At 47.5% G+C, this 142,798-nt stretch overlaps 2 protein-coding genes and 2 long non-coding RNA genes across 5 annotated transcripts in view; all 4 read left to right on the top strand.

Annotated features, from left to right (window-relative positions):
- LOC112237462 overlaps window positions 1-1,697 on the top strand; it is a 3,060-nt gene extending 1,363 nt beyond the window's left edge. The window contains exons 3-5 of one of the 2 annotated variants that reach the window (XR_002951419.2): window positions 89-196; window positions 593-684; window positions 796-1,697. This is a non-coding gene — a long non-coding RNA (uncharacterized LOC112237462). Of the gene's footprint in view, window positions 1-88; window positions 685-795 lie in introns of both variants that reach the window. The other variant, XR_002951418.2, reaches the window with a different exon arrangement.
- A 26,977-nt stretch (window positions 1,698-28,674) lies between these two features.
- LOC112237463 lies at window positions 28,675-37,641 on the top strand. Its single transcript, XM_024406055.1, has 7 exons — window positions 28,675-28,802; window positions 28,893-29,228; window positions 29,455-29,595; window positions 29,711-29,786; window positions 36,183-36,226; window positions 36,322-36,645; window positions 36,771-37,641. The coding sequence occupies exons 1-7, from the start codon at window positions 28,775-28,777 to the stop codon at window positions 36,899-36,901; spliced, it is 1,080 nt and encodes a 359-aa protein (XP_024261823.1). The 5' UTR covers window positions 28,675-28,774; the 3' UTR covers window positions 36,902-37,641.
- A 13,115-nt stretch (window positions 37,642-50,756) lies between these two features.
- On the top strand, window positions 50,757-52,211 carry LOC112237467. Its single transcript, XR_002951420.2, has 5 exons — window positions 50,757-50,846; window positions 50,918-51,253; window positions 51,471-51,569; window positions 51,708-51,783; window positions 51,946-52,211. It is a non-coding gene; the product is annotated as an uncharacterized LOC112237467 (long non-coding RNA).
- A 7,534-nt stretch (window positions 52,212-59,745) lies between these two features.
- LOC121839213 (BCL-6 corepressor-like) lies at window positions 59,746-131,606 on the top strand. Its single transcript, XM_042296659.1, is given in 14 exon segments — window positions 59,746-60,472; window positions 86,530-86,612; window positions 87,859-88,578; window positions 88,581-90,321; window positions 90,324-90,366; window positions 90,368-91,517; window positions 94,599-94,655; window positions 95,344-95,536; window positions 105,494-105,907; window positions 106,765-107,067; window positions 110,177-110,676; window positions 114,003-114,281; window positions 131,169-131,334; window positions 131,492-131,606. Coding segments are annotated over 13 exon segments (5,682 nt in total). The 5' UTR covers window positions 59,746-60,472; window positions 86,530-86,609; the 3' UTR covers window positions 131,605-131,606.
- Window positions 131,607-142,798: the final 11,192 nt, after the last annotated feature.

The following is a 142,798-nucleotide window of genomic DNA, read 5'->3' as shown; positions in this document are numbered from 1 at the left end:
ATTGTAAACATATTGTGCTTATTTAGGCTATCACATTTGGTTGAAATAAAATGCAGAAATTCTAAGTAAGTACATTTGCCAATTTCAGTTGATCCTGAAGCAACAGAGCAACCCAGAGACTTCAACACAACATGGCTAAAGGGTCTTCTCATTGGATCCGGGGTCTTGAATGCAGTGCTCATTTTATTGGTGTCAGGTGTTTTTTCTACATTCTTAAAATGGGGTTTGTTAGTAACCAAGTAACATTGTGGTGGTATGTTGTGGCTCAGTTGGTAGAACATGGCACTTGTGTTGCCAGGGTTGTGGGTTTGATTCCCCGTGCCACCCATATGTAAAGTGTATGCAGGCATGACTATAAGTCGCTTAGGATAAAAGCGTCTGATAAATGGCATATTATTATATTTTTTATCGTACTAAAACTTTTCTTTAGACTGGATACCAGGCTACCCTTTCCTGCCTTTACAAGCAATGTTAGGACTATCTGTTACTGTACTTTTGACTGCATGGAGACCCAATACACACTGTAAGATGTTACTCAGTGAAGTGTGATCACAATAGTCTATACTAATTCCATCTGTATGGGTCATCTTAGCCATTTCAGTGCTGTGGAAGAGAGCTGCTTGCCAGAAGAACCATGACTCTCCTCCAACCCCTGAACCACCTGAAAGGACAGACAGTCTAGAGGTCAGTATCTGTAGTGAGATATATATATATATATATATATACAGTATATTACAATATATTATATTTATCTTTATGAGGGATGTTTTCACTCATATCCACATTGTTTTTCAGTATGAAGTGATACAGCTGGTACCCCAAGCGAGAGGACTGAGGCCCGACCGCATAGCCTCAACTATTTACTCAAGAGTCCAGTTTCCAAATCATGAACTCACAACTACTACTTAATAAGGTGCCAAATCTTGACTTTGATGGATAATGTGAACTAGAAAATGACTTTGGTAGATAAAGTGAATCTACTCTGAATATTCATATTTTTGTGTAATGTATTTAGTGGTGCTCTTCGTCACTATCGTCTATATACCAGTCAGCAATATCTTTGAAGGAAATTATTACTTTTGTGTCTTGATTCATATTTTTCATTGCTGGAAATAAGTTCATATTTGCCTGTCTTGAAAGTAAACTGTTACTTTTTTTGTGAAGCAGTTAGGAAGAGGTTTGTGCATTTCTGTAGAAAAAGCCCCCAAGCCTTTTGTAGTGTATTGATGCTGCATCAATCACACATATCCTGTTTGAGAGCTTAGCTACACGTCCCAATTACTGTACAATAAACCATTTTTGATGACTTGTACAAGCTTTCAATTAGTTCATTAGAAAGCCTACTTCATGTGCCCCATAACACCTTTCTGAGTAGAAGGTAGTGTCACAACTTCTGCTGAGGTCAGTCCACCTTTAATTTTCCATTTCTTTTGTTTTGTTTTCTTTTCTCTTGTTTACCTGGTTCACATTCCCTCATCAGATTAAATGTATATTACCATCTGTTTCCCCCATGTCTGTGTGTGGAATTGTTCTTTGTGTAGGGTGTTACGCTACAGGCTGGCTTGCGCTAGGTTTGTTTCAAACCTAGGTTTGTTTGTTTTGTTTAACCCAGTTCATGTTCCCGTGGTTGTGCTTTGTGCTGCCTCGCCTGTGCCTTTGGGCCAGGGTGTATATTAAAGTTCTCCTGTTATCACCCATCTCTGCTCTCCTGTGCCTGACTTCCCGGCAACGAGTCACTCACCCCTTTACAGGTAGTGGTTTCTATATTTTAGTTGTTTAAGTTCAGACCACTATAAGAAAGGTAATGTCAGTGTATTGCACTTTTTTCAAACATTATCTCATTGTTCACTTCATGGAAAAATAAAGCTAGAATCATTAATTGAAACAATAACAAAGTGGCCTCAATTTTGGTAAAAAGCTGAGGGATGTGGGCCTGGAAATATGTAACCACTCACATTCGTAGACAGAACTATGGTCAGCTCATCCATGATATCAACATTCGAGTTTTAACCATACTTTGAGGCTACACAGTGTTTGTTTATATTTTGTGTTCTGATGGGGTAGGACATTTGACCAAGATCATGAGGCATATATAAGTTATATACCTCAAGAATCAATGTGTATATCGTTAATTTATAATAAGAGTCCCTAAATGGAAGAAACAACTAAGGATTCTAGCTTCAATACCAGGTAGAGGGGCTGTTTTCAATAGCTTTTCTTGCTCTGCATAATGAGAATGTGGCTATTATGCCAGAGAATAATTGACACTCACCACTTCCTCTTTGCACAGACTTGCGCTTCATGTGGAAACTTTAAGCAAGTTAACAATGACCCACATCATTGTATTATTTTTTTCATCACTTTTTTAAGTTTGAACTTTACTTAAGTTAGTTGTTCCACTAGTAATGAAAGCTAACTGACCATAAAGACACACCTATATGAAAGGGGGAGGGTCAATAAAGTAAATTGCTATTCAATTCGGGACTTGAATTGAAATTCAGTTATTGGATTTAATAACTGTCAAAGGAAATAATGTGTCCCTGCAATGAGTAAGTCTATAGGTGGGCATGTGGGCATGGCTATGATACGCCTGACCTCTAGAATGTAACAGTAGGTGATTGTGGAGGTTTTTACTGTGCACAGAAAGAAGACCAGGGTCTACTATTCAGCAATGGCACCAGACTCATAACCACCAGTGCAGATTCAATTAAATTACAGATATATTTCAGATATATTTCATCTGCAAATAAATTCATTAAAAATCCTACAATGTGATTTTCTGGATTTTTTTTTCTCATTTTGTCTGTCATAGTTGAAGTGTACCTATGATGAAAACTACAGGCCTCTCTCATCTTTTTAAGTGGGAGAACTTGCACAATTGGTGGCTGACTAAATACTTTTTTGCCCCACTGTAGGTGTTATGTCATTTAAATCAGTGACACAGATCACAGCACCACCAAGAGGATTACATCCTGAACTTGAATCAATAGTTGCTATTGCAGTATAATGCATAGTTCCACAAGTACACGCTAACAACTCCAGCTAGTCCCAGTGTGTTATTGTATACATGAATGGTCAATCCATTAGTGTAACTATCTTCTACTAAAATGTCATGATTACAGTAATCAGCTGCTTAACTTCCTTTTTGTTCTAAAGCTGTGACTTCTGTGGAAATGGCCAATGAAATTGCAGTGAAGATCACATGAAGAAAAGAAAGGTATGACTCACGACTCACTCAGCAGAAGTTGTGAGAAAGATGTTACACAGTGGAAAGTAGCACATTTCACCACCACACAAATAGCTAATGTAAATGGTCTCAGGCTGTGGTTTTACAATGTTTTGTTCCCCAGTGTGTAAGAATGTGTCTGTTGCAATACACTTTTGTAATGAATGCCTTCACAGGGGTTGTTACTCTACCGTAACAAAGTTGTCTTAAACAATAACAAACAAACAAAAATGCTTTGAGATAAGGTATAGCCTACACATGTCCAGTAAATCATGTATAATTATTTAGCCATAGCTTCTAGAACAATGATGCAATAATCACAAAACTCTTCAGATGGTCTGTCCTTGATGACAATTCATTTTCCCGGTTGTGGCAGGGCAAGGTGTGTGTGTGTGTTATGACAGGGTACGGATGTTAGTTAACTTCTTGAATATAGGGGGCGCTCTTTTAATTTATGGATAAAAAAACGTGCCCGTTTTAAGCGCAATATTTTGTCACGAAAAGATGCTCGACTATGCATATAATTGGCAGCTTTGGAAAGAAAACACTCTAAAGTTCCCAAAACTGCAAAGATATTATCTGTGTGTGCCACAGAACTCATGCTACAGGCGAAACCAAGATGAAACTTCAACCAGGAAATGGGCAGAATTTTTGAGGCTCTGTTTTCCATTGTCTCCTTATATGGCTGTGAATGCGCCGGGAATGAGCCTGCCCTTTCTATCTTTCTCCAAGGTGTCTGCAGCATTGTGACGTATTTGTAGGCATATCATTGGAAGATTGGCCATAAGAGACTACATTTGCCAGGGGTCCGCCCGGTGTCCTTTGTCTAAATTGGTGCGTAATCTACAAGCTGCACGCAGTCATCCAGTGATTGAGAGGAGAGAGGAGGCTTTCACGAACGATATATCATGAAGAGATATGTGAAAAACACGTTGAGGATTGATTCTAAACAACGTTTACCGCGTTTCAGTCGATATTATGGAGTTAATTTGGAAAAAAGTTTGACGTTTTGATGACTGAATTTTCTGTTTTTTTTGGTAGCCAAACGTGACGCACCAAACGGAGCGATTTCTCCTAAACAAATAATCTTTCAGGAAAAACTGAACATTTGCTATCTAACTGAGAGTCTCCTCATTGAAAACATCCGAAGTTCTTCAAAGGTAAATGATTTATTTGAATGTTTTTCTGGTTTTTGTGAAAATGTTGCCTGCTGATGCTAACGCTAAATGCTACGCTAGCTGCGCTAGCTATCAATACTGTTACACAAATGCTTGTTTTGCTATGGTTGAGAAGCATATTTTGAAAATCTGAGATGACAGTGTTGTTAACAAAAGGTTAAGCTTGAGAGCTAGCATATTAATTTCATTTCATTTGCGATTTTCATGAATAGTTAACGTTGTGTTATGCTAATGAGCTGCGGGGATAATTACACTCCTGGATACAGGTTTTTTTCATAGCTAAACGTGATGAACAAAACAGAGCGATTTGTCCTAAACAAATCATCTTTTTGGAAAAACTGAACATTTGCTATCTAACTGAGAGTCTCCTCATTGAAAACATCTGAAGTTCTTCAAAGGTAAATGATTTTATTTGAATGCTTTTCTGGTTTTTGTGAAAATGTTGCATGCTGAATGCTACGCTAAATGCTACGCTAGCTATCAATAATCTTACACAAATGCTTGTTTTGCTATGGTTGAAAAGCCTATTTTGAAAATCTGAGATGACAGTGTTGTTAACAAAAGGCTAAGCTTGAGAGCTAGCATATTTATTTCATTTCATTTGCGATTTTCATGAATAGTTAACGTTGCGTTATGGTAATGAGCTTGAGGCTGTATTCACGATCCCGGATCCGGGATGGCTAGAATCAAGAGGCAGGTTCCAGGGCCTGGTGCGATGGGGTCTACATATCAGGGAAATTACTCCATCTACAGGGACTCTACTGGGCTTCTAAATACCCCCTGTGACATCATCCTCTCAGGCTGGTTAGGTGTGCTGTAAACAAACAAACTGTAGTCAGGGATTTGAGGTGAGGCAGTGTACACAAACATCTCAGCAAAGTCTCTATAACATCTCAAGGATCACATCAATATAATATAACCTGCACTTTTTAGTTCTTATGTGTCATCATGATTTTCAGTGATACACACAGTACCACACATTTTTGCAGACTACATTTGAACAGGTTGAAAATAGAAAGCACTGCATGTGTTCGCACAATGCATCCTGGTAACCCAACAAATAACCAACAGAAACCAGCCACGAGGCAAAAGCCCTAGCATAGAAAAGAGGTGGACACATTATACTCACAAGGGAGTCAAGAGGTAAATCATCTAGGAGAGATAATTGACATACTTAATCCAGCAGCACATTGTCTTTGAACACTGTCCAAATAAGCTCTGGTCCAGTACGTTGCGTCACGTCACTTGCTGATCCTGTTTATGGCAGGCTGACCACACCACTCGTTGCAAAATAAATGTCCATACACATGTTATTCAATTCCTTGCATCCAAACTGCTCGCGCGCGTCAACGAGCGTCTGCGTAGCCAGGTGCTAACATAGAACTCGGTTCTATTTGTGAAGATTGATACACTGCAAATCTCCTCATTGGTTTTAGGAGCATATACTCACGGCAGTGATTGAAAGACAAACTGTGGTCCACACTCCAGGCCAGTTGGTGGTGGTACTGCACCTTAAAGTTGGTTGCCTACCGCCATATAAAGTCCAAAGAAGAAGAAGACCGAAGGAGGAGAGATTACTGGAAACAAACTATTAATCTGTGGATTAATTGTCAGAGTAGATGCACCTTGTGCACCTTGTGCATTTCCATTTAAATAACAACCCAATGTTCATATCCCAGGACAAATTAGCTAGCAACAGGAAGCTATCTAGCTAAATTGCCATGAATGTTTGATGCTTTTCGACCTGTCCCCAAATTAATATAATTGGTTCCGAGTTCTTTTTGATATTTCAACCTGCACGTCCTGTTTGCATTTGGTGTGGATGGACAAAATCAACATTCTCTAGTGTTCCATTCGGGACGCACCTTTGGAGAGTGTGTGACCGACAATGTCCAACTCAAAAGGTTTCATTAGCATGATGATGGGACATGTATAGTATTTGAGTTATAGTATATACTTGCCAGCTACGCCTATGGGTAAACCATTTGAATTCAATCTTTTTTTGACAGAACCACTTTAGATTTGAATTGTTAGGTTCAGAGTAAAAAACTCTACGTACACTATGAAAGTTTAACTGAGTTTATTCTTCCCAGAGGGCCAATACAGCTGCATTCAGACAAAGACATGTTCACACAAGCACTGATATTTAACCCTTTCTCCTAGGCTGAGTCTCCTCCTACATATCTGTACAAGCACTGATATTTAACCCTTCCTCCTAGGCTGAGTCTCCTCCTACATATCTGTACAAGCACTGATATTTAACCCTTCCTCCTAGGCTGAGTCTCCTCCTACATATCTGTACAAGCACTGATATTTAACCCTTCCTCCTAGGCTGAGTCTCCTCCTACACATCTGTACAAGCACTGATATTTAACCCTTTCTCCTAGGCTGAGTCTCCTCCTACACATCTGTACAAGCACTGATATTTAACCCTTCCTCCTAGGCTGAGTCTCCTCCTACACATCTGTACAAGCACTGATATTTAACCCTTCCTCCTAGGCTGAGTCTCCTCCTACACATCTGTGCAAACACTGATATTTAACCCTTCCTCCTAGGCTGAGTCTCCTCCTACACATCTGTACAAGCACTGATATTTAACCCTTTCTCCTAGGCTGAGTCTCCTCCTACACATCTGTACAAGCACTGATATTTAACCCTTCCTCCTAGGCTGAGTCTCCTCCTACACATCTGTGCAAACACTGTATCTTTACTGCTCGGCAGGAAACTAAGTAATACGGACATAAACTTTTCTTTCTCCCTTAAGGTGACCTGACCTGACCTCGCTTCCCTGCACTCAGCACATTCCAAGATTAATTGCACACACAATATACCTTCCTCCTACAGATAACCATTAGCTTCTGGTGTAGACCCTCTAAACCTAAGCCCTCCCTAAGTGACATGAATAAGTATATTTCATACTCTCAGAACCCAACAGAATGAAACCTTGTCTTCATCACTGGAAAAGATAAACGGTTGAGATTGAAATCATTTAAAAGCTTAGAAACAGGTTTGTCAAACTCTTCTATCATTTCTGGGGGGAAAAAATATTTTTAATAAAAATTTGATCTTTTAACCTTTAATGTTAACTAACTCAGATTTGTTTCATATTTGCAGTCGCATGTGTTGTAGCTTAGACCCCATTTGACATCATCTAAGGTTTTGGTGTTGTGCCCACCATCGGTTGAGACACAACATGCTCTTGAACACAGGGTGGGTGTCATGTTTTGGGTGATAAATGACTCAAATATAAATCAAATGGAACCTCAAAGATGGTTGGAGGTCCACACATCAAAGAACGGTGACTTGAATGGGAATATCTGTTGTTTTAAATTATACTTTCCATCCTCCATAGGAACTCTATTTAAATCATAGAAATAAAAAAAACAGAATAGAGATGACCATTTAAGTTGACCTTCAATAGTGGATGGACCGGCGGTCATCTTTGTGGTAGTAATTAGAAGTTTCAATTAAATGTACATTTCAATGGTGACTTTTATTTCTATGATTGAAAAACAAATCAATGATGTTTTATTGTCAGTACACTGGATATGTGCAGTGAAATGTGCTGATTTACAGGTTCAGCCATAGTAGAACAGGGCTCCTTTGAACAAGTTAGGGTTAAGTACCTTGCTCAAGAACACATCTACAGATTTTTCAACTTGTTGGCTCAGGTATCCAAACCAGCGCCCTTTCCGTTGCAGGCCCAATGCTTTATGCACTAGGCTACCTAACAACCAAATGAAATAGCACCCGCCCTGTATTCAAGAGCATGTTGTGTCTGAACCGATGGCAGGCACAACACAAACTCAGATGATGTGGAATAGGTTCTAAGGTACAACATCTGCAAATATGCATATATTTTTGAACGTGTTTCTAGATAATTGACGTTAAAGTTTAAATCTTAACTGGTTGAGAGTGAGGGTGAAGTACCTGCGGCGAGGAACGCAGAGTTTGGGCCTCCTTCCAAGGATGATGAGGATGATTTTGGCCCAGTGGGAGTGAGATTTGTAGAGAGAATAGATCCTTGATTTTTGGCTGATCCATATGTGGTGTCAGGTTGGGTGGAGGAGAGGTTGGGGACTGTTGAGTTAGTGAATGTAACTCAGAGTGGACTGGTGATGATTTGTTGTGTTTCCTGCGCCCAGATTGAGCGGGCGCTCCAGATTACGAGATTAGGGACAATAATTGTGACGTGCTTTGCTCTCTGGAAAGGAGTGATAACGGGGGTGGCATTAAGTGTTGAGGAGGAGCAGTTGAAATGGAAGATTCCCGGTGTCTGTGATGCATGCCATTTGGTGAGCAGTAGATCCGGTGGGGAAACGGAGAAGACATTATCTGTCATGCTGAGTTTTGATGCAGAGTCGTTACCAGATAAGGTCAAGGACGTGTCAGTTATTCCGTGAGAGTTTATGTTCTGAAAATATTACGGTGTTTTAGGTGTCAAGGTTATGGGCATATTGCAACAGTGTGTAGGAGGGAGATGCCTAGATGTGAGAAGTGTGCAGGAGGGCATGAGATGAAGGAATGTGTAGTATCAGTGGAGAAAGTTGTTTGTGTTAGTTGTGGGGGTGATCATGAGGCTGGAGATCGGAGGTGTCCTGTGAGAGAAAGGCAGATTGAGGTTGCAAAGGTCAGAGTAGTACAGAAAGTGTTGTATGCCGTAGCAGTGAAGAGAGTGGTAGAGGAAGATGGTACTGGGTGAGGGATCCTCCAAAAAGTTCTGGGACACTGTGAAGTCCATGGAGAACAAGAGCACCTCCTCCCAGCTGCCCACTGCACTGAGGCTAGGTGACACGGTCACCACCGATAAATCCATGATTATCGAAAACTTCAATAAGCATTTCTCAACGGCTGGCCATGCCTTCCGCCTGGCTACTCCAACCTCGGCCAACAGCTCCTCCCCCCCGGCAGCTCCTCGCCCAAGCCTCTCCGAGTTCTCCTTTACCCAAATCCAGATAGCAGATGTTCTGAAAGAGCTGCAAAACCTGGACCCGTACAAATCAGCTGGGCTTGACAATCTGGACCCCCTATTTCTGAAACTATCCGCCGCCATTGTCGCAACCCCTATTACCAGCCTGTTCAACCTCTCTTTCATATCGTCTGAGATCCCCAAGGATTGGAAAGCTGCCGCAGTCATCCCCCTCTTCAAAGGGGGAGACACCCTGGACCCAAACTGTTACAGACCTATATCCATCCTGCCCTGCCTATCTAAGGTCTTCGAAAGCCAAGTCAACAAACAGGTCACTGACCATCTCGAATCCCACCGTACCTTCTCCGCTATGCAATCTGGCTTCCGAGCCGGTCACGGATGCACCTCAGCCACACTTAAGGTACTAAACGATATCATAACCGCCATCGATAAAAGACAGTACTGTGCAGCCGTCTTCATCGACCTTGCCAAGGCTTTCGACTCTGTCAATCACCATATTCTCATCGGCAGACTCAGTAGCCTCGGTTTTTCGGATGACTGCCTTGCCTGGTTCACCAATTACTTTGCAGACAGAGTTCAGTGTGTGTTGAGTTCAATGTTGCTCTTGCTGCGGGCGATTCCCTGATCCACCTCTACGCAGACGACACCATTCTGTATACTTCTGGCCCTTCCTTGGACACTGTGCTATCTAACCTCCAAACGAGCTTCAATGCCATACAACACTCTTTCCGTGGCCTCCAACTGCTCTTAAACGCTAGTAAAACCAAATGCATGCTTTTCAACCGTTCGCTGCCTGCACCCGCACGCCCGACTAGCATCACCACCCTGGATGGTTCCGACCTAGAATATGTGGACATCTATAAGTACCTAGGTGTCTGGCTAGACTGTAAACTCTCCTTCCAGACTCATATCAAACATCTCCAATCTAAAATCAAAGAGTCGGCTTTCTATTCCGCAACAAAGCCTCCTTCACTCACGCCGCCAAACTTACCCTAGTAAAACTGACTATCCTACCGATCCTCGACTTCGGCGATGTCATCTACAAAATAGCTTCCAACACTCTACTCAGCAAACTGGATGAAGTTTATCACAGTGCCATCCGTTTTGTTACTAAAGCACCTTATACCACCCACCAATGCGACCTGTATGCTCTAGTTGGCTGGTCCTCACTACATATTCGTAGCCAGACCCACTGGCTCCAGGTCATCTACAAGTCCATGCTAGGTAAAGCTCCGCCTTATCTCAGTTCGCTGGTCACGATGGCAACACCCACCCGTAGCACGTGCTCCAGCAGGTGTATCTCACTGATCATCCCTAAAGCCAACACCTCATTTGGCCGCCTTTCCTTCCAGTTCTCTGCTGCCTGTGACTGGAACGAATTGCAAAAATCCCTGAAGTTGGAGACTTTTATCTCCCTCACAAACTTTAAACATCTGCTATCTGAGCAGCTAACCGATCGCTGTAGCTGTACATAGTCCATCGGTAAATAGCCCACCAAATTTACCTACCTCATCCCCATACTGTTTTTATTTATGTACTTTTCTGCTCTTTTGTACACCAGTATCTCTACCTGCACATGACCATCTGATCATTTATCACTCCAGTGTTAATCTGCTAAATTGTAATTATTCGCCTACCTCCTCATGCCTTTTGCACACAATGTATATGGACTCTTTTCTTTTCTTTTTTTTCTACTGTGTTATTGACTTGTTTATTGTTTACTCCATGTGTAACTCTGTGTTGTTGTCTGTTCACACTGCTATGCTTTATCTTGGCCAGGTCGCAGTTGTAAATGAGAACTTGTTCTCAACTAGCCTACCTGGTTAAATAAAGGTGAAATAAAAAAAATAAACATTTAAATGTAGGTAGGCCGTGAATGGCCTCACACACCAGTACAGTAGGTGGCGCTGTTTGTACCTAAAACTTGGATGCGATCTGCCAACCAAATCCCAGGAAGAAGAAAACAAAAGAAGAAATTGATGAAAGTGTATTCACTCTCACCCTGTTTCCCTGTCAGCCCCAGCCTCGAACTCAGGTCCTGTATGTACCTAACTGACCCGCTCTGCCCATTTATCGCCATTTACCTGTTGTTGTCTTAGCTCTCCTGATCAACACCTGTGGTTGCTTTATGCCTCTCTCAAATGTAAATATGCCTTGTCTACTGCTGTCTTGGCTAGCTCTTATTGTTTTATTTCACTGTAGAGCCCGCAGTCCCTCTCGAAATGCCTTAGATAGCTCTTTTGTCCCACCCCACACACATGCGGAGACCTCACCTGGCGTAACTGGTGCCTCCAGAGACTAAAACTCTCTCATCGCCACTCAACGCCTAGGTTTACCTCCACTGTACTCACATCCTACCATACCCTTGTCTGTACATTATGCCTTGAATCTATTCTACCACTCCCAGAAATCTGCTCCTTTTATTCTCTGTCGCCAACGCACTAGACTACCAGTTCTTATAACCTTAAGCCGTACCCTTATCCTACTCCTCCTCCGTTCCTCTGGTAATGTAGAGGTTAACCCAGACCGTGTAGCCCCCAGTTCCACTCCTATTCCCCAGGCGCTATCATTTGTTGACTTCTGTAACCATAAAAGCCTTGGATTCATGCATGTTAACACCAGAAGCCTCCCCTAAGTTTGTTTTATTTATACTGAAATGCAACTTTTCAGGGAAGTTAGGAACCAATATCCACAGGCAGTTAGAAAAGCAAAGGCTAGCTTTTTAAAACAGAAATTTGCACCCGTAAGCACAAATTCCAAAAAGTTCTGGGACACTGTAAAGTCCATGGAGAATAAGAGAACCTCCTCCCAGCTGCCCACTGCACTGAGGCTTGGAAACACTGTCACCACCGATAAATCTACGATAATGGATCATTTCAATAAGCATTTTTCTACGACTGGCCATGCATTCCACCTGGCTACCCCTACCCCGGTCAACAGCTCTGCACCCCCCACAGCAACTTGCCCAAGCCTCCCCCATTTCTCCTTCACCCAAATCCAGATAGCTGATGTTCTGAAAGAGCTGCAAAATCTGGACCCTTACAAATCAGCTGGGCTCAACAATCTGGACCTTCTCTTTCTAAAAGTATCCGCCACAATTGTTGCAACCCCTATTACTAGCCTGTTCAACCTCTCTTTTGTATCAGCTGAGATTCCTAAAGATTGGAAAGCTGCCACGGTCATCCCCCTCTTCAAAGGGGAGACTCTCTAGACCCAAACTGTTACAGACCTATACCTGTCCTTCCCTGCCTTTCTAAAGTCTTCGAAAGCCAAGGTAACAAACAGATTACGACCATTTCGAATCCCACCGTACTTCTCCGCTATGCGATCTAGTTTCCAAGCTGGTCATGAGTGCAACTCAGCCACGCTCAAGGTCCTAAACGATATCATAACCGCCATAGATAAAAGGCAATACTGTGCAGCAGTCTTCATCGACCTTGCCAAGGCCTTTGACTCTGTGAATCACCACATTGTTATTGGCAGACTCAACAGCCTTGGTTTCTCAAATGACTGCCACACCTGGTTTACCAACTACTTCTCAGATAGAGTTCAGTGTGTCAAATTGGAGGGCCTGTTGTCCAGACCTCTGGCAGTCTCTATGGGGGTGCCGCAGGGTTCAATTCTTGGACCGACTCTTTTCTCTGTATACATCATTGATGTCGCTCTTGCTGCTGGTGATTCTCTGATCCACCTCTACGCAGACAACACCATTCTGTATACTTCTGGTCCTTCTTTGGACACTGTTAACAAATCTCCAGACGAGCTTCAATGCCATACAACACTCTTTCCGTGACCTCCAACTGCTCTTAAATGCAAGTAAAACTAAATGCATGCTCTTCAACCGATCAATGCCCGCACCCGCCCTTCCGTCTAGCATCACTACTCTGGAAGGTTCTGACTTAGAATATGTGGTCAACCACAAATACCTTGGTATCTGGTTAGACTGTAAACTCTCCTTCCAGACTCACATTAAGCATCTCCAATCCAAAATTAAATCTTCCTATTTCGCAACAAAGCATCCTTCACTCATGCCGCCAAACACACCCTCGTAAAACTGACTATCCTACCGATCCTTGACATTGGCTATGTCATTTACAAAATAGCCTCCAACGCTACTCAGCAAATTGGACAAACAAATTGGACATAACATTCCACTTTGAGCCACGAGAGATTGACATGCATATCATTGTTATCTCTCCATGTACTTTTAAGGGCCAGCCGTGCTGCCCTGCTCTGAGCCAAATGCAATTTGGAGAAGGGCTGTCTACGTATGATCCCTAATCAGAGACAATGATAGACAGCTGCCTCTGATTGGGAACCATCCTCGGCCAACAAAGAAATATAAACATAGATTTCCCAGGATAGTCACACCCTGACCTACAAAATAGAGAATTTAAAGGATCTCTAAGTTCAGGGCGTGACACATCTTCAATTAAAAATATCACATTTTGATATGATGTCACAACATATGTTGAATGTGGGATGCAGACCAATATTAACATCCTGTTTATTACGGTCTTCCTTGTTCTGTTACAAATGTGTGATGTCTTGTAAAACTGGTTTAGAATAACTCAGAATGCATGTTACTCGGAGTGGAACAGGGGAACCCAAGAGCAGACTCAGACGAGGAGACTGGGATGAAGTAACCAAGGTATTTATTTAAACACAGGGGTAAGATGGAGTGCAGGCCAGGGGAAGTTCGGGTGGGTTGCAGGAAACCAGGTGCGGAGGCTGAGGCTGGAGCGAGAGGGGTTGGGACAGGGTAAGCAGGTCCGGAGTGGAATCCAAGGGAGTAGTAGAGTGGGGAATCCAGGAAAAAGTAGCAGGATGACGAGATGTGGAACTGGAGACAGGGACCAGAGTCAGAGCAGGGGTAACTAGCGGAGAGGAGAACAGCGTCAGTCAAGGAAAACAGGCATAACAGGATCTAACAGTAACAAACAGCTAGACGCGTAGGCTGACTGAGCAGAGATTACGATCTGGCAGCGTGGAAGTGGCAGGGCTGAGTATTTGAAGAGTTTATGATTATGGAACAGATTGCAGCTGGTGGGGATCTGCTCTGACTCCAGCACACCTGTCTCCGCCCACACAATCACACACACACAGAGAGAGAGAGGGAGAGGGAGAGTGTACTGGGGGAGTGGTGGCATGTCAAGGAGACACAGGATGAGCAGTAGAGGGCGTGGCAGGAGCAGATGTAACACATTGGCTGTGCAGTAAATCTGTTTTGTTTATGCTGACTATCTAAACCAGCCCTCCAACTGCAGGTCATCATGGGAGAACTGTCTTCTGTCCATTTACAGTGTTCTGAATGTTATTCTGAGTGTTGTAATCCTGGTTGAGTGAATAAAAATACTAGATAATTAAATAATGTGAACGTTTTAAATAATTTAACATTTTAATGTTGTTTGCTGAGAATGTAGATGTTACTTGTGTAATATTGATATAGACTTTTCCTATGATGTTGGTTTGTATTTCAGTACATATCGTGGCCTTGGCATATCAGAACAGAAACTGTCTTTCAAAACTAAGACCACCTCAAGATGCAGACCAGAGGTAAGAGACTTGTTGTACACCACCTGAACAGTTGCAGCATTCTCCCTCACAAATTGATTAAACTTAACAGTATCAAATACTGAAAACCATACTACATATCATGACGTAACTTTGACTGTAGGTATGGTCTTTTTAAAAGATTAATTGCATTGTTGTTGTTTTTATTAAATCAGTGACACAGATCACAGCACCACCAAGAGGATTACATCCTGAACTTGAATCAATAGTTACTATTGCAGTATAATGCATGCTTTCACAAGTGCAAGCTAACAACTCCAGCTAGTCCCAGTGTGTTATTATATATATATATATACATGAATGGTCAATCCATTAGTGTAACTATCTTCTACTAAAATGTCATGATTACAGTAATCAGCTGCTTAACTTCCTTTTTGTTCTAAAGCTGTGACTTCTGTGGAAATGGCCAATGAAATTGCAGTAAGGATCACAGGAACAAAATACTTGTATGACTCATGACCCAATCAGTTGAAGTAGAGCCTTTTAGTTACGAGAAAGCTCTTGCACAGTGGAAAATACCACACACCACAACACGCAAAAAATAGCACCATGTAAATGGTGATTGTTTCCAGTATTCTAACAGTAGTTGTTTATGTGATGCTTGTGCAATAATTTGTCTGGCAGAAGGTGGTCTGTTGCAATACACATCATAATGAATGGTTTCACGGGAACTATTACCCTGTCCTAACAAAGTTGTCTTAAACCAGAACAACATAGCTCTACCTTTTAGATATGTGAACACGATAAGTGTTACGGTTTTCTTACGTCGAAGGAGAGTTGGACCAAAATGCAGCGTGGTAATTTACATACATGTTTAATAAACGAATAAACACGATTATACCAAAACAAGAAACGGAACGTGAAAACCTATACAGCCTATCTGGTGACAACTAACACAGAGACAGGAACAATCACCCACACCACTCAAAGAATATGGCTGCCTAAATATGGTTCCCAATCAGAGACAACGAGAATCACCTGCCTCTGATTGAGAACCGCCTCAGGCAACCATAGACTATGCTAGAAAACCCCACTAAGCCACAATCCCAAAACCTACGGAAAACCCCCATACATAAACACAACACAAAATAAACCCATGTCACACCCTGGCCTGACCAAATAAATAAAGAAAACACAAAATACTAAGACCAGGGCGTGACAGAACCCCCCCCCCCAAGGTGCGGACTCCCGGCCGCACACCTAAACCCATAGGGGAGGGTCCGGGTGGGCGTCTGTCCACGGTGGCGGCTCCGGCTCGGGACGTGGACCCCACTCCAACCAAGTCTTAGTCCCCCTGTAACGCGTCCCTTGATTGGCGACCCTCGCCGCCGACCTTGGCCTAATAACCCTCACCAAGGACCCCACTGGTCTGAGGGGCAGCTCGGGACTGAGGTAGAAGCTCTGGACTGAGGGGAAGCTCGGGACTGAGGGGAAGCTCGGGACTGAGGGGAAGCTCGGGACTGAGGGGAAGCTCGGGACTGAGGGGAAGCTCAGCCCTGAGGGGAAGCTCAGCCCTGAGGGGAAGCCCAGTACTGAGAGGAAGCCCAGTACTGAGAGGAAGCTCAGGCAGGTAGTTGGCTCTGGCAGATCCTGGCTAGCTGGTGGTTCTGGCAGATCCTGCCTGACTGGCGGATCCTGGCTGACTGGCGGATCTGGAAAATCCTGGCTGACTGGCAGATCCTGGCTGACTGGCGGATCTGGAAGATCCTGGCTGACTGGCGGCTCTAGCTGCTCTATGCAGACTGACAGCTCTGACTCATCCATGCAGACTGGCAGCTCTGGCTGCTCCATGCAGACTGGCAGCTCTGGCTGCTCCATGCAGACTGGCAGCTCTGGCTGCTCCATGCAGACTGGCAGCTCCGGCTGCTCCATGCAGACTGGCAGCTCCGGCTGCTCCATGCAGACTGGCAGCTCCGGCTGCTCCATGCAGACTGGCAGCTCCGGCTGCTCCATGCAGACTGGCAGCTCTGGCTGCTCCATGCAGACTGGCAGCTCTGGCTTCTCCATGCAGACTGGCAGCTCTGGCTGCGCTGAACAGGCAGGAGACTCCGGCAGCGCTGGAGAGGAGGAAGGCTCTGGCAACGCTAAACAGGCAGGAGACTCCGGCAGTGCTGGAGAGGAGGAAGGCTCTGATAGCGCTAGACAGGCGGGAGACTCCGGCAGCGCTGTAGAGGAGGAAGGCTCTGGCAGCGCTAAACAGGCGGGAGACTCTGGCAGCGCTGGAGAGGAGGAAGGCTCTGATAGCGCTAGACAGGCGGGAGACTCCGGCAGCGCTGGAGAGGAGGAAGGCTTTGACAGCGCTAAACAGGCGGGAGACTCCGACAGCGCTGGAGAGGAGAAAGGCTCTGGCAGCGCTGAACAGGCGAGGCGCACTGAAGGCCTGGTGCGTGGTGCTGGCACTGGTGGTACTGGGCCGAGGACACGCACAAGAAGCCTGGTGCGGGGAGCTGCCACCGGAGGACTGGTGTGTGAAGGTGGCACAGGATGGACTGGACCGTGAAGGTGTACTGGAGAGCCTGAGAGCAGGGCTGGCACAGGACGTGCAAGGCTAGGTAGGTACACAGGAGGCCTAGTGCATGAGGCTGGCACAGTCTTCACCAGCCGACTAACACGCACCTCAGGACGAGTATGGAGCGCTGACCCAGGTGCCATCAAATCCCCGACACGCTCCGTCGGGCGAATATCGTACCTAAAGTACCAACCTAGCAACTCCCTCATAACCCTCTCCTCCACTTTCCCCATTAACTCCTTCACAGTCTCTGCTTCACTCACCTCCAACACCGGTTCTGGTTCTGGTCTCCTCCTTGGCTCCTCACGATAAACAGGGGGAGTTGGCTCAGGTCTGAACCCTGACTCTGCCACACTCTCCCTGAGCCCCCCAATACATTTTTGGGGCTGACTCTCGGGCTTCCATCCGTGTCGCCGTGCTGCCTCTTCATACCAGCGCCTCTCCGCTTTCGCCGCCTCCAGTTCTTCTTTGGGGCGTCGATATTCTCCAGGCTGTGTCCAGGGTCCTTTTCCGTCCAATATCTCCTCCCACGTCCAGAAGTCCTGTGATCGCTGCTCCTCACGATAAACAGGAGGAGTTGGCTCAGGTCTGAACCCTGACTCTGCCACACTCTCCCTGAGCCCCCCCCCAAGAGATTTTTGGGGCTGACTCTCGGGCTTCCTTCTGCACGCCGCCGTGCTTGTCTCTTCGACTCCATTCTTCTATAACCCTCTTCGCACTGCTCCAGCGAATCCCAGAGCGTGGTAATTTACATACATGCTACAAAAACGGCGTGAAAACTCAGCCCTGGGACAACTAACACAGAGACAGGCAATCAAAGAAAGATGTGTTTCCTGTGTAGAGTAAGTCATGCACAATGATTTAGCCATAGTTTTTGGACAATTAATGCAAAAAAACAACAACAAAAAAACATGGCGCCGACAGAGATGGTCACCTCGCTTCAGGTCCTTAGGAAACTATGCAGTAATTTTTTTTAAATGTATTATTTCTTACATTGTTACCTCTGAAAATCTCAAGTGTTATTACATACATCTGGGAAGAACTATTGAATTTTAAAGCGACGTCAACTTACCAATATTACAACCAGGAATACAACTTTCCCGAAGTGGATCCATTGTTCGGACCTCCACCCTGGACATGGGATCTTATCCCAGAGGACGATCCAAAACAATGCGGTCGCCGCAGGAGAGGCAGACGGAGCGGCCTTCTGGTCAGACTTAGAAGGCGAGCACACCATCCACCGATTACTCGCCAATGTCCAATCTCTAGATAACAAGGTGGACGAAGTTAGGGCACGAGTTGCCTTCCAGAGAGACATCAGAGATTGTAACATTCTCTGTTTCACGGAAACATGGCTCACTCGGGATATGTTGTCAGAGTCGGTACAGCCACCGGGTTTCTTCATGCATCAAGCCGACATAAAAAAAACAACTATCTGGTAAGAAGAAGGGCAGGGGTGTATGCCTTATGATTAACCACTCATGGTGTGATCATAACAACATACAGGAACTCAAGTCCTTTTGTTCACCTGACCTAGAATTCCTTACAATCAAATGCCGACCGTAATATCTACCAAGAGAATTCTCTTCGATTATAGTCACAGCCGTGTATATCCCCCCAAGCAAATACCTCGACGGCCCTGAACGAACTTCACTGGACTCTATGTAAACTGGAAACCATATATCCTGAGGCTGAGTTTATTGTAGCTGGGGATTTTAACAAAGCTAATCAGAGAACAAGGCTTCGTAAATTCTATCAGCATATCGAATGCGCGACACGGGTTGGTAGCATTCTGGACTATTGCTACTCTAACAATGCATGCAAAGCCCTCCCCCGCCCTCCCTTTGGAAATCTGACCATGACTTAATTTTGTTGCTCCCAGCATATAGACAGAAAATAAAACAGAAAACGCAGATGCTCAGGTCTATCCAACGCTCGTCTGACCAATTGGATTCCACTCTTCAAGATTGCTTCGATCATGTGAACTGGGATATGTTCCGGGTAGGCTCAGGCAATAACATTGAGGTATACGCTGACTCTGTGAGCGAGTTTATTAGCAACTGCATCAGTGATGTTGTACCCACTGTGACTATTAAAACCTTCCCTAACCAGAAACCGTGAATTGATGGCAGCAGTCGCGCAAAACTGAAAGCGCGAACCACCGCTTTTAATCATGGAAAGGCAACTGGAAACATGACCGAATACAAACAGTGTAGCTATTCCCTACTTAAGGCGTAGGGAATAGCATAATAAGACCCATTCCAATTTTCTTACCGCCCCAATAGGTCCACAGACGACGCAATCCCCATCACACTGCACACTAGCCTATCCCATCTGGACAAGAGGAATACCTATGTAAGAATGCTGTTCATTGACTACAGCTCAGCATTTAACACCATAGTACCCTCCAAACTCGTCATCAAGCTCGAGATCCCTGGGTCTCGACCCGGCCCTGTGAAAATGGGTCCTGGACTTTCTGATGGGCCTGCCCCCAGGTGGTGAGGGTAGGAAACAACATCTCCACTCCGCTGATCCTCAACACTGGGGCCCCACAAGGTTGCGTTCTCAGCCCTATCCTGTACTCCCTGTTCATCCATGACTGCGTGGCCATGCACGCCTCCAACTCAATTATCAAGTTTGCAGATGACACTAGAGTCGTAGGCTTGATTACCAACAAGGACAACAACCACCCGAGCCACTGCCTGTTCACCCCGCTATCATCCAGAAGTTGAGGTCAGTACAGGTGCATCAAACCTGGGACAGAAAGACTGAAAAACACCTATCTCAAGGCCATCACTAACATAGAGGCAAAACAGCCATCACTAACATAGAGGCTGCTGCCAACATACAGACTCAAATCTCTTGCAACTAATAAATGGACTTAAAAGTTTTCACTAGTTAATTTAAATAACGCCACTTTAATAATGTATACATATCCTACAATACTCATCTCATATATACAGTTGAAGTCGGAAGTTTACGTACACCTTAGCCAAATACATTTAAACTCAGTTTTTCACAATTCCTGAAATGTAATCCTAGTAAAAATTCCCTGTCTTACGCCAGTTAGGATGACCACTTTATTTGAAAAATTTGAAATGTCAGAATAATAGCAGAGAGAATGATTTATTTCAGCTTTTATTTCTTTCATCACATTCCCAATGGGTCAGAAGTTTACATACGCTCAATTAGTATTTAGTAGCATTGCCTTTAAATGGTTTAACTTGGGTCAAACATTTCGGGTAGCCTTCCACAAGTTTCCCACAATAAGTTGGGTGAATTTTGGCCCATTCCTCCTGACAGAGCTGGTGTAACTGAGTCCGGTTTGTAGGCCTCCTTGCTCACACACACTTTTTCATTTCTGCCCACAAATCTTCTATGGGAATACCTTGACTTTGTTCTCCTTCAGCCATTTTGCCACAACTTTGGAAGTATGCTTGGGGTCATTGTCCATTTGGAAGACCTATTTGAGACCAAGCTTTAACTTCCTGACTGATGTCTTGAGATGTTGCTTCAATATATCCACATAAATTTCCTGCCTCATGGTGCCATCTATTTTGTGAAGTGCGCCAGTCCCTCCCGCAGCAAAGCACCCCCACAACATGATGCTGCCACCCCATGCTTCACGGTTGGGATGGTGTTCTTCGGCTTGCAAGCCTCCCCCTTTTTCCTCCAAACATAACGATGGTCATTATGGCCAAACAGTTCTATTTTTGTTTCATCAGACCAGAGGACATTTCTCCAAAAAGTATGATCTTTGTCCCAATGTGCTGTTGCAAACTGTAGTCTGGCTTTTTTTATGGCGGTTATGGAGCAGTGGCTTCTTCCTTGCTGAGCGGCCTTTCAGGTTACGCTGACATAGGACTCGTTTTACTATGGATATAGATACTTTTTGTACCGGTTTCCTCCAGCATCTTCACAAGGTTCTTTGCTGTTGTTCTGGGATATATTAGCATTTTTCTCACCAAAGTATGTTCATCTCTAGGAGACAGAACGCATCTCCTTCCTGAGCGGTATGATGGCTGCGTGGTCCCATGGTGTTTATACTACCATACTATTGTTTGTACAGATGAACGTGGTACCTTCAGGCATTTGGAAATTGCTCCCAAGGATGAACCAACCTTGTGGAGGTCTACACTTTTTTTCCTGAGGTCTTGGCTGATTTCTTTTGATTTTCCCATGGTGTCAAGCATCTAGGCACTGATTTTGAAGGTAGGCCTTGAAATTTATCCACAGGTAAACCTCCAATTGAATCAAATTATGTCAATTAGCCTATCAGAAGCTTCTAAAGCCATGACATTATTTTCTGGAATTTTCCAAGCTGTTTAAAGTCACAGTCAACTTAGTGTATGTAAACTTCTGACCCACTGGAATTGTGATACGGTGAATTATAAGTGAAATAATCTGTCTGTAAATAATTGTTGGAAAAATTGTGTCATGCACAAAGTAGATGTCCTAACCGACTTGCCAAAACGATAGTTTGTTAACAAGAAATGTGTGGAGTGGTTGAAAAATTTGTTTTAATGACTCTAATGACTTTAATGACCTAAAGTGTATGTAAACCTCTGACTTCAACTGTATATACTGTATTCTATACCATCTACTGCATCTTGCCTATGCCGCACAGCCATCGCTCATCAATATATTTACATGTACATATTCTTATTCATCCCTTTACATTTGTGTGTATAAGGTAGTTGTTGTAAATTTGTTAAATTACTTGTTAAATATTACTGCACTGTCAGAACTAGAAGCACAATTATTTCATTACACTCGCATTAACATCTGCTAACCATCTGTATGTGACCAATAAAATTTTATTTGATTTGATATTAACTAAACTCCTCAAATGGTCTGTCCTTGATGACACTTCAGTTACCCAGTGTTATGTCAGGGTAAGGTGTGACACTGCCTGGTGTTATGGGGTCTACATAGTCTTGAAAACTGACCCTATGCAACACAGTGACCAAGGTCTGGTTTCAACGATGGACTCTTTTGGCATAGAGGAACTACCTCACTGCCATAACTATCTTCACTGTAAGGTTGTTGTATTTGGTGCATGTGACAATTAAAATTTAATTTGATTTGACTAGGGTCTACATATCAGGGAAATGGCTCCATCTACAGGGACTCTACTGTGCTTCTAAATACCCCATGTGACATCATCCTCTCAGACCCTTATACACAGTCTTGGAGTAGGAGTGCTGACCTAGGATCAGGTTCCCCCTGTACATGCAATCTTGTCCATTATGATCTAAAGCTTACAACTGATCCTAGATCAGCACCCATACTGAGATGCTTTATGAATATGGGCCCAGCTAGGGCCCTTGTACCAGTCCAGAGACTGACTCTGTTACTCCACAACAAAAACATTAATAGGCTTACATTACTATGTAACAAAATGTTATTTATAGAGAACATTTCTTACAAAAATGCAATTCAAAGTGCTTAAAAACAATGCTTTCAAAATGGAGTGCTTTGCTGTTTAGTGAATATAATCATGCAATGTAAACTCAGAAAGAAAGAAAACGTCCTTTTTCAGGACCCTGTCTTTCAAAGATAATTCGTAAAAATCTAAATAACTTCACAGATCTTCACTGTAAAGGGTTTAAACACTGTTTCCCATGCCTGTTCAAGGACCTGTTGGATCGGAGGGTGAGGGCTAGGGCCATTCCCCGCAGAAATGTCCGGGAACTTGCAGGTGCCTTGGTGGAAGAGTGGGGTAACATCTCACAGCAAGAACTGGCAAATCTGGTGCAGTCCATGAGGAGGAGATGCACTGCAGTACTTAATGCAGCTGGTGGCCACACCAGATACTGACTGTTACGTTTGATTTTGACCCCCCCTTTGTTCAGGGACACATTATTCAATTTCTGTTAGTCTTGTTCAGTTTATTTCTCAGTTGTTGAATCTTGTTATGTTCATACAAATATTTACACATGTTAAGTTTGCTGAAAATAAACGCAGTTGACAGTGAGAGGACATTTATTTTTTTGCTAAGTTTATATCATACATATACAGGTAATTGTAGTTAAACAATATGCAATATTCCTTTAATATAAGTGATAAGGGTACAATATGACACAATATACTATTCAAAATAATATTTTGGTTATCCAGCAAGAGAGTTCTCTCTTGGTTTATTAACATTCTTGAAAGGCTGTCACCCCTACGGAACCCAGACATTCCATTTATTCTAGAACGTCTTCTAGAACCACCTCGTTCTGTTCTAGGTCCTCAAACTGAGTCAGGAGTTCCTTGTGGATGATGGGGATGGTTTTGTAGCTGAACAACGGTGGAGGATCGACATTCACTGGTTGTAGTTTGATCTTCAGGATGTCTTTAACAGGGGAGTTCTTCTTCTGATGCTTGGTATTGTTATTGAATTTGGTCATCAGGTCCTGTTGTGACCGGTAACTGTCGTGGTCGATAAGGAAAGCAAAGGTCCTGTTGCATGATTCTTGGCAGGACCTCAGTTTGATGTCGATGTCCACCTAAGGTACAGAGGCACACAGAATAAACAGAGGCACCCTATTCCCTACATAGTACACTAGTTTTGGCGAGGGCCACCTATGCACATAATTTTGGACGCAGCCAGGCGTTAATATCTGTAACAGAGATGCAGACAATGCATCCAAAATGCCACCCTATTCACTAAATAGTGCACTACTTTGACCAGGGACCTAAAAACCAGTAGGTTGCTAAACTGAGCAACAGCACTGTAAAAAACAGTGACTAACCCAGGGGATGTGTCTGAAATGCTGATCTGGCCATAGCCTACTGTATTTGTAATTGTTTCTGTAATTGACAGATAGACGGATCACATGATAGCGCACTCGTAATTGGAAAAATGTATGTTTTAAAATGCTTAAATAGAGGTTGGCAATACCTAGGTTAATAATCTCCCTGCACGTTAATATAAACCATGGAAGCAGCAGATCAGGAGCAGTGTGTGTGTTTTCAATATGCAGAGGGACAAATTATTTTTTCCTACCCTCTCTCCGATTGTTAAGTATTATGCACATTGATAGCCTGCTATCAAACATCCGTGCCAGCTGATTTATAATACTGTAGTAGCAGCAGACAGTACAGATGTAGGATCTTAATTTGATCATGCTTTTGTTGCTAAAGTTTGTAATTTCTACTTGAAAATGTCAGACTTGATTTGCCCTGACAAAAAATGTATCAACTCCTACAAAAATGTCCATTAGCTATAATCCACATAATAATTCACATTTCCTGTTGCTTCAAGATTATTTTCCTGCTGTATCAAACCGACTCAAATTAAGATCCTACATCTATCTAAATCAGGGATGTTCAATGTCGTTCTTGGAGGGAAGAATCACCACTAATTCAGACCTGGGACACCAGGTGAGTGCAATTAACAGCTCTGCTCTAAATGGGTGACTATTGGAGCAAAACATGGGCGGAGAAGAGACCGGTGAGCATCAAGCAAACAGTGTGTAATAGCTACCCAAGTGGGCGTCGTCCAAAACCCGGGACATGTTTTCACTGAGCCGTAAGCAAGCATGACTAGGTCTTCAGGTGGTATTACATGTTTCATACCCCTTACCCATTTCAGATATAAAGAAAAGAAGGAATAAAGAAGATGGTGGGGTAAAGAACACAGGGTTTATTTTAATTTTAGAAGAATGACAGAAAGAGTAGAAAGTGGGGTGTGTCTGAAATGTCTCCCTATTCCCTGTTTTGTGCACTTTTGTTGTAGTGCACCCCTATTGGCTCTGGTCAGAAGTAGTGCACCATCTAGGGAATATGGTGCAATTTTGAACTGGGACAGACATCAATGTCCACCTGAATTACAGAGAGAGAGGAGAGTAAACAGATACTATTTGACCAAAGCTTACACTTTAACTCTGAAGTAAACACTAAAAGGCCTTGACTAGTGGGATGAGGTTGGAGAAGATCATGTTAAGTCAAAGTTTGGTGTTGCAAAGTTTTACCCCACAGTTTGTTTTTAAATAAATGTTTTGTTAAATTTTTATTTAACTAGGCAAGTCAGTTAAGAACAAATGATTTTTTACAATGACTGCCCACCAAAAGGCGTACTGCGGGGACGGGGGCTGGGATTAAAAATAAAATAAAAATATAGGACAAAACACACATCACAACAAGAGAGAAAACACAACACGACATAAAGAGAGACCTAAGACGACAACATAGCATGGCAGCAACACATGAAAACACAGCATGGTAGCAACACAACATGACAATAACATGGTAGCAACACAACATGGCAGCAACACAACATGACAACAGCACAAAACATGGTACAAACATTATTGGGCACAGACAACATCACAAAGGGCCCGAAGGTAGAGACAACAGTACATCACGCGAAGCAGCCACAGCTGTCAGTAAGTGTCCATGATTGAGTCTTTGAATGAAGAGATGGAGATAAAACGATCCAGTTTGAGTGTTTTTTGCAGCTCGTTCCAGTCGCTAGCTGCAGCGAGTTGAAAAGAGAAGTGACCCAGGGATGTGTGTGATTTGGGGACCTTGACCAGAATGTAACTGGCAGAACGGGTGTTGTATGTGTTGGATGAGGGCTGCAATAGGTATCATAGATAGGGTGGAGTGAGGGTGGAGTGAGGCCTAAGAGGGTTTTATAAATAAGCATCAACCAGTGGGTCTTGCGACGGGTATACAGAATGACCAGTTTACAGAGGAGTATAGAGTGCAGTGATGTGTCCTATAAGGAGCATTGGTGGCAAATCTGATGGCCGAATGGTAAAGAACGTCTAGCCGCTCGAGAGCACCCTTACCTGCCGATCTATAAATGATGTCTCTGTAATCTAGCATGGGTAGGATGGTCACCTGAATCAGGGTTTGTTTGGATCAAGCCTTGAGGTACTCCCTTGGTGACAGGCAGTGGCTGAGACAGCAGATGTTCTGATTTCATACACTGCAGTCTTTGAGAGAGGTAGTTAGCAAACCAGGCCAAAGACCCCTCAGAGACACCAATACTCCTTAGCCGGCCCACAAGAATGGAATGGTCTACCGTATCAAAAGCTTTGGCCAAGTCAATAAAAATAGCAGCACAACATTTCTTAGAATCAAGTGCAGTGGTGACATAATTTAATTTAAGGTTGCAGTGACACATCCATAACCTGAGCGGATACCAGATTGCATTCCCGAGAGAATACTATAGACATCAAGAAAGCCAGTCAGTTGATTATTGACAAGTTTTCAACACTTTTGATAAACAGGGCAAAATAGAAAAAAATATTGGCCTATAACAGTTAGGATCAGCTTGATCTCCCTTTTAAATAAAGGATGCACCATGGCTGCCTTCCATGCTATGGGAACCTCCCCAGAGAGGAGAGACAGGTTAAAAAGGTCAGAGCAATGGGAACCTCCCCAGAGAGGAGACACAGGTTAAAAAGGTCAGAGCAATGGGAACCTCCCCAGAGAGGAGACACAGGTTAAAAAGGTCAGAGCAATGGGAACCTCCCCAGAGAGGAGACACAGGTTAAAAAGGTCAGAGCAATGGGAACCTCCCCAGAGAGGAGACACAGGTTAAAAAGGTCAGAGCAATGGGAACCTCCCCAGAGAGGAGACACAGGTTAAAAAGGTCAGAGCAATGGGAACCTCCCCAGAGAGGAGACACAGGTTAAAAAAGGTCAGAGCAATGGGAACCTCCCCAGAGAGGAGACACAGGTTAAAAAGTTCAGAGCAATGGGAACCTCCCCAGAGAGGAGACACAGGTTAAAAAGGTCAGAGCAATGGGAACCTCCCCAGAGAGGAGACACAGGTTAAAAAGGTCAGAGCAATGGGAACCTCCCCAGAGAGGAGACACAGGTTTAAAAAGTCAGAGATAGGCTTGGCGATGATAGGGGCAGCAACCTTAAAGAAGAAAGGGTCTAAACCATCTGACCCAGCTGTTTTTTGGGGGTCAGATTTAATTAAGGACCTCCTTTAGCACCTCGGACTAAGTGACCGCTTTGCAGGGAGAAAGTTTGTAGCGGGGCAGGGGAAAAGAGGGAGGAGCATCGGGGATAGTCGCATTAGAAGGGGTGGGAGATGAGGAAATGTTGGACAGGGAAGGAGTCATGGCAGAGTCAAATAGGAATCCTGACTTAATGAAGAGGTGATTAAAGAGCTCAGCCATGTGCTCCTTGTCAGTAACAACCACATCATCAACATTAAGAGACATGGGCAAATGTGAGGAGGAGGGTTTATCCTCCAGGTCTTTAACCATTTTCCAGAACTTCTTGGGGTTAGAGTGACAGAGAGAGAACTGCTACTTAAACTAAATCACTTTGGCCATCTGGATAGCCTGACTACCCCAGGCCTCTGCATTTGGGTGGGTGGGGTGAAACTCTCCTGCCATTTTTAGGCTCAAGAGTTGTCACACCTCTCACTTCACACTTCAGTGCTAATTTCCATCAGTTTCTTTCCTAGCAGCTTGGCAGCTCAGTAGCCCCATTTATTTAGCTTTATATAACAAAATTTACCTAGATTATTGTCCTTACATTTTTGGTTTCACAAATAGGTCCAGACTGAACACTGCTCACTCAGTTTTGTGCTGGATGGTATTTCCATGTTCCGCCATGTTTCCTCTGCAGGTCTTGGTCTGTTAGAAGTTCCCTTATTGATAATCCTTGGTAGCAGTAGTCCATTCAGGTAATTTTGTCCAAAATCAAGGTTCTAGGTTTGGAATTGTGACTTGGAATGTAGTTTTTGATGTTGAGGTTAGTATCCTGCACAAGTCCCTGTGAAAAAAGTTTATCTACGTTTATCCACCTGTAAATCCATCTATTTGCAGAAGAACTCAGGAGCCCATGCTCTCTGTGTCTGCTCACACGCTCTTATTCTGAAACTCAGAAAGTATCTATTACAATAAATACAAGGGCTGTGTGCCAATAGGCTTGGATATCCACTATCCTCCTCACCTCACTCCTTTCCAAGTATCCTTTGCTTCTCTCCTTTCCTCAGCTCAGCTCATTTCCTCATCTCTTCATGAGCACTGAAAGGAGTTGATGATTGAATGTGATATGATGAAAACCAATGCCTTTATCTGAACTTTCCCAGTCACAGATTGAGCCTTGTCCTGGACACAAAAGCATGCTCAATGGAGAATCTCCATTGAAAGTGTTTAGTCCAGGATTAAGCTTAATCTGTGTCCAAGAAACAAACTGGCCCGCAACCAAATGTCATTTAGGTCCCCAAAAAACATAGGGCTGGCCCCGATTATTGATCTGACTTAGACCTTTAGCACCCATAAAAAGACAAACAAACAAGAAAGTGGTTTGTCTGTACAGCAGCAAAGAGTGCTCTAACAGACCACTGCTACACAAGCAGGAAACCAACCTAATCAACAACACACATTTGAGACGATGCTGAGAGTTGTGGGACATCTGTTGTGTAAGACAATTATTTTGTTACTACATGTATTTAATAACTTAAGAAACAAATCAAATGTGTAATGTAATGAATGACCTGATCTGTTTCTAGGTCTCTTTATATGCCGTCGGGGAGCTGATGGCTTGACAGAGACACTGGTGGAACTTGGACAGAATACAACCATAAACTGTTCTCTTAACATAGAAAGTGCATACTGGTACATTCAGCACCAACCACAGCCTCCACAGGCCATACTCCACTCTTTCACTAGTAGGAGTCCTGCTGCTTTTTATTACAATACTACTTTTAGACAGAAATATTCATTACTAACAGGACATAGATTGTTAATACAGAATGTAACAGTAGATGATTGTGGCGTGTTCTACTGTGCAAAAAAAGAAGAGGGTAGATTGATATTCAGCAATGGTACCAGACTCATGACCGCTGGTAAGTGCACATTTAATTCAATGATGAATTCCTTTCAATATAACATAAATCTTTATTGAAATACATCCAATTTTGAGTATGTAGACTCAAGCGTATGCTGTCCTAACACTGCATGTGTGATGCACTGTAGGCCAACTTAATGTACTTTAATTGTAAAGTGGCATTGTGTGGATATCACTACATGCACATTTAATATAGTGATTTTTCAATGTGCATTATTGCACAGATGTTTATGCTGACTATCCCAATCAGACAAACCAGACATCCAGCTATCCAAACCAGCCCTCCAACTACAGGTCATCATGGGAGAACTGTCTTCTGTTCATTTACAGTGTTCTGAATGTTATTCTGATGGTTATGATCCTGGGTGAGTAAATGGAAATACGAGATTTGAAATATTTTAACCTTTTTTGTTGTTTACAGAGAATTTACATATTGATTTTGTTTATCAACTTTTCCCATTTTGTTGGTTTATATTTCAGTGCTAATCTTGACCTTGCCATGTCAGAACAGTAACTCTCCTTCAAAACTAACATCAAGACGCCAAATAGACCAGAGGTAAATTACTTTTTGTAAAGATCCTAAACAGTTGCATCAGTCTCAGCTAATTTGGACCAATAATTTAGCTTAAAGCTGCAATATATACTTTTAGGGCTATCCAACAAAATTCACATAGAAATGTCAGTTATAGATCTGTCATTCTCATTAAAAGCAAGTCTAAGAAGCGGTAGATCTGTTCTGTGTGTACTATTTCTATGCATCCCATTCTTAAGTTTTGTTTTTGTGTCTTTTACTTTCAGTTTTGTACAGCAGCTTCAAACAGCTGAAAATACAATCTTTTTGGTTATGGAAAATATATTTCACAGTGGTTTAGATGGTACAATGTTTATCAACACTATGCTTCTTTGTTTTGTCACAGAAACTGAAATTAGGTGAACTATTAGAATTTTAGCAACCATAGTGCAACTTCAACAGTATAACGTGCTGAAAAGCATACCGATATATCATAACACTGATTGCATGCAAGTTTAAAATAACAAAATAAATAGTCACTGCATTGTTTATTACATTTACCCCTGAAGTCAGTGACACAGCACCAAGACGATTAAATCCTGAACTTGTATCAATAATTAGTTTAGCAGTATAATACATGATCCATAAGGGCAAGCTAAGAACATGCTTAGAAATGCTTAGTGTAAAATCATGGTAGTCGTGTGACATTGTTACAGTGATGACTAAAAGAGTCTACTGAATATGCGTCACCTTTTCACTGCTAGTCAGTAATTATATTGTTTGTTAACGTTCCCCTACTTTGCCATGAGTTGTACTTTACTAAAATGCGATGATATTAGATCCATATTAGATGGTTTATGCGTTAAGGATAAAAAGTGCACTCATTATATTAGGAAGATGAGTACCGAGCCGCCTTTTCCTCCTGCAAAAGTATACTGGAATTATAGAATTGGAGTGCGGTATGCAATTTAAGGAGAACATATTGTGTCAATAACGAAGTCCGCGAAGTGTCTTTAAAAAATATTAATTCAATATATCCAGTAAACTAGGTACTGACAATTTAAAATTGATATCGATGAAGTGTGTTTTGTCAAATTGAGAATGAAACTACAAGTGGTGTTCTTTGAATGTATTTGCAGTAAGATCTTTTGGATGGATGTACATGTATTTATTAGATCAACTGGTGCTAGGGTTCGTCTTGATGGTAAAGGTGTTTTACTTTTGTTTCATGATTTATATCAGATTAAAGAATATACAATGAATCTGCATGTGTCACGTATTGACGCTGGAGAGACGAAGCAGGTAGGGAAGAGTGGGAGCAGACGTGACAGCATGGTAAATATGATTTACAGTACATACATGCAAGTGGGCAAAAAATCCAACATTCTTTTTTTTAAATGATTGAACTCAAATTTTATTTTTAAGTGGCGCATAATCTGAAAAACTGTAAAGCAAAACGAACCCTAATTGCCTGTGAAACCTTGTACATTTTTGTTTACTTATGTATACCCCATAATCCATAGTTTCGATGTTAATTGGTAGATTTTTTGTAAGATGTTTGTATATTGTGTTATAATTGTTGTTAATAATAAAAAATGTATATATATATTTTTTTAAATACCTCGCCCACATTAGCCATTTGCCATTTGATCACTGGTTCATTGAGTGAGAGAATTATTTTATAAAGACAATGTTTTTGCTTGTAATTATGTTGCATGTAAACGATCCTCCTGGTGATTCCAGGAGAGCTACTGGATGTGCAGGCTTTTGCTCCAGCCCTGCTCGAACACACCACATTGTAAAACATCAGCTGCTCAACAGGACCTTGATAAGCTGGTGTGTTCCAGCAGGGTTGGATCAAAAGCCTACACACCCAGAAGCTCTCCAGATGGAGGTTGACAGACCACATGTGTTTTTACACAGTAGCCCATCAGTGTAGTATTTTACTTTGTGGGGGTTAAGTGCCTTGCTCAAGGCCACAACAGCAGGAGATACTGTATAATAGATGGGATCAGAGACCAGCAGCCTTCCATTGTCAATACCAGTGAAAATAATGAATGCTATTTTGTGAAGTGGTTCCATGCATCATACAACACAGTTTTCAGTCACCTATTTTGCCCATGGCTTTACAGACCTTTTTGACCCATGGCTTTAGACCTTTTTGGCCCATGACTTTACAGACCTTTTTGGCCCATGGCTTTACAGACCTTTTTGGCCCATGGCTTTACATACCTTTTTGGCCCATGGCTTTACATACCTTTTTGGCCCATGGCTTTACATACCTTTTTGGCCCATGGCTTTAGACCTTTTTGGCCCATGGCTTTAGACCTTTTTTGGCCCAAGGCCTTACAGACCTTTTTGGCCCATGGCTTTACAGACCTTTTTGGCCCATGGCTGTTACAGACCTTTTTGGCCCATGGCTGTTAGACCTTTTTGGCCCATGGCTGTTACAGACCTTTTTGGCCCATGGCTTACAGACCTTTTTGGCCCATGGCTTTAGACCTTTTTGGCCCATGGCTTTACATACCTTTTTGGCCCATGGCTTTAGACCTTTTTGGCCCATGGCTTTACAGACCTTTTTGGCCCATGGCTTTACATACCTTTTTGGCCCATGGCTTTACAGACCTTTTTGGCCCATGGCTTTACAGACCTTTTTGGCCCATGGCTTTACATACCTTTTTGGCCCATGGCTTTACATACCTTTTTGGCCCATGGCTTTACATACCTTTTTGGCCCATGGCTTTACAGACCTTTTTGGCCCATGGCTTTACATACCTTTTGGCCCATGGCTTTAGATACCTTTTTGGCCCATGGCTTTACAGACCTTTTTTGGCCCATGGCTTTACATACCTTTTTGGCCCATGGCTTTAGACCTTTTTGGCCCATGGCTTTACAGACCTTTTTGGCCCATGACTTTACAGACCTTTTTGGCCCATGGCTTTACAGACCTTTTTGGCCCATGGCTTTACAGACCTTTTTGGCCCATGGCTTTACAGACCTTTTTGGCCCATGGCTTTAGATACCTTTTTGGCCCATGGCTTTACAGACCTTTTTGGCCCATGGCTTTACAGACCTTTTTGGCCCATGGCTTTACAGACCTTTTTGGCCCATGGCTTTACAGACCTTTTTGGCCCATGGCTTTACAGACCTTTTTGGGGGGGACAAGTGACTTACTCCTCCATATATTTACATATTCTTAAGTCCATTCCTTTACTTAGATTTGTGTGTATTGTGTGTATGTTGTGAAATTGTTAGATATTACTGCACTGTCGGGGGCTAGAAACACACGCATTTGCTACATCCGCAATAACATCTGCTAAACACGTGTATGTGACCAATACAATTTAATTTGATATGATTTGAGCCTTCAAACAAGTACAAAATGGTTACTATCAAGCCCTGATAACACATAAAGGGTGATGTCTACCTTCGGTCACTTCGGTGATTCTAAAATTATTAGATGAAAGCTTTGAAAAACATGGAGGGGAAATATATTTGTGTTGTAATTAATCATTGGACAGTAACGAAAATGTGTGTTTATTAATGATTAAATCCATAATTTCATTAAAAAACATGCTGTGTTGCCCCTCCCATTTCTGTCTACCGAACAAATGTAACTGTTCTTATGTATGTAAGAAGTGTTTTGTAAAGACGGTCCGTTCCTGTTATCTCAATGTTGATAGGCCTGTATTAGTGGTGCGCAGGTCAGTTGTTTGTTCACACGCAATTTAATAACCCATTGGCAACCGCCCGACTATATGTGATAAAGTGAGGTCCTCACCCAACCCAAACCCGCTAATATAGAAAATGCGTGTACGCTACAGTCAGAGACCGCAGAACGATTTTTTGACAGGTGTTGCAGGATTTGGTTTATTGATGCCTGATATGTTTCTGCTTATCATTTCCGACATTTTGGTAGGCTATTTGTAAGTCAACTTGTCAGTAATTAGATACTTGCAGCTTCTCTTCTGTCATTCTCCACTCCTGTTCTCCAGTCAAAATGTGAGCTATGTGTGTAGGCCTAGAATTTTACTGCAAGAAATGCTTCATTCTGCAGTAGGAGTTTATAATACGACTATGTGTGAGGTTATAGACCTACGGTAAATGTCCAGATATCAGTTTCCATTGAACCCATCTGAACAGTAGGCTACAGTTCCCTTGATGTGCCATAGGCTTATTTGAAATCCCTGTGTTGTGACTGTGGAATTTGTATAGCACCTCACAATCATCACACATAACATAGCCAGCACTGATAGCATCCTCTTTAGCCACTTCATCAAATCTTCCATCTCTACTATTTTTATTCTCAACTGTCCATTTCGCAGCTTTTCTGTTACTGAATTAAACATTGCCCTTTTTGCCTTCTAGGATCAACAACTGTTTGTGTCCTTTGCAAAAACATTAGGCATGTATGTTATTTGGCATGCTTGGCACACATATAGTTATTTTAGCCTTGGACTTCGCACTAATGCCAGGTAGCCTTAAAACCTCATCGAGTATATTCAAAGTAACATAATAAAAACATCCCTATCAGAATCCCTAAATTTAAGCTACAGATAAAATAAATACATGCGTGGGCTGTGTCGCAATCGACCACTCCGCGTATGTCGCCCTTCCGCAGCTGTGGTGGAAAGTGGCAGAGCTATAAGCTGTTTGTCAGATCATGAGACATCCCAAAAATCGGTCATCTCACCAAAGCTTCTGTAGCATCCGAACGGTTTGGCCTACAAACTAATATGATCACTGTATAGAAAGGGGAGACTCTCATGAACACTATGGAGTTCTTGGTTTTGTCATGGGACTGGTCTAAAGGTAACCCATACACATGAATGGAAGTATGGAGGTAGTTTTGTTCCAACAGAAATAAGGGGTTAAATATGTGTAAAAATATATAGCGAGATATATTTCCTGAGCTTTCTTATATCTCTTAGATATAGGACAGTGTCACACCCTGACCATAGAGAGCTGTTTATTCTCTGTTGGTTGGGGTGGCAGGGTAGCCTAGTGGTTAGAGTGTTGGACTAGTAACTGGAAGTTTGCAAGTTCAAACCCCCGAGCTGACAAATCTGTTGTTCTGCCCCTGAACAGGCAGTTAACCCACAGTTCCTAGGCCATCATTGAAAATAAGAATTTGTTTTTAACTGACTTGCCTAGTTAAATTAAGGTAAAATAAAATAAATAAAATAGTGACTAGGGTGGGTCATCTAGGTGATTAGTAATTTATGTTGGCCTGGTATGGTTCCCAATCAGAGACAGCTGTTTATTGTTGTCTCTGATTGGGGATCATATTTAGGCAGTCATTTCCACATTGTGCTTTGTGGGATCTTGACTATGGATAGTTGCCTGTTAGCACTATTATTTAGCGTCACGTTTGGTTTGGTATTTGTTGTTTTTGTTCGGTGTACATTTAATAAAGGAAAATGTACGCCTACCAAGCTGCACCTTGGTCCACTCATTCAAACAATCGTGACAGACAAACACTTCAAAAACGTATTCCTTATGCTTTATTTTTTGACTGTCTTTTTTTGTAGTCCTTTATCAATGCGTTTCTATGGGCTATATAGCAGTAAAGGCCAGATGGAATATATTTGTTATACCTAAAGGGGTCCTACAATTCAAAATCAAATAGCTAAATGATTCATGGTATGACCTTAAAACAATTCCATATGTCAGACTTTTAAAAATTAAATAATGAAAAAAAAACTGAAATGTAGCCTATAGATAGAACAATATTTGTGAATTTTTTTAAAGGTATTTTTTCTTTTTTTTACTAAACCCTCCCATCACCCACCCATGTTTCATCCAGACAATATTTAATGACCTTAAACCCACCTGTAATGGCTGTTTGAAGAAGAGGAGTGTCGAATGCAGACACACAAAACAGAAAATAACTACCCACAAAACACAGGTGGGAAAAGGCTACCTAAGTATGGTTCTCAATCAGCGATAACGATAGACAGCTGCCTCTGATTGAGAATCACACCCAGCCAAACACACAGAAATAGAAAACATAGAATGCCCACCCCAACTCACGCCCTGACCAAAATAGAGACATAAAAAGGATCTCTAAGGTCAGGGCGTGACACCACCCTTCCTAAGGATATAAATGCAGCGACTGCAGGTTATGAGTCTACCTACGCATCGCTAAACTGGACTGCAAGCGGACTGCTATACGTCTGTTACCTGCATTACCTTCAGTTACCACAGTTACAAGTAATACCATGCAGACTGCATCTTTTGGCTAGTTTATATCTTAGAAACAAAGAGTAGGTCTGTATTGTTTTTGTTGCTTTACAAAGTAATTTTAATGCACAGTAAATGAACAGTTTCTTAGGTTAGGATTGGTTGCTCAGCCTCCTTTTCATGTTCAGCCAGGCCACTGTGTTTATAACCCTGCTAGTCTCGTTCCCAACCATAACATGCTCTATCACTACTCCACAGGTGCTGGTTGCCGGTTTGTGTGATCCTGTTGATTGGACCCCAAGGTATTCATTTCAAATAGTCATTTAGTATTGTAGTGTCAGATGGATTAATTGGAGGCACATTTTTATGTCTCTGTTTTTATGTCTCTGTTCCAAAGTCTCTTCGCAGGTCAAAGTTGAAGGCTTCAAGGGAGATAATGTTATCTTGCCTTGCACATACATTGAGAAGAAGGAGCATAAAAATGTCACCATTTTTTGGCAAACCGCAGATGATGACACTGTCTACAGTATTATTGATGGAAAAGCAGATTTGGCCAAGCAATACTCTCAGTTCATCAACAGAACCAGTATGTTCTCTGATGAGTGGACAAATGGCAACTTCTCTCTCCTACTGATTGATCTCAATAGCACAGATAGTGGGAGTTATTCATGTTTCATACCAACAGAGGACATTCTTCGTCAAGTGGAACTTTCTGTTCAAGGTTTGTTTACAACCAAGTGTAACAGCCTCTTTTATCTATAAAGTATTGGAATTTCCCTTAACAGTTTTAAGAAGTTGATGATACAGTATGATAACACTATAAAAATGTCCCTCTGTATTATACAGAGAAACCAACTCCTGAGCCTAAACCAACTCCTGAGCCTAAACCAACAAATAGCAGCAGCGTGAGCCTCAGAGGACAGAACCTCAGCCCCTTCCTGTTTCTCCTCCTCAGTCAAATGGTCTACCTTCTTTGACTCACAGCATAGAAATTGGTCATTGTGCCATTTTATGTGGCTTTGTTTTGCAACTTCTCTGTGTTCAATTGTCTGAAATATCTTTTCTCGCTATATGTATGAAATATGAAACGCAAAATATAGGCTACCACTTGCTAGAACTCTTTATTGATGTGATGAGTAAATGCATAACACTTTTTTAAACATGGGTAATCTGTGAAATCAAAATAGGAAATACATTTGAAATAGGGTTTGAAATAGGGTTGAAATAAGATTGTGTAGTGTGTCACTCCTAACAACAAAGCTTCAATTACAAGGCTATTAAAGTTATATACAGCCAATTGACTGTCATTTTGGTGAGAACTTGAGATTGAACATATTTGTGTGTTTTTTGTTGTTTCAATTAGCTTTTTCTTTTTCTAAGACATTTTCTTTAACTTAAAGTAAACGTTCACTTCCTCAATACTTTTGAATAACGTCTGTTGCTATTCCTTTTTGCAAACTATGGTTTGATCATGTGGTTGCACACTCTGTTCAGTCTCAAGGTCTCATCACTCACTGCTCACCGGTGGTGCCTGTCCATTCTGTAAGACCATTATTATGAATTCGCTTATTCATTTTACATTCATTTTACAATGAATGAAGTAAGTGTGACTTCTGTTCTAAAATGTATTTAGAAGGACTGAGAAGCTCAGCTCTGGTGACTTTTCAAAAGGACATTCTACTTCCAAATGAATGAAAATAAAATTATACGGACACCATCTGAAATATAATTTCCACCTCCAGAAATGAGCCCAACAAACGTATTGGTAAAATTTTTGTTGAAATGATTTTAACATATTGGACCATGCATATAGCCTATGCATGGTCCATATTATCAGGTATCATATTCGCAATAAGTAATATCATCTGTAGCCCAACTGATGCAGCAGAGTGGTGATAAATAAATAGGTAAAGCATTGGGTTGCCTGTCTGCATTTAACCTATTGGGCTAATCATTAGCTCGATCCCAAATGTGAACTTTTAACCATTTAGAATCCTATTGATGTATTTTATGTCCACAAAACGTTCATAAGCACAGTGAATTTAATGTGTATATAAGATTCTCTGGTCTCATGAAACCAAGATTGAGCCTGAATGCCAAGTGTCACGTCTGGAGGAAACTTGGCATCATCCCTACGGTGAAGCATGCCAGAAGAACTATACATTTCCTCCAACCTCTGAACCACCTGAATGGGTAGATGGGCCAGAAGTCAGTGTCCGTTGTGGGAATATGAATATACACTGAGTGTACAAAACATTATGAACACCTGCTCTTTCTATGACAGACTGACCAGGTGAATCCACGTGAAAGCTATGATCTCTTATCAATGTAAGTTGTTAAACCCACTTCAGTCAGTGTAGATGAAGGGGAGTTGACAGGTTAAAGACGGATTTTTAAGCCTTGAGAAAATTGAGACATGAATTGTGTACGTGTTCTTTCAGAGGGTGAATGGGCAAGACAAAAGATTTAAGTGCCTTTGAATGGGGTATGGTAGTAGGTGACAGGCGCACCGGTTTGTGTCAAGAACTGCGACATTAAATCAAATCGATTGATTTATAAAGCCCTTCTTACATCAGCTGATATCAAAAAGTGCTGTACAGAAACCCAGCCTAAAACCCCAAACAGCAATGTAGATGTAGAAGCACAGTGGGAAATACTCCCTAGAAAGGCGAGAACCTAGGAAGAAACCTAGAGAGGAACCAGGCAATGAGGGGTGGCGAGTCCTCTTCTGGCTGTGCCGGGTGGAGATTATAAGAGAACATGGCCAAGATGTTCAAATGTTCATAAATGACCAGCAGGGTCAAATTACAATAATCACAGTGGTTGTCGAGGGTACAACAGGTCAGCACCTCAGGAGTAAATGTCAGTTGGCTTTTCATAGCCGATCATTCAGAGTATCTTTATCGCTCCTGCTGTCTCTAGAGAGTCGAAAACAGCAGGTCTGGGACAGGTAGCACATCCGGTGAACAGGTCAGGGTTCCATAGCCGCAGGCAGAATAGTTTAAACTGGAGCAGCAGCACGACCAGGTGGACTGGGGACAGCAAGGAGTCATCAGGCCAGGTAATCCTGAGGCATGGTCCTAGGGCTCAGGTCCTCCGAGAGAGAGAAAGAAAGAAAGAAAGAAAGAAAGAAAGAGAGAAAAAGAGAGAGAGAATTATAGAGAGCATACTTAAGAACCTCTTTGGACGGAGATCCCGCTAACGGGATCAATATGACAACAGCCAGTGAAAGTGCAGGGCGCCAAATTCAAAACAACAGAAATCCCATAATTAAAATTCCTCAAACATACAAGTATTTTACACCATTTCAAAGATACACTTCTTGTTAATCCCACCAGGGTCCGATTTCAAAAAGGCTTTACAGCGAAAGCAAACCAAACAATTATGTTAGGTCAGAGCCAAGTCACAGAAAAACACAGCCATTTTTCCAGCCAAAGAGAGGAGTCACAAAAAGCAGAAATAGAGATAAATTAATCACTAACCTTTGATGATCTTCATCAGATAACACTCATAGTACTTCATGTTACACAATACATATTTTGTTGTATATTTTGTTCGATAAAGTTTATATTTATATCAAAACATCTCAGTTTACAATGGTGCGTTGCGTTCAGTAGTTCCAAAACATCCGGTGATTTTGCAGAGAGCCACATCAATTTACAGAAATACTCATAATAAACATTGATAAAAGATACAACTATTATGCACGGAATTATAGATACACTTCTCCTCCTTAATGCGTCCGCTTTGTCAGATTTCAAAAGAACTTTACGGAAAAAGCACACCATGTTATAATCTGAGTACGGCGCTCAGAGACCAAAACAACCCAAACAGATATCCGCCATGTTGTGTAGTCAACAGAAGTCAGAAATAGCATTATAAATATTCACTTACCTTTGATGATCTTCATCAGAATGCACTCCCAGGAATCCCAGTTCCACAATAATTGTTTGTTTTGTTCGATAATATCCAACATTTATGTCCAAATTCCTCCTTTTTATTAGCACGTTTAGCCCAGTAATCCAAATTCACGACGCGCGATAACTAGGAGCAGACGAAAAGTCAAAAAGTTCCGTTACAGTCCGTAGAAACATGTCAAACGATGTATAGAATCAATCTTTAGGATGTTTTTAACATAAATCTTCAATAATGTTCCAACCGGAGAATTCCTTTGTCTGTAGAAATGCAATGGAACTCAAGCTAACTCTCACATGAACGCGCGTGTCCAGCACGTGGTTCTCTGGCAGACCTCTGACTCATTCCCCTCTCATTCGCCCCCACTTCACAGTAGAAGCATCAAACAAGGTTCTAAAGACTGTTGACATCTAGTGGAAGCCATAGGAAGTGCAATTTGACCCCATAGACACTGTGTGTTCGGCCAAGAGTTGAAAAACTACAAACCTCAGATGTCACACTTTCTGGTTGGATTTTTTCTCCGGTGTTTGCCTGCCATATGAGTTCTGTTATACTCACAGACATCATTCAAACAGTTTTAGAAACCTCAGAGTGTTTTCTATAACATCTACTAATAATATGCATATATTAGCAACTGGACCTGAGTAGCAGACAGTTTACTCTGGGCACCTTATTCATCCAAGCTACTCAATTCTGCCCCCAGCCCAAAGAAGTTAAATTCACACAGGACACCGGATAAGACAGGAGAAATACTCCAGATATAACAGCCCCCCAACACACTAACTATTGCAGCATAAATACTGGAGGCTGAGACAGGAGGGGCCAGGAGACACTGAGGCCCCGTCCGACGATACCCCCGGACAAGGCCAAACAAGCAGGATATAACCCCACCCACTTTGCCAAAGAATAGCCCTCACACCACTAGGGGATATCTTCAACCACCAACTTACCATCCTGAGACAAGGCCAAGTATAGCCCACAAAGATCTCCCCCACGACACAACCCATGGGTGGGCACCAACCCGGACAGGAAGATCACGTCAATGACTCAACCCACTCAATTGACGCATCCCTCCTAGGGACGGCATGGAAGAGCACCAGTTAGCCAGTGACTCAGCCCCTGTAATAGGGTTAGAGGCAGAGAATCCCAGTGGAGCGAGTTTCTCATGTGGTTCAAGAATGGTTCACCACCCAAAGGACATCCCAACAACTTGACACAACTGTGAGAAGCATTGGAGTCAATATGATTAGAACGTGCATTGAAGATGTTGTTTCCATAGCAATGATTAAAACATTCCCAAACCAGAAACCGTGGATTGATGGCAGCATTCGCGTGAAACTGAAAGCGCGAACCACTGCTTTTAACCAGGGCAAGGTGACCCGGAAACATGACCGAATACAAACAGTGTAGCTATTCCCTCCGCAAGGCAATCAAACAAGCTAAGCGTCAGTATAGAGACAAAGTTGAGTCGCAATTCAACGGCTCAGACACATGAGGTATGTGGCAGGGTCTACAGTCAATCACGGATTACAAAAAGAAAACCAGCCCCGTCACGGACCAGAATGTCTTGCTCCCAGGCAGACTAAATCACTTTTTTGCCCGCTTTGAGGACAATACAGTGCCACTGACACGGCCCGCAACCAAAACCTGCGGACTCTCCTTCACTGCAGCTGACGTGAGTAAAACATTTAAACGTGTTAACCCTCGCAAGGCTGCAGGCCCAGACGGCATCCCCAGCCGCGTCCTCAGAGCATGCGCAGACCAGCTGGCTGGTGTGTTTACGGACATATTCAATCAATCCTTATCCTAGTCTGCTGTTCCCACATGCTTCAAGAGGGCCACCATTGTTCCTGTTCCCAAGAAAGCTAAGGTAACTGAGCTAAACGACTACCGCCCCGTAGCACTCACTTGGGTCATCATGAAGTTCTTTGAGAGACTAGTTAATGACCATATCACCTAAACCCTAACTGACACCCTAGACCCACTCCAATTTGCTTACCGCCCAAATAGGTCCACAGACGATGCAATCTCAACCACACTGCACACTGCCCTAACCCATCTGGACAAGAGGAATACCTACGTGAGAATGCTGTTCATCGACTACAGCTCAGCATTTAACACCATAGTACCCTCCAAACTTGTCATCAAGCTCGAGATCCCGCCCTGTGCCCGCCCTCTCGACCCCGCCCTGTGCAACTGGGTACTGGACTTCATGACGGGCCGCCCCCAGGTGGTGAGGGTAGGTAACAACATCTCCACCCCGCTGATCCTCAACACTGGGGCCCCACAAGTGTGCGTTCTGAGCCTTCTCCTGTACTCCCTGTTCACCCACGACTGCGTGGCCATGCACGCCTCCAACTCAATCATCAAGTTTGCGGACGACACTACAGTGGTAGGCTTGATTACCAACAACGACGAGACGGCCTACAGGGAGGAGGTGAGGGCCCTCGGAGTGTGGTGTCAGGAAAATAACCTCACACTCAACGTCAACAAAACAAAGGAGATGATTGTGGACTTCAGGAAACAGCAGAGGGAGCACCCCCCTATCCACATCGATGGGACAGTAGTGGAGAGGGTAGTAAGTTTTAAGTTCCTCGGCGTACACATCACAGACAAACTGAATTGGTCCACCCACACAGACAGCATCGTGAAGAAGGCGCAGCAGCGCCTCTTCAACCTCAGGAGGCTGAAGAAATTTGACATTTTTAAATTTGGTCACCAAAAGCACTCACAAACTTCTACAGATGCACAATCGAGAGCATCACCGCCTGGTACGGCAACTGCTCCGCACACAACCGTAAGGCTCTCCAGAGGGTAGTGAGGTCTGCACAACGCATCACCGGGGGCAAACTACCTGCCCTCCAGGACACCTAAACCACCCGATGTCACAGGAAGGCCATAAAGATCATCAAGGACAACAACCACCCGAGCCACTGCCTGTTCACCCCGCTATCATCCAGAAGGCGAGGTCAGTACAGGTGCATCAAAGCAGGGACCTAGAGACTGAAAAACAGCTTCTATCTCAAGGCCATCAGACTGTTAAACAGCCACCACTAACATTGAGTGGCTGCTGCCAACACACTGACTCAACTCCAACCACTTGAATAATGGGAATTGATGGGAATTGGTGTAAAATATATCACTAGTCACTTTAAACAATGCTACTTAATATAATGTTTACATACCCTACATTATTCATCTCATATGTGTATGTATATACTGTACTCTATATCATCTACTGCATCTTTATGTAATACATGTATCACTAGCCACTTTAAACTATGCCACTTTGTTTACATACCCTACATTACTCATCTCATATGTATATACTGTACTCGATACCATCTACTGCATCTTGCCTATGCCGTTCTGTACCATCACTCATTCATATCTTTATGTACATATTCTTTATCCCTTTACACTTGTGTGTATATGGTAGTAGTTTTGGAATTTTAGGTTAGATTACTCGTTGGTTATTACTGCATTGTCGGAACTAGAAGCACAAGCATTTCGCTACACTCGCATTAACATCTGCTAACCATGTGTATGTGACAAATACATTTGATTTGATTTGATGAGCCAGCATCCCTGTGGAATGCTTAAGACACATTGTCGAGTCCATGCCCCAACGAATTGAGGCTGTTCTGGGGGCAAAAGGGGGTGGAACTCAATATTAGGTCTTTATGATAGAGGTTTTCACTCATATCCACATAGTTTTTCCTGACGTGATACAGTTGGTACCACCACCAATTACGTTGACATCAAGGTTATTATTGTTTTGTGACTTAAAATATTTGTTATTATTTATGTTATCTTTATTTGGATTAAATTCAGATTAGTTTGTTAGTTTTCAGACTCGATTCACTAGTTTTGTATTTAGTTTGATGAAAACATTTATATTTCGTTTTTATACTATTTAGTTTCAGTGTGAGTGTTGAGGACAGAAAGTAGGCTATTTGTGAGAGGCTTGGAGACCTTTATACGTTGTAGGCTTATAGTTTTTTTGCGGGGGTGTCACTTCTTGCCACTGGGGGGCAGTACTACATAAGGTGATGGACCAGGACCATAGACTTGGATAGACATAACATCTCTGTATCTATGTAATGATGGCGTCTGTGAGAGCATGGGTAGTGCCATTGAGGACATCGCCACCTTGAAATTGTACATTTTCTCCTTCACAAGTAAAATCTATTGGCTGATCCCTCCTGATGACCTGGCTGTCACGACTCCAACCGAGTCATCAGGTCATGCCAACTGTGCCACCAGAAGGGATCAGCCAATGAAGTTGGAAGTCGACTCAATCAAAATGGTTAGTCCTCAATGGCGCTGCCCATGCTAACAAAAGCTTTTGGCCACTAGAGGAACCCATACAACTCCTTCGACAGAACAGAGGTTTGGTTAGGTTCAAATTATAAATCAATATTAAAGGTGCACTATGCAGAAATCGCTCTGCCATTTCCTGGTTGCTAAAATTCGAGTAGTTCCCCTAATTTCAGTTTATGTGACGAAACAAGCATAGAGAATGTAGAGAATCATTGTACCATCTAAACCGCTGTGAAATATATTTTCAATAACCCAAAATATTGTATTTTCAGCTGTTTGAAGCTGCTGTACAAAACAGAAAGTAAAAGACAAAAAAACTAAATGAATTACTCAGGATTGGTGGGTCCCCAGCGGGACAGTTCAGCTAACGTAGGCTAATGGGATTAGCATGAGGTTGTAAGTAACAAGAACATTTCCCAGGACAGACATATATGATATTGGCAGAAAGCTTAAATTCTTGTTAATCTAAATGCACTGTCCAATTTACAGTAGCTATTACAGTGAAAGAACACCATGCTATTGAGTAGAATGCATGGTTTTGAACATGAAAAGTTATAAACAAATTAGGCCCATTTGGGCAGTCTTGATTTTTTTTAAATGGAACTGAAATGCAATGGTTCATTGGATCAGTCTGAGAATCTAAATTGCACATGGGTTGAAGTAATAAATGATGTCCTTTCTCTTGCATTTCAAAGTTGATGGTACAAAAACAAAATACAAAAAAAGGTAGTTTTTTTCTTTGTATTATATTTTACCAGATCTAATGTGTTATATTCTCCTACATTAATTTCATATTTCCACAAATTTCAAAGTGTTTCCTTTCAAATGGTACCAAGAATATGCATATCCTTGCTTTAGGGCCTGAGCTACAGGCAGTTAGATATGGGTATGTCATTTTAGGCTACTTTTTTTTTTTTTTTAAGGGGCCAATCCTTAAGAGGATCATTGTACGAGATCTTCAGTTTTTTGGCAATTTCTCGCATGGAATACCCTTAATTTCTCAGAACAAGAATAGACTGACGAGTTTCAGAAGAAAGTGCTTTGTTTGATAGTTTTTTTTATTTCTCTCATCAATTTACACACAATTCCCCTTAATGACAAAGAAAAAAAAGCTTTTTAGAAATTGTAGCAAATCTATTTAGAAAAAATTATAACTGAAATTCCACTTACAGAAGTAATCAGACCTTTTATTCAGTACTTTGTTGAAGCACCTTTGACAGCGATTACAGCCTCGAGTTTTCTTGGGTATGAAGCTACAAGCTTGGCACACCTGTATTGGGGAGTTTCTCCCATTCTTCTCTGCAGATCATCTCAAGCTCTGTCAGGTTGGATGGGGAGTGTCTCTGCACAGCTATTTTCAGGTCTCTCCAGAGGTGTTCGATCGGGTTCAAGTCTGGGCTCTTGCTGGGCCAATCAAAGACATTCAGATACTTAAAAAAAAGCATTTATTTAACCTTTATTTAACTAGGCAAGTCAGTTAAGAACAAATTCTTATTTCACAATGACGGCCTACCCTGTCCAAACCCTCCCCTAACCCGGACGACGCTGTGCCAATTGTGTGCCGCACTAGAGGGCTCCCAATCACGGCCGGTTGTGATACAGTCTGGGATCGAACCAGGGTCTGTAGTGACATTCTAGCACCTGAGATGCAGTGCCTTAGACCACTGCGGCACTCAGGAGGCCAACTTGTCCCGAAACCACTTCTGCGTTGTCTTGGCTGTGTGCTTAGGGTCGTTGTCCTGTTGGAAGGTAAACCTTTGCCCCAGTCTGAGGTCCTGAGCGCTCTAGAGCAGGTTTTCATCAAGGATCTCTCTGTACTTTGCTCTATTCATCTTTCATTCGATCCTGACTAGTCTCCCAGTCCCTGCCGCTGTAAAACATCCCCACAGCATGATGCTGCCACCACCATGCTTCACCATAGAGATGGTACCACGCTTCCTCCAGACGTGACGCTTGTCATTCAAGCCAAAGAGTTCAATCTTGGTTTCATCAGACCAGAGAGTCTTGTTTCTCATGGTCTGAGTCCTTTAGGTGCCTTTTGACTAACTCCAAGCGGGCTGTCATGTGCCTTTTACTGAGGAGTGGCTTCCATCTGGCCACTCTACCATAAAGGGCTGATTGGTGGAGTGCTACAGAGATGATTGTCCCTCTGGAAGGTTCATCCATCTCCACAGAGGAACTCTGGGGCTCTATCAGAGTGACCATCGGGTTCTTGGTCACCTCCCTGAACAAGGCCCTTCTCCCCCGATTGCTCAGTTTGGTTGGGCGGCCAGCTCTAGGAAGAGTCTTGGTGGTTTCAAACTTCTTCCATTTAAGAATGACAGAGGCAACTGTGTTCTTGGGGACCTTCAATGCTGCAGAAGTGTTTTGGTACCCTTCCCCAGACTTGTGCCTCGACACAATCCTGGTTCGGAGCTCTCCGGACAATTCCTTCAATCTCATGACTTGGTTTTTACTCTGACATGCACTGTCAACTGCGGGATCTTATATAGACAGGTGTGTGCCTTTCCAAATCATGTCCAATTGAATTTACCACAGGAGGACTCCAATCAAGTTGTAGAAACATCTGAAGGACGATCAATGGAAACAGGAGGCACCTGTCTAATTTTTTGGCAGCAGCTAATTAAACAAATACAATTCTGTTTTTTATTTGTAATACATTTGCAAAAATGTCTAAAAACATGTTCTTGCTTTGTCATTATGGGGTATTGTGTGTAGGTTGATGAGGAACAAATATATTTAAAAAATCAATTAAATCAATTTGAGAATAAGACTGTAACGTAACAAAATGTGGAAAAAGCCAAGGGGTCTGAATACTTTCAGAATGGACTGTACAAGGCATGATCAGAGAGGGAGTGAAAGAGAGGTCATAGCCTGAAAGGTCATGGACCAAGAGTCCCTGGGGTGGAGAGAGACAAAAGGAGAGTCTCTCACCACAGCTGGTCAGGAACAAACAGAAAGAGACAATGAATCTAAGACCATTTCATAACCATTTAACCATGTTTAGATTCCAAATCTGAGTTGTTGACCAATAGCGTTACTATTGAGTTAACTAACAATCAGATTGGCACTCCCTTTCTGAGAGCGCATTTGGAAACTATTAGCTCTTCATTTCTCCATCCGTATAAATATTATTCAAATGCATCAGACTCTCTCATGTCTTCACGTTGAAAGTAAATTACTATCCAGTCTTCTGATTTTCTTCAGGAATGTAATATATATATATATATATATATATATATATATACACACAAGTATTTTTCAGGACAGTTAGTACATAGTAGCAACATGCATAACCTCCATACCGGACAGGCAAATTCATGACATCTAAGACAACCCAAGCCAAGGACAAATCGCCTTAAATCTACAGTTTTATATAGAGCCATAGCTGAATGGAACTCTTTACCAATCCACATTTCTCAGGCAAAATGTAAATCCACCTTCAAGGGAAAATATAAAAGAACTCTAACGCCATAGACCTTATGACTGGACAGGAAATAGAAAGCATCAACTGAATGTTTAATGTTTAATATTTTTGTCTCAGCCTCCAGTATTTATGCTGCAGTAGTTTATGTGTCGGGGGGCTGGGGTCAGTTTGTTATATCTGGAGTACTTCTCCTGTCCTATTCGGTGTCCTGTGTGAATCTAAGTGTGCGTTCTCTAATTCTCTCCTTCTCTCTTTCTTTCTCTCTCTCTCGGAGGACCTGAGCCCTAGGACCTGAGCTCCAGGACTACCTGACATGATGACTCCTTGCTGTCCCCAGTCCACCTGGCCATGCTGCTGTTCCAGTTTCAACTGACCTGAGCCCTAGGACCATGCCCCAGGACTACCTGACATGATGACTCCTTGCTGTCCCCAGTCCACCTGGCCATGATGCTGCTCTAGTTTCAACTTCCACCTGACTGTGCTGCTGCTCCAGTTTCAACTGTTCTGCCTTATTATTATTCGACCATGCTGGTCATTTATGAACATTTGAACATCTTGGCCATGTTCTGTTATAATCTCCACCCGGCACAGCCAGAAGAGGACTGGCCACCCCACATAGCCTGGTTCCTCTCTAGGTTTCTTCCTAGGTTTTGGCCTTTCTAGGGAGTTTTTCCTAGCCACCGTGCTTCTACACATGCATTGCTTGCTGTTTGGGGTTTTAGGCTGGGTTTCTGTACAGCACTTTGAGATATCAGCTGATGTACGAAGGGCTATATATATACATTTGATTTGATTTGATTTGAATGTGTTTCCTGTCAGGAATTTTAATTGTCTCTATTGTCTACTTCTTAAATGTTTGTAAAGTCTTAATTTGTAATTGTTTGTAATGTCTTATTAATTGGTGTTGGACCCCAGGAAGATGAACTAACGTTACGGCGTTAGCTAATGGGCATCCTAATAAAAATTCACAAAATTCCCATCAGACCTACAGGATGTAAAAACAGAACTTCTTTTAGCCAGAGGTGTGAAAGAATGGGGGATGGTGAGATCAACAAAGAGAAGGCTGAATTCCAGAGAAGACCATGAACCCTCTTGCATACAGTTGATAAGAGGAACTTGGGGGGCAGCCTTACACCCGCCAGATTCAGAACCTCAAAAATCCCATTTGTTTTTTCATTTTTGTTCAGGTTACTACAATAACCTTGTTTTTTTTTGTCACGTGCCGAATACAATAAGTGTAAAGTCGTAGCCAATAGTTTTTTAGAATGACACAAATATTAATTTCCACAAAGTATGCTGCTTCAGTGTCTTTAGATATTTTTGTCAGATGTTACTATGGAATACTGAAGTATAATTACAAGCATTTCATAAGTGTCAAAGGCTTTTATTGACAATTACATGAAGTTGATGCAAAGAGTCAATATTTGCAGTGTTGATCCTTCTTTTTCAAGACCTCTGCAATCCGCCCTGGCATGCTGTCAATTAACTTCTGGGCCACATCCTGAATGATGGCAGCCCATTCTTGTATAATCAATGCTTGGAGTTTGTCAGAATTTGTGGGATTTTGTTTGTCCACCCACCTCTTGAGGATTGACCACAAGTTCTCAATGCTATTAAGGTCTGGGGAGTTTCCTGGCCATGGACCCAAAATATCGATGTTTTGTTCCCCGAGCCACTTAGTTATCACTTTTGCCTTATGGCAAGGTGCTCCATCGTGCTGGAAAAGGCATTGTTTGTCACCAAACTGTTCCTGGATGGTTGCGAGAAGTTGCTCTCGGAGGATGTGTTGGTACCATTCTTAATTCATGGCTGTTCTTAGGCAAAATTGTGAGTGAGCCCACTCCCTTGGCTGAGAAGCAACCCCAATGTAAATAGTCCAGGTGGCCATTTGATGAATTGTTCAGCAGTCTCATGGCTTGGGGGTAGAAGCTGTTCAGGAGCCTTTAGCACATAGACTTGGGCTCCGATACCGCTTGCCGTGCGGTAGCAGAGAGAACAGTCTTTGACTTTTTTGGGCCTTCCTCTGACACAGCCTAGTATATAGGTCCTGGATAGCAGGAAGCTTGGGCACAGTGATGTATTGGGCCTTCTTCTGACACCTCCTAGTATATAGATCCTGGATGGTAGGAAGCTTAGCCCCAGTGATGCATTGGGCCTTCTTCTGACACCTCCTAGTATATAGATCCTGGATGGTAGGAAGCTTGGCCCCAGTGATGCATTGGGCCTTCTTCTGACACCTCCTAGTATATAGATCCTGGATGGTAGGAAGCTTAGCCCCAGTGATGCATTGGGCCTTCTTCTGACACCTCCTAGTATATAGATCCTGGATGGTAGGAAGCTTAGCCCCAGTGATGTATTGGGCCTTCCTCTGACACAGCCTAGTATATAGGTCCTGGATGGCAGGAAGCTTGGCCCCAGTGATGTATTGAGACTTCCTCTGACATTAGTGCTGTATTGACAAGAGAAAAACGAACACCTTATTTTTGACTTTCTGCAGAATGAGAATGTGGTCATTTTACAAGTTGACACCAATCACCACATCCTCTTTTGTCAGATGTTGTGTTGATTACGGCTGCACTGAAATCGGTTGAGGGATGAGCAGAAGAGGAGTGCAGAAGAAATAATAAAAACTCCACTTTGTCCCTTACAGCCAACAGAGCCTCATTATAACACACCCCTTCTTACATGTGTCTCTTGAGGTCAATCTACTCCAGATATATTAAATACACATTCTCACTTGACACAGTCAATGTAAATCAAAAAAGTTAAATATTCAAAATGACACATACACTGACTCGACCTGACTCTGACGTGAGATGTCATGACAGACCAGACAGATTGAAGTGTACTATGACTACTTGTAGTGTCTTGTACGGTGATCCACTAGTAATGTAAGTTGAAGTTGAAAGTTAACTGACAATCTAGACATGGCTACTGTGAAGGTGGTGGTTGTGGTGGTAGTGGGGTCAATGACATATATTGCTATTCAATTCAGGACTTGAATTAAAATTATTTGATTGAATTTCAAACTTGTGATAGTAAATATTGCATGCCTACAAGGAGTATGCCTATATAAGGCAAAATCAAGTGGACTTGCCTATGATTGGTCTGTCCTCTAGCACCCTATAAAACAACTTGTGGTTTGTCTGTACAGCAGCAAAGAACGCTCAAACAGGCAACTGCTACACAAGCAGGACAACAACCCAATCACCACCACAAATTTGAGACAATGCTGAGAGTTGTGGGACATTTGTTGTGTAAGACAATTATTTTGTTACTACAATTAATAACTTAGGAGTCAAATGTGTAATTACCTGTTTGTTTCTAGGTCTCTTTATATGCCGTCGGGGAGCTGATGGCTTGACAGAGACACTGGTGGAACTTGGACAGAATACAACCATAAACTGTTCTCTTAACATAGAAAGTGCATACTGGTACATTCAGCACCAACCACAGCCTCCACAGGCCATACTCCACTCTTTCACTAGTAGGAGTCCTGCTGCTTTTTATTACAATACTACTTTTAGACAGAAATATTCATTAGAAACAGGACATAGATTGTTAATACATAATGTAACAGTAGATGATTGTGGAGTATACTACTGTGCAAAGAAAGAAGACCAGAGTCTCCTATTTAGCAATGGTACCAGACTCATGACCGCTGGTAAGTGCACATTTCATTCAATGATGAATATGTATGGTGTACAGATATGTATGGTGTACAGATATGTATGGTGTACAGATATGTATGGTGTACATATGAGCTACCTTTTGGGTATGTTCCCAATAATGGAAAATAGTGTTTTTCAGTTTTAGATGTGGTTTAGAATAACTCAGGACATTTTACATTGTCTGTGGGTTATTTATCTTTTTTTCCACAGACTATCCAAACCAGACCTCCAGCTACAGGTCATCATGGGAGAACTGTCTTCTGTTCATTTACAGTGTTCTGAATGTTATTCTGATGGTTATGATCCTGGGTGTGTAAATGTAAATACTAGATAATATCAAAATGTAAAAGTTTGAAATAGTTTAACATTTAAATGTTTGCTGAGTAGCCAATGTTGCTTGTGAAATGTTGATATTGACATATCCTATGATGTTGGTGAATATTTCAGTACATATCGTGGCCTTGGCATGTCAGAACAGAAACTGTCTTTCAAAACTAAGACCACCTCAAGATGCAGACCAGAGGTAAGAGACTTGTTGTACACCACCTGAACAGTTGCAGCATTCCCCCTCACAAATCGATTAAACTTAACAGTATCAAATACTGAAAACCATACTACATATCATGATGTAACTGACTGTAGGTATGGTCTTTTTAAAAGATTAATTGCATTGTTATTTTGACAGAAATCAGTGACACAGCTCACATCACCACCAAGAAGATTCCATCCTGAACTTGTATCAATAATTACAATTGCAGTATAGTTCATGCTTCCACAAGCGCAAACTAAAAACTTCTGCAATGGGTATATTCTTAGAATCACTTCCTGTAGAATGATACAAGTCATGTGACAATGTTAGTGAACAATGACTAAAATACTGTTGTGAATATGCCTGTATCCTATCACCCCTTTCTACCGCTAGTCAGTAATGAATAAATACGTGTTTCTTTCTTTCCCCCTACTTTGACATTTAATTGCACTAAAACACATGCATGATGTAGGTCTACTGCAGTGTTTCCCAAACTTGGTCCTCTGGACCGCAAAGGGTGCACGTTTCAGTTTTTGACCTAGCACTACACAGCTGATTCAAATACTCAAATAATTATCAATATTTGATCATTTGAATCAGCTGTGCAGTGTTAGGGCAAAAACTGAAACTTGCACCCCTTGGGGTCCCGAGTTTGGGAAACGCTGGACTAGTGTATTATTGTATTCATGAATGGTCAATCCATTAGTGTAACTATCTTCTAGTAAAATCTCATGATTACAGTAATCATGTAACGGTTTTCATATAGTGAAGGAGAGTCGGACCAAACTGCAGCGTGTCGATTGCGATCCATGTTTATTTAAACAAACGTAAACACGACTAAACACGAACACTATAAACAATAAACAAAACGAAAACCGAAAACAGCCTATACTTGTGTCAACTAACATCAAACAAGGACATCAAGACACTCAGGACAATCACCCACGACAAACTCAAAGAATATGGCTGCCTAAATATGGTTCCCAATCAGAGACAACGATAAACACCTGCCTCTGATTGAGAACCACTCCAGACAGCCATAGACTTTGCTAGATAACCCCACTAGCTACAATCCCAATACATATACACCAAAACCCCAAGACAAAACACACCACAATACAAAAACCCCATGCCACACCCTGGCCTGACCCAATACATGAAGATAAACACAAAATACTTAGACCAGGGCGTGACAGAACCCCCCTAAGGTGCGGACTCCCGAACGCACCTCAAAACAAATAGGGAGGGTCCGGGTGGGCGTCTGTCCATGGTGGCGGCTCCGGCGCGGGACGTGGACCCCACTCAATTAATGTCTTAGTCCCCTATCCTCGCGTCCCTGGATAGTCCACCCTCGCCGCCGACCATGGCCTAGTAGTCCTCACCCAGAAACCCACTGGACTGAGGAGCAGATCGGGACTGAAGGACAGCTCGGGACTGAGGGGAAGCTCGGGAGTGAGAGAAAGCTCGGGAGTGAGAGAAAGCTCAAGCTCGGGAGTGAGAGAAAGCTCGGGAGTGAGAGAAAGCTCGGGAGTGAGAGAAAGCTCAGGCAGGTAGGTAGATCTACCAGATCCTGGCTGGCTGGTGGTTTCAGCAGATCCTGGCTGACTGGCAGATCCTGGCCGACTGGCAGATCCTGGCCGACTGGCAGATCCTGGCCGACTGGCAGATCCTGGCCGACTGGCAGATCCTGCCGACTGGCAGATCCTGGCCGACTGGCAGTTCTGGCTGACTGGCAGATCTGGAAGAGTCTGGCCGACTGGCAGATCCTGGCCGACTGGCAGATCCTGGCCGACTGGCGGATCCCTGGCCGACTGGCAGTTCTGGCTGACTGGCAGATCTGGAAGAGTCTGGTTGACTGGCAGATCTGGAAGAGTCTGGTTGACTGGCAGATCTGGAAGAGTCTGGTTGACTGGCAGATCTGGAAGAGTCTGGTTGACTGGCAGATCTGGAAGAGTCTGGTTGACTGGCAGATCTGGAAGAGTCTGGTTGACTGGCAGATCTGGAAGAGTCTGGTTGTCTGGCAGATCTGGAAGAGTCTGGTTGTCTGGCAGATCTGGAAGAGTCTGGTTGTCTGGCAGATCTGGAAGAGTCTGGTTGTCTGGCAGATCTGGAAGAGTCTGGTTGACTGGCAGATCTGGAAGAGTCTGGTTGACTAGCAGATCTGGAAGAGTCTGGTTGACTTGCAGATCTGGAGGAGTCTGGTTGACTGGCGGATCTGGAAGAGTCTGGCTGACTGGCAGATCTGGAAGAGTCTGGCTGACTGGCAGATCTGGAAGAGTCTGGCTGACTGGCAGATCTGGCTGACTGGCAGATCTGGAAGAGTCTGGCTGACTGGCAGATCTGGCGGCGCTGGGCAGCCTGGCGGCGCTGGGCAGCGCTGGGCAGCCTGGCGGCGCTGGGCAGACTGGCGGCACTAGCTGCTCCATATAGGCTGACAGCTCTGGCGGCTTCTTACATACTGACAGCTCTGGCGGCTCCGTGCTGACTGGCAGCTCCTTGCAGACTGGCAGCTCCTTACAGACTGACAGCTCCGTGCAGACTGGCAGCTCCTTGCAGACTGGCAGCTCCTTGCAGACTGGCAGCTCCTTGCAGACTGGCAGCTCCTTGCAGACTGGCTGCTCCATGCAGACTGGCTGCTCCATGCAGACTGGCTGCTCTGGCTGCTTCATGTAGACTGACAGCTCTGGCTGCTCCATGCAGACTGACAGCTCCATGCAGACTGGCTGCTCTATGCAGACTGACAGCTCTGGCTGCTTCATGCAGACTGACAGCTCTGGCTGCTCCATGTAGACTGGCTGCTTCATGCAGACTGGCAGCTCGGGCTGCTTCATGTAGACTGACAGTTCTGGCTGCTCCATGCAGACTGACAGCTCTGGCTGCTCCATGTAGACTGGCTGCTTCATGCAGACTGGCAGCTCTGACTGCTTCATGCAGACTGACAGCTCTGACTGCTCCATGCAGACTGACAGCTCTGACTGCTCCATGCAGACTGACAGCTCTGGCTGCGCTGAACAGGCGGGAGACTCCGGCAGCGCTGTAGAGGAGGAAGGCTCTGGCTGCGCTGAACAGGCGGGAGACTCCGGCAGCGCTGGAGATGAGGAAAGCTCTAACAGCGCTAGATAGGCGGGAGACTCCGGCAGCGCAGGAGAGGAGAAAGGCTCCGACAGCGCTGGAGAGGCGAGGCGCACTGTAGGCCTGATGCGTGGTGCTGGTACTGGTGGTACTGGCCCGAGGACACGCACAGGAAGCCTGGTGCGGGGAGCTGCTACCCGGAGGGCTGGGGTGTGGAGGTGGTACTGGATAGACCGGACCGTGCAGGCGCACTGGAGCTCTTGAGCACCGAGCCTGCCCAACCTTACCTGGCTCGATGCCCACTCTAGCCCTGCCAATACGAGGAGCTGGAATATACCGCACCGGGCTATGCACCCGCACTGGGGACACTGTGCGCACCACTGCATAACACGGTGCCTGCCCGGTCTCTCTAGCCCCCCGGTAACCACAGGAAGTTTGCACAGGTCTCCTACCTGGCATAGCCATACTCCCTGTGAGCCCCCCCCCCCAAGACATTTTTGGGGCTGACTCTGGGCTTCCGTCCGCGCCGCCGTGCTTGCTTCGCCAACCTCATTCTCCGATAACCTTCCGCGCACTGCTCCATCGAATCCCAGGCGGGCTCCGGCACTCTCCCTGGGTCGACCGCCCACCTGTCTATCTCCTCCCAAGAAGTATAGTCCATACTGTACTCCTCTTTGGGCTGCTCCTGTTGCCTCCTCTCCTGCTGCACCTGTTGCCTCTCCTGCTGCTCCTGCCTGTTGACACGCTGCTTGGTCCGTTGGTGGTGGGTGATTCTGTAACGGTTTTCATATAGTGAAGGAGAGTCGGACCAAACTGCAGCGTGTCGATTGCGATCCATGTTTATTTAAACAAACGTAAACACGACTAAACACGAACATTATAAACAATAAACGAAACGAAAACCGAAAACAGCCTATACTTGTGTCAACTAACATCAAACAAGGACATCAAGACACTCAGGACAATCACCCACGACAAACTCAAAGAATATGGCTGCCTAAATATGGTTCCCAATCAGAGACAACGATAAACACCTGCCTCTGATTGAGAACCACTCCAGACAGCCATAGACTTTGCTAGATAACCCCACTAGCTACAATCCCAATACATATACACCAAAACCCCAAGACAAAACACACCACAATACAAAAACCCCATGCCACACCCTGGCCTGACCCAATACATGAAGATAAACACAAAATACTTAGACCAGGGCGTGACAAATCAGCTGCTTAACTTCCTTTTTGTTCTAAAGCTGTGACTTCTGTGGAAATGGCCAATGAAATTGCAGTGAAGATCACAGGAACAAAAGAAAGGTATGACTCATGACTCACTCAGTTGAAGGTAAAGTAGAGCAGCAGTTGTCAGAAAGATATTACACAGTGGAAAGTAACACACCACACCACCACACAAACAGCTCATGTAAATGGTCACAGGCTGTGGATTTATAACAGTATTTGTTCCAGTGATGTTTGTGAAAGAATTAGTCTGGCAAGAGGTTGTCTATTGCAATACACTTTCATAATAAATGATTTCCTATCAACATGGTCTTAAACTCAAAGAAACACAGGCCTGCCATGTAGATATGAACACTATTGGATGTGTAGAGGAAATCATGCAGAATGATTTAGCCGTAGCTTTTGGACCATTAAAACAATTATTCACCAGGGTTGGGGTCAATTCCATTTAAATTCCAGTCAATTCAGGAAGTGCACTGAAATTCCAATTATCTTCTATGCTTTTCAATGAGGAAAATTTGGAATTGGAATTTGGTTTAATTTCTGAATTGCCTGGAATTAAAATGGAATTGACCCCAACCCTCATATTAACAAAACTCCTCAAATGGTCTGTCCTTGATGACACTTCAGTTACCCAGTGTTATGGCAGGGTAAGGTGTGACACTGCCTGGTGCTATGGGGTCTACATAGTCTTAGAAACCGACCCTCGGCAACACAGTGACTAGGGTCTGGTTTCAACGATGGACGTTTTTGGCAAAGAGGAACTCCGTATTTCCTCTATGCCAAAAGAGTCCTTCATTGAAACCACACCATTGTGTTGCCTAGTGATAGGTTTCAGACTAGTTTCTATGTATCGGGAAAATGGCTCTATCTACAGGGACACTACTGGGCTTCTTCCAAATACCCCCCTGTGACATCTTCCCCTCAGTCACTGTCTTGGGTCCTTGGGGGTTCTCCCTTTCCACTGCTCTCCAGGGGCCTCCCTGTCCATGTGATCTTTTTCATTATCATCCAAAAAGCTCAAACTGATCATAGATCAGCACCAATACACTTTATGAATAAGTGACCAGTTAGGCCACCTGTTTCAAGTTTTATTAGACTCATGTACGGATACACATAGTATACACTGTCCAATGAAATGATTACTTGCAGGTTCCTTCTCGACAATGCAAAACAATAAGAAATAAGAAAATACAAGAATAGCAACATGAAGTAAATGGCTCAGTTGAATAGAATAACCATCGTAGCATAAGTATAATATAGGAAGGCACACTTTATAGTCCAATATTTACACGTGTTTTGGGGAAGGGGGGATTGGGGGCAAGTGTTAATACAATGTTGATACGGTGTAATAACAGTGCCACTACACGGGTAAAAGACTACGGGGTTGCGCTCTTTTCTTCGTGTGCGAAATCTTAATGAACACAACTGTCCAGAAGGTGGCAGTAATGCACCATTACAGATGGTTTGCACCATTACGGGCTCGCTTGAACCTGGTGTTGGGTTGCGACCGGTTTTCCATTGCAAGGCGTCCATCTGTCTCGAAGTGCCAGCCCGCATTACCACTACCATGCGCTTGATGTTGGTCCAGTGTCATCTCAGTGTTTTAGGGAGCACCAGCTGATATAAAAGGAATATTCCATTTTGATAGCGCACACACATGTAGGCCCACATGTAACCAGGGCTAAATACATGGATAGTCTACAGGTCATTGTTCCTTCATTAGGTGTTGACTGGAAAGAATCAACAAGCGTCTGACACAAACCATTGGGATAATGACGCACGAATCTTAATGCGTAGGCCATTACAAATGCGCAGACAAATAAGATACATAGCCTCGCCTTAGTATGTAAAAGCAACACACCCCATTACCCCACCGTTTTTCTGGCGTGGTTTATCAAGCCCATAGGCCTAAACCTACAGTACCTGAGGGGAAACAGCTTTAAAGGAACTTGAGCAAGCGACCACAGGCCTGTATGTCGAGCGCACTGACAGTGCCATATAGTTCCAGACCTGTAGCCTATGTGCCATAAAAGGTCCAGGGGGCATGTTCACAAGAAATCTACAAATACACTCACTGTCAATAGCAAGTTTGGCTTTGATGCTGAGTATTGCTGACAAGGGCTTTGCCAACTTCTTTTCCTCGCCCCTTTTTTCGACACACCCCCTTCGCGGATCGCGCCCATCTCATCATCTGTGTGTACATTCTCAGAATAAATTAAACATGTCCAATCTCCAGGTACTTCATTATAGTCAACAATTTAATCTAATAACATTTGACACGTTTGGATTTAACTTCATAGGCCAACTAATTGCAATGTTGCCTCATATTCGGTTGACAGTAATTGTTAGTTAGGCCTATGTGGCGGTAGAAAAAACGGTTTTATAGAAATCCCTTTAGAAAGGAACCGTTATCTATTCAACAACCGTTTCACCACTGCGTATCGATCGCATGTAATGCCTTTACTGTGTGTGCGTTCATCGTGCTCATGTGAAATCCACCGCGGTGCAGAGCGCAATGAAGCGGCATAACCCCACGGGTTAGTTCCCATGGGACTGTAGGGGGAGAGTTGTCTGTCATTAATAACGGCAATCCAATTACGCGGACCCGGTTTGAGCTATTAGGATGCTTCCTTTTGCACAGTTTTAAACGAAATTGGTAGTTTTTCTCATGACGCAGCGACAAGTATTGTATATCTCTCTAGTCTGTTTCCATTATATTCCATTCTATTCTATTCCTTAGATTTAGGATTGATTTGGGGTCAGGTGATCGTAGATCTCTGGTTATAGACCTGTGCAATAGATTATGCTATGTGCCTAAATATATGTTTTGCTGTCAGTGTTGGGTATGGCATATTGTCCAGTCAGTCCCAATGATTCCAGGGATAGATCATTTTATAACATTTTCTATCCCAATTAAACTGTATAATTTGTGTACATATACTTTGAAGAAAGCAACAAACAGAATACTTCATACTTGAATTTACCCTACACACTGGAACAAAGGTTCTGGTTGAACCAAAAATGGTTATATTTCTTGTTTCATATATGGCACCCCTAAAGGTTCTATATAAAACCCTTTTGTAGGGTTCTTCTTCCTGAACCAAAATTGGGTAATATATAACCATTGGGTTTCATATACTGTTCTATATGGAACCAATTTCGGGTTCTATATAGAACCATAAGAGGTGCCATATATGAAGCAAGCATAGAACCCTTTTTGGTTCTATCCAGAACTTTTTTTCTAAGAGTGTAGGGTAAATTCGAGAATGAAGTCTTCTGTTTGTTGCTTTCTTCAAAGTAGAAGTATACAAATGATACAGTATAATTGGGATAGAAAATATTATATATCCCTGGAATGGGACATAGACTTGACAATATGCCATACCCAACACTGAGAGCAGAAATAAATAAATGTAGGCATATAGCATAATCTATTGCCCAGGAAGAAGAAAAGACGAATATGCACAGTAACCTATATACCTTCAATATCTCCCTCGCTCGCTGTTGTTCTCTTTCGCTCTCCCTCCTCCCTCCCTTTGTTTTCGCTGTGGAGAGCGCTGGTGGAGCGAAGCGTGCTGGAGGTTTATGGTAATTGCGGTTCCCCGATTGGCCTTCTGGGTAGAGTCTGCGACTGGAACCGAGGCGCAGGCACTCATTCTCCGCTGTACGTCTGGAGGCGGTAGTTGTGAGTGCTCTGAATGGTGCCATACGGAAGAAAACGGAACAGTAAAACTAGGACGAAATAAAAAAAACTAATGGGAACATTGACAGAAACACCCTAGCCTCTCACTGAAGATAATGGGCACTGTTGGCATTCTTTATTTGTTGAAAACGGAAATTCTCGCCATATTTTTGAGGTGGCGGGTGTGCTGTACGGCGAGCTCAACATGGCGCTGCAATGCATAACCAGACTGAATTAGTTTATTGTTTATTGAGACCTACGACCGTTGTTGCCACCTGTGCTCCTTGAAACGTTCACGACACCGATTTACTTGGTGTCTTTTTACTAATGGATATATTCACTGGGGGCAGAAACGTAGCCTATCACGGCGACTCCGTGGATCTGTTCGTTCATTGTCGCCGACTCGTCATTCCCGGATTTTTACCAACTGGAAATGTATAAAGACTAAGGATGTTTTCGTAGTCTAATCTTACCTACATGTCATTTAACAAGCACAACATTGTCACCCCTATTTGCTGTCAAGTTAAATTACAAAAGTGATATTAACCCCCGACGCACGAACTCTCGTTGGGTCGTTTTGACTGACTCGTGGAGCCTAGAGAACACTGCCAAAAAGTTCCAACTGGACATTTTGCGTTTTGGCCAAGAACAATAGAATTTAGAGAAATTATTCTGGAATTTCTATCAGGTATGCTAAGAATTTTTGTGAACGTTTGTGACTTTGTTTTTTCCTTTCCATGTTTCGTTTTGTTTGCTTTTCTGTCTCGCTCCAGTCTGAAGACTCGATCTTGTTCGGCGTCGCTCTGACTATATGGAGACTTGGCCATCTGATAAGGGCTTCTACAAAGAACTGCGCATTTAAGTGGAATATTTAGTTGCTTGCCAATGTTTTGGAGTACTGAGAGATATGTGTGAACCTAGTATTCATGTTTCACATAGGCTTTGTATAAACCTAGTCTAGCCCTACACCCGTTTCTATAGAAAGATTGTAGCCTAAGATGGTGTAATATTGGATGGTTTGGTAACGGAAATGTGTTGATTAAGCCTACATGTTTTATCGTTCATCCAAACTCTCAGTAAGTCATAATGAGAGATCCAACGTTGTCACGGGACTTTCCAGCTAACCTTTTTTTTTCAGCCAGTCAGCTAAATTTAAAGGAAAATGTCAAATAAAAAAATAGCGTGTAGCTCGTGTGTGATTTCGATGTAGGCTAATCTAATTCTCATGTTTCAAATGAATGGCCTGGCATAAACAAATTAGTTGAGTCTCTGTGGGAATCGGCTTATAGGCGTTTTTTATATATATATATATATATATATATATATATATATATATATATATATATATATATATATATATATATATGATTCAGTCTTAATTTAGTGCCTCGCCCATGTTTGACACCATCCCATATACCTTGTGGAACGACTTTGCAGATAAAAGCTTGTGGAGGTCATCTGTGTAATTTCACTGCGCATTTCAGCGAGTGGATGATGGTGTGGTGGGCTGTATGGTTTTCCATTCATGAACGACTTCATGGATAGAATGCGGCAATCAGGCTTTAAAATGAATTGTTAATACGGGCTCGGTGATCGAGCGCATTGAGACGGGTGTAGATGTCCTGCAGGATAATGTAAGCCTAAGTAAACGTGTCTAAGGCTTCTGTCCCACATTGGACGATGCAAGGTCTTTTCTTGTACACTATATACCCTTGGCATGTTGGCAACTTGACGTGTTCTGTCGCCTTAACTTAAACGAGTCCGAACTGAAGTCCTCCCCTCGCCCCGGGGACGGGAAATGACTATGGTCACAGGCTGCGCTACGGAATTCGACCCGTTGCATATACAGTACTAGACACAAGCAAGCGCAGACGCAACAACGGAGTGCAGTGTTTTTGGACTCATAAAACGCCTCAATTTGTGTTTTTAAACTTTTACTCCAAGAACAGAGCGAACACAGTGGAGAAGCAACTTACTGCGCTTTAGGCTCATAGGAAAATAATACAGGCCTAGGCTGTTTATTTCACAAAAGTTATCTGGAATTTGTTGGTTCCTACCTGTATTCCTTGTTTCCTGTTTCCTACTTTGGTACCATAAATTAATCCCGAATACTTGGTAGCCTAACTGAAAGCTGAATGTGGCATTAAGACCGAGGGGTTGGTTTAGTAGGCCTATTGTCACAGAGCTTATTCACAAAATATTGTCATTTATAGGCCTACTGAAGAACCAATTTCAAACTGATTGCATTTAAAGACTAGGAATGTTATATTTAAATTTAACCAACTTGGTATGGGGGCTATGAGAGCGCATTTTACCCGCATTGTTGTTTGCATTTGGCATAAATGAAGGCTATCATGCTGTTGACAACTATCTAGGCATATTTCATATGACAGTCGAATCTAATGAATGCTGTCACATACGAACAATTAGGCCTACAACGTGGATACGTCTTGAAAGACATCCATTACAACAGTTACGCAAGTACCTGTAGACCCGTTTTTATGTTCAAATAACATATTTCAGAACACAAGAACGGATTAAACAGCTTGCCTAACCAATTGGTATTGTCAAAATCATACTTTTAAAAATTTTCATCTGAGAAGAGACCTCCCTACTCGCATTCTGCATTTATTTGGTGAAGGCCTACGCCCCCCATTCTGTCAACCCGGGTTGTTTATTTTTAGCGCAGCCATCTCGGTCTGCTGGAGCCTTTGTGCACTCAACGCAGGCAGACAGAAGAGTCGTGTCCAGAGAGACGGTGGTTTTGAGGATATTTTTTTCCTTCATCCACCACCTTGAAATGTGATATGGAAATAGTAAGTCGTTGGCCAACCGCCGAGAACATTCGGCGTCAGATAAACATTTATTTAGGCATTTTCTTTTGAACAATGGGAAGAGTAATAAGGCATCAACGATAAGCGTGATTGACTCACGGTTGTCAAGCTTTTTCTGCTGTCACAATATTAGCTGGTTGTTGTCATGTAGGCCTAAATGAGGCCTTTCTCCGACAGTAGGCCTATAGGCTACTTTTAACATATGCCGAATTTATTAATAGGATATAGGTCCGCTATTTTCCGAGTTTGACACAATCAGTGGAAACGCTTGTGAAGGAAAATAAACCCACGGCACTGCAGTGAGCTGTAGAGAGAATTGCTTAGTCGACTCCCGCTGGAGATGTCACAGTTTGATTGAAGCTTTTCCTCTACAAGGCGAGTCTCCCCTGGGACTGCGGTCCGGAAACAGGAGAGCTCTTCTCTCCGCTTCAGAGCGCTTTTGTGCCGCAGCAGGAGCTCTGTGTGCACGGTTCTCTGCGCTCTCTCGTAAAAGGACGCCTCCTGACGCCCACACATTGTTTTCTTTACGCGACGTTCTCACCAGCAGCCAGAATGCACCTAAGTAGAAAGGATAACAGCCCCGAGGTACCTTGCACTAGGGGCACATATTTTATTTAAATGGAACCCGGGGCCCGTCGAATTGGAGCAGCCAAGTTTTAGGTCAAGTGAGGGACACCTGCGTGGTGTTTGGCTGGCTGTTTCTGCTCGCCACCCATTGATTTTGTGAATTTGTCACGCCGTGCTTTGAATGACACGTCTATGATTCTGTAATATAAACGGTGCAATTAGACGGCATGTCGTACAGGTCGCATGATATCTGTTGGGTGCTCGTCTTATACTAGGCCTATATCCTACAAATATCCTAGGTCGTTGGATAAAATCTAGCCTACATGTTTACGTTATTGATGAATTTGTTAGGCGAATCCACATTGTAAAACCACCACCATGCCCGCCACCAGGGGTGTTGCCGTGTTTCCTAAATCCTGACACTGTCATTGTCAAAACGTGTCTGTGTAGGCTGATCCCCTGATGCAATAAAACACAATACAAACTGTAAAATTAAGTAAAACACTTTGAACTACTTTTTGGGTAGGCTTAGGGCCGTATTATTTTGGATTGGTTTTATGCACCAACAAACAAAGCCGTCAACCTCCAGAAGGAGTGAGGGAGAGCGCAATGGTTTGGTTTCACATTGAATTGCCTACAGGAAACGAAATAACACGACCATTAAATGATTGCGCATACGGGGACTTGATTTTCTTACCAGCAAGGTTTTATCCGTTCGAATAATGGCGCGCCCAACGCATCCATGGTTGTAATCTGAAGTCTGGACACGCCCGTTTCCCTGAAAATGATTAATCAATCGGAATACAACTAATCCATTTTATTTAGTAATTTTATTAATGAATTCAATTATGTTAATGGTTATGTAAATAAATATTATAATATTATATTGCCATAATGCAGTATGCCTAGACAATCACACAAATGTGTGCATTGGCCAATGTCACAAATATAAGTGTTCTATTGAAATGTAAATTAATGTAGACAGAGGGACAAATGACAGTTTAATGCGGTGAGTGGGACAATTCCCTTGGCTGCGAACCACTTCACGAAAGAACATCGCACGAGAGACCTCTGTTCTGTGTGACGACATTGCACGAGAGAGTTCTGTGTGAGGAAGGGGGAGAAGTTGTTTCGTAACAGGCTTATCAAATATCTGCGGTTAAGGAGCACAGGCAGGCTGCTGCTGGGGCGAGTCGCACGAAACAAAACCAGACTACAGGCTGCTTTGTCTGGGGCGCTGCTAGGGCATCCAAGCGTCATGAGAGTTGGAGCCAAATTAGAGATAGGGGGAGGGACTCCAAATGTGAAAGATAAAGGGAAGCAAGGCCAAAACAACAAATGGCTCAGCTGGCACTATGCATTTTAACTGGATTAAAAAAACATGAGTTCATTTCTGGCCATTTGTGTCACACCAATAATAGGGCCCGCTTAATTTTCTGTAAAAAACACCAGTAAGACAGCTCAAGAGGTATGGTTAGATATGCATATATATATATATATATATATATATATATTAGTACCCATCAAAAGTTAGGACTTACCTACTCATTCAAGGGTTTTTCTTAATTTGTACTATTTTCTACATTGTAGAATAAATGTGAAGACAACACTATGAAATAACACGTATGGAATCACGTAGTAACCAAAAAAGTGTTGAACAAATCAAAATATATTTTGTTCTTGAGATTCTTCAAAGTAGCCACCATTTGCCTTGATGACAGCTTTGCACGTTCTCTCAACCAGCTTCACCTGGAATGCTTTTTCGTTTCAACAGTCTTGAAGGAGTTCCCACATATGCTGAGCTGTTGGCTTCTTTTCCTTCACTCTGCAGTCCAACTCATCCCAAATCATCTCAATTGTGTTGAGGTTGGGTGATTGTGGAGGCCAGGTCATCTGATGCAGCACTCCATCACTCTCCTTCTTGGTCAAATAGCCATTACACAGCCTGAAGGTGTGTGGGGTCATTGTCCTGTCCCACTAAGCGCAAACCCGAAGGGATGGTGTATCGCTGCAGAATGCTGTAGTAGACATGCTGGTTAAGTGTGCCTTGAATTCTAAATAAATCAATGACAGTGTCACCAGCAAAGCAACCCCACACCATCACACCTCCTCCTCCATGCTTCACGGTGGGAACTACAAATGCAGAGAGAATCTATTCACCTACTCTGTGTCTCACAAAGACACGGCGGTTGGAACCAAAAATCTCAAATTTGGTCTCCAGACCAAAGGACAGATTTCCACTGGTCTAATGTCCATTGCTCGTGTTTCTTGGCCCAAGCAAGTCTCTTCTTATTGGTGTCCTTTAGTAGTGGTTTCTTTGCAGCAATTTGACCATGAAGTCCTGATTCATGCAATCTCCTCTGAACAGTTGATGTTGAGATGTCTGTTACTTGAACTCTGTGAAGCATTTTTTTGGGTGGCAATTTCTGAGGCTGGTAACTCTAATGAACTTATCCTCTGCAGCAGAGGTAACTCTGCGTCTTCCTTTCCTCTAGTGGTTCTTATGAGAGCCAGTTACATCATAACGCTTGATGATTTTTGCGACTGCACTTGAATAAATGTTCTAGGTTCTTGACATTTTCCGCATTGACTGACCTTCATGCCTTAAAGTAACGATGGACTGTCATTTCTCTTTGCTTATTTGAGCTGTTCTTGCCATAATATGGACTTGCTCTTTTACCAAATAGGGCTATCTTCTGTATACCACCCAAACCTTGTCACAACACAACTGATTGGTTCCAATGCATTAAGAAGGAAATTAATTCCACAAATGAACTTTTAATAAGGCACACCTGTTAATTGAAATGCATTCCAGGTGACTACCTCGTGAAGCTGGTTGAGAGAATGCAAAGCTGTCATCAAGACAGATTGGCTACTTTGAAGAATCTAAAATACATTTTGATTTGTTTAACCCTTTTTTGTTTACTACATGATTCCATATGTGTTATTTAATAGTTTTGATGTGTTCACTATTATTTTACAATGTAGAAAATAGTAAAAAAAGAAAGAATCCCTTGAATGAGTAGGTGTCCAAACTTTTGACTGGTAGTGTGTGTGTGTGTGTAAAAAAAAAAGTAAAAAAAAAAGATTTTTTTACATATGATTAATTCTAGGTGTTTGAAAAATGTAGAATTAACCAATTTATAGACACGGGCTAGTCCCCCTCCGGACCACCCCCCCAGCCATCCTCATGTACTTTGTTCCCCCTCAGATTTTTGGTGTACATAACACCCCTGGTCTGACGAATAGGTTTTCTCCGTAGCCTATGGAAAGCAGTTCTGTGAATCAGAACAATAAACAATAAAACCCTGTTTTCGCTCTAAAAATAAGCAATAAGTCTCCTCCTGCCTATTCAATAGCACATGCCGTTGATAGAGAGTGGAGTTTGTTTGTCCTGGGCAAGGGGGAGGGGCGTATGAAATGGGTTTATCTCTCCACTCCCTCCCGCCCTCTCCTCCTCCCTGTCGGCTGACTGAATGCTAGGGTCATGGAGGGTGTGGAGAATGAATGTGGAGAACGTGACTGAACTGTTGTTCCACTCTCTGCGCTATAGACTCCTCCTTGAGCAGAACTGGAAATGATTTAATGGTTGCAGTGAATGTGATGTCTATAGGGAATAGGTGAGGGATTTGGTTGTAGGAGTGAAGTGAGACCATTGGAATTGTCCAGGCATGGTCCTACATTGTGTGTGATCTGAGGTCCAGAGTGTACAAATTTGATGAATGTGCTAAAGGCTAATAGGACTGTTATTACACTACATTATAATGTATTTTGTTCAAAAGACAGGTATTCGTCTTCTATGTTCCTCTGTAGCTCAGTTGGTCCAGCATGGTCCTATGTAATTCAGTTGGTCCAGCATGGGCCTCTGTAGCTCAGTTGGTCCAGCATGGTCCTCTGTAGCTCAGTTGGTCCAGCATGGTCCTCTGTAGCTCAGTTGGTCCAGCATGGTCCTCTGTAGCTCAGTTGGACGAGCATAGTCCTCTGTAGCTCAGTTGGTCCAGCATGGTCCTATGTAGTTCAGTTGGTCCAGCATGGTCCTGTGTAGCTCAGTTGGTCCAGCATGGTCCTCTGTAGCTCAGTTGGTCCAGCATGGTCCTCTGTAGCTCAGTTGGTCCAGCATGGTCCTCTGTAGCTCAGTTGGTCCAGCATGGTCCTCTGTAGCTCAGTTGGTCCAGCATGGTCCTCTGTAGCTCAGTTGGTCCAGCATGGGCCTCTGTAGCTCAGTTGGTCCAGCATGGGCCTCTGTAGCTCAGTTGGTCCAGCATGGGCCTCTGTAGCTCAGTTGGTCCAGCATGGGCCTCTGTAGCTCAGTTGGTCCAGCATGGGCCTCTGTAGCTCAGTTGGTCCAGCATGGGCCTCTGTAGCTCAGTTGGTCCAGCCGGGGTAGGCCGTCCATTGTAAATAAGAATTTGTTCTTAACTGACTTGCCTAGTTAAAGGTTAAATACATTTTTTTTAAAGTCGCTTTGAATGAAAGCATCTGCTAAATGGCATTCACATATAGTGCTACTGACTGGTACTGTGTGTGTATTGCTGTGTATTGCTGTTGACTGGTACTCTGTGTGTGTATTGCTGTTGACTGGTACTCTGTGTGTGTATTGCTGTTGACTGGTACTCTGTGTGTGTATTGCTGCTGCAGTATCTAGATTGTGCACATACTTCTATCCTTTACTTTGTTGATTGTCACCTGAAGTGATGAACTGGAACTTTGTAAGGAGACTTTTATTCCACCAGAATTTGTCCCCAATCTACAGGTGGGAATTTGCATACATCTAAAACGTTGGTAGTCCCCTCGACACGTTATTTTTGCCCCACTTCTTTGTTCAGGTTGCTTGGAAATGGTAATGTTGCTTCGTAGCTGCAATGTTGCTATGCAAATGACGAAAGCAGCTAGCCAGAGGGGAGCATGGAGGAAGCGTGAGGTGGGGACAGTTTGATGGATGAAAATGGCCACCCTCTCCCCCCTCCTTCAATGGCTGGAGATAAGGGCAGGCCTGCATTATTGAAATCCCATGTCTGTAAACCCATCAATGGCGGGTGACTGTGTGTGTGTATGTGTGTGGCATGCGTCTGGTGTGTGTTTGTGTATGTCATCTCCAGCCCAAGGCCCCCTACTTTTTATGTCGCAGCCAAGCTGTGTGGCTGGAAAGCCCAGGTGAGGCAGCAAGCTGTGTGGTTGGAAAGCCCAGGTGAGGCAGCAAGCTGTGTGGCTGGAAAGCCCAGGTGAGGCAGCAAGCTGTGTGGCTGGAAAGCCCAGGTGAGGCAGCAAGGTGATTGCATCTTTGTCAGAGCGCAGCGAGTGCTGAAACATTTCCCTGTGACAGATGACAGCCACTGGGGCCGTTGGATTATGAGTTATGTTCTGCCTAGGAGTGTCCTGAGAGGAGGCATTTGTTATCATTGCTCTGGCTCCGTGATCCCAAACAGAAATATCAAATTGCTATACCATAGATGCATTACATTTGCCAAGATTTGATTAGTCCAAGAAATTCTGCCCGTGGCAATGAAACCCTGATCTGTTCACCGGACGTGCTACCTTTTCCTGGACCTGCGGTTTCTTCCCCTCTCTCGGTTTCCTCCTCTCTCTCGGTTTCCTCCTCTCTCTCGGTTTCCTCCTCTCTCTCGGTTTCCTCCTCTCTCTCAGTTTCCTCCTCTCTTTCGGTTTCCTCCTCTCTCTCGGTTTCTTCTCTCTCGGTTTCCTCCTCTCTCTCAGTTTCTTCTCTCTTGGTTTCCTCCTCTCTCTCGGTTTCTTCCTCTCTCTCGGTTTCCTCCTCTCTCTCGGTTTCCTCCTCTCTTTCGGTTTCCTCCTCTCTCTCGGTTTCTTCCTCTCTCTCGGTTTCTTCCTCTCTCTTTCGGTTTCTTCCTCTCTCTCAGTTACCTCCTCTCTCAGTTTCTTCCTCTCTCTCGGTTTCCTCCTCTCTCTCGGTTTCTTCCTCTCTCTCGGTTTCTTCCTCTCTCTCGGTTTCTTCCTCTCTCTCGGTTTCCACCTCTCTCTCGGTTTCTTCCTCTCTCTCGGTTCCTCCTCTCTCTCGGTTTCCTCCTCTCTCAGTTTCTTCCTCTCCCTTGGTTTCCTCCTCTCTCTGTTTCTTCTTCTCTCTCGGTTTCTTCCTCTCTCTCGGTTTCCTCCTCTCTCTCGGTTTCTTCCTCTCTCTCGGTTTCTTCCTCTCTCTCGGTTTCCTCCTCTCTCTCGGTTTCTTCCTCTCTCTCGGTTTCTTCCTCTCTCTCGGTTTCCTCCTCTCTCGGTTTCCTCCTCTCAGTTTCCTCCTCTCTCTCGGTTTCTTCCTCTCTCTCGGTTTCTTCCTCTCTCTCGGTTTCCTCCTCTCTCTCGGTTTCTTCCTCTCTCTCGGTTTCTTCCTCTCTCAGTTTCTTCCTTTCCCTCGGTTGCCTACTCTCTCTCAGTTGCCTCCTCTCTCTCGGTTTCCTCACCTTGGTTTTCTCCACTCTCGGTTTCTTCCTCTCTCTCGGTTACTTGCTCTCTCGGTTTTTTCCTCCTCTCTCTCGGTTTCTTCCTCTCTCTCGGTTTCTTCCTGTCTCTCTGGTTTCCTCCTCTCTCTCGGTTTCCCCCTCTCTCTCAGTTTCTTCTCTCTCGGTTTCCTCCTCTCTCTCAGTTTCTTCTCTCTCGGTTTCCTCCTCTCTCTCGGTTTCTTCTCTCTCGGTTTCCTCCTCTCTCTCGGTTTCTTCTCTCTCGGTGTCCTCCTCTCTCTCGGTTTCTTCCTCTCTCTCGGTTTCCTCCTCTCTCTGTTTCTCCTCTCTCGGTTTCCTCCTCTCTCAGTTTCTTCTTCTCTCTCGGTTTCCTCCTCTCTCAGTTTCTTCCTCTCTCTCGGTTTTCTCCTCTCTCAGTTACTTCCTCTCTCTCGGTTACCTCCTCTCTCTCGGTTTCTTCCTCTCTCTCGGTTTCTTCCTCTCTTTCGGTTTCTTCCTCTCTCTCGGTTTCTTCCTGTCTCTCGGTTTCCTCCTCTCTCTCGGTTTCCCCCTCTCTCTCAATTTCTTCTCTCTCGGTTTCCTCCTCTCTCTCAGTTTCTTCCTCTCTCTCGGTTTCCTCCTCTCTCTGTTTCTCCTCTCTCGGTTTCCTCCTCTCTGTTTCTTCTCTCTCGGTTGCCTCCTCTCTCAGTTTCTTCCTCTCTCTCGGTTTTCTCCTCTCTCAGTTTCTTCCTTTCCCTCGGTTTTCTCCTCTCTCAGTTTCTTCCTTTCCCTCGGTTTTCTCCTCTCTCTCGGTTTCTTCCTCTCTCTCGGTTTCTTCCTCTCTCTCGGTTTCCTCCTCTCTCTCGGTTTCCTCCTCTCTCTCGGTTTCTTCCTCTCTCTCGGTTTCCTCCTCTCTCTCGGTTTCTTCCTCTCTCTCGGTTTCCTCCTCTCTCTCGGTTTCTTCCTCTCTCTCGGTTTCCTCCTCTCTCTCGGTTTCTTCCTCTCTCTCGGTTTCCTCCTCTCTCTCGGTTTCTTCCTCTCTCTCTCGGTTTCCTCCTCTCTCTCAGTTACTTCCTCTCTCTCGGTTTCCTCCTCTCTCTCGGTTTCTTCCTCTCTCTCGGTTTCTTCCTCTCTCTCGGTTTCTTCCTCTCTCTCGGTTTCCTCCTCTCTCTCGGTTTCTTCATCTCTCTCGGTTACCTCCTCTCTCGGTTTCCGCCTCTCTCTCGGTTTCTTCCTCTCTCTCGGTTTCTTCCTCTCTCTCGGTTTCTTCCTCTCTCTCGGTTTCTTCCTCTCTCTCAGTTTCCTCCTCTCTTGGTTTTCTCCTCTCTCTCGGTTTCCTCCTCTCTTGGTTTTCTCCTCTCTCTCAGTTTCTTCTCTCTCGATTTCCTCCTCTCTCAGTTTCTTCTCTCTCGGTTGCCTCCTCTCTCGGTTTCCTCCTCTCTCTCGGTTTCCTCCTCTCTCTTGGTTTCCTCCTCTCTTGGTTTTCTCCTCTCTCTCAGTTTCTTCTCTCTCGATTTCCTCCTCTCTCAGTTTCTTCTCTCTCGGTTGCCTCCTCTCTCGGTTTCCTCCTCTCTCTCGGTTTCCTCCTCTCTCTTGGTTTCCTCCTCTCTTGGTTTTCTCCTCTCTCTCGGTTTCTTCATCTCTCTCGGTTACTTCCTCTCTCGGTTTCCTCCTCTCTCTCGGTTACCTCCTCTCTCGGTTTCCTCCTCTCTCTCGGTTTCCTCCTCTCTCTCGGTTTCTTCCTCTCTCTCGAATTCTTCCTCTCTCTCGGTTTTCTCCTCTCTCGGTTTTCTCCTCTCTCTCGGTTTCTTCCTCTCTCTCGGTTTCTTCCTCTCTATCGGTTACTTCCTCTCTCTCGATTTCTTCCTCTCTCTCGGTTTCCTCCTCTCTCTCGGTTTCTTCCTCTCTCTCGGTTTCCTCCTCTCTCTCAGTTTCCTCCTCTCTCTCAGTTTCTTCCTCTCTCGGTTTCCTCCTCTCTCTCGGTTACTTCCTCTCTCGGTTACCTCCTCTCTCTCGGTTTCCTCCTCTCTCTCGGTTTCCTCCTCTCTTGGTTTTCTCCTCTCTCTCGGTTTCTTCATCTCTCTCGGTTACCTCCTCTCTCGGTTTCCTCCTCTCTCTCGGTTACTTCCTCTCTCGGTTACTTCCTCCTCTCTCTCGGTTTCTTCCTCTCTCTCGAATTCTTCCTCTCTCTCGGTTTTCTCCTCTCTCGGTTTTCTCCTCTCTCTCGGTTTCTTCCTCTCTCTCGTTTTCTCCTCTCTCTCGGTTTCTTCCTCCCTCTCGGTTTCTTCCTCTCTCTCGGTTTCTTCCTCTCTCTCGGTTTCTTCCTCTCTCTCGGTTTCTTCCTCTCTCTCGGTTTCTTCCTCTCTCTCAGTTTCCTCCTCTCTTGGTTTTCTCCCCTCTCTCAGTTTCCTCATCTCTTGGTTTTCTCCTCTCTCTCAGTTTCTTCTCTCTCGATTTCTTCCTCTCTCAGTTTCTTCTCTCTCGGTTGCCTCCTCTCTCGGTTGCCTCCTCTCTCGGTTTCCTCCTCTCTCTCGGTTTCTTCCCCTCTCTCGGTTTCTTCCTCTCTCTCGGTTTCTTCCTCTCTCTCGGTTGACTCCTCTCTCTCGGTTTCCTCCTCTCTTGGTTTTCTCCACTCTCTCGGTTTTTTCCTCCTCTCTCTCGGTTTCTTCCTCTCTCTCGGTTGACTCCTCTCTCTCGGTTCCCTCCTCTCTTGGTTTTCTCCACTCTCTCGGTTTTTTCCTCCTCTCTCTCGGTTTCTTCCTCTCTCTCGGTTGACTCCTCTCTCTCGGTTTCCTCCTCTCTTGGTTTTCTCCTCTCTCTCGGTTACTTCCTCTCTCGGTTTCCTCCTCTCTCTCGGTTTCCTCCTCTCTCTCGGTTACCTCCTCTCTCGGTTTCCTCCTCTCTCTCGGTTTCTTCCTCCTCTCTCTCGGTTTCTTCCTCCTCTCTTGGTTTTCTCCTCTCTCTCGGTTTCTTCCTCTCTCTCGGTTACTTCCTCTCTCGGTTTTCCTCCTCTCTCTCGGTTTCTTCCTCTCTCTCGGTTTCTTCCTCTCCCTTGGTTTCCTCCTCTCTCTCGGTTTCATCCCCTCTCTCGGTTTCCTCCTCTCTCTCGGTTTCCTCCTCTCTCTGTTTCTTTTCTCTCGGTTTCCTCCTCTCGCTCGGTTTCTTCCTCCCTCTGTTTGTTCCTCCCTCGGTTTCTTCCCCTCTCTCGGTTACTTCCTCTCTCTCAGTTTCTTCCTCTCTCTCGGTTTCCTCCTCTCTCTCGGTTACCTCCTCTCTCTCGGTTTCTTCCTCTCTCTCGGTTCCTTCCTCTCTCTGGTTTCTTCCTCTCTCTCGGTTCCTTCCTCTCTCTGGTTTCTTCCTCTCTCTCGGTTCCTTCCTCTCTCTCGGTTTCTGCCTCTCTCTCGGTTTCTGCCTCTCTCTCGGTTTCTTCCTCTCTCTCGGTTTCTTCCTCTCTCGGTTACTTCCTCTCTCAGTTTTTTCCTCTCTCTCGGTTTCTTCCTCTCTCGGTATTTTCCTCTCTCTCGGTTTCTTCCTCTCTCTCGGTTTCCTCCTCTCTCTCGGTTTCCTCCTCTCTCTCGGTTCCCTCCTCTCTCGGTTTCCTCCTCTCTCTCGGTTTCCTTCTCTCGGTTTCCTCCTCTCTCTCGGTTTCCTTCTCTCGGTTTCCTCCTCTCTCTCGGTTTCCCCCTCTCTCTCGGTTTCTTCCTCCCTCTGTTTCTTCCTCTCTCGGTTTCCTCCTCTCTCTCGGTTTCCTCCTCTCTCAGTTTCTTCCTCTCCTTCGGTTTTCTCCTCCCTCAGTTTCTTCCTCTCCCTCGGTTTCCTTCTCTCTCAGTTTCTTCCCCTCTCTCGGTCTCTTCCTCTCTCTCTGTTTCCTCCTCTCCCTCTGTTTCCTCCTCTCTCTCTGTTTCCTCCTCTCTCTCGGTTTCCTCCTCTCTCTCGGTTTCCTCCTCTCTCTCGGTTTCCTCCTCTCTCTCGGTTTCCTCCTCTCTGTTTCTTCCTCTCTCTCGGGTTTCCTCCTCTCTCTCGGTTTCTTCCTCTCTCTCGGGTTTCTTCCTCTCTCTCGGGTTCCCTCCTCTCTCTCGGTTTCCTCCTCTCTCTCGGTTTCCTCCTCTCTCTCGGTTTCCTCCTCTCTCTCGGGTTCCTCCTCTCTCTCGGTTTCCTCCTCTCTCTCGGTTTCTTCCTCTCTCTCGGTTTCTTCCTCTTTCGGTTTCTTCCTCTCTCTGTTACTTCCTCTCTCTCGGTTACTTCCTCTCTCTCGGTTTCTTCCTCTCTCGGTTTCCTCCTCTCTCTCGGTTTCCTCCTCTCGGTTTCCTCCTCTCGGTTTCTTCTCTCTCTCGGTTTCTTCTCTCTCTCGGTTTCTTCCTCTCTCTCGGTTTCCTCCTCTCTCTCGGTTTCTTCTCTCTCTCGGTTTCTTCTCTCTCTCGGTTACTTCCTCTCTCAGTTACCTCCTCTCTCGGTTACTTCCTCTCTCGGTTACTTCCTCTCTCTCGGTTTCCTCCTCTCTCTCGGTTTCTTCCTCTCTCTCGGTTCCTTCCTCTCTCTGGTTTCTTCCTCTCTCTCGGTTCCTTCCTCTCTCTGGTTTCTTCCTCTCTCTCGGTTCCTTCCTCTCTCTCGGTTTCTGCCTCTCTCTCGGTTTCTGCCTCTCTCTCGGTTTCTTCCTCTCTCTCGGTTTCTTCCTCTCTCGGTTACTTTCTCTCAGTTTTTTTCCTCTCTCTCGGTTTCTTCCTCTCTCGGTATTTTCCTCTCTCTCGGTTTCTTCCTCTCTCTCGGTTTCCTCCTCTCTCTCGGTTTCCTCCTCTCTCTCGGTTTCCCTCCTCTCTCGGTTTCCTCCTCTCTCTCGGTTTCCTTCTCTCGGTTTCCTCCTCTCTCTCGGTTTCCTTCTCTCGGTTTCCTCCTCTCTCTCGGTTTCCCCCTCTCTCTCGGTTTCTTCCTCCCTCTGTTTCTTCCTCTCTCAGTTTCCTCCTCTCTCTCGGTTTCCTCCTCTCTCAGTTTCTTCCTCTCCTTCGGTTTTCTCCTCCCTCAGTTTCTTCCTCTCCCTCGGTTTCCTTCTCTCTCAGTTTCTTCCCCTCTCTCGGTCTCTTCCTCTCTCTCTGTTTCCTCCTCTCCCTCTGTTTCCTCCTCTCTCTGTTTCCTCCTCTCTCTCGGTTTCCTCCTCTCTCTCGGTTTCCTCCTCTCTCTCGGTTTCCTCCTCTCTCTCTCGGTTTTCCCTCTCTGTTTCTTCCTCTCTCTCGGTTTCCTCCTCTCTCTCGGTTTCTTCCTCTCTCGGGTTTCTTCCTCTCTCTCGGGTTTCCCTCCTCTCTCTCGGTTTCCTCCTCTCTCTCGGTTTCCTCCTCTCTCTCGGTTTCCTCCTCTCTCTCGGTTTCCTCCTCTCTCTCAGTTTCCTCCTCTCTCTCGGTTTCCTCTCTCGGTTTCTCCTCTCAGTTTCTTCTCTCTCTCGGTTTCTTCCTCTCTCTCGGTTTCCTCCTCTCTCTCGGTTTCTTCTCTCTCTCGGTTTCTTCTCTCTCTCGGTTACTTCCTCTCTCGGTTACCTCCTCTCTCTCGGTTACTTCCTCTCTCGGTTACTTCCTCTCTCTCGGTTTCCTCTCTCTCTCGGTTTCTTCTCTCTCTCGGTTTCTTCCTCTCTCGGTTCCCTCTCTCTCTCGGTTACTTCTCTCTCTCGGTTACCTCCTCTCTCTCTCGGTTACTTCCTCTCTCGGTTACTTCCTCTCTCTCGGTTTCCTCCTCTCTCAGTTTCCTCCTCTCTCTCGGTTTCCTCCTCTCTCGGTTTCTTCTCTCTCTCAGTTTCTTCTCTCTCTCGGTTTCTTCCTCTCTCTCAGTTTCTTCTCTCTCTCGGTTTCCGCCTCTCTCTCAGTTTCTTCCTCTCTCTCGGTAACCTCCTCTCTCAGTTTCTTCCTCTCTCTCGGTGTCCTCCTCTCTCTCGGTTTCTTCCTCTCTCTCTTTTTCCTCCTCTCTCAGTTTCCTCCTCTCTCTCGGTTTCCTCTCTCGGTTTCTTCCTCTCCCTCGGTTTCCTCCTCTCTCTCGGTTTCCTCCTCTCTCTCGGTTTTCTCCTCTCTCGGTTTCCTCCTCTCTCTCGGTTTCCTCCTCTCTCTCGGTTTCCTCCTCTCTCGGTTTCTTCCTCTCTCTCGGTTTCCTCCTCTCTTGGTTTCTTCCTCTCTCTCGGTTTCTTCCTCTCTCTCGGTTTCTTCCTCCTCTCTCTCGGTTTTTCTTCTCTGTTTCCTCCTCTCGGTTTCCTCCTCTCTCTCGGTTTCTTCCTCTCTCTCGGTTTCCTCCTCTCTCAGTTTCTTCCTCTCTCTCGGTTTCCTCCTCTCTCTCGGTTTCCTCCTCTCTCTCGGTTTCCTCCTCTCTCTCGGTTTCCTCCTCTCTCTCGGTTTCCTCCTCTCCCTCAGTTTCTTCCTCTCTCTCGGTTTCCAACTCTCCCGGTTTCTTCCTCTCTCCGTTTTCTCCTCTCTCTCGGTTTCCTGCTCTCTCGGTTTCCTCCTCTCTCGGTTTCCTCCTCTCTCTCGGTTTCCTCCTCTCTCGGTTTTCTCCTCTCTCAGTTTCTTCCTCTCCTTCGGTTTTCTCCTCTCTCAGTTTCTTCCTCTCCCTCGGTTTCCTTCTCTCTCAGTTTCTTCCCCTCTCTCGGTTTCTTCCTCTCTCTCGGTTTTCCTCTCTCTCGGTTTCTCCTCTCTCTCTGTTTCTGTTTCCTCTCTCTCTCGTTTCCCTCCTCTCTTCGGTTTCCTTTCTCGGTTTCCTCTCTCTCGGTTTCCTCTCTCTCTCGGTTTCCTCCTCTCTCTCGGTTTCCGGTTTCCTCTCTCTCGGTTTCCTCCTCTCTCTCGGTTTCTTCTCCTCTCTCTCTCGGTTTCCTCCTCTCTCTCGGTTTCTCTCTCTCTCCTCTCTCTCGGTTTCTCCTCTCTCTCGGTTTCCTCCTCTCTCTCGGTTTCCTCCTCTCTCTCGGTTTCTTCCTCTCTCGGTTTCTCCTCTCTCTCGGTTTCTTCCTCTCTCTCGGTTTCCTCCTCTCTCTCGGGTTTCTCTCTCTCGGTTTCTCTCTCTCTCGGTTTCCTCTCTCTCAGTTTCCTCCTCTCTCTCGGTTTTCCCTCTCTCAGTTTCTTCCTCTCTCTCGGTTTTTCCTCTCTCTCAGTTTCCTCGGTTTTTCCTCTCTCTCGGTTTCCTCCTCTCTCTCGGTTTCCTCCTCTCTCTCGGTTTCCTCCTCTCTCAGTTTCCTCCTCTCTCTCGGTTTTCTCTCCTCAGTTTCTCCTCTCTCGGTTTCCTCCTCTCTCTCGGTTTCTTCCTCTCTCTCGGTTTCTCCTCTCTCTCGGTTTCTTCCTCTCTCTCGGTTTTCCTCTCTCTCTGTTTCTCTCTCTCGGTTTCCTCCTCTCTCTCTCGGTTTCTCCTCTCTCTCTCTCTTTCGGTTTCCTCCTCTCTCTCGGTTTCCTCTCTCTCTCGGTTTCTTCCTCTCTCTCGGTTTCCTCCTCTCTCTCGGTTTCTTCCTCTCTCTCGGTTTCTTCCTCTCTCTCGGTTTCCTCTCCTCTCTCTCGGTTTTCCTTTCTCGGTTTCCTCCTCTCTCGGTTTCTTCCTCTCTCTCGGTTTCTTCTCCTCTCTCTCGGTTTCTCCTCTCTCTCGGTTTCCTCCTCTCTCTCGGTTTCCTCTCTCTCTCGGTTTTTTCCTCTCTCTCGGTTTCCTCCTCTCTCGGTTTCCTCCTCTCTCTCGGTTTCTTCCTCTCTCTCGGTTTCTCCTCTCTCTCGGTTTCTTCCTCTCTCTCGGTTTCTTCCTCTCTCTCGGTTTTTCCTCCCTCTCTCTCGGTTTCTTCCTCTCTCTCGGTTTCCTCCTCTCTCTCAGTTTCCTCCTCTCTCTCGGTTTCTTCTCTCTCTCGGTTTTTCCTCTCTCGGTTTCCTCTCTCTCGGTTTCCTCCTCTCTCTCGGTTTTTCCTCCTCTCTCTCTCGGTTTCTTCCTCTCTCTCGGTTTCCTCCTCTCTCTCGGTTTCTCCTTTCCGGTTTCCTCTCTCTCGGTTTCCTCCTCTCTCTCGGTTTCCTCCTCTCTCTCGGTTTCTTCCTTTCTCTCTCTCTCTCGGTTTCCTCCTCTCTCTCGGTTTCCTCCTCTCTCTCGGTTTCTTCCTCTCTCTCGGTTTCCTCCTCTCTCTCGGTTTCTTCCTCTCTCTCGGTTTCTTCCTCTCTCTCGGTTTCCTCCTCTCTTCTCTCGGTTTCCTCCTCTCTCTCGGTTTCCTCCTCTCTCTCTCAGTTTTCCTCCTCAGTTTCTTCCTCTCTCGGTTTCCTCCTCTCTCTCAGTTTCTTCCTCTCTCTCGGTTTCTTCCTCTCTCTCGGTTTCCTCCTCTCTCTCGGTTTTTCTCTCTCTCTTTTCTGTTTCCTCCTCTCTCAGTTTCCTCCTCTCTCTCGGTTTCTTCCTCTCTCTCGGTTTCCTCCTCTCTCTCGGTTTCCTCCTCTCTCTCGGTTTCCTCCTCTCTCTCGGTTTCTTCCTCTCTCTCGGGTTTCCTCCTCTCTCTCGGTTTCTTCCTCTCTCTCGGTTTCTTCCTCTCTCTCGGTTTCCTCCTCTCTCTCGGTTTCCTCTCTCGGTTTCTCCTCTCTCTCGGTTTCTTCCTCTCTCTCGGTTTCCTCCTCTCTCTCGGTTTCCTCCTCTCTCTCGGTTTTTCCTCTCTCAGTTTTTCCTCTCTCTCTCAGTTTCTTCCTCGGTTTCTCCCTCTCGGTTTCTTCCTCTCTCTCGGTTTCTTCCTCTCTCTCAGTTTCTTCCTCTCTCTCGGTTTCTTCCTCTCTCTCGGTTTCCTCCTCTCTCTCGGTTTCCTCTCTCTCTCGGTTTCCTCCTCTCTCTCGGTTTTCCTCCTCTCTCTCGGTTTCTTCCTCTCTCTCAGTTTCCTCCTTTCGGTTTTCCTCCTCTCTCTCGGTTTCCTCCTCTCTCTCGGTTTCCTCCTCTCTCTCGGTTTTTCCTCTCTCTCGGTTTCCTCCTCTCTCTCGGTTTCCTCCTCTCTCTCGGTTTCCTCCTCTCGGTTTCTTCCTCTCTCTCGGTTTCCTCCTCTCTCTCGGTTTCGGTTTCCTCCTCTCTCTCGGTTTCCTCCTCTCTCTCGGTTTCCTCCTTTCCGGTTTCCTCCTCTCTCGGTTTCTCCTCTCTCGGTTTCTTCCTCTTTCCCTCCTCTCTCTCGGTTTCTTCCTTCTCTCGGTTTCCTCCTCTCTCTCGGTTTCTTCCTCTCTCTCGGTTTCCTCCTCTCTCTCGGTTTCCTCCTCTCTCTCTCAGTTTCTTCTCTCTCTCGGTTTCTTCTCTCTCTCGGTTTCCTCCTCTCTCTCGGTTTCCTCCTCTCTCTCGGTTTCTCTCTCGGTTTCTCCTCTCTCTCGGTTTCCTCCTCTCTCTCGGTTTCCTCCTCTCTCTCGGTTTCTTCCTCTCTCTCGGTTTTTCCTCTCTCTCGGTTTCCTCCTCTCTCTCGGTTTCCTCCTCTCTCGGTTTCTTCTCGGTTTCCTCCTCTCTCTCGGTTTCTTCCTCCTCTCTCGGTTTCCTCCTCCCTCGGTTTTCTCCTCTCTCTCAGTTTCTCCTCTCTCTCGGTTTCCTCCTCTCTCTCGGTTTTTCTCTCTCGGGTTTCTCTCTCCGGTTTCTCGGTTTCTTCCTCTCTCTCGGTTTCCTCCCTCTCTCGGTTTCTTCCTCTCTCTCGGTTTCTTCCTCTCTCTCGGTTTCCTCCTCTCTCTCGGTTTCCTCCTCTCTCTCGGTTTCCTCCTCTCTCTCGGTTTTTCCTCTCTCTCGGTTTCTTCCTCTCTCTCGGTTTCCTCCTCTCTCTCGGTTTCTTCCTCTCTCTCGGTTTCCTCCTCTCTCGGTTTTCTCTCCTTTCCTCTCTCTCGGTTTCCTCCTCTCTCTCGGTTTCCTCTCTCTCTCGGTTTCCTCCTCTCTCTCGGTTTCTTCCCTCTCTCGGTTTCCTCTCTCTCTCGGTTTCTTCCCTCTCTCGGTTTCTCCTCTCTCTCGGTTTCCTCCTCTCTCGGTTCTTCCTCCTCAGTTTCTCTCGGTTCTTCCTCTCTCTCGGTTTCTCTCCTCCTCTCTCGGTTTCTTCCTCTCTCTCGGTTTCCTCCTCTCTCGGTTTCTTCCTCTCTCTCGGTTTCCTCCTCTCTCTCGGTTTCTTCCTCTCTCTCGGTTTCCTCCTCTCTCAGTTTCCTCCTCTCTCTCGGTTTCTCCTCTCTCGGTTTCCTCCTCTCTCGGTTTCTCGGTTTCCTCTCTCTCGGTTTCCTCCTCTCTCTCGGTTTCTCCCTCTCTCGGTTTCCTCCTCTCTCTCGGTTTCCTCCTCTCTCTCGGTTTCCTTTCTCCGGTTTCCTCTCTCTCGGTTTCTTCCTCTCTCTCGGTTTCCTCCTCTCTCTCGGTTTTTCCTCTCTCTCGGTTTCCTCCTCTCTCTCGGTTTCTTCTCTCTCTCAGTTTCCTCCTCTCTCGGTTTCCTCCTCTCTCTCGGTTTCCTCCTCTCTCTCGGTTTCTTCCTCTCTCTCGGTTTCTCCTCTCTCTCGGTTTCTTCCTCTCTCTCGGTTTCTTCCTCTCTCTCGGTTTCTTCCTCTCTCTCGGTTTCCTCCTCTCTCTCGGTTTCCTCCTCTCTCTCAGTTTCTTCCTCTCTCTCGGTTTCGGTTTCTTCCTCTCTCTCGGTTTCTTCCTCTCTCTCGGTTTCTTCCTCTCTCGGTTTCTTCCTCTCTCGGTTTCTTCCTCTCTCTCGGTTTCCTTCCTCTCTCTCGGTTTCTTCCCTCTCTCCTCCTCTCTCTCGGTTCGGTTTCCTCTCTCTCGGTTTCCTCCTCTCTCGGTTTCTTCTCGGTTTCTCTCTCTCTCGGTTTCTTCCTCTCTCTCGGTTTCTTCCTCTCTCTCGGTTTCTTCCTCTCTCTCGGTTTCTTCCTCTCTCTCGGTTTCTTCCTCTCTCTCGGTTTCCTCCTCTCTCTCGGTTTCTCCTCTCTCTCGGTTTCCTCCTCTCTCGGTTTCCTCCTCTCTCTCGGTTTCTTCCTCCTCTCTCGGTTTCCTCCTCTCTCGGTTTCCTCCTCTCTCTCGGTTTCCTCCTCTCTCGGTTTCCTCCTCTCTCTCGGTTTCCCTCCTCTCTCTCGGTTTCCTCCTCTCTTGGTTTCTTCTCTCTCTCGGTTTCTTCCTCTCTCTCGGTTTCCTCCTCTCTCTCGGTTTCTCTCTCGGTTTCTCCTCTCGGTTTCCTCCTCTCTCTCAGTTTCTTCCTCTCTCGGTTTCTTCTCTCTCTCGGTTTTTCCTCCTCTCTCTCGGTTTCGGTTTCCTCTCTCTCTCGGTTTCCTCCTCTCTCTCGGTTTCTTCCTCTCTCTCGGTTTCTCCTTCTCGGTTTCCTCCTCTCTCTCGGTTTCCTCCTCTCTCGGTTTCCTCCTCTCTCGGTTTCCTCCTCTCTCTCGGTTTCTCTCCTCTCTCTCGGTTTCAGTTTCCTCTCTCTCGGTTTCTTCCTCTCTCTCGGTTTCCTCCCTCTCTCTCGGTTTCTTCCTCTCTCTCGGTTTCCTCCTCTCTCTCGGTTTCCTCCTCTCTCTCGGTTTCCTCCTCTCTCTCGGTTTCTTCCTCTCTCTCGGTTTCCTCCTCTCTCTCGGTTTCCTCCTCTCTCGGTTTCCTCCTCTCTCTCGGTTTCCTCCTTTCGGTTTCCTCCTCTCTCTCGGTTTCCTCCTCTCTCTCGGTTTCTTCCTCTCTCTCGGTTTCCTCCTCTCTTCGGTTTCTCCTCTCTCTCGGTTTCTCCTCTCTCTCGGTTTCCTCCTCTCTCTCTCGGTTTCTCGGTTTCCTCCTCTCTCTCGGTTTCTTCCTCTTCTCGGTTTCCTCCTCTCTCTCGGTTTTCCTCCTCTCTCGGTTTCTTCCTCTCTCTCGGTTTCCTCCTCTCAGTTTCTTCCTCTCTCTCGGTTTCCTCCTCTCTCTCGGTTTCCTCCTCTCTCTCGGTTTCTCCTCTCTCGGTCTCGGTTTCCTCCTCTCTCTCGGTTTCCTCCTCTCTCTGGTTTCCTCCTCTCTCTCGGTTTCCTCCTCTCTCTGGTTTCTCTCTCGGTTTCTTCCTCTCTCTCGGTTTCCTCCTCTCTCTCGGTTTTTCCTCCGGTTTCTCTCTCGGTTTCCTCCTCTCTCTCGGTTTCCTCCTCTCTCGGTTTCCTCCTCTCTCTCGGTTTCCTCCTCTCTCTCGGTTTCCTCCTCTCTCTCGGTTTCCTCCTCTCTCTCGGTTTCCTCCTCTCTCTCGGTTTCTTCCTCTCTCGGTTTCTTCCTCTCTCTCGGTTTCCTCCTCTCTCTCGGTTTCTCCTCTCTCTCGGTTTCCTTCTCCTCCTCTCTCTCGGTTTCCTCCTCTCTCGGTTTCCTCCTCTCTCCTCTCTCTCAGTTTCTTCCTCTCTCTCGGTTCCTCTCTCTCGGTTTTCTCCTCTCTCAGTTTCTTCCTCTCTCTCGGTTTCCTCCTCTCTCGGTTTCTTCCTCTCTCTCGGTTTCTTCCTCTCTCTCGGTTTCCTCCTCTCTCGGTTTTCCTCCTCTCTCGGTTTCCTCCTCTCTCTCGGTTTCCTCCTCTCTCTCGGTTTCCTCCTCTCTCTCGGTTTCTTCCTCTCTCTCGGTTTCCTCCTCTCTCTCGGTTTCCTCCCTCTCTCGGTTTCTTCCTCTCTCTCGGTTTCCTCTCTCGGTTTCCTCTCTCTCTCGGTTTCCTCTCCTTCTCTCTCGGTTTCTTCCTCTCTCTCGGTTTCCTCCTCTCTCTCGGTTTCCTCCTCTCTCTCAGTTTCTTCCTCTCTCTCGGTTCCTCCTCTCTCAGTTTCTTCCTCTCTCTCGGTTCCTCCTCTCTCGGTTTCTTCCTCTCTCTCGGTTTCCTCCTCTCTCAGTTTCTTCCTCTCTCTCAGTTTCCTCCTCTCTCGGTTTCTCCTCTCTCTCGGTTTCCTCCTCTCTCTCGGTTTTCCTCCTCTCTCTCGGTTTCCTCCTCTCTCTCGGTTTCTCTCCTCTCTCGGTTTCCTCCTCTCTCTCGGTTTCTCCTCTCTCTCGGTTTCCTCCCTCTCTCGGTTTTCCTCTCTCTCTTGGTTTCTTCCTCCTCTCTCTCGGTTTCCTCCTCTCTCTCGGTTTTCTCCTCTCTCGGTTTCTTCCTCTCTCTCGGTTTCTTCCTCTCTCTCGGTTTCTCTCTCGGTTTCTTCTCTCTCGGTTTCTTCCTCTCTCGGTTTCCTCCTCTCTCGGTTTCTCTCTTCAGTTTCTCTCTCTCTCGGTTTTCCTCTCTCGGTTTCCTCCTCTCTCTCGGTTTCCTCTCTCTCGGTTTCTCTCTCTCGGTTTCCTCCTCTCTCTCGGTTTTCCTCCTCTCTCGGTTTCTTCCTCTCTCGGTTTCCTCCTCTCTCTCGGTTTCTCCTCTCTCTCGGTTTCCTCCTCTCGGTTTCGGTTTCCTCTCTCTCAGTTTCTTCCTCTTCTTCCTCTCTCTCGGTTTCTTCTCTCTCTCGGTTTCCTCCTCTCTCTCGGTTTCCTCCTCTCTCTCGGTTTCCTCCTCTCTCTCGGTTTCTTCCTCTCTCTCGGTTTCCTCCTCTCTCTCGGTTTCCTCCTCTCTCTCGGTTTTTCTCCTCTCTCGGTTTCCTCCTCTCTCTCGGTTTCCTCCTCTCTCTCAGTTTCCTCCTCCTCTCTCTCGGTTTCCTCCTCTCTCTCGGTTTCCTCCTCTTTGGTTTCCTCCTCTCTCTCGGTTTCCTCCTCTCTCTCGGTTTCTCCTCTCTCTCTCTCGGTTTCCTCCTCTCTCGGTTCCTCTCTCGGTTTCTCTCTCTCGGTTTCCTCCTCTCTCTCGGTTTCTTCCTCTCTCTCGGTTTCTTCCTCTCTCGGTTTCCTCCTCTCTCTCGGTTTCCTCCGGTTTCTCTCTCTCGGGTTTCTTCCTCTCTCTCGGTTTCCTCCTCTCTCTCGTTTCTTCCTCTCTCTCGGTTTCCTCCTCTCTCTCGGTTCTTCCTCCTCTCTCGGTTTCCTCCTCTCTCTCGGTTTCTTCCTCTCTCTCGGTTTCCTCTCTCTCGGTTTCCTCCTCTCTCTCTCGGTTTCTCTCTCTCGGTTTCTTCCTCTCTCTCGGTTTCCTCCTCTCTCTCGGTTTCCTCCTCTCTCGGTTTCTTCCTCTTTCCTCTCTCTCGGTTTCCTCCTCTCTCTCGGTTTTCCTCTCTTGGTTTCTTCCTCTCTCTCGGTTTCCTCCTCTCTCTTGGTTTCCTCCTCTCTGGTTTCCTCTCTCTCGGTTTCCTCCTCTCCCTCGGTTTCCTCCTCTCTCTCGGTTCCTCCTCTCTCGGTTTCTCCTCTCTCTCGGTTTCCTCCTCTCTCTCGGTTTCTCCTCTCTCTCGGTTTCCTCCTCTCTTGGTTTCTCCTCTCTCTCGGTTTTCCTCTCTCGGTTTCTTCTCTCTCGGTTTCCTCCTCTCTCTCGGTTTCCTCCTCTCTCTCGGTTTTCTCCTCTCTCGGTTTCCTCCCTCTCTCGGTTTCCTCCTCTCTCTCGGTTTCCTCTCTCCTCCTCTCTCTCGGTTTTCCTCTCTTGGTTTCTCTCTCTCGGTTTCTTCCTCTCTCTCGGTTTCCTCCTCTCTCTCGGTTTCCTCCTCTCTCTCTCGGTTTCCTCCTCTCTCTCGGTTTCCTCCTCTCTCTCGGTTTCTTCCTCTCTCTCGGTTTCCGGTTTCTTCCTCTCTCTCGGTTTCCTCCTCTCTCTCGGTTTCCTCGGTTTCTCCTCTCTCTCGGTTTCCTCCTCTCTCGGTTTCCTCCTCTCTCTCGGTTTCCTCCTCTCTCGGTTTCTCCTCTCTCGGTTTCTTCCTCTCTCTCGGTTTCCTCCTCTCTCTCGGTTTCCTCCTCTCTCTCGGTTTCCTTCTCTCTCTCTCCCTCAGTTTCTTCCTCTCTCTCGGTTTTTCTCTCTCTCGGTTTCTTCCTCTCTCTCGGTTTTCTCCTCTCTCTCTCGGTTTTCTCCTCTCTCGGTTTCCTCCCTCTCTCGGTTTCCTCCTCTCTCTCAGTTTTTCCTCTCTCGGTTTCTCCTCTCTCAGTTTCTTCCTCTCTCTCGGTTTCTCCTCTCTCTCAGTTTCTTCCTCTCCCTCGGTTCCTTCTCTCTCAGTTTCTCCTCTCTCTCGGTTTCTTCCTCTCTCTCTGTTTCCTCCTCTCTCTCGGTTTCCTCCTCTCTCTCTGTTTCCTCCTCTCTCTCGGTTTCTCCTCTCTCTCGGTTTCCTCCTCTCTCTCGGTTTCCTCCTCTCTGTTTCTTCCTCTCTCTCGGTTTCCTCCTCTCTCTCGGTTTCTTCCTCTCTCTCAGGTTTCTTCCTCTCTCTCGGGTTCCCTCCTCTCTCTCGGTTTCCTCCTCTCTCTCGGTTTCCTCCTCTCTCTCGGTTTCTTCCTCTCTCTCGGTTTCCTCCTCTCTCTCGGTTTCCTCCTCTCTCTCGGGTTTCCTCCTCTCTCTCGGTTTTTCTCTCTCGGTTTCCTCCTCTCTCGGTTCTCGGTTACTTCCTCTCTCGGTTACTTCCTCTCTCGGTTACTTCCTCTCTCGGTTACTTCCTCTCTCTCGGTTTCCTCCCTCTCTCTCAGTTTCCTCCTCTCTCTCGGTTTCCTCTCTCTCGGTTTCCTCTCTCTCAGTTACTTCCTCTCTCTCGGTTTCTTCCTCTCTCTCGGTTTCCTCCTCTCTCTCGGTTACTTCCTCTCTCGGTTACTTCCTCTCTTGGTTACTTCCTCTCTCTCAGTTTCTTCCTCTCTCTCGGTGTCCTCCTCTCTCAGTTTCATCCTCTCTCTGTTACTTCCTCTCTCTTGGTTTTCTTCCTCTCTCTCGGTTTTCTTCCTCTCTCTCGCTTTCCTCCTCTCTCAGTTTCTTCCTCTCTCTCGGTTGTCTCCTCTCCCGGTTTCTTCCTCCTCTCTCGGTTTCCTCCTCTCTCTCAGTTTCCTCCTCTCTCTCAGTTACTTCCTCTCTCTCGGTTTCTTCCCCTCTCTCGGTTTCTTCCTCTCTCTCGGTTTCTTCCTCTCTCTCGGTTACTTCCTCTCTCTCGGTTACCTCCTCTCTCTCGGTTTCCTCCTCTCTCTCGGTTTCCTCCTCTCTCACGGTTTCCTCCTCTCTCTCGGTTTCCTCCTCTCTCTCGGTTACCTCCTACCTCTGTTTCTTCCTCTCTCTCGGTTTCTTCCTCTCTCTCGGTTTCTTCCTCTCTCTCGGTTACCTCCTCTCTCTCGGTTTCCTCCTCTCTCTCGGTTTCCTCCTCTCTCTCGGTTTCCTCCTCTCTCTCGGTTTCCTCCTCTCTCTCGGTTACCTCCTCTCTCTCTGTTTCTTCCTCTCTCTCGGTTTCTTCCTCTCTCTCGGTTTTCTCCTCTCTCAGTTTCTTCCTCTCTCAGTTTCTTCCTCTCCCTCGGTTTCCTCCTCTCTCAGTTTCTTCCTCTCCCTCGGTTTCCTCCTCTCTCGGTTTCTTCCTCTCTCTCGGTTTCCTCCTCTCTCTCAGTTTCTTCCTCTCTCTCGGTTTCCTCCTCTCTCTCGGTTTCTTCTTCTCTCTCGGTTTCCTCCTCTCTCTCGGTTTCTTCCTCTCTCTCAGTTTCCTCCTCTCTCTCGGTTTCTTCTTCTCTCTCGGTTTCCTCCTCTCTCCTGGTTTCTTCCTCTCTCCTGGTTTCTTCCTCTCTCTCGGTTTCCTCCTCTCTCCCGGTTTCAGGCTGGGTTTCTTTTTTTGTTCAAAGATTTTATTTTCTTAACAATACACATACCAGCATCATTTAGTTAGTTATGCTTCAACTCCCTCCATCTTGTGCCAACATCAATTATTTGTCGTTTTAGTTCTGATAGTTGTATATTTTCTTTCTAAGAGGAACCCTGACCAGTTCACCCGACCTGCTACCTTGTCACCTGCTGTTTTGACTCAGTCTTACGCTATTTGTCACGCGCTCTCTAGGTTCCTGCCTTTCTAAGCACTTATTCCTAGCCACTGCTTTTCTGCATTGCTTGCTCTTTGGGGTTTTAGGCTGGGTTTCTGTATAAGCATTTTGTGACGTCTGCTGATGTAAAAAGGGCTTTATAAATTTGATTGATTGATTGATGGTAACACACAGTTGTTCTGTCTTTGTCTTGACAGGATTGTACCAGTGAGGGATGGTGGGAGGCAGACTACCCATGTGGATCTAACCATCCAGGAACCACCACATCACACAAAGCATGGTAAGCTACGATATGAAGCCCTGTCTGTAATGTAGTGTATGGCAGACCTGGAAGAGCCCTCCACAAGGGCTTTGGTTTTCATTTGGATGTAGGATTACTGTGGTGTAGCTACTCCTCCACTGGGCTGCCTGCTATCATTTCTAAATGGGTCCTGCAGTTGATCCAATAGGAGATGAATCAAACAGCCGCCCCCGTACCGTACCGTGGGCAGGCAGGAAACTCAATTAATCCACTTCCTGGCATCAGTACTCTACTCTGTCATGGACTCGCTCTATGGCAGGCAAAATACTTTGAGTGTTTGATTGAGCCTTGCAGTATGAGTTGGGTGAAAATGTGCACTTTTGGGATGATTTCATTGGTTCCATTGTGCCAGGCAGGCTCAGTCAAGTGCAGCTGAAGTATTTGAATAAAAACCAATACTGTTTGAACCCAGGTATGGTTTGGTCTGTGGGAGTAGAACAGAGGGCTGGTCTACTGTAGCGGTACATCAGCAATCCAGGTAGACATGAATCCCCATGCTAGTGATGATGGATCAGACTGATACATGTCGTTTGCCTGGCTGCCTCAAAGGCTTCTCTTCACCTGTTAGGAATCAGCTGCAGCTAGCGCTTCCCTCTTACAAGAGCCAGATAGAGCAAGGATTCAATCCAATGGCACCCTATTCCCTATGTAGTGCACTACTTTGACCAGAGTAGTGCTCTAAATAGGGAATAAGGTGCCATTTGCAAAGCAAGGCTCCATATTCTGCTGCTTGTGTAGCGTCTCTCCAATGACCTTGACTTTCCCTTGTTGTAGAGTGGGTCCGGAGACGTGTTCTTAAGTGTTGTGGTTACAGTATGGAGACAGGGCCTTTTAAAATGGAGCTCTCTGTTAAATGAATCCCCCCGTGCTTGATTAATGGAGATGTATTACTAATGTGCCTCTAATGGAAATTCTACAAAATATACCCACGTCTACGTATAGTGGTCTCTTGATTTGTGTTAACTGTTAAAGAGGGTCTTACTACAGCTTTAAAAGTTGATAGTGGATCTGTTTTTATTGAGGGGAAATTCAACTTATTATATTTCCAAAAGTGAGTTTATTCACTTTAATATTCTCGAATGTAATATCACGAGAGCTTGTCTAGTAGGACTCCACAGTATGCTGAGAAACCATAAACATGTATAAATGAGAATATCATCCCTTTAGTGCTATAAGGCTCAGTCTCTCATCCCTCTCTTTGGCGTTGTGTGTTGTCTTGTTGCAGGTGGATGCGAGTGCTGCTTGCAGAATGAACCCGCTAGCTGCCCTGGGCATGGACCGTAGCAGCCTGATGAGGGAGAGCCTCCGCGTCCACGGAGGGATGGTCTACCCGGGAATCCGCACCTTGTCCGCCTCCGAAAAAGCCAGGGAGGGGGTCTCCTCCTTGCCCCTGGGCTACGACCTAGTCTACAAACCCGAAGGGTTGACCTTGGACGGCAGGAAGCCTGGTAACGGTTATGTGGGTCTGTATAAGAGCTCTCCCCCTGGGTTGCAGAGGCCTGGTGGAGGAGGGGAGGGCCTGGGAATGGAGCGGCGTGTGGGGCCTGGAGATAAACCCTCTGAGCTGGGCCTCAACGGCAACAACGGCTTCCTGCGACTTCCCTGGGCAGTAAACCCGTACGCGGACCCCGGACTGTACCCCTTCCTGGACTCCTCCAAATACGCAGCCCTCAACATGTACAAGGCCTCGTTCCTGTCCCAGCCCTCACCCTACCTGCCCCAGCACCTGGCCTACCAGTCCCTGTGTGGAGGGGCGGGGGGTAGCGCTGCTGGGGCAGAGCGCCTCTTCTACATGCCCCCGTACCCCCCGGCCCCCATCTCCTCCCCCCTGGCCCCTCCTATGAGGATCCCCATGGCCACGGTGGTCCCCAACACCCTCTCACCGATGCAGGGTCTGGGGCCCCGGATTCACCATGAGGCCTCCCCTATGGGTCCCAGCTTCACCAGCAGCACCAGGCCCACCAGCAGTCCCAACCCCATCACCAGTCACATAGTGACAGGCAGCCCCAGTCCCAACCCCATCACCAGTCACATAGTGACAGGCAGCCCCAGTCCCAACCCCATCACCAGTCACATAGTGACAGGCAGCCCCAGTCCCAACCCCATCACCAGTCACATAGTGACAGGCAGCCCCAGTCCCAACCCCATCACCAGTCACATAGTGACAGGCAGCCCCAGTCCCAACCCCATCACCAGTCACATAGTGACAGGCAGCCCCAGTCCCAACCCCATCACCAGTCACACAGTGACAGGCAGCCCCAGTCCCAACCCCAGTCACATAGTGACAGGCAGTCCCAGTCCCAACCCCATCACCAGTCACACAGTAGAGACAGGCAGCCCCAGTCCCATAGTGACAGGCAGCACAACAACAGCAGCAGTAGTAAGCTCAGCCGGACTTCCTCTAGTAAGAGCTCTGGAAGCAGCAGCATTCACAACAGTAGCAGTATTACCAGTAGTAGTGCTGGGACTGGCATTAGCAGCAGCCTACCAGTGGACTCCACCCAAGCACTTATAATGCAGTCCCCCCGCACAGCCCCCCACCCTCCCCAGACCTCAGTCCCTCCCCCCTCTCCTCTCATAGACAACAGCACTTTGGACATCCAGAAGTCACTGTTCAGAAGCCCTCCCTGCTCCTCCACCACCACCACCTCTTCCTCCCTGTCGGTGTCCCATCCTTTCTACATGAGCAGCATGTCCTCTGAGCACCGCTCCCCGGTGCGGTCCGGCAGCAACACCCACAAAGCCAAAGAGCAGGGCAGCAGCTCAGAGCACAGGAATGTGGAGAGGAATGGGGAAAGGAAGCGGAGCCAGTCCCCTTTAAAGACTTTGTCCTCTGATAGACCAGCAGTACTACAGGCTCCTGCCAAAGACCCTGCGGACAAGCCTCTGGATCTGTCAGCCAAAATCCTGGAGTTGGAAGGCTCCCCCAACGGATTCCCCCCAAAACTAGAGGCCTTGGCTAAGCTGGGCTACTCGCCCGCGGCTCGATACGGCTTACCCCCCAGCCGGGAGCTCCTCAAAGAGACCCTCTCCCCGTCAGGGGCTTCCTCCAAAACCTCTGAGAGGCCTGAGATCATTAGCACTTTACGCTCCTCCTGGGTGGTGCCCAGCCCGACCCCGGTCCACGACAGCTCCAGCTCAGACGCCAACCACAACAAAGACCCCTCCGTCATCAAACATAAAAACCTGGAGAACTTGTCTTCGCCGCAGCAGCGAAGCTCTTCCTGTCCCAGGATAGGTGAGGTCGATGGGGCTGTCGCCCCCAGCCATGCCCCAGCTGTGCTAGCCCCTTCTGGGAGCCGACCGTCCTCTGCCTCCCCCTCTCCCAAGGTCAACGGTGATTGGCTAAGATCCTCCCCCAACTACTCTGAGACAGCCCCCTCTTCCAACAGAGTGGGCAGCCATCCCTCTTCTGGGAAACCCCTGAAGAAACCAGAGGCTCAGGAGATGCCCTTCAAACCCCAGCAGCCGCCCCACTTAGACAACAGCCATCCATCCGGCCACCCCCCCAGCCACCTCTACCTTCCCCAGAGTGACGGCTATCTGCCCCCTAGCCTAGCTTACGCTAACAGATACCTGCCCTACTCGGTCCAGGAGAGCATGTCCCTGCCCCACATGTCCATGCCAGGCAAAGGCCCACTGTACCCCCACCCTGTTCTGCTGGGCAGCAGCAGCCTGTACCCACCCCGCCTGCCCCCAAGCATGGCCTCCCATACGGCATCCCCCAGTCACGGGGACTACCTGACCTTCCATGACTCCCAGGAGATGGTCCACCCCCTCATGTCCTCCCCCCACACAAGCCTGGGCCTCAAGACCAGCGAGCGCCTGCAGGAGCTCAGGTCCAGGCCCAAGGAGAAGATTTGGCAGCAACACGAGGGCTCTGCCCCGGCCTACAAGACCCAGGCCCCAGACACTAAACACACCCGCAGGGGGGACAGAGAGACCGACAGGTCCACAGGCCTGGGCTCAAAGAGCCTCAACCACAAGCCCCTGACGGGAGCTAGAGAGGAGATAGTCTGTATCGACTTAATCCAAGACGATGGGGACAGCGACTCTCCCCTGACCAAAGCTGTCTCTCCATGCGCTAAGAGAGGAGACCCTTCCAAACCTGTGGGTAGTGGGAGTATCGGGAGAAACGAGGGGAGAGAGGCAGAGCTCCAGCACATGCTCCGTACCGGCCAGGCTGTTGAACTCAGGCCAGGCCAGGCCCACAGGCAGGCAGACCAGCAGCAACGCAGCCAGCTGTGGCTGGGCTTCCACCCTTCCTCCCTCCGTCCTGAGCCCCCCTCCCTCTCCCCCTGCCCTTTCCCCAGACATGAGGAGGACAGCCCCAGCCCTGCAGAAAGCAGCCCCATCTCTGACCTGCCAGAGGAGCAGACCCTTCGCTGCGCAAGGACTTCTGGAGACCGCACCTCTTGGGACCGTAGAGACCAATCTTTAGAGGGCCTTAAGAGCAGGGACTGTACTTTTGAGGACCACACCTCTGTGGACCGCAGTTTCTGGGACCACACGCATGAGGACTGTACTTTTAAGGACCGCAGCTCTTGGGACCGTACACGTGTGGATCTTACATGTAGGGTCCGCTCTTGCGAGGACCGCACCTCCGCAGACCACTCTCCTAGGGAACGCACCTTGAACGAATCTGGGTTTAGGAATGAAAGGACCATGGACCACTACTCGGACCTGGACAAGGACATGCACACGGACACAGAGTCCCACGAGGGTGAGGAGTACGACGACCAAGGCTGCCCCAGGGCCAGGAGGTCCAGCCTGGCCAAGCGCATCGCTAACTCCTCTGGCTACGTTGGTGACCGCATCAAGTGTGTCACCACCGAGCTGTACGCCGACTCCAGCAAGCTAAGCAGAGAGCAGCGGGCACTGCAGGTAATCTCCCAGAACACATACATACCTAACCCTTTTAAAGTCTTTAAAATCATCTCCTTTCCTGGTTCCTACAGCAAAGCAGTATGTGTTGGCTTTTGTTCCAACCCAGGAAAAACACACCTGATTGAAAATCAAGATTTGGGATTTGATGATGACTTTCATCTGGTGTTTTAGCAGTTGGGACCATAAGGAAGGAAGACTGATAGGATGTGTTTTTCTAAGATTTCAGCCAGTCATTTCACTGGGCAGATCTAAAGGAGATGGTGGTCTATAGAGAGCAGTGGAGTTGGAAGTACGAAGCTCTCTGCTCTGTATCAGCCCCCCTGCCCTGCCAAGCCCCGTCTCCACAAGCTCCAGTATAATTACTGTTGGCCGTTGCCTTCCCTCCCCTCTGTCTCCCTCCCTCCCTTCCTGCAATCCTCCCGCCTCCTCACCCCCGCCCACGCTATGAGCCCGTGGAGCTGCCCTCCACTGCGTGGTGTTTTAGTTCACAGAGAGAGCGAGTGAACACAACACGCTGTGTGTGTGTGTGTGTTCCCGCGCTGCTCAGCCAGGCAGAAGCTAAGCTGCTGGCTGTGTGTGTGTGTGTGTGTGTGTGTGTGTGTGTGTGTGCCATGGCAGCCTGTCAGGCTCTTACAGCCCCGGGCTATTGTTAACCTGCAGGTGAGGCCTGGGGATTGGGGGATAGATGTTGGTGAAGGAGGGGAGGGATAGAGGTAGAGCAGCCAGCCCCCTCCCTTCTCCCAGTCCCCAAAAGGCTCCTCTGTCCTCAAATTATACTCTGAAAACCTCCCCTCCCCCTCTCCCCCATCCTCCTCCTAGCTCTGTTGGCTGAGCGCTGGGGTGCAGAGACAGCCTGGCTCTCTCAGCTCTGCTCTAGTGGAATCCTGGCCAATTCCCAGTCCTTCTCCGACGGTGGAGATTAGCGCCCACTAGCAGCCCAACCTCCGCTAAACCGACTCAACACAGCCCTGCAACTAGAGCGGCTCTTGCCCCAACCCCAGCCTTATTCCCCCGCCTCATTCCCCAACCCCAGCCTTATTCCCCCACCTCATTCCCCAACCCCAGCCTCATTCCACAACCCCAGCCTTATTCCCCAGCCTCATTCCCCAACCCCAGCCTTATTCCTCAGCCTCATTCCCCAACCCCAGCCTTATTTCCCAGCCTCATTCCCCAACCCCAGCCTTATTCCCCAGCCTCATTCCCCAACCCCAGCCTTATTCCCCAGGCTCATTCCCCAACCCCAGGCTTATTCCCCAGCCTCATTCCCCAACCCCAGGCTTATTCCCCAGCCTCATTCCCCAACCCCAGCCTTATTCCCCAGTCTCATTCCCCAAACCCCAGCCTTATTCCCCAGTCTCATTCCCCAAACCCCAGCCTTATTCCCCAGTCTCATTCCCCAACCCAGCCTTGTTCCCCAGCCTCATTCCCCAACCCCAGCCTTATTCCCCAGTCTCATTCCCCAAACCCCAGCCTTATTCCCCAGTCTCATTCCCCAACCCCAGCCTTATTCCCTAGCCTCATTCCCCAACCCCAGCCTCATTCCCCAACCCCAGCCTTATTCCCCAGCCTCATTCAGCCTTATTCCCCAACCCCAGCCTTATTCCCCAGCCTCATTCCCCAACCCCAGCCTTATTCCCCAGCCTCATTCCCCAACCCCAGCCTTATTCCCCAGCCTCATTCCCCAGTCTCATTCCCCAAACCCCAGCCTTATTCCCCAGTCTCATTCCCCAACCCCAGCCTTATTCCCTAGCCTCATTCCCCAACCCCAGCCTTATTCCCCAGCCTCATTCCCTAACACCAGCCTTATTCCCCAGCCTCATTCCCCAACACCAGCCTTATTCCCCAGCCTCATTCCCCAACACCAGCCTTATTCTCCAGCCTCATTCCCCAACCCCAGCCTTATTCCCCAGCCTCATTCCCCAACCCCAGCCTTATTCCCCAGCCTCATTCCCCAACACCAGCCTTATTCCCCAGCCTCATTCCCCAACACCAGCCTTATTCCCCAGCCTCATTCCCCAACACCAGCCTTATTCCCCAGCCTCATTCCCCAACACCAGCCTTATTCCCCAGCCTCATTCCCCAACACCAGCCTTATTCCCCAGCCTCATTCCCCAACACCAGCCTTATTCCCCAGCCTCATTCCACAACACCAGCCTTATTCGCCAGCCTCATTCCCCAACACCAGCCTTATTCCCCAGCCTCATTCCCCAACACCAGCCTTATTCCCCAGCCTCATTCCCCAACACCAGCCTTATTCCCCAACCCCAGCCTTATTCCCCAGCCTCATTCCCCAACCCCAGCCTTATTCCCAGCCCAATTTCCCAGCCTCAGCCCTATTTCCCAGCCTCATTCCCCAACCCCAGTCTTATTCCCCAGCCTCATTCCCCAACCCCAGCCCTATTCCCCAGCCTCAGCCCTATTCCCCAGCCTCAGCTGCCTGGTCATTGATTTACCACTGAATTAATGTTTTGTATATGGGAGCCCAACAGGGAGGTTTCTATGATGCCCAAGATTGTGTGCTCCAGTGTTCATGTCTTTCTAGATTGGCATTTGGCTGCCAGAAACCCTGTTGTATTGAATATGATCTATAGGCTAAAATAAATTGGTTGGTTTGAGCCCTGAATGCTGATTGGATGACAGCCGTATACCAAGGGTATGGCAAAACATGTATTTTTACTGCTCTAATTACATTGGTAACCAATTTATAATAGCGATTAGGCACCTCGGGGGTTTGTGGTTTATGGCCAATATACCACGGTTAAGGGCTGTATCCAGGCACTCCGTGTTGCGTCTTGCTTAAGAACAGCCCTTAGCCGTGTGGTGTGCCCTTAGCCCACGCTGGTGTGGTATATTGACCATATACCGCACCAGCGTGGGCCTTATTGCTTAATTCACACCTCTGTTTACCTTGCTACTCTGACTTGTTTATTAAATCAATTCATATGCATAACTGTGTGATGTTAATAGGATGCGTTTTAATATTAATGAATGTCAGTTTTCTATATCACTGAAATGACAGTTGTATGACTGAAATGACTGGCCAAAAATATTGAGTACCCGTTTAATTCAATTACTTAGATGGAAGGCTTAACACAAGAGGACAGTAAATTAAGTCAACCTGCTGCTTACTGTGAGGTCAGTTCATTTACACTTCTTATTCCAAAATTTGACAAATTATTATTTTCATTTTGGTTTTTGCGGTTTCAGGAGCGTAGTAAAAGAATCAGGCTTTTCTGTCGTTGTTTTTGTGTGTTTCTGTTAGACAGCCAGTCAGGAGTAAAAGTGGACAATGGGCATGTAGTTCTGTTACCAGACCATAACTGTTTTATTGATGTCAATGTTGTTAGCTGTTGTTGAGGTGACCTCACTGTAAAGCATGAATGGCTACAGAGAGAGTCAACAGAGAGTCTAAAATGGCTTCCTTTCCTTGTCCCCTCTCCTTCCTCAATCTGCACTAATCTGATCTCACAACAAGTTGACAGGTGAAGGTTAGGCTACAAAACAAACAGCTCTCCAGAGGCTGGCGTTCACCCTGTCAGCTCTTGCATCCACGTCAGTGCAGATGACGGAAAGGAGACCATAACTAAAGGGAGGAAATAAGGGAAGGAGGAAGGAAGTCAATTTGGCCTTTGGGGACGCAGACCCTTAGTAGAGGAGCAGGGAAAGAGGTCTCGTGCAGAGAGAGAGAGAGAGAGAGAGAGAGAGAGAGAGAGAGAGAGAGAGAGAGAGAGAGAGAGAGAGAGAGAGAGAGAGAGAGAGAGAAAAAGAGAGCAGCGCAGGGTCGGTCTCATGACTGTGTGTGTGTGTGTGTGTGTGTCTGTAGCGTGCTATGCTGCGCTTCTCTGAGCTGGAACTGAAGGAGAAGGAGGGAGGAGGGGCGGCGGTGGACTTGGCAGACAGCCAGCGCGAGCGGAGAGAGGGGGATGGAGATGGAGGAGAGGACAGGGCGCGTTGCCAAGGCCCAGCCAGAACGGGGCCAGGGGCCTCAGCCCTCACAGACGAGGCTGAGAAGGACGGTAAGAGGAACGCGGAGCGCTCCACACACACACACACACACACACACACACACACACACACACACACACACACACACACACACACACACACACACACACACACACACACACACACACACACCTCCTACCTACCTCAAAGAGCTGCTGCGTACTTCCTCCCTGCCCAGGGACAACCCCAGAGCTGTAACACGGTGCAGCAGCTCGTAACCAGCGGATACGGGGAGGTAAACACATCCGCCCGACCTGCCTAGCCTCCCCCTCTCTCTCCCTTCCTCATGAGGGCTGACGGAGGGGTTTTTCTCTCTCTATTGTAACAAAACAGCCTTCATATTTAACCCTTCCCTGTCCTTCCTCCATAACAGGAGCTGCTTTGCATATGAAGCCACATCATTAGAATGCGTGGGAGAGGAATTTGGAGTCTATATTAGGGGAAGATATTTCAACACGCTGTGTGTTATAGCTCTTATGACATAGTGCAGGGCATATAGCTGTTATGGCATAGTGCAGGGCATATAGCTGTTATGACATAGTGCAGGGCATATAGCTGTTATGACATAGTGCAGGGCATATAGCTGTTATGGCATAGTGCAGGGCATATAGCTGTTATGACATAGTGCAGGGCATATAGCTGTTATGACATAGTGCAGGGCATATAGCTGTTATGACATAGTGCAGGGCATATAGCTGTTATGGCATAGTGCAGGGCATATAGCTGTTATGACATAGTGCAGGGCATATAGCTGTTATGACATAGTGCAGGGCATATAGCTGTTATGACATAGTGCAGGGCATATAGCTGTTATGACATAGTGCAGGGCATATAGCTGTTATGGCATAGTGCAGGGCATATAGCTGTTATGACATAGTGCAGGGCATATAGCTGTTATGGCATAGTGCAGGGCATATAGCTGTTATGGCATAGTGCAGGGCATATAGCTGTTATGGCATAGTGCAGGGCATATAGCTGTTATGACATAGTGCAGGGCATATAGCTCTTATGACATAGTGCAGGTCATATAGCTGTTATGACATAGTGCAGGGCATATAGCTGTTATGACATAGTGCAGGGCATATAGCTGTTATGACATAGTGCAGGGCATATAGCTGTTATGACATAGTGCAGGGCATATAGCTGTTATGACATAGTGCAGGGCATATAGCTGTTATGACATAGTGCAGGGCATATAGCTGTTATGACATAGTGCAGGGCATATAGCTGTTATGACATAGTGCAGGGCATATAGCTGTTATGACATAGTGCAGGGCATATAGCTGTTATGACATAGTGCAGGGCATATAGCTGTTATGACATAGTGCAGGGCATATAGCTGTTATGACATAGTGCAGGGCATATAGCTGTTATGGCATAGTGCAGGGCATATAGCTGTTATGACATAGTGCAGGGCATATAGCTGTTATGGCATAGTGCAGGGCATATAGCTGTTATGACATAGTGCAGGGCATATAGCTGTTATGACATAGTGCAGGGCATATAGCTGTTATGACATAGTGCAGGGCATATAGCTGTTATGGCATAGTGCAGGGCATATAGCTGTTATGACATAGTGCAGGGCATATAGCTGTTATGACATAGTGCAGGGCATATAGCTGTTATGACATAGTGCAGGGCATATAGCTGTTATGACATAGTGCAGGGCATATAGCTGTTATGGCATAGTGCAGGGCATATAGCTGTTATGGCATAGTGCAGGGCATATAGCTGTTATGGCATAGTGCAGGGCATATAGCTGTTATGGCATAGTGCAGGGCATATAGCTGTTATGGCATAGTGCAGGGCATATAGCTGTTATGACATAGTGCAGGGCATATAGTTATGGCATAGTGCAGGTCATATAGCTGTTATGGCATAGTGCAGGGCATATAGCTGTTATGGCATAGTGCAGGGCATATAGCTGTTATGGCATAGTGCAGGGCATATAGCTGTTATGACATAGTGCAGGGCATATAGCTGTTATGGCATAGTGCAGGGCATATAGCTGTTATGGCATAGTGCAGGGCATATAGCTGTTATGGCATAGTGCAGGGCATATAGCTGTTATGACATAGTGCAGGGCATATAGCTCTTATGGCATAGTGCAGGTCATATAGCTGTTATGGCATAGTGCAGGGCATATAGCTGTTATGGCATAGTGCAGGGCATATAGCTCTTATGGCATAGTGCAGGGCATATAACTGCTATGACATAGTGCAGGTCATATAACTGCTATGGCATAGTGCAGGTCATATAACTGCTATGGCATAGTGCAGGTCATATAACTGCTATGGCATAGTGCAGGTCATATAACTGCTATGGCATAGTGCAGGTCATATAGCTGTTATGGCATAGTGCAGGTCATATAACTGCTATGGCATAGTGCAGGTCATATAACTGCTATGGCATAGTGCAGGTCATATAACTGTTATGACATAGTGCAGGGCATATAACTGTTATGACATAGTGCAGGTCATATAACTGTTATGACATAGTGCAGGTCATATAGCTGTTATGGCATAGTGCAGGTCATATAACTGTTATGACATAGTGCAGGTCATATAACTGTTATGACATAGTGCAGGTCATATAGCTGTTATGGCATAGTGCAGGTCATATAACTGCTATGGCATAGTGCAGGTCATATAACTGCTATGGCATAGTGCAGGTCATATAACTGCTATGGCATAGTGCAGGTCATATAGCTGTTATGGCATAGTGCAGGGCATATAGCTGTTATGACATAGTGCAGGGCATATAACTGTTATGGCATAGTGCAGGTCATATAGCTGTTATGGCATAGTGCAGGCATATAGCTGTTATGACATAGTGCAGGGCATATAACTGTTATGGCATAGTGCAGGTCATATAGCTGTTATGACATAGTGCAGGGCATATAACTGCTATGGCATAGTGCAGGTCATATAGCTGTTATGGCATAGTGCACAGCATATAGCTGTTATGGCATAGTGCAGGGCATATAGCTGTTATGGCATAGTGCAGGGCATATAGCTGTTATGGCATAGTACAGGTCATATAGCTGTTATGACATAGTGCAGGGCATATAGCTGTTATGGCATAGTGCAGGTCATATAGCTGTTATGGCATAGTGCAGGTCATATAGCTGTTATGGCATAGTGCAGGTCATATAGCTGTTATGGCATAGTGCAGTGCATATAGCTGTTATGGCATAGTGCAGGGCATATAGCTGTTATGGCATAGTGCAGGGCATATAGCTGTTATGGCATAGTGCAGGTCATATAGCTGTTATGGCATAGTGCAGGTCATATAGCTGTTATGGCATAGTGCAGGGCATATAGCTGTTATGGCATAGTGCAGGTCATATAGCTGTTATGGCATAGTGCAGGGCATATAGCTGTTATGGCATAGTGCACAGCATATAGCTGTTATGGCATAGTGCAGGTCATATAGCTGTTATGGCATAGTGCAGGGCATATAGCTGTTATGGCATAGTGCAGGGCATATAGCTGTTATGGCATAGTGCAGGGCATATAGCTGTTATGGCATAGTGCAGGTCATATAGCTGTTATGGCTTAGTGCAGGTCATATAGCTGTTATGACATAGTGCAGGTCATATAGCTGTTATGGCATAGTGCAGGTCATATAGCTGTTATGGCTTAGTGCAGGTCATATAGCTGTTATGACATAGTGCAGGTCATATAGCTGTTATGGCATAGTGCAGGTCATATAGCTGTTATGACATAGTGCAGGTCATATAGCTGTTATGGCATAGTGCAGGGCATATAGCTGTTATGGCATAGTGCAGGTCATATAGCTGTTATGGCATAGTGCACAGCATATAGCTGTTATGGCATAGTACAGGTCATATAGCTGTTATGGCATAGTGCAGGTCATATAGCTGTTATGGCATAGTGCACAGCATATAGCTGTTATGGCATAGTGCACAGCATATATAGCTGTTAAGGCATAGTGCAGGGCATATATATGCAGGGCATATAGCTGTTATGGCATAGTGCAGGTCATATAGCTGTTATGGCATAGTGCAGGTCATATAGCTGTTATGGCATAGTGCACAGCATATATAGCTGTAAAGGCATAGTGCAGGGCATATACATGCAGGGCATATAGCTGTTATGGCATAGTGCAGGTCATATAGCTGTTATGGCATAGTGCACAGTATATAGCTGTTATGGCATAGTGCAGGGCATATAGCTGTTATGGCATAGTGCAGGGCATATAGCTGTTATGGCATAGTGCAGGGCATATAGCTGTTATGGCATAGTGCAGGTCATATAGCTGTTATGGCAGTGCACAGTATATAGCTGTTATGGCATAGTGCAGGGCATATAGCTGTTATGGCATAGTGCAGGGCATATAGCTGTTATGGCATAGTGCAGGTCATATAGCTGTTATGGCATAGTGCACAGTATATAGCTGTTATGGCATAGTGCAGGGCATATAGCTGTTATGGCATAGTGCAGGGCATATAGCTGTTATGGCATAGTGCAGGGCATATAGCTGTTATGGCATAGTGCAGGGCATATAGCTGTTATGGCATAGTGCAGGGCATATAGCTGTTATGGCATAGTGCACAGCATATAGCTGTTATGGCATAGTGCAGGGCATATAGCTGTTATGGCATAGTACAGGTCATATAGCTGTTATGGCATAGTGCAGGTCATATAGCTGTTATGGCATAGTGCAGGGCATATAGCTGTTATGGCATAGTGCAGGTCATATAGCTGTTATGGCATAGTGCAGGTCATATAGCTGTTATGGCATAGTGCACAGCATATAGCTGTTATGGCATAGTGCAGGTCATATAGCTGTTATGGCATAGTGCACAGCATATAGCTGTTATGGCATAGTGCAGGTCATATAGCTGTTATGGCATAGTGCAGGGCATATAGCTGTTATGGCATAGTGCAGGTCATATAGCTGTTATGGCATAGTACAGGGCATATAGCTGTTATGACATAGTGCAGGGCATATAGCTGTTATGGCATAGTGCAGGTCATATAGCTGTAATGGCATAGTGCAGGTCATATAGCTGTTATGGCATAGTGCAGGGCATATAGCTGTTATGGCATAGTGCAGGGCATATAGCTGTTATGGCATAGTGCAGGTCATATAGCTGTTATGGCATAGTGCAGGTCATATAGCTGTTATGGCATAGTGCAGGGCATATAGCTGTTATGGCATAGTGCAGGGCATATAGCTGTTATGGCATAGTGCAGGGCATATAGCTGTTATGGCATAGTGCAGGTCATAAAGCTGTTATGGCATAGTGCAGGTCATATAGCTGTTATGGCATAGTGCAGGTCATATAGCTGTTATGGCATAGTGCACAGCATATAGCTGTTATGGCATAGTGCAGGTCATATAGCTGTTATGACATAGTGCAGGGCATATAGCTGTTATGGCATAGTGCAGGGCATATAACTGTTATGACATAGTGCAGGTCATATAGCTGTTATGGCATAGTGCAGGTCATATAGCTGTTATGGCATAGTGCAGGTCATATAACTGTTATGGCATAGTGCAGGTCATATAACTGTTATGGCATAGTGCAGGTCATATAGCTGTTATGGCATAGTGCAGGTCATATAACTGTTATGGCATAGTGCAGGGCATATAGCTGTTATGACATAGTGCAGGTCATATAGCTGTTATGGCATAGTGCAGGTCATATAGCTGTTATGGCATAGTGCACAGCATATAGCTGTTATGGCATAGTGCAGGTCATATAGCTGTTATGGCATAGTGCAGGTCATATAGCTGTTATGGCATAGTGCAGGGCATATAGCTGTTATGGCATAGTGCAGGGCATATAGCTCTTATGGCATAGTGCAGGTCATATAGCTGTTATGGCATAGTGCAGGTCATATAGCTGTTATGACATAGTGCAGGTCATATAGCTGTTATGACATAGTGCAGGGCATATAACTGTTATGGCATAGTGCAGGTCATATAACTGTTATGGCATAGTGCAGGTCATATAGCTGTTATGGCATAGTGCAGGGCATATAGCTGTTATGGCATAGTGCAGGGCATATAGCTGTTATGGCATAGTACAGGTCATATAGCTGTTATGGCATAGTGCAGGGCATATAGCTGTTATGGCATAGTGCAGGGCATATAGCTGTTATGGCATAGTGCAGGTCATATAGCTGTTATGGCATAGTGCAGGTCATATAGCTGTTATGGCATAGTGCAGGGCATATAGCTGTTATGGCATAGTGCAGGGCATATAGCTGTTATGGCATAGTGCAGGGCATATAGCTGTTATGGCATAGTGCAGGTCATATAGCTGTTATGGCTTAGTGCAGGTCATATAGCTGTTATGACATAGTGCAGGTCATATAGCTGTTATGGCATAGTGCAGGTCATATAGCTGTTATGGCTTAGTGCAGGTCATATAGCTGTTATGACATAGTGCAGGTCATATAGCTGTTATGGCATAGTGCAGGTCATATAGCTGTTATGACATAGTGCAGGTCATATAGCTGTTATGGCATAGTGCAGGGCATATAGCTGTTATGGCATAGTGCAGGTCATATAGCTGTTATGGCATAGTGCACAGCATATAGCTGTTATGGCATAGTACAGGTCATATAGCTGTTATGGCATAGTGCAGGTCATATAGCTGTTATGGCATAGTGCACAGCATATAGCTGTTATGGCATAGTGCAGGTCATATAGCTGTTATGGCATAGTGCACAGCATATATAGCTGTTAAGGCATAGTGCAGGGCATATATATGCAGGGCATATAGCTGTTATGGCATAGTGCAGGTCATATAGCTGTTATGGCATAGTGCACAGTATATAGCTGTTATGGCATAGTGCAGGTCATATAGCTGTTATGGCATAGTGCAGGTCATATAGCTGTTATGGCATAGTGCAGGGCATATAGCTGTTATGGCATAGTGCAGGGCATATAGCTGTTATGGCATAGTGCAGGGCATATAGCTGTTATGGCATAGTACAGGTCATATAGCTGTTATGGCATAGTGCAGGTCATATAGCTGTTATGGCATAGTGCAGGGCATATAGCTGTTATGGCATAGTGCAGGTCATATAGCTGTTATGGCATAGTGCAGGTCATATAGCTGTTATGGCATAGTGCACAGCATATAGCTGTTATGGCATAGTGCAGGTCATATAGCTGTTATGGCATAGTGCACAGCATATAGCTGTTATGGCATAGTGCAGGTCATATAGCTGTTATGGCATAGTGCAGGGCATATAGCTGTTATGGCATAGTGCAGGTCATATAGCTGTTATGGCATAGTGCAGGGCATATAGCTGTTATGGCATAGTGCACAGCATATAGCTGTTATGGCATAGTGCACAGCATATAGCTGTTATGGCATAGTGCAGGGCATATAGCTGTTATGGCATAGTGCAGGTCATATAGCTGTTATGACGTAGTGCAGGTCATGTAGCTGTTATGACGTAGTGCAGGTCATATAGCTGTTATGGCATAGTGCAGGTCATATAGCTGTTATGGCATAGTGCAGGTCATATAGCTGTTATGGCATAGTGCAGGTCATATAGCTGTTATGGCATAGTGCAGGGCATATAGCTGTTATGGCATAGTGCAGGGAATATAGCTGTTATGGCATAGTGCAGGGCATATAGCTGTTATGGCATAGTGCAGGGCATATAGCTGTTATGGCATAGTGCAGGGCATATAGCTGTTATGGCATAGTGCACGGCATATACAGTGGGGGAAAAAAGTATTTAGTCAGCCACCAATTGTGCAAGTTCTCCCACTTAAAAAGATGAGAGAGGCCTGTAATTTTCATCATAGATACACTTCAACTATAACAGACAAAATGAGGGGAAAAAAATCCAGAAAATCACATTGTAGGATTTTTAATGAATTTATTTGCAAATTATGGTGGAAAATAAGTATTTGGTCAATAACAAAAGTTTATCTCAATACTTTGTTATATACCCTTTGTTGGCAATGACAGAGGTCAAACATTTTCTGTAAGTCTTCACAAGGTTTTCACACACTGTTGCTGGTATTTTGGCCCATTCCTCCATGCAGATCTCCTCCATGCAGATCTCCTCTAGAGCAGTGATGTTTTGGGGCTGTTGCTGGGCAACACGGACTTTCAACTCCCTCCAAAGATTTTCTATGGGGTTGAGTTCTGGAGACTGGCTAGGCCACTCCAGGACCTTGAAATGCTTCTTACGAAGCCACTCCTTCGTTGCCCGGGCAGTGTGTTTGGGATCATTGTCATGCTGAAAGACCCAGCCACGTTTCATCTTCAATGCCCTTGCTGATGGAAGGAGGTTTTCACTCAAAATCTCACGATACATGGCCACATTCATTCTTTCCTTTACACGGATCAGTCGTCCTGGTCCCTTTGCAGAAAAACAGCCCCAAAGCATTGTTTCCACCCCCATGCTTAGGTATGGTGTTCTTTGGATGCAACTCAGCATTCTTTGTCCTCCAAACACGACGAGTTGAGTTTTTACCAAAAAGTTATATTTTGGTTTCATCTGACCATATGACATTCTCCCAATCTTCTTCTGGATAATCCAAATGCTCTCTAGCAAACTTCAGACGGGCCTGGACATGTACTGGCTTAAGCAGGGGGACACATCTGGCACTGCAAGATTTGAGTCCCTGGCGGCGTAGTGTGTTACTGATTATTTGCAGATAAATTCATAAAAAATTCCACAATGTGATTTTCTGGATTTTATTTCCTAATATTGTCTGTCATAGTTGAAGTGTACCTATGATGAAAATTACAGGCCTCTCTCGTCTTTTTAAGTGGGAGAACTTGCACAATTGGTGGCTGACTAAATAGTTTTTTGCCCCACTGTAGCTGTTATCGCATAGTGCACGGCATGGGTGAACTTCCTCTCTGGATGTTTTGGAAACCAGTGGACATCGCACGCAGTGGCACGCGTTGCCATGGTGACACATCCCCCCCCCCCTTGGTGGCGTGTTGCCATGGCGCAGACGCTGTTGTTATGGGGTGCGCGCCGTGCCGAGCGGAGTGGCGTGAGTCATATGATGCTGTTTGCCAGATGGAGAGATATTTGGGGCGCTGGCAGGACAGGACCTGGGGGGATGGGTGTGTGTCCCAGAGCAGGGCCAGTACAAGGGCAGCCCTGTGAGGCAGCACAGCATATAGCCAGGGTCTGTGATACTACAGCCAGAGAAAGAGAGAGAGAGAAAGCGAGTGGAAAGATAGAACGGGAAAAAGAAAGAGCAGGCGATGGAGAGCAGACACCCCCACCAGCTGCCTTTGATCCAAGCGGCTGCTTTAGAGCCTGGAGACATTCTCAAGGAGCCTTTTACAGCCCCGGACATGCAGAGGAGGGAGGGAGGTCTGGAAAAGTGAGAGAGGACAGAAGGAAAGAGAGAGGGCAGAGAGAAGGGGAGAGAGCTGGAAGCAGCAGTGGGTGGGAATAGGGGGCAGAGCTGGAAGCAGCAGTGGGTGGGAATAGGGGGCAGAGCTGGAAGCCAGCCCGAGCTGATGTTTGAAGCTAATTTGAGCCCAGGGAGTTGGAAAGACCCAGTCTCTCTCTCTCTCTCTCTGCCTCTCTCTCTCTCTGCCTCTCTCTCTCTCTGCCTCTCTCTCTCTCTGCCTCTCTCTCTCTCTGCCTCTCTCTCTCTGCCTCTCTCTCTCTCTGCCTCTCTCTCTCTTGCTGCCTCTCTCTCTCTCTGCCTCTCTCTCTCTCTGCCTCTCTCTCTCGCTGCCTCCCTCTTTCTCTCACTGCCTCTCTTGCTGCCTCTGTGTGTGGGAAGAGCATGGTGGGCCTCGACCAAACATAGGGGTGGCTGCTGGGCTGGTTAGTGGCTGCTGTTTATGTGGGGAGTATTTTCTACCTCGTCTTGAGACTGGACCAGTGGTCATCATTTTAAACTGATTTAGTTTGATGAGAGTGCTGTGGTTTCTCCAGTGCTGCTCAGTGTATTTGATTATCCCCCTTCTGTGTGTGTGTGTGTGCGTGCAGGTGTGCAGCTGGCGTGCCCCAACAACAGAGTGCCTGTTCTCCAGCGATGCCCACACACCGAGGGCCTCCCTCCCAGAGAGAGGGAGCACGCTGGCCCCAACCTGGAGGAGAGGAAGAGGGGGATGATGTTGGAGAAAGAGGAGAGGGTGTGTGTGCTCCCACGGGAGCGGTCTGCCAGCCTGCCCACGGCCCCAGTGGAAAGGCTGGCCCAGAAGGATGCCAACCCTGGCATCATGCCCACCATGCCAGCCTCCATGCCTACAACGGTGCCTGGCAGGAAACATGCATATGCCCTGGAACCGTGCCAGCCACTCCAGGCCGACAGCCAGGGGAAAGAGCGGGAGGAAAATGAGAGAGAAGAGGAGAAGGAGGAGACGATGGATGTTCCAGCCAAAAGAGCCAGACTAACCAACGGTAAGGTCCCTCGGCATGGATCTATTTACCTCTCCATTATTCTTCCCTTCCTCTTTCTCTCCCTCCTTCCTCATCCCTCGCTCAGTGACAAGAGAATCCCCCCATCCTGTCTGTCATCACTCTCTCCCCGGCCTGGATTCATCTGCTTTCATGTGGCTGGGCTCTCTCACTCCTTCTCTCCCTCTCTCCCTCTGTCGTTCTCTTTTGTGGTGGTGTCTTTCTCAGTCTTTTCATGTAGTGTGATGTGTGTTCAGTTGCCTACACGAAACCAAACACACACACACTCAGCTGTGATTCGTCAAGGGGCTCTGCGGTGTCGTGCTTCACAAACAGACCAGTTTGGTTTCAACCCAAAATAACATTCTGAGAATCGCTACTTTATTTAAAACTCTGTGGAATTGCTCCCATTTGTTGTTAACAGGGGGTTGGAGGTGAGCTCTTTCACAACAGCACAGCTTTTCATTTAAAAACAAATGTTTAACTTCTTTTATTAGCTGAGCTTCCAATGCAACTAAATTCATTAGATTCAAGCGCATTTCGTTACAATTCGTGCCTCTTTATATGGAAAGGATCAACTGGATTTTTCCACCCAAATGTAATTTGAGAAAGATATGTTTTCATGTGTTTTCCGTTCATTATTATATTATTTCTATTTGAAAGTGTTGGTGGATTTGGGGAGGGACGGTGAACAGGAGAGATGGAGAAGGTTTCCAGTGTACCATTACACAGCCTCAATGGGGTCTTTTCTCTTTCATCTCCAGTAGCTTGTTGCTCTGACTGAACATCATAAATCATCTAACCCACAATGACTTGGTTTCCCAAACGTTGATTTAACCTCTGGTCGTCCATCTCCCCAGGCCCCACTGAGCCCGTCCCAGAGGAACTAAAGAACCTCAAGGTGTGTATCGAGCTGACCGGCCTCCGACTCAGCAAGCCCCGCCTCGCCCAGGAGCTCAGCCAATGGCAGGCCGCCACCCAGAGGTCGACAGAGGTCAACGGAAGCATGGCCATGACGACGACCCTGCCCAACGGGTGCCCCGAGGTTGGCGTCACAGACAGGAAGGTTGCCTCACAGGAAGACCGGAGCCTGAAACGCAGGTCAGAGGTCAACGGCCACGCCTGGTGCCATGAAACGTTTGGTCACGGCGACATCGAGCGAGGTGCTTATTTTGGGTCTTCTAGAGTTTGGGTTTTCGTATAATATTCATCCATCCAACCATCCTTTCTGGCAGATGTTGACAACAGTTTTCAGTTGAGTCACGGAGGCATTGAGCTGTGTGGATGTGGAATGCATGATAATCATGTTCTTTACAACTGTCCATAAAGAACAATAACCCCACCTTTTATTGACTCAACATCAATAAAAGCCACTCCAGCGCTGTAGCGTTGAGTCACTCACTGCATTCAGCACCATGAATGTATTTCACTGCACATTTCACTGCACCTATTTTATTAGTTAAACATTTTGGGGACGAGCTTTGCTCCCATCTTCCACCTTTTCACTGTAGGCTACGGGCGTGTTGCCTTGGCTAAATGACCTTGAAGATTGGCCTGTCGCCAGCTAGCTAGCGTAGTCTACGTGTTGTATGTTCCCTTCGGGGGTACAGAGGGAACAGAGGTCAGGGGAGTGGGCTGAGCAGTGAACGTGAAACACCAGGTGTTGGTGTGGTAACGAAGGCAGTAGGCAGCCGTTTTGGGGATATGTTAGTGGTTGTCTGGGTGACAGACGGCTTGTCCCTCTCTCCTTCTCTCTAGATTTCTGTCCGTCTGAGTCTCTTGCTCTCTCTCACACAACGTTCTCTCTCCCACTACCTCTCTCTGGCACTTAAACGATATCGCCGTGGCAACTCGTGCCTGGGCATAATGAGGCGTGAGATTCCACCGTTAATAACACTGGTAGTTCAACCAGCAGTTCTCTCTCTCTCTGCTTTTTCCTGGGGGGTTTTCTCTCCGCCAGCCATTGTATTTTTTCCCCCTCTGTCTCTCACTTTCTCATCTCAGCATCTCCAATTTAGCATCTCTGATTTATTTCCCTCCATTCCTTCTCTCGCCTCTCTCTTTCTCCTATCTCTCTCCTTGATATCGTATCCTCCTTCCTTGTCTTCAGTAAAGAGTCTAACTGTGTGAGCACTCACGGCTCCTCTGACGTATGGAACATGCAGAGGTGTGTGTCAGTCCAACTGCTCTTCTCTGAATCACTTTTCATCCATGTTGCATTCTAATGGTTGTTTAATGAACCTACAAGCAAAACACACACACACACACACACACACACACACACACACACACACACACACACACACACACACACACACTCAACGGTCCACAAATAGATATCCACTTTGCAACAGACACACACACTCCTTCGCATCCCCTGTGCTACACACACCGCTCAGTCAGACACACACACACATCCTCTGTGTAAGTGACTAGACACTACATACACACACCCCACCCTTTCCATTAGTCTCGTTTGTCAGGGCGTTTAGAGGTGTGTTCAAAGCTCCTCCACGTTGTCCCAGGGTTTGTCAGGGCATTTAGAGGTGTGTTCAAAGCTCCTCCACGTTGTCCCAGGGTTTGTCAGGGCGTTTAGAGGTGTGTTCAAAGCTCCTCCACGTTGTCACAGGGTTTGTCAGGGCGTTTAGAGGTGTGTTCAAAGCTCCTCCACGTTGTCCCAGGGTTTGTCAGGGCGTTTAGAGGTGTGTTCAAGGCTCCTCCACGTTGTCCCAGGGGTTGTCAGGGTACGTTGACTCATTTGAAGATGTGCAGCTCCACCCCAGGCAGATAAGAGCCCTGTTAAACCTTGAGTGGTGTAAAAGGGGTTGAATAGGATGAGGGGTGACATGATGTTTAAAGTGGGTCCTCTAAGCCCTGGAGGAAACACAACAGTACAGGGTATTAATTACACCTTATTGGAGAAGGGAAGCGGTTTACACACCACACATACTTTAGTGCGCGACACCTCTCTGGGGACTGTTCCCTGTGCCAGAGGGGGAGGGATGGGGGGTCAGAGGTAGCTAGGGGATAATAGGCATCGCCCTGCATACTGCGAGACAGGTTGACACACACACACACACACACACACACTTGTGTGTGTGTGTTTTCTGCAGATAGGAATTGTTTTGTGGTAAGCAGAACATGTGCCTATTGTTGTCATGGTACCCAGTCTGTCCATAGAGTTCTTGAGACACGCACACAATATAGAACGGGTCATTTTTCCCTCACGCCATTTAGCCCCTCCTCCATTTACTAGGAAAGAGCTGTGGTGTGTGACCAGTTAAGTGTGAGAACGAGTGCGTGTGGTGGATTGGCCTCTCCCCTCTGGATATCCTCAGAGGAGGAGAAAGGAGGAAGGCCATTTGCAGCGAGCCTCCCGCCCAGCACGATAAATCATTTACCAGATGGACGAGTTAAACCTCCCCACTGGCTCTCTGAAACCGCCTCTCTGTCTCTTCACCACGTGTGTGTGCGTGTAAATGAGTGTGTGTATCGCTGTGTGTGTGCATGCAAATGAGTGTGTGTATCGCTGTGTATTGCAGCTGCACCCAGGGTCTGTCATTTCGTATGTTTCATGTCTCTGTTGGTGCACGCAATGGAAAACAGCTGACACACACCCTCCTCTCGCTTCCCCCCACTCCCTTGTGTTTTCTCTCACTCTCTCACTCTCTCCTTCACTCCCTCTTGCTCTCTTTGTTCTGCTCCTTCTCCCTCCCCCGCTCGCTCTCTCTCTCTCGCGCGCTCTTTGTCTCGCAGGCTTGCTGCCCTTTTGCAATCACTCTCCATCTCTCAATCTCTCACCTCTCTCTGTTTTCCCTCTCTGTCTGTCATATTTCATATATCCCTCCTGTATCCCATAACCCCCTCCTCTAGATCAGATTCCCCAGATACCATGGACGTCTTCGTGAGAACGTCACTCTAGCATTCAGTCCCAGCCCTCTGTCTCATCACGTTCTCTAACGAGACCTTGGAGAAAAGTACATGCTTGTTTTGTTTTCATCCTAGAAAAAAGAGACACTTGGGAAAGAACAGACTTTTTTTCTGGTGTTGGCTGTTGCACATGGCCTTGAAACAAACAATAGTCCATTCTATCTTTATCAGGTCCACCAGGTGTATTGGTGCTGGGCTGGAACAAAAGCCTCCACTCCCAGTAGTGCCAGGGGATAAGTAGTATTTGTAGTGTAATTTAGCTGGTTGTATTTGCTCTGTGGGAGATGGTTCTGTTTGCCGGGACTTGATCAGCTAACCTCTCCCATCCCTCCCTCTGTCTAGTGGTGCTGCCGTCTGTTCCTCTGACCCCAGCGCATCGGGACCGCCTCTACCGGACGCCGTCCACCACCCCTGTCAGAAAACCAACCCTGCAGACCACCTCCCCTGCCCTCACCCCCTTTCACTCCCTGGCCCCTGCACACCCCCACATCACCCTCACCCCCAGCCCTCCACGGCTGTCAGACAAGAGACAGAGGCTAAAAGAACACCGCAGGACCAGCGCTTTGGGACTGGGACCCACCGGCCCTCACCCCGACCATGACCCTAACCCAACGGGGGACCTGGTGGCCCCCAGACTCCGTTGGCACGGCGACCAGGACAAGCCCAAGGGCAAGCGGCAGTGCAAGACTAAACACACCAGCCAGAGGGAGAGAGAGAAGCTGGGGATTGAAGAACTGAGGGAAGAGAGGGAGAGAGAGAAGCTGGGGATTGAAGAACTGAGGGAAGAGAGGGAGAGAGAGAGGCTGGGGATTGAAGAACTGAGGGAAGAGAGGGAGAATAAGGTGAGTGGAACACACACACTCCTTTTCAAGCTTTTGTGCACACACTCTTGCGGAAACATTCTCTCTGTTTTTTTGTAATCCTCTCTCCCAGTGTGTGAGAGATCGAGTCCTCTGTGTTCCACTGTGTGTTCCCATTGGCTGAAATCCCCCCCTGGGCAGAGCTCCTTAAATATGCTTCAAATCACAACCATGTTGATTATTACAATTATGGAGCTTATTGGAGCTCACTGGGAAAGCTCAGAGGGAGATGTGCTTGGGGTCACTGCGAGTGTGTGTTTGTGTGTCGCTGCTGTGACCTCCCCCTTCTCTGAGCACAATCCGCCCCAGACTGGAAGAGGAGGGATGGAAGGAGTGAGGGAGGGAGGAAGGGAAAGAGGGTGGAGGGTGAGTGTGCTCTAGAGGTCTGGACTGTGTGACGGAAGCACATTCTTCACAAAACACAGCAACCCCAGGGAGCGGGAATGGGCCTCGGCTGGTGTGTCATGTCTGTGAGAGCCTTGTCTCTGGCTATGTAGATCACAATACTGAGTATACTGCAGGAGTTGTGTGTGTGTGTGTGTGTGTGTGTGTGTGTGTGTGTGTGTGCTGGCGTGTCTGTCCGTCCAGCCCTGAGGAATTACCCAGCGCAGCAGCTGTCAGCACGGCACCTGCAGAATCACACCACGTACACACACACACACACACACACACACACACACACACACACACACACACACACACACACACACACACACACACACACACACACACACACACACACACACACAGCCCTCCTCCCGAGCCTCTCTGCTCCCTTTCCTCTCTTTCTCCTCCTCCTTCCGCCTGCTGCGGTATTCACACACACACACACCCAGAGATCTCTCCGGGGCAGACGCGGTGGCTGTATCCTGTTTGCCGTTCGCTGGCTCCTGGGAGCGCCGTCGCTGACAGACGTGTCCAAACACACACACACACACACACACACACACACACACTGTGCAGATCTATATCATGAAAGCATCGTAACGTCTTTCATGTTACTTTTCTTTTAGAAGCGTCACATTCATTTAACGTGTCTTCAGAATGTGTCAAATCAGAATGCGGAGCCTAAATATGGAGGGGTTTTCAGATCCCATTTAAAATATAGCATTTTATCATCTCATACATGGAGGTAATACTTACATAAAACGTTGTCACACTCGGGGTAACAATCTAGATGTAGCAACCATCAACTATTGATATTAACTGGATAACCAACCATCAACTATTGATATTAACTGGATAACCAACCATCAACTATTGATATTAACTGGATGGCCGACCATTCAACTATTGATATTAACTTATTGATGCACCCATCCCGTTACCGGGATCATTTTCGTCAATATCAGAGCGCCAAATTCAAATTAAATTACTAAAAATATTTAATTTTCATGAAATCACAAGTGCGATATAGCATAACACAGTTTAGCTTGTTGTTAATCCACCTGGCGTGTCAGATTTCAAAAAAGCTTTTTGGCGAAAGCATACCAAGCGTTTATGTAAGGACATCTCTCTCAGTAGACAAAACATTACAAACAGCTAGCAGCCAAGTAGATTGGTCACGAAAGTCAGAAAAGCAATAAAATGAATCACTTACCTTTGATGATCTTCGGATTTTTGCACTCATGAGACTCCCAGTTACACAATAAATGTTCCTTTTGTTCCATAAAGATGATTTTATATCCAAAATACCTCCATTTGGTTGGTGCATTATGTTCAGAAATCCACAGGCTCGAGCGGTCATGACGGAGCAGAGGAAAATTCCAAATAGTATCCGTGAAGTTCGTAGAAACATGTCAAATGGTTTTTATAATCAATCCTCAGGTTGTTTTTACAAAATATAATCGATAATATTTCAACCGGGACTGTAGCTTCTTCAATAGGAGAGAGAAAATGTCTGCTCCAAGCTGTTGCGCATGCAAAAAGCTGCTGGCACCCAGCCATACAATGACGCGATGTGATCTTTCTCGCTCATTTTTCAAAATATAACCCTGAAACTAGGTCTAAAGACTGTTCATACCATGGGGAAGCCATAGGACAAGGAATCTGGTTGATATCCCTTTAAATGGAGCGAAGGCAGGCAATGAAACGGGGTGCTTTCAGGAAAAACAGCACTTCCGGGTTGGATTTTCCTTAGGTTCTCGCCTGCAATATCAGTTCTGTTATACTCACAGACAATATTTCTGACAGTTTTGGAAACTTTAGAGTGTGTTCTATCCTAATCTGACAATTATATGCATATTCTAGATTATGGGCCTGGGAAATAGGCAGTTTCATTTGGGTACGTTTTTCATCCAAACTTCAAAATACTGCCCCCTACACTCAAGAGGTTTTTAACTGGATGGCCAACCATCAACTATTGATGCTAACTGGCTGGCCAACCATCAGGAATGTGTGTTGAAGATATGAGTAGAATTTGTAACTGCAGTGTTGAAGTTATATGAGTAGAATTTGTAACTGCAGTGTTGAAGTTATATGAGTAGAATTTGTAACTGCAGTGTGTTGCAATAATGGCTGTCTTTGCTTAACTTATAACAGTGTTACAAAGGAAGCATATGAGAAAATCAGCTTTTTGTTAGGAGCTTTACATTTTGGAGTAACAATTGGGTGCGCGTGTGTATCCTGGGGCATTTCTGGCAGTGGGCAGTCAAGTCACGCTCTCGCTCCCCCCCATCTCTCTGTGACAAGCCAGTGCTCATGGTTATAAATGACTTTGCAAGGCCACGGCCAGGGCCCCTGGAGAAGCACTGACATTTATTAGCCCCGCCACCGCGCAGCCACCACGCGTGTGTGTGTGTGTGTGTGTGTAGGACCCGCAGTGCACACACACACACAACCTGTGGTCGGGAATAATTAGCACTTCACCCTAGACTAGACCAGCGACCCTAATCTCCATAGAGGGAGAGGAAGGAGTAGGGAAAAAGGAGGGAGAGAGAAGAAAGGAAGTGGAGGACGGCATAAAGGATAACCTCCGCAGAGAGGGTGAGGATGGAGGGGGGGGGGTGGAAGAGAGCAGCTCAGACTGTAAAAATAGAGGGAAGGGGAGTCTGAAAGACGGACAGCGCTCTGATAACCTCAGTATCGTGTTCCTCTTTCAGACTCTTTCTCTCCTCTGTTCTGTTGTTCCCCCACTCCACGGCCATGTGTCAGGTGTGTCAGTATGGGACGAGCCTGTAGGGCAGCGTCTTTTCGAGCCACACACACACACACACAGGAAAGAGGATATCTCAGTATGTGTGTGGAAGATCTGACATGCAGACTCTTATTAAGTTCTCCCTCTCTCTCCCTCCCCCCATCACACACAGCAGGTCAAGGAAAAGCGATGCAGCGAGAAGCGGAGGAGGTCTTCATCCCTGTCGGATTACTCCCACTCCTCCCCCGCCCCCCCTCTCACCCCGCCACCCCAGCTCAGCCCTCTCCCCAGCCCTACAGAGACCCAGGACCGCACACCAACCCCCTCCAACCCCCCGGTGCCCACCTCTACCCCTGCCAGCCGACCCATGCCTCCCGAGGCCCGCAGGCTCATCGTCAACAAGAACGCAGGAGAGACCCTGCTCCAGAGGGCTTCCCGCCTAGGATACGAGGTAAGATGATTTGATAACATATGTGGAAGGGCTGTACAGGGTGCTAGTGTGTTGGTTTGAAGGGCTGTACAGGGTGCTAGTGTGTTGGTTTGAAGGGCTGTACGGGGTGCTAGTGTGTTGGTTTGAAGGGCTGTACAGGGTGCTAGTGTGTTGGTTTGAAGGGCTGTACGGGGTGCTAGTGTGTTGGTTTGAAGGGCTGTACGGGGTGCTAGTGTGTTGGTTTGAAGGGCTGTACGGGGTGCTAGTGTGTTGGTTTGAAGGGCTGTACGGGGTGCTAGTGTGTTGGTTTGAAGGGCTGTACGGGGTGCTAGTATGTTGGTTTGAAGGGCTGTACGGGGTGCTAGTGTGTTGGTTTAAAGGGCTGTATGGGGTGCTAGTGTGTTGGTTTAAAGGGCTGTATGGGGTGCTAGTGTGTTGGTTTAAAGGGCTGTACGGGGTGCTAGTGTGTTGGTTTGAAGGGCTGTACGGGGTGCTAGTGTGTTGGTTTGAAGGGCTGTACAGGGTGCGAGTGTGTTGGTTTGAAGGGCTGTACGGGGTGCTAGTGTGTTGGTTTGAAGGGCTGTACGGGGTGCGAGTGTGTTGGTTTGAAGGGCTGTACAGGGTGCTAGTGTGTTGGTTTAAAGGGCTGTACAGGGTGCTAGTGTGTTGGTTTGAAGGGCTGTACGGGGTGCTAGTGTGTTGGTTTGAAGGGCTGTACAGGGTGCTAGTGTGTTGGTTTGAAGGGCTGTACGGGGTGCTAGTGTGTTGGTTTGAAGGGCTGTACGGGGTGCTAGTGTGTTGGTTTGAAGGGCTGTACGGGGTGCTAGTGTAATGGTTTGAAGGGCTGTACGGGGTGCTAGTGTGTTGGTTTGAAGGGCTGTACGGGGTGCTAGTGTGTTGGTTTGAAGGGCTGTACGGGGTGCTAGTGTGTTGGTTTAAAGGGCTGTATGGGGTGCTAGTGTGTTGGTTTAAAGGGCTGTACGGGGTGCTAGTGTGTTGGTTTAAAGGGCTGTACGGGGTTAGTGTGTTGGTTTAAAGGGCTGTACGGCGTGCTAGTGTGTTGGATTGAAGGGCTGTACGGGGTGCGAGTGTGTTGGTTTGAAGGGCTGTACGGGGTGCTAGTGTGTTGGTTTGAAGGGCTGTACGGGGTGCGAGTGTGTTGGTTTGAAGGGCTGTACAGGGTGCTAGTGTGTTGGTTTAAAGGGCTGTACAGGGTGCTAGTGTGTTGGTTTGAAGGGCTGTACGGGGTGCTAGTGTGTTGGTTTGAAGGGCTGTACAGGGTGCTAGTGTGTTGGTTTGAAGGGCTGTACGGGGTGCTAGTGTGTTGGTTTGAAGGGCTGTACGGGGTGCTAGTGTGTTGGTTTGAAGGGCTGTACGGGGTGCTAGTGTGTTGGTTTGAAGGGCTGTAAGTGTGTTGGTTTGAAGGGCTGTACAGGGTGCTAGTGTGTTGGTTTAAAGGGCTGTACAGGGTGCTAGTGTGTTGGTTTGAAGGGCTGTACGGGGTGCTAGTGTGTTGGTTTGAAGGGCTGTACGGGGTGCTGTGTAATGGTTTGAAGGGCTGTACGGGGTGCTAGTGTGTTGGTTTGAAGGGCTGTACGGGGTGCTAGTGTGTTGGTTTGAAGGGCTGTACGGGGTGCTAGTGTGTTGGTTTAAAGGGCTGTATGGGGTGCTAGTGTGTTGGTTTAAAGGGCTGTACGGGGTGCTAGTGTGTTGGTTTAAAGGGCTGTACGGGGTGCTAGTGTGTTGGTTTAAAGGGCTGTACGGGGTGCTAGTGTGTTGGATTGAAGGGCTGTACGGGGTGCGAGTGTGTTGGTTTGAAGGGCTGTACGGGGTGCTAGTGTGTTGGTTTAAAGGGCTGTACGGCATGCTAGTGTGTTGGTTTGAAGGGCTGTACAGGGTGCTAGTGTGTTGGTTTGAAGGGCTGTACACGGTGCTAGTGTGTTGGTTTGAAGGGCTGTACAGGGCGCTAGTATGTTGCTTTGAAGGTCTGTACAGGGTGCTAGTGTGTTGGTTTAAAGGGCTGTACAGGGTGCTAGTGTGTTGCTTTGAAGGTCTGTACAGGGTGCTAGTATGTTGCTTTGAAGGGCTGTACAGGGTGCTAGTGTGTTGGTTTAAAGGGCTGTACGGGGTGCTAGTGTGTTGGTTTGAAGGGCTGTACGGGGTGCTAGTAGGTTGGTTTGTTCTTCTGTCTCTCTCTCCCTGGATTGTTTGTCGTTCATTCTCTCCATCTCGTTCAGTCTGCTAGTTCTCTCTCCCTTCACTTGTCTAAGAGACGAGAGGCCATGTGAGAGCCCTCCACCAGGCACAGAGCTCAGAGCAGTCGCCTAGCTAGCATACACACTGCTTTCCCTCTCTCTCTCACACACAGACGTGCTGGAGTACGGCTCTGCTCTCTTCTCTCTCCAAATCTCCAGTAGCTCTTAACCCTTTCCTACCACATCCAACCCAGTTTCCCAAAACTATTTTTTTTTTAAACACAATTTGGATAAAAATTCCTCTTCTCCCTTTCGTGGTCTAAACCCTGGGAATATTGGGATTAAGTCCGTCCATGACTAATTTGTCCCCCCAGATTAATGAGCCTGTGGATTAGTTCCAGCAGGGCTGCCTGAAAGGACTGGCACTGCTCGCAGGAAACCAACCATTAATGCTGTTTGGAACGCATGACTCGTCCTCTCGCTCCCTTCCTCCTCCCTTCATCCCCGTCTTCTTACTCTCCAATGCAAAACATGGTAGTTTTAAAGGAGACTGCAGTAGAAAGACAACCTTTTGAGACGCGGGGAGATGAGCCGGGGGTAGAGAGGTTCTCAAACTGAATGTGGTTTTTACCTGAGGTGGACAGCAGGACAGATAGAGTTGGTGTTGGAGGGAATTGGTAGTGTGTTCTATGAAATGGGAAGATGAAACAGTTTGGAGGTGGGAGAAATGGTTTCCCTCTAGATCAAAGGTAGGGCTGATTTTAGTAGACCAGCGTCTGTGTCCAGGGTTTTGAGTGTGTGTGTGCTCTTCGTAGTGTGTGTACTGGAGGCAGTGAGGCATGCGCTCCAGACGGAGCTCTTTGATTAAAACGAGAGGAGAGGAGGAGGAGGGCAGATTTAATCCTGTAGCGTCCACTCTCCTCCTCCCTTCCCTTGTTCTTCTTCTCCTCCGCTAGCCCTGTCCGCCCCTGAGCCCTCTCTCCCTCCCTCGGTCCCCGCTCGGCGCCGCTAGACATGGCTGCTGTGTTTGAGCGTAAACCCAACGGCATCTTGTTTTTCTAGCCTTCAGGGTTTTTTCCTCCCCTCCCTCTGTCTCTCTCTCCCTCGCTTCCTCTCTCTCTCCCTCCTTCACTTCCTCCCTCTGTCTCTCTCTCTCTCCTTCACTTCCTCCCTCCCTCTCTCCCTGGCTCCCTCCCTCCTTCAGCGGGCCCCCGACAGGAAGCTTTTCTAACTGCCTGCGTGTGATAAGCCACAAGCAGCTCCCTGGGGCCGCCCGCACTCTCTCTCTCACGCACACAGCGCAGCACGGAACAGCAGACAGTGAGCACTGTAGAGAATGCAGAGCAAGAGAGAGAGGAAGACTGTGAAATACGACAGGGCCGTGAGGCCGGGCCTTTCAATGTGCCGCTCCCTCCCTCCCCTCCCTCCCTTCCTCTCCTCCTCCCCCTCCACTCCACACGCTGGGCTTGCCGCCTGCCTGCCTGCCTGCCTGCCTGCCTGCTTTTGTTTCACAGCCCCTCCAAAACAAGTTCCAGTCAGTGTGCAGAACTGGGAGGCTCCGTTGGATCGATCTCTCCCGCAATCTTCACACATGTATCACTTAGCCTTAGGACTGCCTTTAATTACACACACTCACAGCACACACACGCACGCACTCACTCACAGCACACACACACACACGCACTCACAGCACAATCACACCACACACATGCAAATTCACACTCGGATTGTGGAATATCACTCCGGCAGCAGTGCATAATCTCAATTCCTGGTGTGTGTGTGTGTGTGTGTGTGTGTGTGTGTGTGTGTGTGTGTGTGTGTGATGTATATATCTACAGTGAGTCTTGTGTATTTGTGTGTGTTTGTGAGTGGAATGAGGATCTGTGGTGAGGCATGGCGTTGGTTTGTGCTTCTTACTGTGGTTCCAAGAGACTGTTGTTTTTATCTGCTTGAATGGTTGACTTTGGTCATGCAGCCATTTCCATAGTCTCTCTGATCACAGCATCTATTCATTATTATAACTGGGAGAGAGCAGCTATCAGTTCACCACTAATAGTATTTAGATTTTATTCAGCTGTTTGACTTTGTCTAATTTATTCAGATGAATTGGGTGTATTTGTTAAATAGGGAATATCTAGATCATTTGTGACTTTGTTTGCCGTTAAAATAAGCGATAGGATCCACCATGTTGCTTGCTTCTGTCATGTAGGTGAGGTCAATGTTCATGGATGGAAGGAGGTGAGGGAAGGAGGTGAGGGAAGGAGGTGAGGGAAGGATAGAAAGTGCATAGTACTGAGACTGGTCCTCCTGTCTTTGTGTTGTCACTCGCTTGTCACCGACCAGCTAGCAGCTCCATACAAACACACACACACTCGACACAGTGCGTCTCCACTCAACACACACACAGCCCTGCCGGCTGTCGCTCTTACATTGCCATTTTTGTCATTTAGCAAACGCTTATCCAGAGTGACTTACATACATTTAATATAATATTTGTGTATTTTAATTTTACTGGTCCTCCGTAGGAATGGAACCCACAATGAGCTACACGGGGACCAGCCAAAAGCCCTTTGACATGCACACACACTCATTTCCTGCATATTTCAGAATCCTTTAGTCTTTGCGATGCGTGTCGTGACACATAAGTGGTCTCTCTCTCTCTCTCTCTCTCTCCCCCTCGCTATATCTCTCTCTCCCCCTCGCTATATCTCTCTCTCTCTCTCTCTCTCTCCCCCTCGCTATATCTCTCTCTCTCCCCCCTCGCTATATCTCTCTCTCTCTCTCTCTTCACAATCCTGCCGTGCCGAGGATGCCAATGGGATATGTTAATGAGGCTGGGTTGAAAATGAGTCAAGGCTTTGTCCTGTACCTGCCAGAACTAATAACACACACCGGGATGGGCACACCTAATTGTACTCATTTGCATGCTTACGTGTCCGAAGTAACTGATTGTCCTCACACATGCTATCCATAAAAAACACTGGAGGTTTTACTTCCTCAAGAGTTCACACGAATGACCTTTAAAAACACACGTGCAGCACATTCAATAGAGACACTCATAAAGGCTAACAAACACCTATAGCTCTGCCCTCTAAAAATGCATGCTCACGCCATCTCTTTCACCCGCTCGCTCTCTCTCTCTCACACACACACAGGCCCTTATGTGAGAGTGCTGTAGGGTGTTATCGCAGCTCGTATCCTCCTCTCTTGTCTGTCTGCCAGACCTCAGAGACACAGCCGTTCAGACACATCCCCAGTGCGTGCACACACACACGCACGCACGCACACACACACACACACACACCCTCTCCATATCCCCAGGCCCCCCACTGCTCTCTCAACACCCCCCCTCCCCCTCCTCTCTCGCCACACTCCCCCTTCAACGCTGTACTCCCACTCACTGGCTGGATGAGTACATGAAAAAAGCCAGAGAAAGGAGAGGGAGAAAGGAGAGATCACGCCCGCTCAATTAAAAGCTCCACTTAGTGTGCCCCGGCCTTTTCACGCTCCCCTCACGCTCCCTTCTCCCTGCTCCTCTGTTCTTTTCTCTCCATCGTAATACACTGTGTGGTCTCCTAGTCTTTGTCTGCTGGTGAATGCAGGGTAAAATTAGAACCAGCATCAGAGAGAGCTCTAAACCACGCTGTTGTTTTTCACTTCCTGATTATCTAAACGGCGCCGGCCTAGATGACGCTTAGGACACAGTGAAAAATGGAGAGTATGCCTGTGTAGCGTGTGTGTATGTCCGAGTGTGTGTGTGTGTCCCAGTCTGTCAAGTGTTAGTAGATGAGAAACAAGGCTTCAGCATTCTCAAGGTTGGAATCTCTCTCCCGCTCTCCTCGCTCTAACCTCCATATGCATTTAAATTCTAACACTTCTTTGTGAGACTTGTCTATCATACTGTATGTGTGGTTTGTGAGGGAGTTAGGCTTGTGAGGGAGTGTGTGTGGTTGTGTTCTCTAGGTGATAGAGTAGCTAGAGGGTTAACAGTCTGTGGGGGGGGTGAGCTGGAAGGCCATCCTCCCTGAGGAGGAAGAGATTAAAGAGGAACTATGAAAGATGAGCGGGAGGTGGGTGTTTTACTGCGACGGGAAAGAAATCAACAACCCTGTGCTCTCCACTGTGCTCCTCTCCTCTGGCGGCCATTAAAGCTGTGCTTTATCATGTGTTTAATGCCCCGCTTAGCTCCACCGACCGACCAGCCGGCTGGAAAACAGACAGACCTCCACAGCTCACTACAGCCCGCTGTGCTTTTAATATGTGGAGCTGTACCATGTACACGTTCATAGCAGAATTGGGCCTAGTAGCTACCACACCACAGTAGTAGACTAGTAGCTACCACACAACAGTAGTAGACTAGTAGCTACCACACTACAGTAGTAGACTAGTAGCTACCACACCACAGTAGTAGACTAGTAGCTACCACACCACAGTAGTAGACTAGTAGCTACCACACCACAGAAGTAGACTAGTAGCTACCACACTACAGTAGTAGACTAGTAGCTACCACACTACAGTAGTAGACTAGTAGCTACCACACCACAGTAGTAGACTAGTAGCTACCACACCACAGTAGTAGACTAGTAGCTACCACACCACAGTAGTAGACTAGTAGCTACCACACCACAGTAGTAGACTAGTAGCTACCACACCACAGTAGTAGACTAGTAGCTACCACACCACAGTAGTAGACTAGTATCAAATCAAATGTATTTACATAGCCCTTCGTACATCAGCTGATATCTCAAAGTGCTGTACAGAAACCCAGCCTAAAACCCCAAACAGCAAGCAATGCAGGTGTAGAAGCACGGTGGCTAGGAAAAACTCCCTAGAAAGGCCAAAACCTAGGAAGAAACCTAGAGAGGAACCAGGCTATGTGGGGTGGCCAGTCCTCTTCTGGCTGTGCTGGGTGGAGATTATAACAGAACATGGCCAAGATGTTCAAATGTTCATAAATGACCAGCATGGTCATATAATAATAAGGCAGAACAGTTGAAACTGGAGCAGCAGCACGGTCAGATGGACTGGGGACGGCAAGGAGTCATCATGTCAGGTAGTCCTGGGGCATGGTCCTAGGGCTCAGGTCCTCCGAGAGAGAGCAGGAGAGAATTAGAGAACGCACACTTAGATTCACACAGGACACCGAATAGGACAGGAGAAGTACTCCAGATATAACAAACTGACCCTAGCCCCCGACACAAACTACTGCAGCATAAATACTGGAGGCTGAGACAGGAGGGGTCAGGAGACACTGTGGACCCATCCGAGGACACCCCGGACAGGGCCAAACAGGAAGGATATAACCCCACCCACTTTGCCAAAGCACAGCCCCCACACCACTAGAGGGATATCTTCAACCACCAACTTACCATCCTGAGACAGGGCCGAGTATAGCCCACAAAGATCTCCGCCATGGCACAACCCAAGGGGGGGGCGCCAACCCAGACAGGATGACCACATCAGTGAATCAACCCACTCAGGTGACGCACCCCTTCCAGGGACGGCATGAGAGAGCCCCAGTAAGCCAGTGACTCAGCCCCTGTAATAGGTTTAGAGGCAGAGAATCCCAGTGGAAAGAGGGGAACCGGCCAGGCAGAGACAGCAAGGGCGGTTCGTTGCTCCAGAGCCTTTCCGTTCACCTTCCCACTCCTGAGCCAGACTACACTCAATCATATGACCCACTGAAGAGATGAGTCTTCAGTAAAGACTTAAAGGTACAGGTGGTAGTAGCTACCACACTACAGTAGTAGACTAGTAGCTACCACACCACAGTAGTAGACTAGTAGCTACCACACCACAGTAGTAGACTAGTAGCTACCACACTACAGTAGTAGACTAGTAGCTACCACACCACAGTAGTAGACTAGTAGCTACCACACCACAGTAGTAGACTAGTAGCTACCACACCACAGTAGTAGACTAGTAGCTACCACACCACAGTAGTAGACTAGTAGCTACCACACCACAGTAGTAGACTAGTAGCTACCACACTACAGTAGTAGACTAGTAGCTACCAGCTAGTAGACTGGTGGCGGCTGCGCCTCGGTAGTAGACTGGTGGCGGCAGCCCCTCGGTAGTAGACTGGTGGCGGCAGCCCCTCGGTAGTAGACTGGTGGCGGCAGCCCCTCGGTAGTAGACTGGTGGCGGCAGCCCCTCGGTAGTAGACTGGTGGCGGCAGCCCCTCGGTAGTAGACTGGTGGCGGCAGCCCCTCGGTAGTAGACTGGTGGCGGCAGCCCCTCGGTAGTAGACTGGTGGCGGCAGCCTCGGTAGTAGACTGGTGGCGGCAGCCCCTCGGTAGTAGACTACCACGTCTCGGTAGTAGACTGGTGGCGGCAGCCCCTCGGTAGTAGACTGGTAGCTACCACGTCTCGGTAGTAGACTGGTGGCGGCAGCCCCTCGGTAGTAGACTGGTAGCTACCACGTCTCGGTAGTAGATTGGTGGCGGCAGCCCCTCGGTAGTAGATTGGTAGCTACCACGCCTCGGTAGTAGACTGGTGGCGGCAGCCCCTCGGTAGTAGACTGGTGGCGGCAGCCCCTCGGTAGTAGACTGGTGGCGGCAGCCCCTCGGTAGTAGACTGGTGGCGGCAGCGGTAGTAGACTGGTGGCGGCAGCCTCGGTAGTAGACTGGTGGCGGCAGCCTCGGTAGTAGACTGGTGGCGGCAGCCTCGGTAGTAGACTGGTGGCGGCAGCCTCGGTAGTAGACTGGTGGCGGCAGCCCTCGGTAGTAGACTGGTGGCGTAGACAGCCTCGGTAGTAGACTGGTGGCGGCAGCCTCGGTAGTAGACTGGTAGCTACCACGTCTCGGTAGTAGACTGGTGGCGGCAGCCCCTCGGTAGTAGACTGGTAGCTACCACGTCTCGGTAGTAGACTGGTGGCGGCAGCCCCTCGGTAGTAGACTGGTGGCGGCAGCCCCTCGGTAGTAGACTGGTGGCGGCAGCCTCTCGGTAGTAGACTGGTGGCGGCAGCCCCTCGGTAGTAGACTGGTGGCGGCAGCCCCTCGGTAGTAGACTGGTGGCGGCAGCCCCTCGGTAGGAGACTGGTGGCGGCAGCCCCTCGGTAGTAGACTGGTGGCGGCAGCCTCGGTAGTAGACTGGTGGCGGCAGCCTCGGTAGGAGACTGGTGGCGGCAGCCTCGGTAGAGACTGGTGGCGGCAGCCTCGGTAGGAGACCCTCGGTAGTAGACTGGTGGCGGCAGTCCCTCTGTAGTAGACTGGTGGCGGCAGCCTCTCGGTAGTAGACTGGTAGCTACCATGCCTCGGTAGTGGACTGGTGGCGGCAGCCTCGGTAGTAGACTGGTAGGGGCAGCCCCTCTGTAGTAGACTGGTGGTGGCAGCCCCTTGGTAGTAGACTGGTAGCTACCACGCCTCGGCAGTAGACTGGTGGCGGCTGTGCCGCGGTAGTAGACTGGTGGCGGCTGCGCCATGGTAGTAGACTGGTGGCGGCTGTGCCGCGGTAGTAGACTGGTGGTGGCCGCGCAGCGGTGGTAGACATCCATAAAGCAGCTCTTGAGCAATGAGGCGAAGGACACGTTTGCTTTCAGCGCTGAAGTGTTGTTGTTGAAGTAGTGTGTTTGAGTGGAGAGGGACTGTAGGGTCTATGTTTGAGCACTGTTGGTGCGCTGTTTTTGGAGAAGAGTCCATTTAAGAAGAGTGGGGGCTGCTGGTCGTTTGAACACTGTGTACTGTGTTATGGTCTATTTTGTTGTCCACCAGGCATGCCAACCGCAATGCCAACTCTCGCTGTTTAGCGCATTAGTTGCCACGGCACTGGCAGTAGCAGGAGTTGGACTCATTTGTTGCCACGGCAGCCATACGACCACGCTGTATCTAAAGATACATACACCTTCTCTGTGTATGTGTGTGCTCAGCTCACAGCACCGCGGTGGGGAGCTGTGAATGAATTCTATGAATACGGGTCGGGAGGGAGGGCACGTCAAAGCTGCGCTACGCTAGCTGAATGCTAATGTCTGTGTGGAGTGCTGCTGCTAGTCTCCATCTTTCTCACTCTCTTTCTCTGGACCTCTCTCTTTCCACACTTCGCTACCCTGGTTCCTTCTGTTTGTCTGGGGTTGTGTGTGTGGTTTGATGCTAGCCACACTGGGCTGACTGGAAGGGTGTGTGTGGTTTGTTAACGACGCCAACCGCGCTGCGCAGCGCTGTCTGACACGGGTAAATGAGCACATAGACAGAAGAGAGACTGCTGTCGACTTGATGCTTATATGGCTTTATTCTGCAGTTCTCATTCTGACTGGATTCTATCATTAACAATATACTACAGGACTACATATTTCCGTTATCGAGAACGTTTTAGGTATATACATTCATATGCTATGCTTTTGTAACAACCCTGGGTTTATAAATGCTGAAATCGCGCCACGGACTTCCGGATAGAAGGTCGATGGTCTGAGACCTGCTCCCTGCTGTTTCATTACATTGGTGTCAGAAGAGATCGGACCTCCGGCTAGAAGATGGAGGGTTGGAGACCTGTTCCCTGCTGTTTCATTACATTGGTGTCAGAAGAGATCGGACCTCCGGCTAGAAGGTGGAGGGTTGGAGACCTGCTCAATGCTGTTTCATTACATTGGTGTCAGAAGAGATCGGACCTCCGGCTAGAAGATGGAGGGTTGGAGACCTGCTCCCTGCTGTTTCATTACATTGGTGTCAGAAGAGATCGGACCTCCGGCTAGAAGGTGGAGGGTCGGAGACCTGCTCAATGCTGTTTCATTACATTGGTGTCAGAAGAGATCGGACCTCCGGCTAGAAGGTGGAGGGTCGGAGACCTGCTCCCTGCTGTTTCATTACATTGGTGTCAGAAGAGATCGGACCTCCGGCTAGAAGGTGGAGGGTCGGAGACCTGCTCCCTGCTGTTTCATTACATTGGTGTCAGAAGAGATCGGACCTCCGGCTAGAAGGTGGAGGGTTGGAGAACTGCTCCCTGCTGTTTCATTACATTGGTGTCAGAAGTGATCGGACCTTGCATCCACGACAGTGCGTGTGCTTGGCCGGTGAGTGCATTCCTATAAGGCCAACTAGAGTTATCGCAATGCCTAGAAGTGTCTACCTCTAACGTCCTTCATACTGGACTCAAACATACAACTGGTATCCACAAGTTCATCTGAGGCTGGGGAAGTAAATGAAGGGCCTCATTGCCAAAATCACGAAGTATCCTCTTAAGGCCAGGCACAGAAAGTGAAAGTAAGTGAATTGAAATTGAATCCCTCCTCAATGGAAAAATAATTGGCAGTTTTTAAAATTCCAAACCTGAATTCAATTTGGTTTAATCCCCTTTACTGAATGGAGTTGGGTGGGGAGAAACAATTTAATGGCCCCTGCTTCCCTGCTGTTGGGTTAAAGAAGCTCTCTGCTAGGAGCCATTCCGGCTCAAACATACTCTCCAGTGGCTCAGAATCACAGGTTTTTAGGAGCAACTGCGCAGCCATTGTGGATATGGTCCATAACTGGCCAGCCTGAGCCATCACACACAGCCATCCAAATCCATTACCCAGATGTTAGTAGGAAATATATGGGACCGTTCAGGAGGGACAGATTGACTGGGCTATTTTGAGCCGCCCAGGCAGCCGTTTGATAAGACTTATTGAAAAATGAAAGGCTCGGCGACCACTCCACAGCATTTGCATAGAGATGGGAATCAGAGCGGAGGCTCCTGTAATGGCTTACCTTTCACTGCCCTGGTTGAGAGGATGAGGGATGAGAACCGCACAGATCCAGTTCTCTGGACCAGTTCCAGTTCGATATCTCTTGGACACCATCTTCTGATATTAGAAGGACTGGCTAAGATGAGCTAGGTAGTGTTGAGTCAGTCTGATACAGCTAGTGTAGTATGCACTTGATATTAGGACTGGCTAAGAGGGGCTAGGTAGTGTTGAGTCAGTCTAATACAGCTAGTGTAGTATGCACTTGATATTAGGACTGGCTAAGAGGGGCTAGGTAGTGTTGAGTCAGTCTGATACAGCTAGTGTAGTATGCACTTGATATTAGGACTGGCTAAGAGGGGCTAGGTAGGGTTGAGTCAGTCTGATACAGCTAGTGTAGTATGCACTTGATATTAGGACTGGCTAAGAGGGGCTAGGTAGTGTTGAGTCAGTCTAATACAGCTAGTGTAGTATGTACTTGATATTAGGACTGGCTAAGAGGGGCTAGGTAGTGTTGAGTCAGTCTGATACAGCTAGTGTAGTATGCACTTGATATTAGGACTGGCTAAGAGGGGCTAGGTAGTGTTGAGTCAGTCTGATACAGCTAGTGTAGTATGTACTTGATATTAGGACTGGCTAAGAGGGGCTAGGTAGTGTTGAGTCAGTCTGATACAGCTAGTGTAGTATGCACTTGATATTAGGACTGGCTAAGAGGGGCTAGGTAGTGTTGAGTCAGTCTGATACAGCTAGTGTAGTATGCACTTGATATTAGAAGGACTGGCTAAGAGGGGCTAGGTAGTGTTGAGTCAGTCTGATACAGCTAGTGTAGTATGCACTTGATATTAGGACTGGCTAAGAGGGGCTAGGTAGTGTTGAGTCAGTCTGATACAGCTAGTGTAGTATGTACTTAATATTAGGACTGGCTAAGAGGGTCTACGTAGGGTTGAGTCAGTCTGATACAGCTAGTGTAGTATGTACTTGATATTAGGACTGGCTAAGAGGGGCTAGGTAGTGTTGAGTCAGTCTGATACAGCTAGTGTAGTATGTACTTGATATTAGGACTGGCTAAGAGGGTCTACGTAGGGTTGAGTCAGTCTGATACAGCTAGTGTAGTATGTACTTGATATTAGGACTGGCTATGAGGGTCTAGGTAGGGTTGAGTCAGTCTGATACAGATAGTGTAGTATGTACTTGATATTAGGACTGGCTAAGAGGGTCTAGGTAGGGTTGAGTCAGTCTGATACAGATAGTGTAGTATGTACTTGATATTAGGACTGGCTAAGAGGGGCTAGGTAGTGTTGAGTCAGTCTGATACAGATAGTGTAGTAGGTACTATACTGAGGAATAACACAGGGTCTAGGTAGGGTTGAGTCAGTCTGATACAGATAGGGTAGTAGGTACTTATACTGAGGAATAACACAGGGTCTAGGTAGGGTTGAGTCAGTCTGATACAGATAGTGTAGTAGGTACTGATACGGGGTCTAGGTAGGGTTGAGTCAGTCTGATACAGCTAGTGTAGTAGGTACTCTACTAGGAATAACACAGGGTCTAAGTAGGGTTGAGTCAGTCTGATACAGATAGTGTAGTAGGTACTAACTGAGGAATAACACAGGGTCTAGGTAGGGTTGAGTCAGTCGGATACAGATAGTGTAGTAGGTATTATACTGAGGAATAACACAGGGTCTAGGTAGGGTTGAGTCAGTCTGATACAGATAGTGTAGTAGGTATTATACTGAGGAATAACACAGGGTCTAGGTAGGGTTGAGTCAGTCTGATACAGATAGTGTAGTAGGTATTATACTAGGAATAACACAGGGTCTAGGTAGGGTTGAGTCAGTCGGATACAGATAGTGTAGTAGGTATTATACTGAGGAATAACACAGGGTCTAGGTAGGGTTGAGTCAGTCGGATACAGATAGTGTAGTAGGTATTATACTGAGGAATAACACAGGGTCTAGGGTTGAGTCAGTCTGATACTGTAATGGTCTTCCTGTTGTGAAGGAGAAGCGGACCAAAATGCGGCGTGATTATACTGATTCATGTTTAATAACAAAAAGGAATAAACATGAACACTACAAAAACAAAGAATGTGGAAAACCAAAACAGTCCTATCTGGTGCAAACACAGAGACAGGAACAATCACCCACAAACACACAGTGAAACCCAGGCTACCTATATATGGTTCCCAATCAGAGACAATGACTAACACCTGCCTCTGATTGAGAACCATATCAAACCAGACATAGAAATAGACAAACAAGACATCCAACATAGAATGCCCAACCAGATCACACCCTGACCAACCAAAACATAGAAACATACAAAGCAAACTATGGTCAGGGTGTGACAGTACCCCCCCCCACAGTGAAACCCAGGCTACCTAAATATGGTTCCCAATCAGAGACAATGACTAACACCTGCCTCTGATTGAGAACCATATCAGGCCAGACATAGAAATAGACAAACAAGACATCCAACATAGAATGCCCAACCAGATCACACCCTGACCAACCAAAACATAGAAACATACAAAGCAAACTATGGTCTTGGTGTGACAGTACACCCCCCCCAACGTGCGAACCTATAGGGGAGGGTCTGGGAGGGCATCTGTCCGCGGTGGCGGCTCTGGTGCTGGACGTGGCCCCCACTTCACCATAGTCTTAGTCCCCCACCTTGTCCCCTTCCGTGGCCTCCTAGCCACCGCGACCTTACTCCTAGCCACCGCTGACCCCACTGGACAGAGGGGCAGCTCGGAACAGAGGGGCGGAAGCTCTGGACAGAGGCGCAGAAACCCTGGACAGAGGGGCAGCTCGGGACAGAGGGGCGGAAGCTCTGGACAGAGGGGCGGAAGCTCTGGACAGAGGGGCAGCTGCTCGGGACAGAGGGGCAGATGCTCGGGACAGAGGGGCAGCTGCTCGGGACAGAGGGTCAGCTGCTCGGGACAGAGGGTCAGCTGCTCGGGACAGAGGGGCAGCTGCTCGGGACAGAGGGGCAGCTGCTCGGGACAGAGGGGCAGCTGCTCGGGACAGAGGGGCAGCTGCTCGGGACAGAGGGGCAGCTGCTCAGGACAGAGGGGCTCTGGCGGCCCCTGGCTGACTGGCGGCACTGGCGGCCCCTGGCTGACTGGCGGCACTGGCGGCCCCTGGCTGACTGGCGGCACTGGCGGCCCCTGGCTGACTGGCGGCACTGGCGGCCCCTGGCTGACTGGCGGCACTGGCGGCCCCTGGCTGACTGGCGGCACTGGCGGCTCCTGGCAGACTGGCGGCCCCTGGCTGACTGGCGGCACTGGCGGCCCATGGCCGACTGGCGGCACTGGCGGCCCATGGCCGACTGGCGGCACTGGCGGCCCCTGGCCCTGGCGGCACTGGCGGCCCCTGGCCGACTGGCGGCACTGGCGGCCCCTGGCAGACTGGCGGCACTGGCGGCGCTGGGCAGACGGGTGGCTCAGGCGGCGCTGGGCAGACGGGAGGCTCAAACGGCGCTGGGCAGACAGGAAGCTCCGGCAACGCTGGAGAGGCGGGCTCTGGCAGCGCTGTACTGAGTAGCTCTCGTAGCGCCGAACAGGCGGGAGACTCCGGCAGCGCTGGAGAGGCGAGGTGCACTGTAGGCCTGATGCGTGGTGCTGGCACTGGTGGTACTGGCCCGAGGACACGCACAGGAAGCCTGGTACGGGGAGCTGCTACCGGAGGGCTGGGGTGTGGAGGTGGTACTGGATAGACCGGACCGTGCAGGCGCACTGGAGCTCTTGAGCACCGAGCCTGCCCAACCTTACCTGGTTGAATGCTCTCGGTCGCCCTGCCAGTGCGGCGAGGTGGAATAGCCCGCACTGGGCTATGCAGGCGAACCCGGGGACACCGTGCGCAAGGCTGGTGCCATGTAAGCCGGCCCAAGGAGACGCACTGGGGACCAGATGCGTAGAGCCGGCTTAATGGCATTTGGCTCGACGCTCAATCTAGCCCGGCCGATACGCGGAGCTGGAATATACCGCACCGGGCTATGCACCCGCACTGGGGACACCGTGCGCACCACTGCATAACACGGTGCCTGCCCGGTCTCTCTAGCCCCCCGGTAAGCACAGGGAGTTTGTGCAGGTCACCTACCTGGCATAGCCATACTCCCTGTGAGCCCCCCCCAATACATTTTTGGGGCTGACTCTCGGGCTTCCATCCGCTTCGCCGTGCTGCCTCCTCATACCTGCGCCTCTCAGCTTTCGCCGCCTCCAGTTCTTCCTTGGGACGGCGATATTCTCCAGGCTGAGCCCAGGGTCCTACACCGTCCAGTTCGTCCTCCCATGTCCATAAATCCTTATGTTTCTCCTGCTGTTGCTGTTGCCTGTTACCACGCCACTTGGTCCATTGTGGTGGGTGAAACAAGACACGCAACATAGAATGCCCAACCAGAACCACACCCTGGCCAGACAAAAATAGACAAACAAGACATCCAACTATAGAGGGTGTGACCAGATCACAGTGAGTAGGTAAAACATGAAACATACGGGGTCAAACTATGGTTGAGTGACAGATACAGATAGTGTAGTAGGTATTATACTGAGGAATAACACAGGGTCTTGGTAGGGTTGAGTCAGTCGGATACAGATAGTGTAGTAGGTTATTATACTGAGGAATATCACAGGGTCTAGGGTTGAGTCAGTCTGATACAGATAGTGTAGTAGGTATTATACTGAGGAATAACACGGGGTCTAAGTCGGGTTGAGTCAGTCTGATACAGATAGTGTAGTAGGTCCTCTACTGAGGAATAACACAGGGTCTAGGTAGGGTTGAGTCAGTCTGATACAGAGGGGTTAGAGGAGACCCTAACCCCTCGGTCTCCTGTCTGTGGAGACCCTAACCTCTCTGTCCCCTGTCTGTGGAGACCCTAACCCCTCTGTCCCCTGTCTGTGAATACCCTAACCCCTCTGTCTCCTGTCTGTGGAGACCCTAACCCCTCTGTCTCCTGTCTGTGGAGACCCTAACCCCTCTGTCTCCTGTCTGTGGAGACCCTAACCCCTCTGTTCCCTGTCTGTGGAGACCCTAACCCCTCTGTTCTCTGTGGCCTATCTAGGATGTAGTGCTGTACTGCCTGGAGAACAGGTGTGTGACGTCAATCACCGTGACAACGCGGGCTACTGTGCGCTGCACGAGGCATGTGCACGTGGCTGGCTTGCTATCACTCAGCACCTGCTGGAGCACGGTGCCGGCGTCAACTGTAGCGCCCAGGAAGGCACCAGGTAGACACACACACACACACACACACACTTAAGCATGGACATTCACTTTCTCTCTCACTAACACACAGGCTAGACATATGGACATGGACAATTGCCTTCCAAGGCTCTGTACATAACGCGAGTGTGTGTGTGGCGTGTCTGTCTCCCTCCCCCCCAGGCCCCTCCATGACGCGGTGGAGAATGACCATCTGGAAGTGGTCCGTCTGCTGCTGTCCTACGGAGCTGACCCAACCCTGGCTACGTACTCTGGCCGCAGCCTCCTCCGCATGACACACTCCCACGGCATGGAGGGATTCCTCTCTGGTGAGACTGCTTTAGAGATGTTGTGTGTGTGTGTTCCTCATCTGTGGAGGACACAGTATCATCCTCGGGAGTTGCCTGCGTTACCCCACTATCAGGTTACTTAGCAACAGCTGTAGAGGGGTCATCCTCTAAGGGCTGGCCCTTGTGAGCGGTGCAGTGAGGGGGAGAGAGGTTGCCTGACGACTCAAACGGAATACTTCCACTGTTCTATGTTCACTACATACTTCAGTCTGAGACTTCAGTCTGAGGTTGACTGCCGTCAGGGAGGTCGTTGGTGGGGACGTCAGGGAGGTCATTGGTGGGGACGTCAAAACAAAGTCACCGGCGATTGGATCAATGACAAACTTTCAAAACACGGCTTTGCCTACGTGTGTTCTGGCTCTGGCCCAACCCAGCGATTTCTGGGGGCCAGGACAGGGAACTGACGGCCTCATTACACATACACACACACACGCCCAGGCACCACACAGTTTAAATGGATGGTGAGGAGATATACCAAGGGGAAGTAGAGGACAGCGTTCCATTGAGTGCTTGAGAGAACCGCAGTGAGCTAGCATCCCTCTCTCCCTCTCTCTCTCTTCCTCCCTCCCTCTCTTCCTCTCTCTCTCTTCCTCCCTCCATCCGTTCTCCTCCCCGGCTATTTCAGGGCCTTATTAATCAGCCCTGCTCTGGCGCGCACACACACACACACACTTTCCTCCTCTTATACACACTCCAACAGCGATTGCCAAACGGTGCCTAGTTTACTCCACTCACCTAACCTGATCTGTGCTTCCCAGAGAGAGAGGGAAAACGCACAACAAATCCAATTCATTTAGGCAAAAGGGGGGATTAGAATTTCCCCCTTCAGTTCAATTCCACAGTGGCCCACACTGCTGCTTCAGCTCCAGCCCTCTCTGCCTCTCTCCACTCACTAATCCTCAAGTGTTGATGAGTTGATACTATTTTACATAAGCCTGCCCACTAGGAGCACCCCAGAACCCACTAGGAGCACTCCCTCCCTCCTTGTCCTCTCCTCCCTCCCTCCCTGTCTTCTCCTCCCTCTCTTCCCTACTCTGGATTCTCCTCTCCCTGGACTCTCCTCTCTCTCTTCCATCTCTGGTCTCTCCTCTCTCTCTCTTCCCTCTCTGGACTCTCCTCTCTCTTTTCCCTCTCTGGACTCTCCTCTCTCTTTTCCCTCCCTGGACTCTCCTCTCTCTCTTCTCTGGACTCTCCTCTCTCTCTTCCCTCTCTGGACTCTCCTCTCTCTCTTCCCTCCTCTGGACTCTCCTCTCTCTCTTCCTCCCTGGACTCTCCTCTCTCTCTTCCCTCCCTGGACTCTCTCTCTCTCTTCCCTCCCTGGACTCTCCTCTCTCTCTTCCCTCCCTGGACTCTCTCTCTCTTCCCTCCCTGGACTCTCCTCTCTCTCTTCCCTCCTCTGGACTCTCCTCTCTCTCTTCCTCCTCTGGACTCTCCTCTCTCTCTTCCCTCCCTGGACTCTCCTCTCTCTCTTCCCTCCTGGACTCTCCTCTCTCTCTTCCCTCTCTGGACTCTCCTCTCTCTCTTCCCTCCTCTGGACTCTCCTCTCTCTCTTCCCTCCTCTGGACTCTCCTCTGGACTCTCTTCCCTCCTCTGGACTCTCCTCTCTCTCTTCCCTCCCTCTGGACTCTCCTCTCTCTCTTCCCTCCCTGGACTCTCCTCTCTCTCTTCCCTCCCTGGACTCTCCTCTCTCTCTTCCCTCTCTGGACTCTTCCTCCTGGACTCTCTCTTCTTCCTCCCTGGACTCTCCTCTCTCTTCCCTCTCTGGACTCTCCTCTCTCTCTTCCCTCCCCTGGACTCTCTCTCTCTCTCTTCCCTCCTCTGGACTCTCTCTCTTCCCTCTCTCTCTCTTCCCTCCTCTGGACTCTCTCTCTCTCTCTTCCCTCTCTGGACTCTCCTCTCTCTCTTCCCTCCTCTGGACTCTCCTCTCTCTCTTCCCTCCTGGACTCTCCTCTCTCTTCCTCCTGGACTCCTCTCTCTTCCCTCCCTGGACTCTCTCTCTCTCTTCCCTCTCTGGACTCTCCTCTCTCTCTTCCCTCCTCTGGACTCTCTCTCTCTCTCTGGACTCTCCTCTCTCTCTTCCCTCTCTGGACTCTCCTCTCTCTCTTCCCTCTCTGGACTCTCCTCTCCTCTCTCTCTCTTCCCTCCTCTGACTCTCCTCTCTCTCTCTTCCCTCTCTGGACTCCTCTCTCTTCCCTCCCTGGACTTCCTCTCTCTTCCCTGGACTCCTCTCTCTCTTCCCTCCTGGACTCTCCTGGACACTCTCTCTTCCCTCTCTGGTCTCTCCCTCTCCTCTGGACTCTCCTCTCTCTCTTCCCTCCTCTGGACTCTCCTCTCTCTTCCCTCCTCTGGACTCTCCTCTCTCCCTTCCTCTCTCTCTCTTCCCTCCCTCTGGACTCTCTCTCTCTCTTCCCTCCTCTGGACTCTCTCTCTCTCTTCCCTCTCTGGACTCTCCTCTCTCTCCCTCTCTGGACTCTCCTCTCTCTCTCTTCCCTCTCTGGACTCTCCTCTCTCTCTTCCCTCTCTGGACTCTCCTCTCTCTCTTCCCTCTCTGGACTCTCTTCCCTCTCTCTCTTCTCCTCCTCTGGACTCTCTCTCTCTTCCCTCCTCTGGACTCTCCTCTCTCTCATTCCTCCTGGACTCTCTCTCTCTCTTCCCTCTCTGGACTCCTCCTCTTTCCTCTCTGGACTCTCCTCTCTCTCTCTCCTCCCTCTGGACTCTCCTCTCTCTCTTCCCTCTCTGGACTCTCCTTCTCTCTCCTCCCTGGACTCTCCTCTCTCTCTCTCCCTCTCTGGACTCTCTCTCTCTCTCTCTTCCCTCTCTGGACTCCTCTCTCTCTTCCCTCTCTGGACTCTCCTCTCTCTCACTCTGGACTCTCCTCTCTCTCTTCCTCTCTGGACTCTCCTCTCTTTCCCCTCTCTGGACTCCTCTCTCTCTCTCTCTTCCCTCTCTGGACTCTCCTCTCTCTCTCTTCCCTCCCTCTCTGGACTCTCTCTCTCTCTTCCCTCTCTGGATCCCTCTCCTCTCTCTCATCCCTCCCTGGACTCTCATCCCTCTGGACTCTCTCTGACTCCCTCTCTCCCTGGACTCTCCTCTCTCTTCCCTCTCTGGACTCTCTTTCCCTCTCTGGACTCCCCTCTCTCTCTTCCTCTCTGGACTCTCCTCTCTCTCTGGACTCTCCTCTCTCCTCTTCCCTCTCTCTCTCTCTCTCTCTTCCCTCCTCTGGACTCTCCTCTCTCTCTTCCCTCTCTCTCTTCTCTCTTCCCTCTCTGGACTCTCTGGACTCTCCTCTCTCTTTCCCTCTCTGGACTCTCCTCTCTCTCTTCCCTCCTCTGGACTCTCCTCTCTCTCTTCCTCTCTGGACTCTCTCTCTCTCTCTGGACTCTCTTCTCTCTTCCCTCTCTGGACTCTCTCTCTCTCTTCCCTCCCTGGACTCTCCTCTCTCTTCCCTCTCTGGACTCTCTTCCCCCCTCTGGACTCTCTCTCTCTTCTTCCCTCTCTGGACTCTCCCCTCTCCTCTTCCCTCTCTGGACTCTCTCTCTCCTCATCCCTCCTCTGGACTCTCCTCTCTCTTCCCTCCTCTGGACTCTCCTCTCTCCCTTCCCTCTCTGGACTCTCCTCTCTCTTCCCTCTCTGGACTCTCCTCTCTCTTCCCTCCTCTGGACTCTCCTCTCTCTCTTCCCTCCTCTGACTCTCCCCTCTCTCTGACTCTCCTCTCTCTCTTCCCTGGACTCTCCTCTCTCTCTTTCCTCCCTGGACTCTCCTCTCTTCTCTTCCCTCCTCTGGACTGGACTCTCCTCTCTCTCTCTTCCCTCTCTGGACTCTCTCCCTCTCTCTCTTCCCTCTCTGGACTCTCCTCTCTCTCTTCCCTCTCTGGACTCTCTCTCTCTCTCTGGACTCTCCCTCTCTGGACTCCTCTTCTCTCTTCCCCTCTCTGGACTCTCCTCTCTCTCTTCCCTCTCTGGACTCTCCTCTCTCTCTTCTCTTCTCCTCCTCTGGACTCTCCTCTCTCTCATCCCTCCTCTGGACTCTCCTCTCTCTCTTCCCCCTCTGGACTCTCTCTCTCTCTCTTCCCTCCCTGGACTCTCTCTCTCTCTCTCTTCCTCCTCTGGACTCTCTCTCTCTCTTTCCTCCCTGGACTCTCCTCTCTCTCTTCCCCTCTCTGGACTCTCCTCTCTCTCTTCCTCTCTGGACTCTCTCTCTGGACTCTCTCTCTTCCCTCTCTGGACTCTCCTCTCTCTCTCTTCCCTCTCTGGACTCTCCTCTCTCTTCCCTCTCTGGACTCTCCTCTCTCTCTCCCTCCTCTCTGGACTCTCCTCTCTCTCATCTCCTCTCCTCCCTGGACTCTCCTCTCTCTCTTCCCTCCCTCTGGACTCCCTCTCTCTCTCTCTTCTCTGGACTCTCCTCTCTCCATCCCCTCTGGACTCCTCTCTCTCTTCCCTCCTCTGGACTCTCTCTCTCTCTCCCTCTCTGGACTCTCCTCTCTCTCTTCCCTCTCTGGACTCTCCTCTCTCTCTTTCCTCTCTCTGGACTCTCCTTCTCTTCCCTCTCTGGACTCTCCTCTCTCTCTTTCCTCTCTGGACTCTCCTCTCTCTCTTCCCTCTCTGGACTCTCTCTCTCTCTTCCCCTCTCTGGACTCTCCTCTCTCTCTTCCCTCCTCTGGACTCTCTCCTCTCTCTCTTCCCTCCCTCTGGACTCTCCTCTCTCTCTCTTCCCTCTCTGGACTCTCCCTCTCTGGACTCTCTCTCTTCCCTCTCTGGACTCTCCTCTCTCTCTTCCCTCTCTGGACTCTCCTCTCTCTCTTCCCTCTCTGGACTCTCTCTCCTCTCCTCTCCTCTCCTCTCTCCTCCCTCTCTGGACTCTCCTCTCTCTCTTCCCTCCCTCTGGACTCTCCTCTTCCCTCTCTGGACTCTGGACTCTCTCTCTCATCCCTCTCTGGACTCTCTCTCTCTCTCTCTTCCCTCTCTGGACTCTCCTCTCTCTCTTCCCTCTCTCTGGACTCTCCCTTCCTCTCTCTCTCTCTCTCCTCTCATCCCTCCTCTGGACTCTCCTCTCTCTCCCTCCTCTGGACTCTCCTCTCTCTCTCCCTCCTCTGGACTCTCCTCTCTCTCTTCCCTCCTCTGGACTCTCCTCTCTCTCTTCCCTCTCTGGACTCTCCTCTCTCTCCTCTCTCTCTTCCCTCTCTGGACTGGACTCTCCTCTTCTCTTCCCTCTCTGGACTCTCTCTCTCTCTTCCCTCCTCTGGACTCTCCTCTCTCTCTCTTCCCTCCTCTGGACTCTCCTCTCTCTCCCTCTCTGGACTCTCCTCTCTCTCCTCTCTCTGGACTCTCCTCTCTGGACTCTTCCTCTCTTCCCTCTGGACTCTCTTCTCTCTCTTCCTCTCTGGACTCTCTCTCTTCCCTCTCTGGACTCTCCTTCTCTCTCTCCTCTGGACTCTCCTCTCTTCCCCCTCTCTGGACTCTCTCTCTCTCCTCTCCTCTCTGGACTCTCCTCTCTCTCTCTCTCCCTCTCTGGACTCTCCTCTCTCTCTTCCCTCCTGGACTCTCCTCTCTCTCTTCCCTCTCTGGACTCTCCTCTCTCTATCCCTCTCTGGACTCTCCTCTCTCTCTCCCCTCTCTGGACTCTCCTCTCTCTGGACTCTCCTCTCCTCTGGACTCTCCTCTCCTTCCTCTCTGGACTCTGGACCTCTCTCTCTTCTCCTCTCTGGACTCTCTTCCCTCCTCTGGACTCTCCTCTCTCTCTCCCTCTCTGGACTCTCCTCTCTCTCTCTCTCCCTCTCTGGACTCTCCTCTCTCTCTTCCCTCTCTGGACTCTCCTCTCTCTCTTCCCTCTCTGGACTCTCTCTGGACTCTCTCTCTCTCTCTGGACTCTCCTCTCTCTCATCCCTCCTCTGGACTCTCCTCCCTCTCTCTCTCTCTCCCTCTCTCTGGACTCTCCTCTCTCTCTCTCTCCCTCTCTGGACTCTCCTCTCTCTCTCCCCTCTCTGGACTCTCTCTCTCTCTCCTCCCTCTGGACTCTCTCTCTCTCTCTTCCCCTCTCTGGACTCTCCTCTCTCTCTTCTCCCCTCTGGACTCTCCTCTCTCTCTTCCCTCTCTGGACTCTCCTCTCTCTCTCTCTCTTCCCTCTCTGGACTCTCCTCTCTCTCTTCCCTCTCTGGACTCTCCTCTCTCTCTTCCCTCTCTGGACTCTCCTCTCTCTCTTCCCTCTCTGGACTCTCCTCTCTTCCCTCTCTCCCTCTCTTCCCTCTCTGGACTCTCCTCTCTCTCTTCCCTCTCTGGACTCTCTCTCTCTCTCTTCCCTCTCTGGACTCTCCTCTCTCTCTCTCTCTCCCTCTCTGGACTCTCCTCTCTCTTCCCTCTCTTCCTCTCTGGACTCTCCTCTCTCTCTCTCTCTCTCCCTCATCCCTCTGGACTCTCCTCTCTCTCATCCCCTCTCTGGGACTCTCCTCTCTCTCTCCCTCTCTCTGGACTCTCCTCTCTCTCTCCCTCTCTGGACTCTCCTCTCTCCTCTCTCTCTCTGGACTCTCTCTTCCCTCTCTGGACTCTCCTCTCTCTCTTCCCTCTCTGGACTCTGCTCTCTCTCTTCCCTCTCTGGACTCTCTCTCTCTCTTCCCTCTCTCTGGACTCTCCTCTCTCTCTCTCCCTCCTCTGGACTCTCCTCTCTCTCATCCCTCCCTGGACTCCCTCTCTGGACTCTCCTCTCTCTCTCCCTCTCTGGACTCTCCTCTCTCTCTTCTCTCTCTGGACTCTCCTCTGGACTCTCTTCTCCCTCTGGACTCTCCTCTCTCTCTTCCCTCTCTGGACTCTCCTCTCTCTCTTCCCTCTCTGGACTCTCCTCTCTCTTCTCTGGACTCTCCTCTCTCTCTTCTCGACTCTCCTCTCCTTCCCCTCTGGACTCTCTCCTCTCTCTTCCCTCTCTGGACTCTCCTCTCTCTCCTCTCTCTCTCTCCTCCTCTCTCTCTGGACTCTCCCTCTCTCTCTCTCTTCCCTCTCTGGACTCCTCTCTCTCTTCCCTCTCTGGACTCCTCTCTGGACTCTCTCTCTCTCTGGACTCCCTCCTCTGGACTCTCCTCCTCTCTCTCTCTCCCTCTCTGGACTCTCCTCTCTCTCCTCTGGACTCTCTCTCTCTCCCTCTCTGGACTCTCCTCTCTCTCTTCCCTCTCTGGACTCTCCTCTCTCTCTTCCCTCTCTGGACTCTCCTCTCTCTCTCCCTCCTCTCTGGACTCCTCTCTCTCTCCCCTCTCTGGACTCTCCTCTCTCTCTTCCCTCTCTGGACTCTCTCTCTCTCCTCTCTCTGGACTCTCCTCTCTCTCTTCCCTCTCTGGACTCTCCTCTCTCTCTTCCCTCTCTGGACTCTCCTCTCTCTCTTCCCTCTCTGGACTCTCCTCTCTCTCTTCCCTCTCTGGACTCTCCTCTCTCCTCTCCTCTGGACTCTCCTCTCTCTCCCTCCCTGGACTCTCCTCTCTCTCTTCCCTCTCTGGACTCTCTCTCTCTCTTCCCTCCTGGACTCTCCTCTCTCTCTTCCCTCCTCTGGACTCTCTCTCTCTCTCTTCCCTCTCTGGACTCTCTCTCTCTCTCTTCCCTCTCTGGACTCTCCTCTCTCTCTTCCCTCTCTGGACTCTCCTCTCCTCTCCTCTGGACTCTCTCCTCCTCTCTGGACTCTCTCTCTCTCTCTCATCCCTCTCTGACTCTCTCTCTCTCATCCCTCCTCTCTCTCTCTCTCTCTCCCTCTCTGGACTCTCTTCTCTCTCTCCTCTCTCTCTCCTCCCTCCCTCTCTGGACTCTCCTCTCTCTCTTCCCTCCTCTGGACTCTCCTCTCTCTCTCCCCTCTCTGGACTCTCCTCTCTCTCTCTCTCTCCTCTCTCTGGACTCTCTCTCTTCCCTCTCTGGACTCTCCTCTCTCTCTCCCTCTCTGGACTCTCCTCTCTCTCTTCCCTCTCTGGACTCTCCTCTCTCTCTTCCCCTCTCTGGACTCTCCTCTCTCTTCCCTCCTGGACTCTCCTCTCTCTTCCCTCTCTCCTCTCTCTCTTTCCCTCCTGACTCTCTGGTCTCTCACTCTCCCTCTCTGGACTCTCCCTCTCTCTTCCCTCTCTGGACTCTCCTCTCTCTCTCCCTCTCTGGACTCTCCTCTCTCTCTTCCCTCTCTGGACTCTCCTCTCTCTCTCTTCCCTCTCTCTCCTCTCTCTCTTCCCTCTCTGGACTCTCCTCTCTCTCTTCTCTCTCTGGACTCTCTCCTCTCCCTCTCTGGACTCTCCTCTCTCTCTTCCCTCTCTGGACTCTCCTCTCTCTCTTCCCTCTCTGGACTCTCCTCTCTCTCTCCCCTCTCTGGACTCTCTCTCTCTCTCTCTCTCTCCTCCCTCTCTCTGGACTCTCTCTTCTCTCTCTTCCCTCTCTGGACTCTCCTCTCTCTCTTCCCTCCTCTGGACTCTCCTCTCTCTCTTCCCTCTCTGGACTCTCCTCTCTCTCTTCCCTCTCTGGACTCTCTCTCTCTTCCCTCTCTGGACTCTCTCTCTCTCTCTTCCTCTCCTCTGGACTCTCTCTCTCTCTCTCTGGACTCTCCTCTCTCTGGACTCTCTGGACTCTCCTCTCTCTCTTCCCTCTCTGGACTCTCCTCTCTCTCTTCCCTCTCTGGACTCTCCTCTCTGGACTCTCTCTCCTCTTCCCTCTCTGGACTCTCCTCTCTCTCTTCCCTCTCTGGACTCTCTCTCTCTCTTCCCTCCTCTGGACTCTCCTCTCTCTGGACTCTCCTCTCTCTCTTCCCTCTCTGGACTCTCCTCTCTCTCTTCCCTCCTCTGGACTCTCTCTCTCTCTCTCTGGACTCTCCTCTCTCTCTTCCCTCTCTCTGGACTCTCCTCTCTCTCTCTTCCCTCTCTGGACTCTCCTCTCTCTCTCTTCCCTCCTCTGGACTCTCCTCTCTCTCTTCCCTCTCTGGACTCTCCTCTCTCTCTTCCCTCTCTGGACTCTCCTCTCTCTCTTCCCTCTCTGGACTCTCCTCTCTCTCTTCCCTCTCTGGACTCTCTCTCTCTCTCTGGACTCTCCTCTCTCTCTCTCCCTCTCTGGACTCTCTCTCTCTCTCTTCCCTCCTCTGGACTCTCCTCTCTCTCTTCCCTCTCTCTCTCTTCCCTCTCTGGACTCTCCTCTCTCTCTTCCCTCTCTGGACTCTCCTCTCTCTCTTCCCTCTCTGGACTCTCCTCTCTCTCTCTCCTCCTCTCCTTCCCTCTCCTCTCTCCCTCTCTCTCTCTCTCTTCTCTGGACTCTCCTCTCTCTCTTCCCTCTCTGGACTCTCCTCTCTCTCTTCCCTCTCTGGACTCTCCTCTCTCTCTCCCTCTGGACTCTCCCTCTCTCTCTTCCCTCCTCTGGACTCTCCTCTCTCTCTTCCCTCTCTGGACTCTCCTCTCTCTCTTCCCTCTCTGGACTCTCTCTCTTCTCTCTGGACTCTCCTCTCTCTCTTCCCTCCTCTGGACTCTCCTCTCTCTCTTCCCTCTCTGGACTCTCCTCTCTCTCTTCCCTCCTCTGGACTCTCTCCTCTCTCTCCTCTCCTCTGGACTCTCCTCTCTCTCTTCCCCTCTCTGGACTCTCCTCTCTCTCTCCCTCTCTCTGGACTCTCCTCTCTCTCTTCCCTCCTCTGGACTCTCCTCTCTCTCTTCCCTCTCTGGACTCTCCTCTCTCTCTCTCCCTCTCTGGACTCTCCTCTCTCTCTTCCCTCTCTGGACTCTCTCTCTCTCTTCCCTCTCTGGACTCTCCTCTCTCTCTTCCCTCCTCTGGACTCTCCTCTCTCTCTTCCCTCTCTGGACTCTCCTCTCTCTCTTCCCTCTCTGGACTCTCCTCTCTCTCTCCCTCTCTTCCCTCTCTGGACTCTCTCTCTCTCTCTTCCCTCCTCTGGACTCTCCTCTCTCTTCCCTCCTCTGGACTCTCCTCTCTCTCTTCCCTCTGGACTCTCCTCTCTCTCTTCCCTCTCTGGACTCTCCTCTCTCTCTTCCCTCCCTCTCTGGACTCTCCTCTCTCTCTTCCCTCTCTGGACTCTCCTCTCTCTCTTCCCTCTCTGGACTCTCCTCTCTCTCTTCCCTCTCTGGACTCTCCTCTCTCTCCCTCTCTGGACTCTCTCTCTCTCTTCCCTCTCTGGACTCTCCCTCTCTCTCTTCCCTCTCTGGACTCTCCTCTCTCTCTTCCCTCTCTGGACTCTCTCTCTCTCTTCCCTCTCTGGACTCTCCTCTCTCTCTTCCTCTCTGGACTCTCCTCTCTCTTCCCTCTCTGGACTCTCTCTCTCTCTTCCTCTCTGGACTCTCTCTCTCTCTTCCCTCTCTGGACTCTCCTCTCTCTCTCCCTCTCTGGACTCTCCTCTCTCTCTTCCCTCTCTGGACTCTCTCTCTCTCTTCCCTCCTCTGGACTCTCCTCTCTCTTCCCTCCTCTCTGGACTCTCTCTCTCTCTTCCCTCCTCTGGACTCTCTCTCTCTCTCCCCTCTCTGGACTCTCCTCTCTCTCTTCCCTCTCTGGACTCTCTCTCTCTCTCTCTGGACTCTCTCTCTCTCTTCCCTCTCTGGACTCTCCTCTCTCTCTTCCCTCTCTGGACTCTCCTCTCTCTCTTCCCCTCTGGACTCTCCTCTCTCTCTTCCCCCTCTGGACTCTCTCTCTCTCTTCCCTCTCTGGACTCTCCTCTCTCTCTTCCCTCCTCTGGACTCTCCTCTCTCTCTTCCCTCTCTCTCTCTCTCTTCCCTCTCTGGACTCTCCTCTCTCTCTTCCCTCTCTGGACTCTCCTCTCTCTCCCTCTCTGGACTCTCCCTCTCTCTTCCCTCTCTGGACTCTCCCTCTCTCTCTTCCTCTCTCTGGACTCTCCTCTCTCTTCCCTCTCTGGACTCTCCTCTCTCTCTTCCCTCCTCTGGACTCTCTCTCTCTCTCTTCCCTCTCTGGACTCTCCTCTCTCTCTTCCCTCTCTGGACTCTCTCTCTCTCTCTTCCCTCCTCTGGACTCTCCTCTCTCTCCCTCTCTCTCTCTCTTCCCTCTCTGGACTCTCTCTCTCTCTTCCCTCTCTGGACTCTCCTCTCTCTCTCTCTCTCTGGACTCTCCTCTCTCTCTTCCCTCTCTGGACTCTCCTCTCTCTCTTCCCTCTCTGGACTCTCTCTCTCTCTCTTCCCTCTCTGGACTCT

This window comes from Oncorhynchus tshawytscha, linkage group LG14 (assembly GCF_018296145.1).
Source record: "Oncorhynchus tshawytscha isolate Ot180627B linkage group LG14, Otsh_v2.0, whole genome shotgun sequence".
Lineage (NCBI taxonomy): Eukaryota > Metazoa > Chordata > Actinopteri > Salmoniformes > Salmonidae > Oncorhynchus > Oncorhynchus tshawytscha.
This window is presented reverse-complemented; position numbering and strand designations above follow the sequence as displayed.

Bases quoted from the DNA above. Each gene is read 5' to 3' on its own strand.
- LOC112237463 (XM_024406055.1), top strand. From the start codon at position 28,775: ATGCTGAGAGTTGTGGGACATCTGTTGT. The intron at 29,229-29,454 runs GTAAGTGCACAT...ATTATTGCACAG, and splicing joins TACCAGACTCATGACCGCTG to ATGTTTATGCTGACTATCCC. The intron at 36,646-36,770 runs GTTTGTTTACAA...TGTATTATACAG, and splicing joins AGTGGAACTTTCTGTTCAAG to AGAAACCAACTCCTGAGCCT.